Here is a 144,179-nt window from a genome sequence, read left to right on the forward strand (position 1 = left end):
GGAGTTTAAAAGGTGGGATATGTTACCGCTGTCGCTGGCGGGTAGGGTGCAGTCCGTCAAGATGATGGTGCTCCCGAGGTTTTTGTTTCTGTTCCAGTGCCTCCCCATCCTTATCCCGAAGGCCTTTTTTAGGAAGGTCAACAGGAGCATCACGGGGTTTGTATGGGCACACGGGACCCCGAGGGTGAGAAGGGTGTTTTTGGAGCGGGGCAGGGATGGGGGGGGGGCTGGCGCTTCCCAACCTGTGTGGGTATTGCTGGGCTGCCAACACAGCAATGGTGCGTAAGTGGGTAATGGACGGGGAGGGGGCAGCATGGAAGAGGATGGAGATGGCGTCCTGTGTGAATATGAGCCTGGAGGCGCTGGTAACGGCGCCGTTGCCGCTCCCTCCAAAGAGGTATACTACGAGCCCGGTGGTGGTGGCTACTCTGAAAATTTGGGGGCAATGGAGACGGCATGGGGGGAGGTGGGGGGCTCGATGGAGTCCCCAATACGGGGGAACCACCGGTTTGTCCCGGGGAGCATCGATGGGGGGTTTCTTAGCTGGCACAGGGCAGGTATTAGGAGATTGAGGGACCTGTTTGTAGATGGGGTGAGTTGGAGGGGAAGTTTGGGCTCCCCCCAGGGAACATGTTTAGGTACATGCAGGTTAGGGCGTTTGCCAGGCGGCAAGTGGCGGGGTTCCCTATGTTGCCCCCGCGGGGGGTTCGGGACAGGGTGCTCTTGGGGGTGTGAGTTGGAGGAGGGAAGATTTTGGACGTGTACCATGTTATGCAGGAGGTGGATGAGGCCTTGGTGGAGGAGCTGAAGGGTAAATGGGAAGAGGAGCTGGGTGAGGAGATTGAGGAGGGGACGTGGGCGGATGCCCTGGAAAGGGTGAACTCCTCCTCTTCTTGTGCGAGGCTTAGCCTCATACAGTTCAAAGTGCTGCAAAGGGCTCATATGACCGGGACGAGGATGAGCAGGTTCTTTGGGGGCGAAGATAGGTGTACTAGGTGCTCGGGGAGCCCAGCGAACCATGCCCATATGTTCTGGGCATGCCCAGCGTTGGGGGAATTTTGGAAGGGGGTAGCAAGCACGGTGTCGAGGGTGGTAGGATCCAGGGTTGAGCCAGGCTGGGGACTCGCGATATTTGTGGTAGCAGTGGAGCGGGAAGTGCAGGAGGCGAAACAGGCCGGTGTGGAGCACCAGCATAGGATTTTGCTTCAGTGGAAGGATGCGAGGCCCCTGAGTGTGGAGGCCTGGATCAATGACATGGCGGGGTTCATCAAGTTGGAGAGGGTGAAATTCGCCCTGAGAGGGTCGGTGCAAGGGTTCTTTAGGCGGTGGCAGCCTTTCCTGGACTTCCTGGCGGAACGGTAGGGAAATAGGCCGTCAGCAGCAGCAACCCGGGGGGGAGGGGGGGGGGGGGGGGGGGGTTTGGTTCGGTGGGAGGGAGAATTGTGTACATGGGTTTGTTGGATGTGGCGGGTGTTATCTCTTTCCTTTTTGTTGTTTTCTTTTTTGTTTTTGTAGTTGCTGAGGTGGGGGGGGGGGGGGGTGGTTTTTGTTCTTTGGTTTTTACTATGGTTGTTTTGTTAATATTGTTTTGCTGCTTATATTTTGTGAAAATCTTAATAAAAATTATTTTAAAAAAAAATTATTTAAAAAAAAAAACTCTCTCTGATCATGGGCCCATGGCTGTGACTTGGGATCTGCTACAAAAATCTACCTCAAAGATGCTCCCTTAAATTGGAAAGAATTTGTTGAATTTGTGAGAAAAGGATGACAACTCTATTGTCAACTCAATGCAGCACTGAAGGGATATTTAATAGGTTGCATAATCTCAACTCTTGTGCCAAAAGGAAGAATAATGAAGCAAAATGGATTGAATTAGAGCAAAAAATTCAAAATTTAGAACAGCAACACAAAAAGCAGCGCTCACCACCCTGGATGGCCTCCCTTGCAAAGGCTTGCAGAGCCCTGGATAATTTGCTTTCATAACAAGTTGAAGGGGGGTAGGGTGGGGTGGGGTTGGCGCTGCCGAATATCATGAATTACTACTGGGCAGCAAATATCGCTATGGTTAGGAAATGGGCTGTGGGGAAGTGTCAGTGTGGGGACGGTTGGAGGCGGCATCGTGTAAGGGTACACATTTGAGGACTTTGCTGTTTCCGCCTCTACTGCTCTCCATGAGCCCAATGGTGGTGTCGGCCCAAAGAGTGTGGGGCAGTGGTGACAGTATCTGGGGCTGGAGGGTGCCTCGGTGTGGGCACCGATCTGCGATAACCATAGTTTTGATGTCCGAGGTGCTGGGTGTGGACGTGGTCCCGAGTCCAGAGATGCCGATATTTGGGGTGTTGGAAGACCAGGGAGTCCAGGGGGTGAGAGAGGCTGATGAGCCCTTGCCTCCCTGATAGCACGGATGTGCTCAGGTGGTGGGACTGGGAGCCGCCTAAAGCGAGATTGCGGGTGAATGACCTGGCGGAATTCCTGAGGCTGGAGAAGGTTAAGTTCACTTTGATGGGGTTGGTGGATGGGTTTAACTGGAGCTGGAAGCCTTTTATTGATTTATTTAAAGAGATTTGAGAAGTCAGCAAGGGTGGCGGGGTGGCGGAGGGTAAAGAGTTTAAAATGGGGAAGGCGGGATGTGAGGACCAGTTGGTATCAGGAGAGTGGGGGGGGGGTTTGGTTCCTTAATGTGTCATTTAATTGATCTTCTGATTCTGTCTGTATACATGAAAATGCCATGAATAAAAAGAAAACAGCAATCATGCAATATTGTTCCAAAACTTAAGTCACAGACACCCCATCACTTAAAAATTTTTTTTTTTAGAATATCCAATTCATTTTTTCCAATTAAGGGGAAATTTAGTGTGGCCAATCCACCTAGCCCGCACATCTTTTGGGTTGTGGAGGCGAAACCCATGCAAACATGGGGAGAATGTGCAAACTCCACAAGGACAGTGACCCAGGGCCGGGATCGAACCTGAGACCTCGGCGCCGTGAGGCAGCCCCCATCACTTTTTGATCAAACCAGGGCAGATCTCTTGTGCTTTTGCAGACTTCTATAGGAAATTGTACAAAGACTCTGGTGCTTGTAGGTATAGGGGAAAAATTAATGACTTTCTGCAAAGCATCAACATGACGAAATTGCCAGAAAAGAGCACAAAGGAATTGGGCAAGTCTATCACCAGTTTGGAAATTGATAGGAGCCAACAGATGCACTTAAAAATAATAAAAAGTCCCAGCCCTGATGGTTACATAAGCAAATTTTATAAAATCTCTAAAGATATACTTATACCCTTACTTCAAAAGGCCTATCATCATTCATTAGAAACTGGATCATTGGCTCCTTCGTGGAGAGGTTCAGTCACAATGATCATTCATAATGAGAGTAGGGCCTCAACAGCGTGTGGGTCATGTCACCCCAAATTGTTACTTGCAATGAGAAAATTCTAACATGAATACTATCCCATAGAATAAATAGGATAATAACTGAGGCACCCAGACCAAACTGGATTTATAACAGGGCATTACTCTGGAGATAATCTCTGCAGGCTCCATAGTATTATGACTCATGCCTGAGGTAGTTCAGTTGATGCCATGATCTTATCTTTAGATGCTTGAAAGACATTTGATCGAGTATCTATTTCAGATTTTTGACTGTCTGGGGTTTGGATCCAACTCTTTGAGATGGTCCAGATCCTCCATTCAAATCAATTGGCCTCTGTTTGAGTGGATGGTCATATTTCTAAAGCCTTTGCGCGAGAGAGGGGGACAAGACAGGGTTGCCCTCTGTCCCTCCCCCTCCTCTTCTGCTCGCTATACGTATAGAACCTTTCGCACAAATAGTGAGAGACAATATGGACATAAAAGGGGTTATAGCTGGAGAAGAAAGGCAAACATTGTCATTATGTGCTGATGGTGTCCTGCTATACTTATCAGACCTTACAACATCCATATTTCTTCTGAAAGAGAGTATTAAAAAGTTTGGCTATGACTCGGGTTACAAAGTTAATGTTGATAAAACTGAAGCAATGGAAATAAGTGGACAGATCTCCAAACATATTAAGACACAAGATGCCTTTAAATAGCCCAGTCGAGGCATTAAATATATTGGTATTCTTGCCCCACCATCAATTGGTAGAACATATGTTACAAATTATATTCATATCATTAACCGTATCAAGAGTGATCTGGATGGGTGGCTGACCTGACCTCGCTCTCTGTTAGGGCGGATTTAAGTTATTAGGATGAATGCCCTCTTCCCAGATGGTTGTACCTGTTCCAGATGCTGCCTATTCAGGTTCCAAAATCTGAATTCAATTTTCTGGATCATCAGATCTCCCGTTTTATATGACAAGGAAAATGACCCAGGGTGTGATTTAAAACATTACAGCTTATTGAGTTGGAAGGGGGTTTAGCACTCGCCAATTTCAAATTCTATTTTTGGGCAACTCAGCTAAAATCTATGACAGCTTGGTTGACAGACAGAGCAAAAATATGGTGGCTGAACCTGGAGAAACTTGCATGCCAAACTCCATTAACAGCACTACCGTTTCTGGGTAATAGCATAAGGGATTGCAGAATGAGTGAGTGGACGAGATTCATTATCAATAATTGGAAAGAAATTCAGAAATCATTTGATTTACCCATTTCAATTTTGGCTCTGACTGCTATGGGGTCTACAAAAAATGTAATCCACTTCATGACAAGGGCTTTAGGAAATGGTTTAAATATGGTCTCACCCTCCTTCACCAGTATTTCAGGAGGATGCTCAAAAATCATTGGAGCAAATCAGATGGGTTTTCCAAATACTGACTGTGTTTAGACTGGTCGAGCTAAGAAATTTTATTTTGCACAGTTGCTTCACAATGCCGGGGACCCGGGTTCGATTCCTGGCTTGGGTCACTGTCTTGCGGAGTCTGCACGTTCTCCCTGTGTCTGCTTGGGTTTCCTCCGGGTGCTCCGGTTTCCTCCCACAAGTCCTGAAAGACATGCTGTTAAGTGAATTGGGCATATTGAATTCTCCCTCTGTGTACCCGAACAGGCGGCGGAGTGTGGCGACTAGGGGCTTTTCACAGTAACTTCATTGCAGTGTTAATGTAAGCTTACTTCTGACAATAATAAAGATTATTATTATTAAATACCTAAGCAAAGTAAGAATTCCATCTCCAATAGAGTCAGACTTTGTGAACATTCAGCAAGATGTCACTGGCTGATAAGTAATATCCTGTGTGTATCAGACGTTGCTCTCCGTGGTGCCTGACAATTTTTATACATTAAAAGGAAATGGGAGGTTGAACTGCAACAGGAGATACCAGTGGACCACAGGAATGAAATTTGTTCCTTGTTACCTACTCAAATACCTGGAGAAACTATAAATCAAAGCTGATTACTAGATACTTCAGAACACCACATGTTACTGCAAAAATTGGTTCCTCCCTCACAATTAGTTGCTGGAGAGACTGCAGGGAAGCAATTGGTCATTACGTACACACATTCTGTTCATGTTCAAAGTTGATGGAGTATTCAAAACATTGGCTGAGATATTCCACACGGACACTCTACAGAACCCCCTAACTGCTCTATGAGGTACAATTCCAGAAGGGGGGGAAGGAAGAAAACAGAACTATCCTTTACAAATTTTGCTTGTAGCTGCCATTGAGAGTATTGGCTAAATTGGCTGAAACTCATGTGCTCAACCTGTGAAACTTGGTTTTCCAAAGTCAAAGATCTATTTGACATGGATCACGCTTTCATTACGTTTACAGAGCGAAAAGTTGTTTCAAAGGTGTATCCCAGTAATGGAAATATTGTTCACATGAACTAAACCACAGAGCACTCCCCACCCACCCCCACCCCAACCCAACACCGTTTGTTATGTGCCACCCTTTTTTTAAAACTATGCTTTCCCATATATTTCCTTTTGTCATTTTTGACTGGTAGTCTATGTAAGGAAGCAACTTTTATATGGACCAGCTACCATCATCAAATTCTTGTTATCTGCAATATCATCACTTGTCTGTACATGTAACTTGATTCTCTAAACTAGAAGTGTCTTTGTAATATTGTTTCTTTTATATTTCTGTCAACAGCACTGACGATTAATGTGATGTACAATTCAAACTCTTTTACCATGTTAATCTTTTGTTCCTGTATGCTGTGAGGAAAGAAATAAAAACAATAAGTTAAAAAAAAAACATGCAGAGCAGATATAGATAACAGAGAGGCTAGATTCTTTCACTTACAGGAGAACAAAGAGTTTTTGCATTGAAGAAGAAAAATGTTGGGAAATGGAGGATTAGAATGAGGAGGTGGGAGAAGCAAAAGGGAGGCATTCAAGCACCAACAGTGTCAGGAGAATGTAGCACAGAGTATTTGGTGGAAAGAGCTATGTAGTTTGTGTGTGTGCACATTTTCATTGTGTTTAATTGAAATAAAACTGAGTTTGGCATACTTGTCTGTTTTCACTTCATTTTCTTTGGACTAAAGTTGTTTGAGTAAATGAAAGTTTAAAACTATCCCTGCGGTTAGGTTTCAGTTATCTGGTTCGAAACTAGAGGATAAATGCCTATTTGATCAGCATTTGATACCAATTTCTTCTTGACTATGAATCAGTTTTCAGAATAGGTCATAGCTGACAGTGATAATGGCAGATTCACTGAAAATATTATGCACAAGGATTTATATCTTTCCTTTAATAATAATAATCTTTATTATTGTCACAAGTAGGCTTACATTAACACTGCAATGAAGTTACTGTGAAAATCTCCAGGTCGCCACAGTCCGACGCCTGTTCAGGTACGCAGAGGGAGAATTCAGAATGACCAAATCACCTAACAAGCACGCCTTTCGAGACTTCTTGGGAGAAAACCAGAATACCCGGAGGAACCCCACGCAGGCACAGGAAGAATGTGCAGACACAGGGTCCGCACAGGCAGTGATCCAAGCTGGGAATCGAGCCTGGGACCCTGGCGCTGTGAAGCAACAGTGGTAACCACTGTGCTACCATGCTGCCATCGCAAGCATCAAGTGAATAATATTCTATTGCAAAGTAACAAATGTTTCCTTAAAACATACATGAAGAGTCGAAGAGTAAAAGAAAATATAGATGCTGTAGATGCTCTCTCCCTGTATATTTTCTGGTGCTGAAACAGCTATTTGCAACCTTGATGTACTGATAGACCCTGAGCTGAATCTCTGACCCCATAACCTCCCCATTACAAGATGGAGTACTTCCGTCTCCTGTCTCTGTTCCTGCCTCAATTCATATGCTGCTGATATCCTCCTAGATGGTGTTACCTCTGGACCTGGCTGTTTCAAACATTTCCTGGCCAGCTTCCCTCCTTGCAAACTCAGTAGGCATTAGGTCATTTCAAACTGTGCTGCATATATCTTAAAGCTCAGCAGTTCCTGTTCATCCATCACCTATGCGTCCTCGAACCTACATTGACTCCTTGCCCAGTAACACCTCAATTTTAAAATTCTCATCCTTATTTTTAAAATCCTTCAAAATCTCTGTAACCTCCTCCAGCCCCAAAATTCTCTGAGATCTCTCTGCATCTCCAATTCTGGCCCCGTATACACATCTGATTTTAGTTGTTTCACTGTTGTTCGGCTGCGCATTCATCTGCTGAGGCCCTGAGCTCTGAAATCCCTCCCCGAACCTCTTTCTCTCTATTTCCTTCTCTTCTTTTAGGATGCTTCTTAAAATCTCATTGGATGACCAAGTCTAATATCACCTTAGCTAGCCCAGTGTCAAGTTTTTTTGACAATGTTCCTGTGAAACTTTTTCTTAATTTAAATATGCTTCATAAATGCACGTTGATGTTATGTTTGGCAGTGCATTGAGAATTTGTGGTTTGACTGCACAGTCCTACTCCACCGTCCCCTATATAATTATTTCCCTACAATGCCACCTGCAGAATTCCTCAATCTACTATTGCTTCTCTCCTTTTCTCCATCTACATGCTACTAGTTAATGGCATTACCCTCAGACAGTGGGTTAGTTTGCATACAAATGTTGCTAGCACTCAATTCTCCCTCTCTACACCTCTCCTGTTCCTGACATCATCGCCATGTATCGAGCTGTCAGTCTGACAGCAACTCATCAATGAATTATGATCCCCTTATTAGCCCTCCCTCCCCCCCCACCTCGATTCTATCCCCCAGTTCTGTCCATCTCCTCATCCCAATCACTCACTGCTGTGTGAAAAGTGCCCAGTTTGTGATCTGTGAGTGAAGAACTGAGATCAGGAACTTAGCGGGTGGGAAGTCATAGATCTAAAATCATTCCATTGTTTCATGGCTCAGAGCATTATTATAAGACTTTTATAATCTGCTCCCTGGCCACCAACTCCATCCATTAGCCTTGGCAACTGCCTGAGACTGAAGAAGACCTTTTGCAACATCAGTGAAATATTTTACCATGAGACCAGCTTCCAAACTCATATTTGTGACATCGCAAAAAGCACCTTTTTGTTAATTAATTTCTGGGACTTGGGTATCACTGACTAGGCCAGCATTTATTTCCCATCCATGATTACTTTTGAGAAAATGGCAGCGAGTCACCTTCTTGAACAGTTCATGTAGCAGGGTAGCACAGTGGTTAGCACAGTTGCTTCACAGCTCCAGAGTCCCAGGTTCAATTCCCAGCCTGGGTCACTGTCTGTGCCCTTAGTGTCCAAAAAAGTTAGATGTGGTTATAGGGTTACAGGGATCGGGTGGTGGCGTGGGCTTAAGTAGGGTGCTCTTTCCAAGAGCCGGTGCAGACTCGATGGGCCGAATGGCCTCCTTCTCCACTGTAAATTCTATGTGGTGTAGTTACACCCATTGTGCTGTTATGAAGTTCCAGGGTTTTGACCCAGTGACACTGAAGAAACAGTGATATATTTCCAAGTCAGGATGGTGAACGGCTTTGAGGGGAATGTTCAACTGGCAGTATTCCCATGCATCTGCTGCCTTTGTCCTTCTAGGTGGTCGAGGTTACAGGTTTGGTAGGTGATGCTGAAGGAGCCTTAGTGAGTTTCTGCAGTGTATCTTGTAGATGGCACACACTGCTGCTGCTTTTTGTCAGCGGTAGCGGGACTGAATGTTGAAGGAGGTGGATGGGAAGCCAGTCAAGTGGGCTGCTTTGTCCTGGATGGTGTTGAGCATCTTGAGTGTTATTAGAGCTGCACTCCTCCAGATTAGTGGAGAATATGCCATCACACTCCTAACTTGTGTCTTGTAGATGGTGGACAGGATTTGGGGAGTCAGGAGGTGAATTACCCGCCACAAAATCCCCAGCTTCTGACCTGATCTTGTAGCCACAATATTAATATGACCACTCCAGTTCAGTTTCTGGTCAATGGTAACTTCCAGGATATTGATAGCGGGGGTTTCAGTGATAGTAATGCCATTGACGGTCAAGGGGTGATGGTTAGATTCTCTCTTGTTGGAGATGATTATTATCTGGCATTTGTGGCATGAAAGTTACTTGCCACTTCTCAGCCCAAGCCTGAATGTTGTCCAGGTCTTGCTGAATATCGCTATGGACTGCTTTTCTGTCTCATGGCCTGACTGTTCCTGTCTCAGATTACTCACTGCTGAAACCCTTATTTGTGCCTTCACTACCTGTAGACAAAACTATTCATTACAGACCTGGTTGGATTCCCACAAACTACCCTCTGTAAAGTTGAGATCATCTCTGCTGTCTGTTTCCTAATTTTCACCCAAATACATTCACCTATCACCTTAGTGCTTGCTGACCTAACTTGGCTCCTGGTTGAGCAATGCCTTGATTTTTAAATTCTCATCGTTGCCATTAGATCTCACCATGGTCTCAGCCTTTTTTTATCTCTGTAATCTCATCTAGCACCACAACCCTCTGAGATTGCTGCACCTGCCTAATTTTGGCCTCTTGATGTAGACTTAGATTTAGTTCCTCTGATCCCACCTGGGACAATGGGTAGCAAGACTCCAAAATCAACGTCGGTCCATCACAATCTCTTTCGCTCCAGTCCAGGTGGCATCCTTATGTGTATTTCATCAGTTCTTCTTTGGTTGGCCGAGTCTTCCTCATCCGCCTGGTGGAGTTCACTATACTGCTCCTCTGGCAGGGCGTATGTCCAGGAGACAAAGGACTTGTCATGCTAATCTCAGTCATCTCTCACTGTCACACAAGTGCTACAGTCCTCTGTAGCACTTCGTCGTTGGTGGTGCTGCGTCAACATGTAATGCCCAGATTGTCCGTAAGCAATGCTGGTGAAAAACATCCAAATTGCATGTCACCTTTGCTGTTCCCTCCTATGTTTCTCTGGCATAGAATGTGGCTAGTACTACTATGAACAGTCACAATTAAGATCACTCCACCAATGATGGCCATCCATACCCTTAAATGCCTAAAGTTCTGGAATTCCCTCCTGAAATCTCTCCACCTATCTTCTAAAACCCTCTTTGAAACTTACCTCACTTCAAGGCTTTTTTGTTATACCTGCCTAATATTTCCTTATGACTGGATTTCTTATTTTATTTTAGGTTGCTCCTGTGAAGCACCTTGGGGTGTTTTATTGCATTAGAGGTGTTATACAAATAAATTTTGTTAAAGGTACAGACATATATGTTCAAGCATTGCTCAATTTTGCAGGGTAATTACAATGGTAATTGTGTGGATGTGTATAAGTTTGAAGTATGAAAAAGCATCAGTGCAGTACAAGCATTGGTTAACCCTGGGGCTTTGATGTAAAAAAGTATAGAAAAGATTTTTGCTGGTTTTGCATAAGCTTAATTTTTGTTATGGTAGTAGAAAAAAACACGACTGTGTGCATTCCAAAGTCACGCTGATCAATGGAAATGATAAGGGTAGCTTTATCCGTTATCACACCGCAGTCTATACAACATTGGAAAGTGTGACTGTGCAAAAATCACGACTGGAGCAGAGCCACATTCAACACTCACTCACGCAGACAATACACATTTGCTGCTAACAAATCGGGATATGAGGCAACTGACCATGATTTTATTTTCAATCCAATGAGTCCAGATAGAATAGCTGTGGTGAAGTTGCTTGTGTGAAACTCCTCCTTGCCTGAACCTGTCTTGCACCAGATTGATACAGGAGTGAACGACAGATGTTGAACAAGGGTCACAAAAAGGCATCCTGAACCCGAAACGTTAGCTTCCTTCTCTCTCCGCAGATTGCTGTCAGACCTGCTGAGGTCGTGCAGCATTTTCTGATTTTGTTTCAGATTCCAGCATCCGCAGTCATTTGCTTTCATCTTAATGTTGAACCAGGGTTGCTGGAATAGACTCATATTCTGTGGCAGAATTCTGGGATAATTTCTCAAGAGACTTTCTGCCCAGGATCAAACTTTAAAGTTTCACATCAAATTCACACTGATCTCACATCTAACCCAAATTTCTGCTACACTGCAGCTACTGCTCTCTCCTGCTTCTTCTAACTCATGTGCATGGGCACAAACCTCCAGTACAATCATGTGACAGTTCCCTCTGGCTGCGTTTTTATTGTTGGGACATCCAGATAAAATACATTTATTTTCTAATGACTCCCTGTCTGTCAAAACGCAAGTTTGGTGTGTGTGTTGCTATTTTTCTGAACGGGACACAGGCTCACTTGGCTGCACTGGACATCACTTTCGCCATCGGCATGTGAGGAGGTGCGCATGCGCATGCGCGACGCTGCTCTCTGCCCCCGCGAGCTTGGCGGGCGGGCGCGATGACGTTAGCGAGCGCCTGGGCGCGATGACGTCAACGGGCGGCGCCATGTTGTATGTCTCACTCTGCGCCGCTGCCACTGACTGCTGAAGTCCGGGAGGAGGGGGGGATGCTGGGGGGAAACTTTATTTGGCGGTACTCTGGTTCCCGGTAACTGGCGCGGGGGGGGAATCGGTTTTTAGTTGCACCTCCAAGATGGAGCCTGAAAGCCTTTTAGAAGCTGTGGCAGGTCAGTGGCCCGCGGACGTTTGTTTGTTGGTGGTTTGTGTCTCCACAGCCGGCAGGAATCTGCTGCTTGACACTGGGCTGGAGAGCCTCGGCTTCCCTTTCCGTCCCCTTGATAACTGGCGCTCTTGTCTCTTTCCCACCAGCAGATTTCGAGAAGAAATCCAAGAAGGAAGTGTCGTCGCTGTTGGACCAGTTCCTTTGTCATGTCGCAAAGACTGGAGAAACCCTGTGAGTGAGAGTGGAAGGGCCTGAGTAGAGGAGGAAGAGAGCAGGGTACTGAGGCCAGATCTCGGCGGGAGGGGGAGGAAGCGGCGGGATTGAATCGCGACTGAAGGTGCTCGGCCGCACTTCACTCAGTCCAACAGTTTACCCTGGACTGGCCGGGAGGTTTGGGGGTGGGGGTGCCACTATTATTTTAAGCTCCGGATCGGTGACTCCCGGGTTTGAAATCACATTTCCCAGACACCTAACATGGGCACAATTGGTTGGTGTTTGGGGGGGGGGGGGGGGGAGAGAGGGTCGAGAGCATGCGGGAGGGCAGAGGGATTGGTGGTCTAGGGGAGGGCACTGGAGGAGTGGACGGAGGGACTGGTGGTCTGGGGGAATGGGCAGAGGGACTGGGGAATAGATGCAGGGACTGGGGGAAGTGGACACGAAGACTGTTGGTCTGATAAGAGGGACTGGGGAATGGATGAAGGGACTGGTGGTCTGGGGGAGTGGGCAGAGGGACTGGGGGAAGTGGACACAAGGACTGGTGGTCTGGGGAGGGGGAATGGATGAAGGGACTGGTGGTCTGGGGGAGTGGGCAGAGGGACTGGGGGAAGTGGACACGAGGACTGGGGGAGTGGGCAAAGGGACTGGGGGAAGTGGACACAATGACTGGTGGTTTGGGGGAGTGAGCAGAGGGACTGGTGGTCTGTGTGGGAAGTGGACAGAGAGACTTGTGGTCTGGAGAAGTGGACAGAGGAACTGGTGGTCTGGGGGAGTGGCTGGAGGGACTGGGGGAGTGAATTGAGTGACTGATGGTCTGTGGGGGAATTGTACAGAGGACTGGTGGCCTGTAGAAGTAGACAGACGGACTGGTGGTCTGGGAAGTGGACGGAGGGACTGGTGGTCTGGGGGAATGGGCAGAGGGACTGGGGGAATAGGTGCAGGGTCTGGGGGAAGTAGACACAGGGTCTGGGGGAAGTGGACACAGGGACTGGGGGAAGTGGACACAAGGACTGGTGGTCTGGGGAGAGGGACTGGGGGAATGGATGAAGGGATTGGTGGTCTGGGGAAGTGGGCAGAGGGACTGGGGGAAGTGGACACGAGGACTGGTGGAGTGGGCAGAGGGACTGGGAAAATGGATGAAGGGACTGGGGGAAGTGGACACAATGACTGGTTTAGGGGAGTGAGCAGAGGGACTGGTGGTCTGTGTGGGAAGTGGACAGAGGGACTTGTGGTCTGGAGAAGTGGACAGAGGAACTGATGGTCTGGGAGAGTGGCTGGAGGGACTGGGGGAGTGAATTGAGTGACTGATGGTCTGTGGGGGAATTGGACAGAGGACTGGTGGCCTGTAGAAGTAGACAGATGGACTGGTGGTCTGGGAAGTGGACGGAGAGACTGGTGGTCTGGGGGATTGGGCAGAGGGACTGGGGGAATAGATGCAGGGTTTGGGGGAAGTAGACACAGGGACTGGAGGAAGTGGACACAAGGACTGGTGGTCTGGGGAGAGGGACTGGGGGAATGGATGATGGGACTGGTGGTCTGGGGGAGTGGGGGAATAGATGCAGGGTCTGGGGGAAGTGGACCCAGGGACTGGGAGAAGTGGACACAAGGACTGGTGGTCTGGGGAGAGGGACTGGGAGAATGGATGAAGGGACTGGTGGTCTGGGGGAGTGGGCAGAGGGACTGGGGAAATGGATGAAGGGACTGGGGGAAGTGGACACAATGACTGGTGGTCTGGGGAGATGGACTGGGGGAATGGATGAAGGGATTGGTGGTCTGGGGAAGTGGACACGAGGACTGGTGGAGTGGGCAGAGGGACTGGGAAAATGGATGAAGGGACTGGGGGAAGTGGACACAATGACTGGTTTGGGGGAGTGAGCAGAGGGACTGGTGGTCTGTGTGGGAAGTGGGCAGAGGGACTTGTGGTTTGGAGAAGTGGACAGAGGAACTGGTGGTCTGGGGGAGTGGCTGGAGGGACTGGGGGAGTGAATTGAGTGACTGATGGTTTGTGGGGGAATTGGACAGAGGACTGGTGGCCTGTAGAAGTAGACAGACGGACTGGTGGTCTGGGAAGTGGACGGAGAGACTGGTGGTCTGGGGGAATAGATGCAGGGTCTGGGGGAAGTGGACACAAGGACTGGTGGTCTGGGGAGAGGGACTGGGGGAATGGATGAAGGGACTGGTGGTCTGGGGGAATAGATGCAGGGTCTGGGGGAAGTGGACACAGGGACTGGGGGAAGTGGACACAAGGGCTGGTGGTCTGGGGAGAGGAACTGGGGGAATGGATGAATGGACTGGTGGTCTGGGGGAGTGGGCAGAGGGACTGGGGAAATGGATGAAGGGACTGGGGGAAGTGGACACAATGACTGGTGGTTTGGGGGAGTGAGCAGAGGGACTGGTGGTCTGTGTGGGAAGTGGACAGAGGGACTTGTGGTCTGGAGAAGTGGACAGAGGGACTGGTGGTCTGGGGGAGTGGCTGGAGGGATTGGGGGAGTGAATTGAGTGACTGATGGTCTGTGGGGGAATTGGACAGAGGACTGGTGGCCTGTAGAAGTAGACAGACGGACTGGTGGTCTGGGAAGTGGACGGAGAGACTGGTGGTCTGGGGGAGTGGGCAGAGGGACTGGGGGAATAGATGCAGGGTCTGGGGGAAGTGGACAGAGGGCCTGGTGGCCTGGAGAAGTGGACAGAGGGACTGGTGGTCTGGAGAAGTGGACAGAGGGACTGGTGGTCTGGGGAGAGGGACTGGGGGAATGGATGAAGGGTCTGGGGGAGTGGGCAGAGGGACTGGGGGAAGTGGACACGAGGACTGTGGGAGTGGGCAGAGGGACTAGGGAAATGGATGAAGGGACTGGGAAGTGGAAACAATGACTGGTGGTTTGGGGGAGTGAGCAGAGGGACTGGTGGTCTGTGTGGGAAGTGGACAGAGGGACTTGTGGTCTGGAGAAGTGGACAGAGGGACTTGTGGTCTGGAGAAGTGGACAGAGGGACTTGTGGTCTGGAGAAGTGGACAGAGGGACTTGTGGTCTGGAGAAGTGGACAGAGGGACTTGTGGTCTGGAGAAGTGGACAGAGGGACTTGTGGTCTGGAGAAGTGGACAGAGGGACTTGTGGTCTGGAGAAGTGGACAGAGGGACTTGTGGTCTGGAGAAGTGGACAGAGGGACTTGTGGTCTGGAGAAGTGGACAGAGGGACTTGTGGTCTGGAGAAGTGGACAGAGGGACTTGTGGTCTGGAGAAGTGGACAGAGGGACTTGTGGTCTGGAGAAGTGGACAGAGGGACTTGTGGTCTGGAGAAGTGGACAGAGGGACTTGTCTGGAGAAGTGGACGGAGGGACTGGTGGTCTGGGGGAGTGGACGGTGGGACTGGTGGTCTGGGGGAGTGGACGGAGGGACTGGTGGCCTGGGGGAGTGGACGGAGGGACTGGTGGTCTGGGGGAGTGGACGGAGGGACTAGTCTGGGGGAGTGGATGGAGGGACTAGTCTGGGGGAGTGGATGGAGGGACTGGTAGTCTGTGGGGGAGTGGTTGGAGGGACTGATGGTCTATGGGGAAAGTGGACAGAGGACTGGGCAGAGGGAGGGGTGGTCTGGGGTAGAAGTTGACGGAGTGGTGGTCTGGGGGGAAGTGGACGGAGTGACTGGTAGTCTGGCGGTAAGTGGACAGAGGGACTGGTGGTCTGGGGTAGAAGTTGACAGAAGGAGTGGTGGTCTGGGGGGAGAGGGACTGGTGGTCTGGGGAAAGGGGACAGAGGTACTGGGGGAATAGATGGAGGCTCTGGTGGAAGTGGACAGAGGGCCTGGTGGCCTGGAGAAGTGGACAGATGGACTGGTGGTCTGGGGGAGTGGATGGAGGGACTGGTGGTCTGTGGGGAAATTGGATGAAGGGACTGGTGGTCTGTGGAGGAAGTGGACAGAGGGACTGGTAGTCTGGAGAAGTGGACAGAGGGACTGGTAGTCTGGAGAAGTGGACAGAGGGACTGGTGGTCCAGAGAAGTGGGCAGAGGGACTGGTGGTCCAGAGAAGTGGACAGAGGGACTGGTAATCCAGAGAAGTGGACAGAGGGACTAGTAGTCTGGAGCAGTGGACAGAGGGACTGGTAATCCAGAGAAATGGACAGAGGGACTAGTAGTCTGGAGCAGTGGATGGAGGGGATGGTGGATGGAGGGGATGGTGGTCTGGGGGAGTGGACGGAGGGACTGGTGGTCTGGGGGAGTGGACAGAGGGGCTGGTGGTCTGGGGGAGTGGGGGAGTGGACGGAGGGACTGGTGGTCTGGGGGAGTGGACGGAGGGACTGGTGGTCTGTGGGGGAGTGGTTGGAGGGACTGATGGTCTATGGCGGAAGTGGACAGAGGACTGGGGGACTGGACAGACGCAGGGGTGGTCTGGGGTAGAAGTTGACAGAGGGAGTGGTGGTCTGGGGGTAAGTGGATGGAGGGTCTGTGGGGGAAGTGGATGGAGGAACTGGTGGTCTGTGGGGGAAGTGGACGGAGGGACTGGTAGTCTGTGGGGAAGTGGATAGAGGGACTGGTGGTCTGGGGTAGAAGTTGACAGAAGGAGTGGTGGTCTGGGGGGAAGGGGACAGAGGGACTGGTGGTCTGGGGGAGTGGATGGAGGGACTGGTGGTCTGGGGGAAGAGGACAGACGTACTCGTGGTCCTTCGGACAGAGGGACTGGTGGTCTGGGGGAGTGGACGGTGGCGCTGGGGGTGGAGTGGACGAAGGCACTGGGGGAGAGTGGATGGAGGCGCTGTGGGGGAATGGATGGAGGGACTGTGGAGAGAGTGGACGGAGGCACTGTGTGGGGAGTGGACGGAGGCAGTGTGGGGAGTGGACGGAGGCACTGTGTGGGGAGTGGACGGAGGCACTGTGTGGGGAGTGGACGGAGGCACTGTGTGGGGAGTGGACGGAGGCACTGTGTGGGGAGTGGACGGAGGCACTGTGTGGGGAGTGGACGGAGGCACTGTGTGGGGAGTGGACGGAGGCACTGTGTGGGGAGTGGACGGAGGCACTGTGTGGGGAGTGGACGGAGGCACTGTGTGGGGAGTGGACGGAGGCACTGTGTGGGGAGTGGACGGAGGCACTGTGTGGGGAGTGGACGGAGGCACTGTGTGGGGAGTGGACGGAGGCACTGTGTGGGGAGTGGACGGAGGCACTGTGTGGGGAGTGGACGGAGGCACTGTGTGGGGAGTGGACGGAGGCACTGTGTGGGGAGTGGACGGAGGCACTGTGTGGGGAGTGGACGGAGGCACTGTGTGGGGAGTGGACGGAGGCACTGTGTGGGGAGTGGACGGAGGCACTGTGTGGGGAGTGGACGGAGGCACTGTGTGGGGAGTGGACGGAGGCACTGTGTGGGGAGTGGACGGAGGCACTGTGTGGGGAGTGGACGGAGGCACTGTGTGGGGAGTGGACGGAGGCACTGTGTGGGGAGTGGACGGAGGCACTGTGTGGGGAGTGGACGGAGGCACTGTGTGGGGAGTGGACGGAGGCACTGTGTGGGGAGTGGACGGAGGCACTGTGTGGGGAGTGGACGGAGGCACTGTGTGGGGAGTGGACGGAGGCACTGTGTGGGGAGTGGACGGAGGCACTTTGTGGGGAGTGGACGGAGGCACTGTGTGGGGAGTGGACGGAGGCACTGTGTGGGGAGTGGACGGAGGCACTGTGTGGGGAGTGGACGGAGGCACTGTGTGGGGAGTGGACGGAGGCACTGTGTGGGGAGTGGACGGAGGCACTGTGTGGGGAGTGGACGGAGGCACTGTGTGGGGAGTGGACGGAGGCACTGTGTGGGGAGTGGACGGAGGCACTGTGTGGGGAGTGGGCGGAGGCACTGTGTGGGGAGTGGGCGGAGGCACTGTGTGGGGAGTGGGCGGAGGCACATGTGGGGTGGAGTGGACGGAGGCACATGTGGGGTGGGGTGGACGGAGGCACATGTGGGGTGGGGTGGAGTGGACGGAGGCACATGTGGGGTGGAGTGGACGGAGGCACATGTGGGGTGGGGTGGACGGAGGCACATGTGGGGTGGAGTGGACGGAGGCACATGTGGGGTGGGGTGGACGGAGGCACATGTGGGGTGGGGTGGAGTGGACGGAGGCACATGTGGGGTGGAGTGGACGGAGGCACATGTGGGGTGGGGTGGACGGAGGCACATGTGGGGTGGGGTGGACGGAGGCACATGTGGGGTGGGGTGGACGGAGGCACATGTGGGGTGGGGTGGACGGAGGCACATGTGGGGTGGGGTGGACGGAGGCACATGTGGGGTGGGGTGGACGGAGGCACATGTGGGGTGGGGTGGACGGAGGCACATGTGGGGTGGGGTGGACGGAGGCACATGTGGGGTGGGGTGGACGGAGGCACATGTGGGGTGGGGTGGACGGAGGCACATGTGGGGTGGGGTGGACGGAGGCACATGTGGGGTGGGGTGGACGGAGGCACATGTGGGGTGGGGTGGACGGAGGCACATGTGGGGTGGGGTGGACGGAGGCACATGTGGGGTGGGGTGGACGGAGGCACATGTGGGGTGGGGTGGACGGAGGCACATGTGGGGTGGAATGGACAGAGGCACATGTGGAGGGGGGGTCGGCGGAGGCACTGTGGGGCAGGGTAGTGGACGGAGGCACTGTGCGGGGGGAGGGGGTAGTGGACGGAGGCGCTGTGGGGGAGGGGCCTGTGTACAGTGGTTGCACAAAGGTGCTGCTGTTGGCTTTCAGCAGTTGAGGGTGGTTTCCACTTCAGTGTCAAACTTCAACCTTTTCTAACTGAAACTGGGATCAATAATTTTTCTCAAATGCAAATAGATTAAATTTGTGTTTAAAGCCGATAAGGGAATGTAAATTCTGTTTTTCTGCTCCTTCTCAATCCCCACATTCTCTGATTAATGATCAGCCTTGGTCTGTGAGAATGCATTGAAACATTTACATTGTAAACAGGAGGCGGAGGAGCACCCCATGCAGAATTGAAAGTTTTGTCCGATTCAGGAATAGAAAAATGAAACAATACATTTTGAAATATGAAGAATCTGTATTGTTAATGTTTTGCTAGTGAAAAAACGTTTATTTCCTGAGGGCATAAATCAACTTAGACCCAATTTATGTTAACTTTAAGTCAGGAATGGGATTCTTTCTCTCTTTGTTTTTAATAAATTGACCTTCAGTGTCTTCATGGTGAGAAGTTTGACAGAAAATGGAGTTCAATGGGAAGCCCTTCAACTTTATTTGTCTCTCTGTCTCCTCCCAGATTTAAGGAAGCATGTTAAACAAGCTTGATCCATGGGTTTATCATAGTTAAAACCTAAGCAGGCCCTGAGCGAGTGGCTTGCTCAGATTTTAAGCCCGGACTTGATTTGAATATTTTCCCCGGAAATCCCTGGGCTTCACCTATGTTCGACTGCTGCTGGATGCCCAGGATCAGGTAGTTGGGAAGAAGGAAGAAATATTTGGCTCCCTTCGCTCCCCCACCCCTGGTGGCCCCTCCCTCCTTCCCTCTCTTAGCTCTTCCCTCCCCCACTCCCAAACCTCCTCTTCAGCCCCCTCCTTCTTCTCCCCTCTAGACCTAACCCCTTCTCGTGAGTCTGAAACCTCGAGATGCACTTGTTCCCATTGATTGGAGCTGAAGCCCAATTTGAGCTGTTGGCTCCCTTGCCGGTATCCTCATGGATATGGCAAAACGTTAGCCTTGCTTTGAATATTTCTGTGAATGCAATGCTTTATAGATTCACATCAAACCTGTAGTTTGAGAGTTATTTTCTCGGTTCCACTGAGAAGCATAAAATAGTTTGTACTTTAGACCTGGTGTTGTAAGTCGAAGCTTTGGTTTGCATTGTTTCAGGATTTTGAGAACTTTTGGACTGATTTGGTCGCTGCAGGAAATCTGCAATATATCTGCCAATCATTGTGTAAATTTATGTTGGCTTTCTATTTTAAAGTGCAGTCTATGTCAGTAAAACACCATTGGAGAGATTGCTGAAGGGGTGTGAAGAAGCAGGACCATCCACTCAAACAGGAGCTCTTTTTGTTTGATCAGAACAATTAATTTGCTTGAAATTTGTCTTTCACATTGTATGGTTTATGTGCCTGGCTTTTCAACTGTTTGCAGTTTGTGCTTGGTATAACATGGCAAATGCTTCATGGATGTTTATTACTCTGCTGCCCTACAACAGCTGATTTATGCTTCAGTTGTGTTTGAGTTAGATAAGAAGAATTGGTTGTGTTTTCTATGTTTTTGATTGTATAGGTGTGGAAAGATAATTGTGTTGAAAGCTAAACTGACCAGTGGGCAACATTCATTTATTAGATATTTAATAATATCTAATTATTTTCTAATTATTAAATAATTACATATTAAGGTGTGGAATCCGTCACTCTGTTTTCTAATCAGGACTTCAAAGTTGCTCTGTGCTTGTGACCCAGAGCGGATGTGGGTTCAGCTCAGTTCAGAGTTTGAGAGTTTATTCGGCCTCCTACGACATCTTATGTTAGATTAGCTTTGGATTTTATTTTTTAAATCCTGTGTTTGTGGAACAAGGCTAATTATCATTACCTTTTTTAAAATTGGTGTTACGCTGTTGCAGTTGTAACTCTTGGGCCTATTGAAGCTAAAGATTTCAGGTTGAAACCCCATTCAAGTATTTGACATCGGCTTGGTTAACATGTTGTGCTTTAAATGAAGTATTATAATGACAGCTGCCCTGCATTAAAGATTCCATGACACTTTAAGGAAGAGCAATGAACGATCTGTGTCATGGTCAAACATTCTCTTTCAACTAAAATAGACCAGTTGTATCAAAGTAAGAGATGTCCCCCATGTGCCGATTTCAGCCAGGGCATTGGCGATATGCTGCAGTCAGCTTCAGTGCTGCTAGACTGCAGTGGGGGAAAAAAATTAGCCTGAAACTTCACTCCTAATCACTATCCAGAAAGCTGGCAGGCAAAGTGTGTACATTGGGTGAAGGCAAGATCTGTGCTGCTGGTGTCCACAAACGTTTCGAAGAAGGAGACGGTCAGCAACTGTCATATTGGTAGGTTCCTGTACGGCAGTTAAAGGCATTGTTTTGAGAATAATAAACACCTACATTCAGATATTCCCAAGTGATCACACACCCCATGAGGGTTTTAACTTTGCAGCTGAGCAATTATACTTCAGTAATACAGTTCTGTTCCCTAAAATCCGAGCACAGGAGAAGGTGGCCCTTTGGCTGATTGTCCTTGTGTCATTTGCTAGAGCTATTAATTTAGTCCCATTCTTTTGCTCCTTCCAAATAGTCCAATCAATCTTTTTCCTTAAAGCATTTATCCAGTTCATTTTGGATACTACTGTTGAATCTGCTGAAAAGTTTCTCCATGTCACCTTGGTTCTTGTGCCATTTACCTTAAATCGGTGTCTTCCGTCTCCCACTTGAAACATTTTCTCCTTCTCTACCAAAACCGTTTTTGATTTTTACACCTCTCTATTAAATCTCTGCTTGCCACCCCTGCTTTACACCACCTAGTCCAAGAACAACCCGAGTTTCTACAGTCTCTGCTTCTAACCAAGAGCCTCATTCCTGCTCGCATTCTGGTAAATCTGCCTACATCCTCTCGGCCTTGACATGCTCCTTAGTATGATGTCCAGAATTGAACATGGCACTACAGAGGGGGTGTAACCCGTCTCTTGTGTTGCATCACTTCCTTGCTTTTGTACTCCTTTTTGTGTCTCCGGCTTTTTCAATAGTTTTCTTAATTTGCCATTCCGCCTTGAACGATTTGTCCACATACACTCAATTCTCTTAATTCCTGCCTGTGTTTTAAAATTATACCATTTATTTCATATTTTCCTCTCTTCATTCATCCTACCAAAATGCAATTTTTCAAACTGTTAGTTTTCATCTGTCATGTGTCTGTCCATTTTTATCAACTAATCCCCCTGAACCGTTGCTAGCCTCTTCTCTCTTTACTAAGCTTCCAACTTTGAAATGGTATAACCCAGGTTTGGGCATACCCAAGTCCAGCTCATTAAAATATTAAGGAGAGCAGTGATCTTAATACTGACGACTATATACCTCCCTCCACTCTTATTTTAAAAAAACCCTCCCTATTTTTTTGTTTTCTGTCCCTGAGGCAGTTATGTATCCATGCTGCTACTGTGCCTATCTCTGGGGTGTGCATATGCAGACAAATGATAACATCTAGCAAAATGTATTTGAGATGACATAACATCTTTACACTACACTTCATATATTTTATATCAGCCAGTATATAACTTCATATAGCATTAATGATTTTGATATTTACTTTGACACCATTTGTGATTACATTGGTCCAGTAAACTCTGAGATTAAGCCTGCCTTTTGTTTGGAATTGGGATTCTGACTATTCCGTTATTACTCTACCTAAGCATCCAAGTATATTCAGTTTGCTACTTGCGCTATTTTTTGTCACAGGCAGGTAAATGACCTGTTTTATGACTGAAAATTTCAGGAACAGCATTCTTCTCTGATCGACATCCAATTGTGGTAATTTGTGCAAGCTATATGATCTCTAGGCTAGCACTGAAACAAATCGCATTATCAGCATAACCTCTGCATGTGGTGGAGGTCTGCAGTTTGGGGAATAGAATGTAAAGTGGATCATTCAAGAATATTTAAAGTATATTTACTTTGTTTGGAAAAATAACTTTGTAGATAGGTATGTTTTCCAATAGTTTAGTTGTCTTACCCTCATTGGATAATTGAGCAAATGTGCCATGTGGCTGGCGATGGAGTTATTAGACACCCGCGAGGTCTCTTTGTGCTGCCAACTGTAGCTGCCAGCAGAAGTTCATCTGAGCATTTTACCTTCATGATGTGTTTCAAAGTACATATTTATTTACTCAGTGCAGCTTTAATTGTTGTGAAGAGGTGGCTCACAGCCCTTTTATGGCCAGATAGTCGTGGCCTATTATGAGCTGTTTACTGAAATGACAAGAAAATGTAGGAGTTGCATGTATGAAGTTAATTTTGATGTTTCTTTACAGGTTTTCCTCTCCCCACCCCACCACCACCAAGTTTGAAAACTAGCTGTTGCATGGAACTGGATTTTGCAGTTTCGCTTTTGAAACGTGGTCTATTTGAATAAAAATGACAGTTTATGGTGCAACATTGGGTATCTATAAATGCCCAAGCTTTCAATGTGACCTCAAGTGACGATAAGCTGCAATTTTGCACCTTGTATGTATTTTTAAAATCAGCTTCTGTGATGATGGCAATGACCAGATCTTCTGTCAGCGGCAGATTTGGAGAACACGCTGCTGACCATGTCTAAAACTGCCCCGCAGGTCGCTGTAACACCGGGACTTTCCTGTTCCAACTTTAATCCAGCGACGAGCCGACTGGAGAGGCCTAGTCGTGAAGAACAGCTGCAGCAAAGCCATGCCCCCTTTCTCATTGTGAACTGAAGACACGCCCCTTCAGTTCTGTCTTCAGTTTGTTTGACTTGCAGTGTTTTTAAATTTCCCTGTCTTTGTTAGGTTCTTCCTTCCCTCCCCAATATCACACCTAACAAGCCTCACCCCGATGCCACAGCTCAGCCTCCACCTGCAACGCCTGCCAATGCTCGTAACTCTTCGGCAGTGGCTGGCCTCCCTGGCACCCCTTGGCAATGGAAGTAAGAGCAGGAATAGACCATTTGGCTCATTGAGTCTGCTCCACTCAAGCAGATCATGGTTGATCATCTGCCTCAATTACATTTTTCCTTGTTACCCCTTGATGCAATTAGCATCCAGAATGATGATTGAGCTTCCATAATCCTCTGGGGTAGGAATTTCCCACCCTCTGAGTGAAGAACTCTTCTTGTCAGTCTTAAATGACCTACGTCTTATTCTGACACTGTGCCCCCCCCTCCCCCCCAGTTCTAGGTTCACAAACTAGGGGGGAAATATCCAATCTACATCTACCCTGTCATGCCCTTGTAAGCAATTTATACGTTTCAGTGAGATCACCCCTCACTTTTTTGAAATTAGAGAATACAGGCCCAGTCTCAGTCTTTCCAAAAAAAAAGACAATGATTACACCCCAGGGATTAGTTTGTTGAAATTGCGATGCATTCCCTCCATGGCAAGTATATCCTTAGATAAGGAGACCAAAACTGTACACATTACTCCAGATGCAGAATCAGCACAGCTCTTTCCAATTACAGCAAGACTACTCCTTCACTCAAATCCCCTTATGATAAAGGCCAACATACCGTTTGCTTTCCGAATTGTTTGCTGCACTTACCTGGTAACTTTTGGTGACTCACGATCAAGGACACTTGGGTCCCTTTCGACGTCAGCACTTCTCACCATTTGAGACCTTAACTAGGTCGAAGTAGACTTCACCAACTCCACCAAAAGTCGATCAAATTTGTTCAGCATGATCGCCCCTTGACAAAACCATGCTAACTATCCTTGATTAATCTTTGCCTCTCCAAGTGGAGTTTAACTATAAGCTTCTTGATTTTTACTTGATCTGACATATTTTGTAGAGTCTTTTCTGATTCTGCAAAATGGCGCTGTGGTCAGCTCACTGCAAGTTTTTGTAATTGCCTCCAGTTTTTACCCCTGTAAATTCGTCGTATTAATTGAGTGCATACTCCTTTCTTCACTGGGAGATGGGCAATCAGACATGTTTCTAGCCTGATGCTTCCAACTATCAGCTGGAAAATTTAGCTTCCTTGAAGTTTTATTAAATTTGTTCATGGGATGTGGGCATGATTGGAAGGCCAGCATCTATAGCCAAGCTCCAGATTCCCTGGAGTAGGTGATGGTGAGATGGAGGTATACCCATAGTGCTTTTAGGAAAGGAGTCTGACCCTGGGACAGTTAGGGTATTTCCAAGTCAAGATTGAGTGTGGCTTGAAGGGTAACTTAAAGGTGGTGGTGTTCCCTGCCCGTGTTCTCCTTATTGGTAAAGATTTGGAAGATGCTGTTCAAGGAACCTTGGTGAGTTGATGAAGTTGCTGAATCTTGCACCATGGAGATGATGGACAGGCTTTGAGGAGTCAGGAGGTGAATTACTTGCAGCCTCCCAGCCTCTTAACCCGCTCTTGTTGTCACGATATAGGGCTGGTCTGCTTTAATTTTCAGCTCAATGGTAACCCCAGCCCTCTAGAATGTTGCCGCTGGTGGGTAGTGGTAAACCATCTGTTTCAATCTTCCATTGAATGTCGAGAGATGGTTTGATTCTCTCTTGTTGGAGGTGATAATTGCTTGACACTTGTGCAGAGCAAATGTTTACTTGCCACTTAACCCAAACTTGAATGTTGTCCGGGTCTTGCTGCATTTGGATGTGGACTTCCTTGCTATCTGAGGAGTTGTGAATGGTGCTGAGCACTCTGCATCACTAGTGACCTGAGGTAAAAGGGTGTTTGATGAAGCAGCTGAAGATGGTTGGGCCTGGGGTATGATCCCGAGGAACTCCTTCAACAGTATCCTAGGGCTCACATGTCTTGCCTCTGACAGCCACAGCCATCTTAATTTGTTCCAGGTAAGACTCCAATTAGTGGAGTGTTTTTCCTCCGGATTCCCATTGACCTCAAACTTGGTCTGCTTGATGCCACATTCAGTCAAATCATTTCTTGATGTAAAGGACAGTCATTCTGACCTCCCCTCTAACATTCAGCTGATTTGTCTATGGTTGGACAAATGCTATAATGGAGTCTGGATTCGAGGTGTGCTAGTGAAATCCAAACTGAATGTCAGAGTATAGTACTGAGGCTATTGTTATAATCTCCAATAGTGACCAACAATTTTTATATCTCTCTCTCATAACATCAATGATGAGTCAAGCGCCATATCCCGTTCGTACGAGGGCATCTTTCAGTGTTTGTAGATGTCTGTTAGGTTCCTCCTCCTCTGAGCAGATCCTGTGTATACAGAGTACTTGTCCATATGGGATGCCTTCTTTAGTGTGTTTAGGGTGGAAGTTGGAGAAGTGGAGCATCGTTAGGTTATCCGTGGGCTTGCGGTAAAGCAAGTGCTGAGGCGACCCTGCTTGATGGAGATGAGTGTGTCCAAGAATGCAACCGATTTTGGAGAGTAGTCCATGGTGAGTCTGATGGTGGGATGGAACTTATTGATGTCATCGTGTAGTCGTTACAGTGATTCTTCGCCGTGAATCCAAAGGAAAAAAATGTCATCGATGTATCTGGTGTATAATGTCGGTTGAAGGTCCTGTGCGGTGAGGAGGTCTTGTTCAAACTTGCACATGAAGATGTTAGCGAATTGAGGTGCAAATTTGGTCCCCATGGCTGTTTCATGTATCTGGATGAAGAACTTGTTGTCGAAGGTGAAGACGTTGTGATCTAGAATGAAGCGGATGAGTTATAGAATTGCGTCTGGAAATTGGCAGTTGTCAGTGTTGAGTATGGAGGCTGTTGCAGCAATGCCGTCGTCATGGGGGATGCTGGTGTAGAGTGCCGAGATGCCCATTGTGACGAGGAATGTTCCTGGTTCAACTGGACCATGGGTGCTGAGTTTCTGTAAGAAGTCCGTCGTATCGCAACAGAAGCTGGGCGTTCCTTGTACGATGGGTTTCAAAATGCCGTCGATGTAACAAGAAAGGTTCTTGCACAGGGTCCCATTGCCTGATACGATGCAATGGCCTGGTCTGTTGGCCTTGTGTATTTTTGGGAGACAGTAGCGATCTCCAATGCGGGGAGTACATGGGATGATAGCACGTAGGTGCTCTGGCGGCCTGGATCCAAGGTCTTGATCAATCTGTTGAGTTGGCGGGTGTGTTCTTTGGTCGGATCTGCGGGTAAATGACTGCAGTGTTCCTGGTTGTTGAGTTGTTAGTACACTTTACGGTGGTCCGTTCTGTTCAGTATGACGGCAGTACCTCCTTTGACTGCTGGTTTTATGATGATATTGCTGTTGGTCTTGAGAACGTGGATGGCGTAGCGTTATGCTTGGGTGACGTTCGGGGCTGTCTTGTGAATGCGACTGCTGAATTTGGCATTATCGCGGCTCCTCACGGCTTGAGCATACATGTCGGGTCTAGGGCAATGGCCTTCCGGAGGGGTCCAATTCAACTCTTTTCTCTTTGGTTGCTGTACCGCAGATCTCTTGGTCTGCTCTTCCGGCTCATTGGTTGTCTCGTTGGGTTTGCTGTTGGCCTTTTGGGGTCTCTGGAAGAACTCCCGGAGCCTCATTCACCTGATGAATTCCTCCGTGTCTGCCGCGAGACTGATGGGGTCCATTTTGGTGGTGGTGCAGAAATTGAGCCCTCTGCTGAGGACTTCGATTTCGTCTGGTTGAAGGGTGTAGTCTGATAAGTTGACAATAGATTTTCCTGTATTGTTTTCTACTGGGGTACCGGGCGAGGCTTGGTTGCTGCTGGTGGTGATGCTGAGTTTCTCAAGCTTCCTGTTCTTGGTGTGCTTATAGGTTAGGGTTGTTTCATCTGTTCGGCAGTGTCCTGCAGTTGGTCTGCTGTGTCCTAAGCGCAAGTTGAGGATATGGACTCCACCTTGGTATTCAGGTTGCGGCGTCTGCTGTAGAGCTGGTGTATGAGGTGGTTGAGCAGTGTGAGAGAGGTGCGATGGCAGTGTCTATCAGCGTAGTCTGTGTTGTAGGTCGGCCTGAGTGGGTTTGTGATTTGTAGTCCTTTCGGGATCTTGTCTGCTTTTTTGCATCTTTGTAGAAAGCTAGAGATTCAAAACAAACCTGTTGGACTTTAACCTGGTGTTGTAAGACTTCTTGTTTTTTCTCAGTAACACAGTCATAGCCACATTACCTACACTTTGTCACAGCTGTCAAAGTATGAGCAGAGTTTTTAGAGCAAGCCGTTGGAGGTAGATTGACCTGAAGCTGCCTCAGTGAAACGGGAGCTCTTAATAAAAGGATCTATTTTTTCAGCTTTGTGGTTAGTGAACATTAACCAGGCAGAGAAATGTCTCCTGGAAGAGCTACACAATTGTAATATTGTTGGGTTAGCACAGTGGGGGAGGTATGCTCTTTCCTGAGTGCCCTCTTCACTTAATACTGTTTCAGCTGTCGTATCTTCCCAGTGCGCGTGGAATTACACACATCGAACTGCAAGTCAGTAGTTAATGCACAAAACATTTGGCACAAAATGAGACCGTGAATTCACTTAAAAGGCAAAGGCCCCATTTGTTTAGTTAAGTGCCCATAGTCACCAAATCAAGCTCAAAAAAACCTTGTACAAGTGCCTGGAAAAAGGGAAACCTAGCAGTTTTGGCAAGCTACAAGAATAAAACTGACAATGAAAGTAATAAGTGCAAAATGGAATGAAATTTTCAAGGATTATTAAAGCAAAGAGAACTTTTTAAAAATATATTCCAAGGGGCAAAAGGGGTATTATAAAGACAAATGCAAACAAAACAATAATAGATATTAAGGAGATGGCTGAATTTGTAATTATTATTACCTCATTGCTTCCCAGTCATGAGTCACTTTGTCAAAAATCCTTCTATTGTATTATTTGGTCAATACATTTGCACCATATTAAAGATTTTCACAGTAACTTGATTGCAGGGTTAACGTAAGCCTACTTGTGACACTAATAAAGATTACTATTATTAAAAAGATGCTATTTTGGGGGTGTTAATTTCAAGTTTCTGAGGAAGGCTGAGCATTTTTCTCAGAACTTAATCACAGCCCCAAAATTGTTTTATCACAATCTAATGATTTTTAAAAAAGTAGTTATATGATGGTTCCCATTTCTCATTGAGAAAGCTGAGGAGATGTTTATTTGGTGCCATAATATTGACATTGTTTTGCAACTTTGATTGAGACCAGCTAAGAGAACTTGGACTGAGGATCAGTACCACACCAAATAGTGTGTTATGAATTATCATTAGTTCCTGAATTAGCCTGTGATGCAAACATTTTCTGGACATTAGCATGTGAAGTGCGCACTTCCAAGTTGCCTCGATAATTTTTTTTTATAAATGTTTTTTATTCAGTTTTCATGTTTTATATTGAACAAATTACAAATTGTTAGAGAGAGAGAAAAAAAAAAGAACACGCAAAAATTAACATATATATTTACAGGTAAGCATCTTCGTAATAATAACTGTGGCCTCCCCCCTTTAGCCGGCATACATATTTTACATTCCCCAATATGGCCGAGGCACATGTTTATTGGCATTTATTTACAGTTTGGTTTTGGGCCTTAGCTAGCCGTCAAACCCCCATAACAAACCCGTAGCCCCCCCCCACCGCAACCTTCCCCCGATTCCCATCCATTTTCCCCTGATTCTTGGCAACCCGACTATTCTTCCTCTTGTTCGTTGGCCACAAACAGGTCCCGGAACAATTGCATGAATGGCTCCCACGTTCTGTGGAAGCCGTCGCCCGACCCTCGGATGGCGAATTTGATTTTCTCCATTTGGAGAGATTCCGAGAGGTCGGACAGCCAGTCTGCAGCTCTGGGCGGTGCTGCTGACTGCCAGCCAAACAGGATTCTACGGCGGGCGATCATGGAGGCAAAGGCAAGGGCGTCCGCCCTCCTCCCCAGGAATAGATCTGGCTGGTCTGAAGCCCTGAAGACCGCCACTATCGGGCATGGCTCCACCCTCACCCCCACCACTTTGGACATAGCCTCGAAGAAGGCTGTCCAGTACTCCACAAGTCTGGGGCAAGACCAGGACATGTGGGCGTGGTTGGCCGGGTCTCTTTGGCACCGTTCGCATCTGTCCTCCACCTCCGGGAAGAACCTGCTCATACGGTTTCTTGTTAAGTGGGCTCTATGTACCACTTTAAGTTGCGTCAGGCTGAGCCTTGCGCACGTGGAGGTGGAGTTGACCCTATGTAGTGCTTCGCTCCAGAGTCCCCACCCTATCTCCATCCCCAGGTTGTCCTCCCATTTCCTCCTTGTTGCGCCCAGTACGGTGTTGTCCCTTTCTACCAGTCGGTCATACAAGTCGCTACAGTTCCCTTTCTCTAGGATACTTGCGTCCAGTAGGTCTTCCAGTAGTGTCTGTCGTGGCGGTTGTGGGTACGTCCTTGTCTCCTTTCGTAGGAAGTCTTTGAGCTGGAGGTACCGCAGCTCGTTCCCCCCAGCTAGCCGAAATTTCTCTGTCAGTTCGTCCAGTGTTGCGATCCTGTCGTCCATGTATAGGTCCCTGATTGTCAGTGTCCCCCCCCGTCCTGTCTCCACCTTTTGAAGGTGGCGTCAGTCAGTGCTGGTGTGAACCTATGGTTGTTGCAGATGGGAGCCTTGTCCGACATTTTGGTCAGGCCAAATTGCTGCCGCAGTTGGTTCCAGGATTGGAGAGTGGCTGTCACCACTGGGCTGCTGGAGTGTTTTTTGGGTGGGGATGGGAGTGCTGCCGTGGCGAGGGCCCGGAGGGAGGTCCCCATGCAGGAGGCCTCCTCCGCACGCACCCACTCGGCTTCTGGCTCCTGGATCCATCCCCTTACTCGCTCGGCTGTTGCCGCCCAGTTGTAGAATTGTAGATTCGGGAGAGCTAGCCCCCCCCTGGATTTTGTTTTTTGTAGGACCTTCTTTGGGATCCTAGCATTTTTACCCCCCCCATACGAACGCCATGATAAGTTTGTCCAGCACTTTGAAGAAGGCCTTGGGGATGTAGATCGGAATGGATCTAAACAGGAAGAGGAACCTGGGCAATACGTTCATTTTGATCGTCTGGACTCTCCCCGTGAGGGAGAGTGGGAGTGTGTTCCATCTTTGCAGGTCCTTTTTTACTTCCTCCGCCTGGCTGGTGAGGTTCCATTTGTGGATCCCTTTCCAGTCATGGGCTATTTGGATCCCCAGGTAGTGGAATTTATGTCGGGCTTGTTTGAACGGCAGCCCCTTTAGTGCTGCCGCCCCCCCCCCCCTTGCTGGTATACTGGGAAGATCTCGCTTTTGCTCATGTTGAGTTTGTAGCCCGAGAAGGCTCCAAACTCTTTCAGGAGCGCGATGATTCCGTCCATGCTGCTTTGTGGGTCCGAGATGTAGAGGAGCAGATCATCTGCATAGAGTGAGACTCTGTGCTCTCCGCCTCCCCTTCGGATGCCTCGATAATATTGATCAAATTCCCACTCCCACACCCTGTGCCCGCGTTGTTGGGCCTCACAAAGCATGTATACCTAAGAGCTTTTAGGTGTACAAGAGCAAGAATAGATTGTTGTGATCCCTGTCAAGTGGTATCTCATCAGCAGGAAATTTGATTTTTTTGAGTGAAATTTGAAACTGTGCATTTATGGGTGCAGATGTTCATTACTCTGATGTGCACAATATGGTGGCTGGAGTCTAGATAGCATTTGTTTTCTTAAAAATACATCATGTTGACATTTGAAATTTGTCCAAAAACGTGGATCAGGAGTTTAAAGGGCTCGATTCTCAACTAATTTTTACCTCTTTCTGAGGTGGTAATTGAATGTTTTAATTCTGAAATGAATCACAGAAAAAGAGCCATTAATCTCTCAACTGTTGACATTTTTATAAGTGCAAAATGCTAAGATTGAGAGATGAGTTCAGATGGTCTAAATATCGCATTGTACAATAATAAAGACCAGAAAATGCAACACCTGTAGAGAGCGAATGCTTCAGGTTCATGACCATTCACCAGAATGGTAAAATGGTCATCCATGACTGATAGAGACTTGTGTTTTTTGTTCCATTCCAAGTCCAAGGGAAAATTAGGTGCGAGAAACCATTAGACACAAAGAATATTGGACGAAGATATGTGACATATAAGCAGACTTGTCTGTGACATATAAGCAAGATGTTGTTGTTCAATTTGAGCAAGTACCTTGGGGAAGAGGACTAATTTTAGTATTCTGCAGCAGGAAAAACAGTTTCCCAAGATGTCTGTTTCAAAAGGGCTGCTGTCTAAAACTGTGGTTCTCAAACCTTTTCATTTGCGGACCACTTGGGTGGGGTAAAAGACCTCCCAGATCACCAACTGGTCCTAAACATCCACTTTTGCCTCCCACTGCAAGTAAACCTATCAGAATTAATGAAAATTATAGCCATTTTCTTTTTTAATATACTGAATATAATAAATTGATATGAATTTTATTATTCAATGTTAACTAATCCATTCATGCCAGAAACAAAAGTTCAGACATATTCCTATATCTAAGATGTTACCCAGATAAATTCCCCTTCAATGGGGAAAATTTACTTTGAATGCAATGCAGCTGTTTGTACACCCTTGATGGTGCCAAGCATGTTGCACAATCTGCTGTGTCGAGTATTTATTGCAGCACCGAGTAAGGCATGCTCAACTGCTGGCAGCCATGATTGTACTAACGGCATTGGCATCTCTCCCAACAGCGTGGTGGTGAGGGTGTAGGGGAGGGATTTTGCAATATACTACATGCTGTAAACTGAAAGCTTAACTTGGAAATGTGTTTATATTATGTAGATTAGTGGTTTTATAACCTTAGTGTAAGGGTTGTAACTGTTCATAGAATCATAGAATTTACAGTGCAGATGGAGGCCATTCGGCCCATCAAGTCTGCAGCGGCTCTTGGAAAGAGCACCCCACTTGTGCCCATGCCTTCACCCTAACCCAGTAACCCCACCTAACGTTTTGGACATGGGGCAATTTAGCATGGCCAATCCACCTAACCTGCCGACCTTTGGAACAATTCCTCAAGAACTACCCAAAGGGGATCAGTGCTGAGAAATATAGAACATAATGACAAATGGGCAGCAGACTGATCTATGACATCAGGGATTCCATCAGGATGTAAGCCAGTGGTTTCAAGTAAACTAGAGCTGTGAGTTGAATGCTAAGATTTAGAATATTTTGAGTTTAGATTTTCTTTGCATTGGGTCCAGAACTGAGTTGCTAGAACACTATAATCACAATGAGAAAATTCAGTCATCTCAAGCAAAACTTTTTTTAAACATGACAAAATTCTCCCCTATTGGGTGCAAAATCCATTGTTCTTTAAGTTTCTATCGAGCTCCACACCCTTGTGCCTTCTGCAGGCCGGTTGGTAGGTTTTTAACCATTTTGGGGGGTTTCTTTGGCCCATTATTTATATATCCAGAATCTGGTTCCTTTCTCAAAGACATTCAGCTCAGTAGTAGGAACCTGCCACCAAAATAACCTGGTACTTTGGTTTCATATAGGGTCTGAGATATATAATCTAAGGAACAAACCTTAAATGCAAATATTTAGTTCTTGGTGCTGCTGTTACACCTGCACCATAACCTCATGGTTGAATTCAGGGCCATTTTAATGTTCCATCCCACCTCGGAATTTCCCTTGCACAATATCTCGGTTTTCCTACTGTTTACTTGTAGTGGGTTCGGGATATTGGATAGCCTTCATTCTATTTTTGATCAAGTAACAGACTCGGTTCCTAAACTGGACAAGTCTAACTTTTGTTTAACCCTTTCACATAACATCAATGATGTGTCTTGGTCTATAGAGCTTTAAAGGATGCAAATTCTCTTACTGTAGTTTTACCTTTTTAAGTTAGCAGTTTTTCAGTTTATTTTTCATGTAATCAGTTACTTTTTGGTCTTTTCTTGGGATCCCAACATCAACATGCATTGGCATGCAATAATTGCTTTGTCTCTTCGCCTGAAGTATAATTCCTACATGTTCCTGCAGCTGGATAATTAGTTAGCCTGAACTTGCAATTCGGACAGTTGACTTGGACATGACTGCTATAGGAAATTGAAAGGACTGGCCATATTTTCCTTTCACTTGACATTTCTTTTAACATGGATGTTATGATAGAAGTTGAATTGCCCATAGAAACACTTAGTTTCAGCATTTGATGCCAACCATTTGGCACAAATAGTCCATGTTAGCATAGTCTTAAAAATTAATTGTACTCTCATTTTCAGATGTTTTGCAAATTTAGGCATCACTTCCCCATGGCCTATATTTTCAATCATTGGTGGGATAAACCCCATCCAAACACTCATCTCCCAAGATTGTTTCATTCCTTCTGAATAAAATCTTGTTATTTCTCTACTGAAGTTGCTGGGTCTGTATTGTGAGCTATTGCCATGCAGATTGTGCTTTGTTTTTTTCGTAATCAAATCTTATTTTCCATTTGTGTTCTTGACAAGAATGGAATCCCTCAACTGTGTGTCTAGAAATACCACTTAATTACAAAAAAGTGGAAGCCATCCCTAAACATGTCCGCTAACACAGGCCCAAACATGGAGTGATCAGTCAGCTGTCAGAGTCTAAGATGATCAGGGGGATAGATAGAGTAGACAGTCAGAGACTTTAATTTAAGGTGAATGGTGGAAGATAGGGGGGGGGATGTCAGAGGTAGGTTTTTTACCCAGTGAATAGTGGGGGCATGAAATGCACTGCCTGTGGAAGTAGTTGAGTCGGAAACATTAGGGGCCTTCAAGCGGCTATTGGATAGGTACATGGATTACGGTAGAATGATGGGGTGTAGATTAATTTGTTCTTAATCCAGGATAAAAGTTCGGCACAACATCGTGGGCCGAAGAGCCTGTTCTGTGCTGTACTTTTCTATGTTCTATAAGTGTTACAATCCCCTGAGAGGCAGATTTTAAAGAGATTCAAATTTTTAGTGACCAACGTAAAGGATTCACCCAGCAAGATTTCAAGTTTTGAAACATTTACAGCACCAAACTAAAATCAACGTTGACTAAACATTACTTATGAGGCAACTAACTCTAAACTGCAGAAAAACATCCTTTATTAGCATTTTAACATACTTGAAAACCTCATGCTGCATTTCTACGTCACTGCACACTCCGCAGTCTTTGCAAAACATTGTCCAGATTTGCTCCCAGCTTCAAATAGGCTTGCTTCACCCTGTTTCACTGAGTCATAACATTCAGTGACTGTCAAAGGTCCGTTTCCTCAGAGAAAAATCTCAACCTGGCCTCCAGCACTATGGCTCACCATGATTCCATCCCTCAGCCATGCCGGGATAGACCTTCCAGTGGTCTTAGATTTCCATAGGTTTCACCTCTTTGTGAGAATCTTTTCACTTGCCTTCTGTCTGGGAACTAGAGGCACGAATAGCCTTTTTCCTTTTGATGAATGACGCTACTCCCTGCCCCTCTCTCCAGAATACACACTCTTTATACCCCTTGTCTCTATCCAGAGCTTTTGTGAAATCTACACAAAGCAAGAATAACTTTTCTTTGTTCAGGTGTCAAATATGGCACTTGGGTTTCAGTAAGTGATTACCTGGGCCTACTATCCCCATGGTAAACTTTATCTGATCAGTCACTGAGCAGAGCCCAATACAACTTCACACCATCCCCCTTTTAGTTTAAATTAAAATAGACGAGTGCCAAGCATAACTATTTTATTAAACCTTGCATTCATTATACTGTCTTTAAATTTTGTTCAGAATTAGGATAGGGCTCATCTCAGCAGAGCCAGTTGAAAGACTCGTACAGTTTTGGAACGGAGCAGCAGGATAATTGTAGAAGCAGGCAATCTAGTTCTGTTTTGCTGCTAATTCAGCCTTTGGAGCTTGTCAGCATCAAGCGGCAGGAATCCGGTTATTTGAAATAAATAAAATCCACCAGACGAGTGGGCTTTGTTTGAAATTGATTAAATATGTTATTGTAAACAAGCTGCAGGAACCATTTTGAAGACTACAGCAAAGTGTTGCAGAAGAACTGTGATGATGAATTCAAATGCTGAATCCAGTGAAATTGTATTGATTTGATCGTTTCCTCCTATAGAAAGCTTTTTAAAAAAAAACAATTCTGTGCCTCTTTCCTGAATGAAAAGTGTTTTGTGTCATGAACCTATTTCTATGGCAGACTGACATTTATCAAGGAGTTAGGGAGGTGCTTCGACCAAGCTTGCTTCCCTTCCAAATGGCAGAATTCTACTCCCAGTAGCACTGTGCAACAGGCCAGAAATAACCTGGAACGGCAAGGCAGCTTTAATTAACTGGAACCTTGCGAAACACTAATTTGCAGACTTCAGCTGTGCCAGTGCCATATAATTTTAAAGCGCAGATTATGCTGCTATTTTTCATGTACTTATTTCTTGGCAGCGGTTTGACAGCTGCATAGATTATATTTCATGAGTTTAAAAAGTTACAAATTTATAGTTTTTAATTTCTATGGAAGAGTTGTTATGCAGGATGAATGCTGAACGTTTTTTGTTTTATACTGAAAGTACACCATCTTGTAATTGTACTGGTTAAGTTGTATGAGAGTGATCTCATTCTGGGATTGTGCAGCAGAATGAACTTTGGAGTAGAGAGCAACTGCTGCAGGCTTGGTGGCATGAAAACTACGCCCATCTTTTTATCCTGTTAACATGTGGGCAGGTGGTCAAGCTAATATCCCCAGCAATTGGATCACCTTTGTTAGCATCTGTTATCTTTGTGGGTAATCACCTGTAATGGGTATGCTTCAGAATCTATGCTAACTTGGAGCTCCTATTTGTTGTCAGAAGCTTTCATAATGAGTTCCCAGTTCTTGATCAAACAGCCCAGTTGAGATAAGAAACTGGGCTACTCTGATTTTAATTGACCCTGTGACTGTGATGGGAGAACCCAATAATTAATGTGAATAGCCATACAAGTGCAGTTTGAGATGAGACTTTGTATCGCATCTTTTACAGTTCAAATCTTAGCATTATGAAATCTGACCTAATTACATGCAACATTTTATTAGGAATTGCAGCCACTTGTTGAATAAAAACAGCTCTTAATCCATGATCTTGTCTCCGAGCGTGCACAAATATAGATTTAGATGCAACAGGGCCATAGGTCTGGCATAATTGGACATAATGGGAAGCAAGGTAATTGTCCCCGTTTTATAGCCAAACTATCTGCCCTCTGCTCCTGGTTTCTGATAAACGAGTGTCCAGAAACCATGGTCTCTTGGAGGTGATTAATGGGATATTGTGCATCATTAATCCATGCTTCTGTCGGCCCTCAAGTGGAGACTAGCTTCTGCCCCAGGAGGAAGATAAATGGAATCCAGGAGACACTTTTTCTTTGCAGGTGGGTACGGTCCACTGGAAAGGAGTGGGTGGGGTTCGGGCCTTGGGGAAGGGCAGGTGGGGTGGGGGGAGGTTCTGGCCTTGGGAAAGGAGTGAGGGGAGGTTCGGGCCTTGGAGAGAGATACAAGTGTGTTTGTGTGTGGGAGGATGTGAGTGTGACTGAGAGAGGGGTGAGTGAGAGATGTACATGTGTGCATGTGATCGAGAAAAAGACGTGTGAAGGAGGGATGTGTGTGTCCCATATTAGAATCCGCTGTCCAGCATCAATCCTCCCATGAAAAATGACAAAGAGTAAGACTTGCATATTTTTAATCAGGGAACTTTTAAATCATTACCAGATTAATATATGCACAGATATAGCTAGATAAGACTTTTTTTACGCTTGATTTCTGTGTTCACGCCTATTTCACATCAAAACAAAGGGCACTGACATTATGAAAATGCTTGGGGCACCCAAATTCGTTTTGGTGATCACGAGGCATTCTGCGGCTTAAGGTTTGGGAAACTCTGCCCTACACTATGAAGAGAAAAGTGGGAGGGACAGTTGCAGTATAGTGGTCAATTGCTACTGTGTTACTATTTGCAGAAGAGTGTAATTACAACATGGTAAATCTCTGTAAACAGAATTATCAGTGTGACCATAGAGGAGGTTCCCAGCATCAATCTTCAGCCAATACGATTCACTCCACATGTTATGAAGAATCAACTGAAAGCACTGGATACTGCAAAGTCTGACAATATTCCAGCGATACGACTGAACAATAGTACTGCCTTGACATCAAGGCAGCATTTGACCGAGAAATCAGGAGCCGTAGCAAAACTGGAGTCAATGGAAATCTCCACTGGTTGGAGTCGTACCTAGCACAGCAGAAGGTGGGTGTGGTGGTTGGAGGTCACTCATCTCAGTTCCAGGGCATCACTGCAGGAGTTCCTCAGGGTAGTGTCCTGGGCCCAACCATCTTCAGCTGCCTCATTTAAAAAAAAAATTTAGAGTACCCAATTTGTTTTTTCCAATTAAGGGGCAATTTAGCGTGGCCAATCCACCGGGCCTGCACATCTTTGGGTTCTGGGGGTGAAACCCATGCAAACACTGGGAGAATGTGCAAACTCCACACTGACCCAGAGCCAGGATCGAACCTGGGACCTCAGCGTCGTGAGGCAGCAGGGCTAACCACTGCGCCACCATGCTGCCCCCTCAGCTGCCTCATTAATGACCTCTCTTCCATCATAAGGTCAGAAGTGTGATGTTCGTACATGATTCCACAATGTTCATCATTCGCGGTGACTCAGTTCACGTTCAATCGCAGCAAGATCTGGACAATATCCAGGCTTGAGCTGACAAGTAACATTCGTGCCACACATGTACCAGGTAATGACCATCTCCTACAAGACGCGGTCCAACTATCGCCCCATGACATTCAAAGGCATTACCATAGCTGAATTCCCCACTATTAACCAACTATTACCATTGATCAGAAACTGACCTGGACTAACCATATTAATACTGTGGCTGCCAGGGCAGTTCAAAGGCTAGTAATCCTATGACAAATAACTTCCCGCCTGTCCACCACCTGCAAGGCACAACACGGTGTGTGTAATGGAATACTCTGCGATTGCCTGGATGAGTGCAGCTCCAACACTCCAGAAGCTCGACACCATCCAGAATAAAGCAGCCTGCTTGATTGCTACGCCCTCCACGAACATTCAATCCCTTCAGCACTGACAGAGTGGCAGCCGTGTGTACCATCTACAAGGTGCACTGCAGTAACTCTCCAAGGTTCCTCAGGCAGTATCTTCCAAACCCACGACCACTACCATTTAGGAGTACAAGAGCAGCAGATACTTGGGTTCCCCGCCAAGTCACTCATCACCCCGACTTGGAAATATATCGCCATTCCTTCGCTGTCGCTGGGTCAAAATCATGGAACTCTCTCCCTAACAGCATAGTGGATGTACCTAATCCTCAGCGACTGCAGCAGTTCAAGAAGGCAGCTTTGAAGGGTGACTAGGGATAGGCAATACATGCTGGCCTCGCCAGCAACATCCACATCCTGTAAATTAGTTTTTAAAATGGGGCGGAAGGATGCTAAATGTCGAGCAAAGCAAAGAAAATCAATTTGAGAAATACTGTGAATGCCGACGAGATCTTTTAATGTAGATTGATGTCAGGTTACTTGGGAAAAAAAATTGCATTGGTTGTTTGCTGTTTTTTGGACTACATTTTAAAAGTACCAATTTAAACAAAAATGATTAGGGAGTTCAAACATTTAAGTTGGATTGATGTTTGCAGAAATGAGAGTTCCGGAGGAATTCTTGGGTTTGATTTTTTCTGTTTTTGTGTGGGGCTTACAGACTACGTCTAATGGGAATTGTGTGGGTTTTTTTTTAGGATGAGACCTTGCCAGAGCAAGGTCAGCATTTATTGCCCAGCCCTAATTGCCCTTGAGAAAGTGAAGATGGACCATCATTTTCAACTGCTGCAGTCCATGTGGGGAAGTTGCTCTCACAGTGCTGTTAGGGAAGGAGTTCAAGGATTTTGACATGATGAAGGAATGCTAATGTGCTTTCAATCAGGATGGTGTGGACTTGGAGGGGAATTTACAGATGGTGATATTCTCACCCCTCGTCTCTCCAAGCAGTGGAAGTTGTGATTGAGAAGTGGTGAGGAGGAAACCATAGTGAGTTGGTGCAGTGCATCTCATCGATGGTGCACGCGATACCCGCACCAATGTGCCGCTGGTGAATGTGATGCCAGTTGAGTGAGCTACTTCACCCTGGATGGTGTCAGGCTCCTTGAGTGTTGTTGGAGCTGCACCCAGGCTAGTGAATTGAATTCCATCACACTCCTGACTTGTGGCTTCTGGATGGTGGACAGACTTTGGGGAATCAGAAGATCAGTCACTCACCACAGAATATTCAACCTCTGACCCCCCCCCCCCCTCTTGCAGACATAGTATTTATATGGCTGGTTCAGTGACATTTCTGGCCAATGGTGACCAGAAGGAGGATGGTGGAGAATTCAGTGATGGTAAAGCCATTGGATGTCATGAGGAGATGATTAGATTATCCCATTGGAGACGGTCATTGCCTGGCGCTTGCGTGGTGAAAATGTTACCTGCCACTTATTCGCCCGCACCTGAATGTTGTCTTGTTTTTTGTTGCTTGTGTGCATGAGGTACATCATTATTTGAGGAATTGCCAATGAAATTGAGCACCATGGGCAAACATCCTAACTTCTGATCTTAGGATAGCGGAAAGTCATTGATGAAGCAGCTGAAAATGGTGGGGCTGAGGATTTCTGAGTCCGAAAAGAGTGGCTTCAAGACCTGCAGCAGTCTTTTGTGCTAGCAATGACTCCAGCCAGTGGAGAGTTTTCCACCCAATTCCTATTTACTTCAGTTGTGCTAGTCCCCTTGATGTTCCATTCAGTCAAATATTAGCTTGATTCTTGATGCCGTTTTTGTTGTGCTTTTCTGAACTCCTCATTGAAGCTGGCTGATTCCGGATATGCCAGGCCGTGAAGTTACTGATTGTGGTGAAAAATAGTTCAACTTTTGCCCATAATTACCCCATGGGTACACAGTTCTCAACTACTTGATCCGTCCTAATCTATCCCACCGAGCATGGGAGTAATGCCACACAGTATGATGAACTATGTCCTCCGTGTAAAGGTGGGACTTAATTTCTACAAGGTGACATTGCCAAATCTGTTGGGCACAGATGCGTCTGTGACGAGCAGATTAATGAAAACAAGGGGAGGTCAAGAAGGTTTCACCCTTGTGTTGGTCCTCTCATCACTTGTAAAAGGCCCAGTCTGATGGCTTTGCCCTTCCGTTTTCGGTGATCTCAGTCACTAACATGCTACCGAGCTCCTGATGATGGATGTTGAATTCTTCGACATTCTGTACCCTTGCTAGTGCTTCTTTCAAGTGATGTTTAACATAGAGAGGTCATAATCCACAGGAGGTTTCATTATGTCATGGGACTTGATGTGGTTCAGATTGATGTTGAAAAATCCAAGGGCCATTGGTGGGTCACATACCCAGGGATGGCAAAGGGCCATTTCCTGGAAGTTTTGATTCTGTGCCTGTGACTATATCAGACAAGTTCTTGCACAAATCGGCAGGTGTTGGGATAATTTTGCATAGTTACCGTGGCTGTGTGTTGGGTGGCCTGTCAGATTTATTAGTTTTCCCTGGTGATATAGCTGAGTATCTTGCAAGGTTATTTCAGTGGATAGTTTAGGGTCAACCATGTTGTTGGTCTGGAGTCCCATCTAGTCAGACTGCATAAGGGTGGCAGATTTCCTCATGTTAAAAAAAAAGTGTACCAGATGGGACATTTATGACAATCCAGGTGTTTCATGCTCACAGACAGCTTTCTATTCCACATTTATTTACTTAACTGAATTTAAGTTTCGGCACCTATTGTGGTGAGGTTTGAACTCCAATCATTAGTTCAGGCCTCCGGATTACTAGTCTAGTAACATCAGCCCTGTGCCATCGTAGTCTTAGAGTATGTCTGAAGTTGTCTAGTCTGATTTAAGATAAATTATTCTCAATCTAGCCCAGACGTTTTTTGTACATTAATTTATCCCTGGGTTGTAATTTCAGGATTCCTTGGTCACAATTTAAAAGCTACTTTGTATTCAAATTGGAAAAAGTCATGGATGACTTCAGAGCCTCAGCCCCTGAACCCAGAGCTCCGCCCAATCCAAATGTGGAATATGTTCCTTATGAAGAAATGAAGAACCGAATTCTTAAAATCGTTAATGGGTTTACGGGGTAAGTTGATCACTTTGGCATTTTTTTTTTAAAAATCCAGTATTAATTCATATTGCACTAAACTGTAGAAACAAATAAAAGTTGTAGAAGTACTTGCTTGCGAGTCAGATATGCGACCAATTTGGTTGTTTCAAAAATACGATTACTTTTGATTAATTTCTGCAGCTAAATTAATTGTTTACAGAGATTTTTTTTCAATTGTGCAGTTACGTATATTGAAAAAGCTCAGTGCTACTTTAAAATTTACTGCATCTTTTTATTTTGTTGTACATCCAAAGAACGGAAATGGGAAGGTAAACAATTTTTAGGCCATAAAGTGCACGTCAAGTTTTGTTGAACAGCTACTTGCTGTTGAAAAGATCCAACGATTATCCTTTTATTGGATCACTGCACGCAGTTGGTTCACAACACCACTCTAACTTCAGATATTTCAGCAGCAGCTCAGCAGAGTTGAAAACAGCTTTGCCAGTGTAAATGGTGCATCTGTTTTCCATTTGCTGCAATTCTTTCCCTACTATAATAATTTTTTTATCTTTTGTCAAATCAGAAACTACTAGAAATTAGCAGCTGGCATTATGAGGAAAGACTTGAGTTACTGGATCAGAAAACATTGAGAAGGTTTGAGGGTTTTCAAATTATCAATGGTTTTCACAGGGTTGGTAAGGAGAGACTTTGCTGTAGTTGGAGCCAAGGAGTTTAAGTTAATAGCTGTGTGAGGAGAGAGGTTGTAGATGGAGCTTTTGGTGCATGAAATGCTTTGTCAAAGGAAATAGTTGAGGCACAAACTGTAAATCTTAAGAGAAAATGGGTAAATATTTGAAACAGGAAGATAGATATATGGGGAAAATGTGTTTTTTGGATCAATTTTGGAATGCCATTGCAAGAGCTGGTGTGCGTGCAAAGGGCTTCTTTGAGGTAAAGCTCGTAGGTTCTTTGAAACATTTGACTGCTCGAAAATTGAAATTAAGTTCAAAATGTTAACATTTGAAGTAAGAGACCAGACCCAAGTTGTTTGCTGGACAGGCCAGGTTGTTTGAGACATTAGTAAGAATAGAAGCAATGCTTTGGACTGTGGGGAATCAGAGTGCTTTGAAAGTAAAGTACTTTGTGAACTGGGTGCTAAGTCAGGAATTTGGTGCAAGTGAGATCTCTCTGGTAAGTATTTCTGAAGCTGTAATTTAGTTGTAATGGATAGAATCTGTTTATTTTGTTTTGTTTTCCTCAACTAGCTGGTGAGTGTTATTTTATTTCCAAGCTAGGAGACTGTAACTTGCTGTAACTGTGATCAAATAAATTATTATGGTCTGATGGGCAGGTGGTGTTTCATGATTGCAACATAGGAGAGTGGACTACATTGCAGGCCTGGGCAACTATACCTACAGCAGGTGGCTGCAGATTTGGGGCAGGCAGTGGTGTAGTTGTATTGATGCTGGATGCTCATCCAGAAACCCAGGGTATTGCTTTGGGAACCCAGGTTCAAATCCCACCAGGTCAGATGGTGAAATCTGAGCCATCGTTGAATATATTTCAGGCTACAATGGACAGATATTTGGGCGGTCAGAATAACAAGATATGGGGAGTGGGAAGGAAAGTGGAGTGATCAGCTATGAACATGTCGACTCGTGCAGACGGCGCGAGAGGCCACATTGTCTACTCCTGCTTCTTAACTGGTTCTTAACTGATTTGTACTTGATTGGGCGGCATGGTGTCACAATGGTTAGCATTGTTGCTTCATAGTGCCTCGGACTCTGGTTCGATTCCTGGCTTGGGTCACTGCCTGTGCGGGGTCTGCACGTTCTCCCTGTGTCTGCATGGGTTTCCTCCAGGGGCTCCGGTTTCCTCCCATAAGTCCGGAAAGACGTGCTGTTAGGTAAATTCTCCCTCCGTGTACCCGAACAGGCGCCGTAGTGTGGCGACTAGGGGATTTTCACAGTAATTTCATTGCAGTGTTAATGTAAGCCTACTTGTCACAAAGATCGTTACATTATTAAACCATTCACTGGTCTTGCATGTAGACACCTCATCAGTTATTCCAAATGATTATTTGTTCCATTGTGTCCTTAATTTTCGTTGGCTGATGGCTGTCATTTAGACCGTGGACCTTGGGTCTGACAAATACACCAGATATTTATTCTCTAGTTCTGTTTGGAGTTTTGAGTCTGTGCACTTTGCTGATCTTGTACTATCCACTAATCGCCGTACAGGTTCACAACATTATTTTATCCAGAAGTCTTTTCAGTTGTTATGCTGCTCAAGGGAAACATTCAAGAAAGAATGAATTGGATGTCCAAAGGTTCACCTGATCCATACGCAGCTCTGCTAAAAATTTGTTAAAACTGACAACCACATTCAAGATGTGAGCTCCCGATGAAACATTACCTGCTGAGCTCACAGTAGAGGATCATCCACAAGTGTGAAACCATTAAAATGCAAAGAAGCAATGTTAAACTTGTCTTGGAGCTTACTTAGAAAACATTTGGCATACTGTACACAGTTCTGGCTGGCATTATGAAAATGATGTGGATACACTGTATAAGATGCAAAAAGGATTTCTAAGGATATTACGGTTTCAACTGGAAAAAGGAAGGCTGTGGAGTAACCTAACCGAGTCATCAAAATTCTGGACGATATTGATAGAGCAGATGTCGCCAGGAAATCAAATGGGAAATTAAGAATCATCTTCACCTGAGATGAGTGACACCATGGGGTCCACTGTCATGAGGAGTAGTGAGAATGTAGAGCGCACTGTCACGCGGATGTGGAGCTCACTGTCACAAGGAGTAGTGAGAACGTGGAGCTTGCTGTCGTAGGGTGTAGTGAGAACGTGGAGCTCACTCACAAGGTGCAGTGACAACGTGGAGCTCACTGTCATGGTCTAGTGAGGAGGAGTTTGCTGTCACGGTGTAGTGAGAACTTGGAGCTCGCTGTCACGGTGCAGATAGAAGGTGGAGCTCACTGTCACAGGGTGTAGTGAGAAGGTGGAGCTCGCTGTCACACGGTGCAGTGAGAAGGTGGGGCTCGCTGTCACAGGGTGTAGTGAGAAGGTGGAGCTCGCTGTCACAGGGTGGAGTGAGAAGGTGGAGCTCGCTGTCACGGTGGAGTGAGAAGGTGGGGCTCGCTGTCACGGTGTAGTGAGAATGTGGGGCTCGCTGTCACAGGGTGTAGTGAGAAGGTGGGGCTCGCTGTCACAGGGTGGAGTGAGAAGGTGGGGCTCGCTGTCACAGGGTGGAGTGAGAAGGTGGAGCCCGCTGTCACAGGGTGGAGTGAGAAGGTGGGGCTCGCTGTCACAGGGTGGAGTGAGAAGGTGGAGCTCGCTGTCACAGGGTGGAGTGAAAAGGTGGGGCTCGCTGTCACGGTGGAGTGAGAAGGTGGGGCTCGCTGTCACGGTGGAGTGAGAAGGTGGAGCTCGCTGTCACAGGGTGGAGTGAGAAGGTGGAGCTCGCTGTCACAGCGTGGAGTGAGAAGGTGGAGCTCGCTGTCACAGGGTGGAGTGAGAAGGTGGAGCTCGCTGTCACGGTGGAGTGAGAAGGCGGGGCTCGCTGTCACAGGGTGGAGTGAGAAGGTGGAGCTCGCTGTCACAGGGTGTAGTGAGAAGGTGGAGCTCGCTGTCACGGTGGAGTGAGAAGGTGGAGCTCGCTGTCACAGGGTATAGTGAGAACTTTGAGCATGTCACAGGGTGTAGTGAGAAGGTGGAGCTCACTGTCACGGTGGAGTGAGAAGGTGGAGTTCGCTGTCACGGTGGAGTGAGAAGGTGGAGCTCGCTGTCACCGGGTGGAGTGAGAAGGTGGGGCTCGCTGTCACGGTGTAGTGAGAAGGTGGGGCTCGCTGTCACAGGGTGTAGTGAGAAGGTGGGACTCGCTGTCACGGTGTAGTGAGAAGGGGGGGGCTCGCTGTCACGGTGTAGTGAGAAGGTGGGACTCGCTGTCACGGTGTAGTGAGAAGGTGGAGCTCGCTGTCACAGGGTGGAGTGAGAAGGTGGAGCTCGCTGTCACGGTGGAGTGAGAAGGTGGAGTTCGCTGTCACGGTGCAGACAGAAGGTGGAGCTCGCTGTCACAGGGTGGAGTTAGAAGGTGGAGCTCGCTGTCACAGGGTGGAGTGAGAAGCTGGAGCTCACTGTCACAGGGTGGAGTGAGAAGGTGGAGTTCGCTGTCACAGGGTGGAGTTAGAAGGTGGGACTCGCTGTCACGGTGTAGTGAGAAGGTGGAGCTCGCTGTCACAGGGTGGAGTGAGAAGGTGGGGCTCGCTGTCACAGGGTGGAGTGAGAAGGTGGAGCTCGCTGTCACAGGGTGGAGTGAGAAGGTGGAGCTCGCTGTCACAGGGTGGAGTGAGAAGGCGGGGCTCGCTGTCACAGGGTGGAGTGAGAAGGTGGAGTTCGCTGTCACGGTGCTGACAGAAGGTGGAGTTCGCTGTCACGGTGTAGTGAGAAGGTGGAGCTCGCTGTCACAGGGTGGAGTGAGAAGGTGGAGCTCGCTGTCACGGTGTAGTGAGAAGGTGGAGCTCGCTGTCACAGGGTGGAGTGAGAAGGTGGGGCTCGCTGTCAGGGTGGAGTGAGAAGGTGGGGCTCGCTGTTACAGGGTGGAATGAGAAGGTGGGGCTCACTGTCACGGTCTAGTGAGAAGGTGGCGTTCGGCGTCGCGGTGTAGTGAGAAGGTGGAGTTCGCTGTCACAGGGTGGAGTGAGAAGGTGGAGCTTGCTGTCACGGTGGAGCTTGCTGTCACAGGGTGGAGTGAGAAGGTGGAGCTCACTGTCACAGGGTGGAGTGAGAAGGTGGGGCTCGCTGTCACGGTGGAGTGAGAAGGTGGAGCTCGCTGCCACGGTGCAGACAGAAGGCGGAGCTTGCTGTCACAGGGTGCAGTGAGAAGCTGGAGCTCGCTGCCACGGTGCAGACAGAAGGTGGAGCTTGCTGTCACAGGGTGGAGTGAGAAGCTGGAGCTCGCTGTCACAGGGTGGAGTGAGAAGGTGGAGTTCGCTGTCACAGGGTGGAGTGAGAAGGTGGAGCTCACTGTCACGGTGGAGTGAGAAGGTGGAGCTCGCTGTCACGGTGGAGTGAGAAGGTGGTGCTCGCTGTCACGGTGGAGTGAGTAGGTGGAGCTCGCTGTCACAGGGTGGAGTGAGAAGGTGGGGCTCGCTGTCACGGTGGAGTGAGAAGCTGGAGTTCGCTGTCACAGGGTGGAGTGAGAAGGTGGGGCTCGCTGTCACAGGGTGTAGTGAGAAGGTGGGGCTCGCTGTCACAGGGTGGAGTGAGAAGGTGGAGCTCGCTGTCACAGGGTGGAGTGAGGAGGTGGGGCTCGCTGTCACGGTGTAGTGAGAAGGTGGGGCTCGCTGTCACGGTGGAGTGAGAAGGTGGGGCTCGCTGTCACAGGGTGGAGTGAGAAGGTGGGGCTCGCTGTCACGGTGTAGTGAGAAGGTGGGGCTCGCTGTCACAGGGTGGAGTGAGAAGGTGGGGCTCGCTGTCACAGGGTGTAGTGAGAAGGTGGGGCTCGCTGTCACGGTGGAGTGAGAAGGTGGGGCTCGCTGTCACACGGTGCAGTGAGAAGGTGGGGCTCGCTGTCACAGGGTGGAGTGAGAAGGTGGGGCTCGCTGTCACGGTGGAGTGAGAAGGTGGGGCTCGCTGTCACAGGGTGTAGTGAGAACTTGGAGCTCGCTGTCACAGGGTGTCGTGAGAAGGTGGGGCTCGCTGTCACCGTGGAGTGAGAAGGTGGGGCTCGCTGTCACAGGCTGGAGTGAAGCTGGAGCTCGCTGTCACAGGGTGGAGTGAGAAGGTGGAGCTCGCTGTCACAGGGTGGAGTGAGAAGGTGGGGCTCGCTGTCACAGGGTGGAGTGAGAAGGTGGGGCTCGCTGTCACGGTGGAGTGAGAAAGTGGGGCACGCTGTCACGGTGGAGTGAGAAGGTGAAGCTCGCTGTCACAGGGTGGAGTGAGAAGGTGGGGCTCGCTGTCACAGGGTGTAGTGAGAACTTGGAGCTCGCTGTCACAGGGTGGAGTGAGAAGGTGGGGCTCGCTGTCACGGTGTAGTGAGAAGGTGGGGTTCGCTGTCACAGGGTGGAGTGAGAAGGTGGAGCTCGCTGTCACAGGGTGTCGTGAGAAGGTGGGGCTCGCTGTCACGGTGGAGTGAGAAGGTGGAGCTCGCTGTCACAGGGTGGAGTGAGAAGGTGGGGCTCGCTGTCACAGGGTGTAGTGAGAAGGTGGAGCTCGCTGTCACGATGGAGTGAGAAGGTGGAGCTCGCTGTCACAGGGTGGAGTGAGAAGGTGGAGCTCGCTGTCACAGGGTGTCGTGAGAAGGTGGGGCTCGCTGTCACGGTGGAGTGAGAAGGTGGGGCTCGCTGTCACAGGGTGGAGTGAGAAGGTGGAGTTCGCTGTCACGGTGCAGACAGAAGGTGGAGCTCGCTGTCACAGGGTGGAGTGAGAAGGTGGAGCTCGCTGTCACCGTGGAGTGAGAAGGTGGGGCTCGTTGTCACAGGCTGGAGTGAAGCTGGAGCTCGCTGTCACAGGGTGGAGTGAGAAGGTGGAGCTCGCTGTCACAGGGTGGAGTGAGAAGGTGGGGCTCGCTGTCACCGTGGAATGAGAAGGTGGGGCTCGCTGTCACGGTGTAGTGAGAATGTGGGGCCCGCTGTCACAGGGTGTAGTGAGAACTTGGAGCTCGCTGTCACAGGGTGGAGTGAGAAGGTGGGGCTCGCTGTCACAGGGTGGAGTGAGAAGGTGGGGCCCGCTGTCACAGGGTGTAGTGAGAACTTGGAGCTCGCTGTCACAGGGTGCAGACAGAAGGTGGAGCTCGCTGTCACAGGGTGGAGTGAGAAGGTGGGGCTCGCTGTCACAGGGTGGAGTGAGAAGGTGGAGCTCGCTGTCACAGGGTGGAGTGAGAAGGTGGGGCTCGCTGTCACAGGGTGGAGTGAGAAGGTGGGGCTCGCTGTCACGGTGTAGTGAGAATGTGGGGCCCGCTGTCACGGTGGAGTGAGTAGGTGGAGCTTGCTGTCACAGGGTGGAGTGAGAAGGTGGAGCTCGCTGTCACAGAGTGGAGTGAGAAGGTGGGGCTCGCTGTCACAGGGTGGAGTGAGAAGGTGGGGCCCGCTGTCACAGGGTGGAGTGAGAAGGTGGAGCTCGCTGTCACAGGGTGTAGTGAGAAGGTGGAGCTCGCTGTCACGGTGGAGTGAGAAGGTGGAGCTCGCTGTCACAGGGTATAGTGAGAACTTGGAGCATGTCACAGGGTGTAGTGTGAAGGTGGGGCTCGCTGTCACCGGGTGGAATGTGAAGCTGGAGTTCGCTGTCACTGTGCAGTGAGAAGGTGGGGCTCGCTGTCACAGGGTGGAGTGAGAAGGTGGGGCTCGCTGTCACAGGGTGTAGTGAGAAGGTGGGGCTCGCTGTCACGGTGTAGTGAGAAGGTGGGGCTCCCGGTGTAGTGAGAAGGTGGGACTCCCGGTGTAGTGAGAAGGTGGGACTCGCTGTCACGGTGGAGTGAGAAGGTGGAGTTCGCTGTCACGGTGCAGACAGAAGGTGGGGCTCGCTGTCACACGGTGGAGTGAGAAGGTGGAGCTCGCTGTCACAGGGTGGAGTGAGAAGGTGGGGCTCGCTGTCACGGTGGAGTGAAAAGGTGGGGCTCGCTGTCACAGGGTGGAGTGAGAAGGTGGGGCTCGCTGTCACGGTGTAGTGAGAAGGTGGGGCTCGCTGTCACAGGGTGGAGTGAGAAGGTGGGGCTCGCTGTCACGGTGGAGTGAAAAGGTGGGGCTCGCTGTCACAGGGTGTAGTGAGAAGGTGGGGCTCGCTATCACCGTGGAGTGAGAAGGTGGGGCTCGCTGTCACAGGCTGGAGTGAAACGGTGGAGCTCGCTGTCACAGGGTGTAGTGAGAAGGTGGAGCTCGCTGTCACAGGGTGGAGTGAGAAGGTGGAGCTTAAATTCCTCATTGGTCAAACATGCTAAATGTGACAACTTTCTCTTCCTCCTTTTCTGTTTGCATCTCGCTTTTCCTACCCTATTACGGGTATTGTATGAATTTATTTGGCCCAAGAAGGCTATATCACTATATGAATATATTCCCGGACTCCCCCGGTTCTATGAGAGATGTGGAATCTTGCCCAAGAGTGCTGTGCCTGGTATCTCTGCTCCTTTATTTCAGCGGTATTATGTGGAAGGGCCTCTGTCAGCTCTGGCCAATTGACTCTCAGCTGTCTTCTGAGTTCCTGTGAACGAGCCATCTCTAATCTCTACGATTGCAGCTGGATGCTGCCTCTTGCTTTTCACTGTGTGTCCCCCTCACTATATCACCTTGACTGTAGCCTTTCTGAGCAGTTTGTCTGTAACACCTTTTGGTGTCTGCTGTTCTCAATACTTAGAAAAATAGACTTCCAAGTTCTGTCACTTGCTGTAGTGACATATCCTCATTGAACTTGGGTCATGTATGTCTTTCCCGTTTCTGATTTTGCTTCTGCACAACAGCTGCTTATCATTCAGCTGTTCACGCATCCTCGACATGTCTTGTTTCATGTCCCATTAATCCTCACTCTGGACCTGCACTACCAAATCTAGTTATTTAATCTTTCCTATCTTCCACTTGATCACAGACCTTCCTTTTTGTTCTTTTTCTACCCTCTCCCTTTCACTTGCTTAAAACCTATTACATTTCCCACTTTTCCGTGTTCTAATGAAAAGTCATTGACCTGAAAAGTTAACACTGTTACTCACTCCACAGATACTGCCTGACCTGCTGAGCATTTCCAGCATTTTCTGTTTCTATTTTAGGTCATGTATATATCTGGTTTTCTTGTAATTCCTGATCTTTGCCCTTTGATAATAGTGTATGCCAAACAGGTGTAAGATTTCACTGTCATGAAGAAATAGCTAGTATCCTGTGATTCCTGTCATCCTATTGACTCACTACCTTCACCCAATCATGTATCAACTTGTCCATTCCTGCATTCGCCAGGTAATGAACCATCTCATTGTGACCAAAGTCATTCCATTTCTAAATGATGAGTAAAGCTTACCTTGCAGTCTTTTTGTCTACACTTAGCGTACATGATTTAATTATCTTCAGCCGTTACAATTCTGTTTGACTCCCCTGATCCAGGCTTGCTTTATACAGGCTGAGCAGCTGGCTCACCAAACGGTTCATCTGTGGAATGGGGTGAAGCATTTGGTCTCCCACCATGAAACAGCTCCACTATGCTTCTGAGATCATAAATTTCTTGATATGTTACCCAGTTGTTTTCTAACCAAGTACCTAAATTCTCTGCAATTATTTCCAGAACCCTGTTCTTTTATATTAGGTGGCTAATTCCTTTTGTAACCTGTTAAATCTTCATTTTTTTGATGAACGCTTCCCTCCACCTGCCTAATGTTTCTCCGCACTGAACACCATTTTCCTTAATTACATAAGCTTCCGATCTGTATGCTTTTGGCGTCAGACCACATAGATTAAGAACAGCACATTTTACAACTTCACTGCTGATTGTGATAAAATGAATAACTGGTCAGTGTGTTTTAATGCAGTCTGTGGTGACCAGCTGATTATTTGAAGGCCTGAGTTGCCTTGTCGCGGTGATCTTTTTAAAACATAAGGGAAAGTTCTGTAAACTCACTTTGTGGATTCGCTGATGCTGTTGTCTATTTCTCTGCCAGTTCCAGTCTAACGTTGCTTTTTCTCCTCCTCAGTCTCTTTCTGGCATTGCTTCTCTGGCATTGATTTCAAATTTATACTCTTCTCTCCCGACTTCTATTGCTCTTCCTTGTTGTCACATCAACTTCAATTAAAACTTGATGTTTTCCAAAAGCAGTCAAACAACTCCATTATCTCATGACGTTGTCAACATTTAAAAATAACCTTGCCCAACCAGGGGCGGCATGGCCGCACAGTGGTTAGCACTGTGGCTTCACCGCTCCAGGGTCCCAGGTTCGATTCCCGGTTTGGGTCACTGTCTGTGCGGAGTCTGCACGTTCTCACCATGTCTGCTTGGGTTTCCTCCGGGTGCTTCGGTTTCCTTCCATACTTCAAAGATGTCCAGGTTAGGTTGATTGGCCATTCTAATTTGTCCTTAGCGTCCAAAAAGTGTAGGTGGGGTTACTGGGTTATGGGGATTGGGTGGAAGTGTGGGGATAGGTAGGGTGTTCTTTGCAAGGGCTGGTGCAGGCTCAATGGGTCGAATGGCCTCCTGCTTGTAAATTCTATGATTCTGTTTTAAATTTCCAGCATTTTAAGTTGTGAGCTGGTCACCTATGTCAGTCAGTATCCCAGGTAGCTGCCACTGGAGCCTCCGGTGCTCAGTGCTGTCGCTTTTTCAGCAGCGCTTAATATTGGATATTTAGGAGCGGCATGGTGGTGCAGTGGTTAGCACTGCTGCCTCACAGCACCGACGACCTGTGTTCGGTCCTGGCCACGGGTCATTGTAGATTGTAGTTTGCACATTCTCCCCATGTCTGTGTGGGTCTTGCCCCCACAATCCAAGCATGTGCAGGGTAGGTGGATTGGCCACACTAAATTGCCCCTTAATTGAAAAAAAAATTGGGTATTTAAATTTTTCATGAAAAATACACAACAATTCAATTTGATTTTGTCTTTCCCAGTTTAGGTTGTTTGGAAACAATGAAGGGAGGAGTGTAGCTCATTTGGCTGGACAGCTGGTTTGTGCTGCAGAGCGAGGCCAACAGCGGAGATTATTCATGAAGGCCCGCCTTTTTAACCTTGCCCCTCACGTGAGGTGTGGTGATCTGACAGTCAAATCGCCACCAGTCAGCTTTCCTATCAAAGGGGAAAGCAGCTTGTGGTCATCTGAGACTATGGTGACTAGATTTTACTTTTATATGCATATCTCTATTTCATTGCTCCCTCTTCTGTTCATGAGTGAAATTGCAGCTGCAGTGGAATCTTGTTTGCAATCTTAATATGGCTAATCCCTTCTTGGTTTGGCATTATTAGGATTAGATATGTTGGTTTTTGGTCTCCTTGGGTCAAGAGTGGATAAATAGTTGAGAATTTCCACTGCTGATTGCACTTCAAAAATTATGACTGAAAATGTGTGAGCTCTATTTTGGTGGTCTCTGTTCAAATGGCCCCCTACTATTCACTGTCCAAGGCTACATGCAAAGGGTAATTATTTAGACACGGTGCAGAAGTACTGTTACTTCCTGTGAAATCATATTGTGATGTACTTTTTACCGTCTTTGGGAAAGGACAAAATCAGAAAGCGTGCTGTTTGATTTGTGGATTGATTGGACGTTGAAAGAACTTGGTGTTTGTGCAATATACCTGATGCTACTTTTTTAAATGGTAAGCTGAAGATAAATAGCTGGAAGCTTCATTTTCCAGTCAACAATTCTGATGAAACAATAATATGATTCACCCGGAGGCCAGTTCACGATTTTTAACCTTCCATAGAATTCCGACAGTGCAGACGGAGGTCATTCAGCCCATCGAGTTTGCACCAACCCTTTGAAAGAGCACCCTCCCTCAGACCACTCCCCCGCCCTATCCCCGTAACCCCCCCCCCACCTTTAAAAAATGTTTTACTTTTTAAATAAATTTAGAGTACCCAATAGCGAAACCCATGCAAACACGGGGAGAATGTCCACACGGACAGTGACCCAGGGCCGGGGTCGAACCCGAGACCTCGGCACCATGAGGCAGCAATGCTATCCACTGTGCCACCGAGCTGCCCCTACCTTTTTAAAAGTAAATTTAGAGTACTCAATTGCTTATTGTCCAATCAAGGGGCAATTTATCGTGACCAATCCACCTAACTTTTTGTGGTGGTGAAGCGAACACAGACATGGGTAGAATGTACAAACTCCACACAGGCAGTGACCCGGGCCAGGATCGAACCCGGGCTCTCAGTGCAGTAGGCAGCAGTGCTAACCACTGCGGCACCGTGCCACCCATCCTGTAACCCCACCTAATGCCACTCCCCCGCCCTATCCCCGTAACCCCATCTAACCTGCACATCTTTGAACTGTGGCAGGGAACTTGTGTAGACACTGAGAGAAAGTGGAAACTCCACACAGACTGCCACCTACGGTCGGAATTGAACCTGGACATCTGGCACTGTGAGGTCACAGTGCTAACCACCGTGCTGCCCTTACTGGACATCATTTTGCCCTGTAGAGATAAAATAACATCATAGCCTGAACTTTGCTGTCAGAATAAACTGTGCTGAACCATTCATTACACTTGCACTGCCCTGCCTCTTTCTGGGGCCTTTGCACTGCAATGTGCAGTAATTAAGGCAGCTGAAACAATGCAGCATCTTCTCCAGTAGAGCTGGGACTTCAAAAAATTAGAATGAAGATTTCTTGCTGAGAAATGCAGAGTCTAAACAAGGAAGGAATAGTTCAAGGAAAAAGGTTATGTGCAGAAGGTGAAAGAGAGGGAAAGAAAGATGGCATTAACAGAGATGGAGACAATAAAAATGGATTTTTAATTTTTTTAATTAATTTTGCATAGGTATGTAGAAATATCAGAACCAAAAATCCACAGGAACAAAGAACACAGGTCCATGACAACCTCTGCTACCAAGCCCACAACTCTCCCGCCCCCTTTTCTCTCTATCCACCCCCCCATCCCATTATCTCTTCTTCCCCCCCCACCCCAAAAATCAAACCCCTGAACACCCCCGCCCCCACACTGACACCTCAAATCATTGAACGTCTTCCTCCGTGTGAACCCCTCCACCCCAAATGCACACCTGACCTTCTGCAAGTGCAGGAATTCTGCCGGATCGCTCACTCAGACCCTGCCTTTGGTGTCTCCGAACTATCATGGAGGCAAAAGCCAAGGCATCGGCCTCTTTCCCCACCTGGAGCCTGAATCTACCGTCACTCCAAATATCGCCACCCCCAGACCCGGGCCACCCTTACACCCAGAATCTCTGACATGACATCTGAAAACTCCTTCCGTAAGAACATAAGAATTAGGAACAGGAGTAGGCCATCTGGCCCCTCGAGCATGCTCCGCCATTCAATAAGATCATGACTGATCTTTTTGTGGACTCGGCTCCACTTACCCGCCAGCCCAACCATAACCCTTAATTCCTTTACTGTTCAAACATCTATCTATCTTTGCCTTAAAAACGTTCAATGAGTTATCCTGAACTGCTTCACTGGGCAGGAATTTCCACAGATTTACAACCCTTTGGGTGAAAAAGTTCCTCCTCAACTCAGTTCAGAACCCCCTCAGCTTTGGACAAGCCCAGAACATGTGGACGTAATTTGCGGGCCTTCCCAGTACACCGGCCAAACCTGTCCTCCACCCTGCAAAGTACCGGCTTATCCTCGCAACTGTCATATGACCCCCATGCAGCACCTTAAATTGGATGAGGCTTAACCTCGCACACGATGAGGAAGTTGGGCATCCTTCCAAGTCCCGGCTCTCACCTCCCCACCTAATCCTCCTCCCACTTGTGCTTGATCTCCTCCACGTAAGCTCCCTCCCTTTCCATCAACTCCATAAATGTCTGACACGCTCCCTCCCCAGTCATCCTCGGACAACAACTTATCTTGCAACACTAGAGACGGCAGCCCCGGGAAGGACGGCATCTCTCTCCTCCAAATCCTTCAACTGCAGGTATCTGAAGTCCTCGGCAACTCATACATTTCCTCCAACTCTTCCAGGCCTGCAAACTTTTCCCTGACAAACAAGGCCCTGAAGTACTTTATCCAGAACCTCGCATCCAGCCCCACCAGAACAAACCTGTGATTATCGCATATCTGCGGCCACAGCGACATGCCCTCCAACCTGAAGTGATGCCTGCACTGCTACAAAACCTGCAATGCTGAGACCACCGGGCTCGTGGAATACCAGACCAGCAAAATGGATGGGGCAGCAGTAACAGTGCCCTCAAACTCTTCCCCCTACATGACGCAGCCTCCGTCCACTCCCACACTGACCCCTCCTTCACTGCCCATTTCCTAACCACTGCAATATTCGCCGCCCAATAATAGTTCATCAATAGTTCACCCCCCCCAAAAAAAACAAACCCTCCTCGCCTGCGGGATCTTCCCCGTCCACGCAAACCCTGAAATTATCCCATTCACCTTCGTAAAAAAGGAATTGGGAACGAAAATGGGGAGATTCTGGAACACGAGCAGAACCTGGGTAGCACCATCATTTCAACTGTCTGCACACGCCCAGCCAGTAACAGCGCCAAAACATCCCACCTCTTAAAGTCTGCTTTCATTTCAGCACAGAAAATGTTTTTTTTTATTACATAGTTTGTTTTTAAAATCCCTGAAAATTAAAAAACAGTAGGAATGAGACTCGGCTTGGATTAATACTTGCTACAATATGTTGCTTTGTTAAAAATTGCTTAAACTGTAATGGGCATGTCTTAACCTTTTTGGAATGTTCAGAAGATATCTAGTGGCTGTCATGTGTGTGGATGCCGAGTCTAGTCAGTGAAGTAATAGTATAATTAAGCTTGTGAAGAGCAGAGTAATTAGACGGCCACTTTTTGAATTTCTCTTTAACTGCACAGCTGAGCAAAGTTGTTGCCCGAGTTGCCTTGCCTCCCCACAAGCTTGGCTACACTGGTACTTTGCCACCAGGTTCTCTGTTTATTGCTTGGTAACGGTGAGTGCTAATTGCCTCACTGTTGTTATTGCAAACTCCAGGCCAATGTTTTCTAACCTTTCCCTTTAAAAGATACAATTTTAAATTGTTTTCCTTATTTTCTCATCTATGAGTTAGCTCCCCAGCACTCAATTTGGAGGTCAAGTACTGGCCTTTTATCGATTTATCCCACTTCAACTTTGAAAATTAAGATAAGGTAATTTTCATGTTTTTATTCAGGCAAATGCAAACGTGTGCAAACAATTGATGCAATTTCATGCTTGCTGAAGTTGACCTTTTTTTACTTAGTAGGCTGATCATTTTTGCACAAGTATTATCACAAGGAAGCCTTACTGCTGAATCCATTCGTCCATCTCATTTATCTTGTGGATAGACTTCATAGCACTGGTGTAGCTGACAAACTTGCACATATACATGAGGCTGGAAATCTGAAAGCCATATTGCCAGTAGTAACTGCTGTTCATTCCATTGGCAAATTCTCTTCTGATACCAGACCGTATGTGGATCTTATTGCCTTAGAAGGTGATTTGGCTGAATATTGCTGACTCAATTGCTTCCATGCTGCTGTTGCTAACATTGCCAAGCATTTACCAAAGCATTGATTAAGTTCATACTTTCATGCTGTTTGCATGCCTTACAAATAATACGTATTCTGTTTTATCAGCTTTTTGTTTTAAAAAGTGTACAGTATAAAAACAAATAATTGAGCTTAACTAATCTCTGCTGGTGTTTATCCCCCCCCCTCTTTCTAATGTCAGTCTTTCAACATATCTTTTGGTAGTCTCTGCAATTGTAAGCATCTTTTCTATAGCTATCAAATGTGTTCATAATCCTTGAAATGAAATGAAATGAAAATCGCTTATTGTCACGAGTAGGCTTCAAATGAAGTTACTGTGAAAAGCCCCTAGTCGCCACATTCCGCCGCCTGTTCGGGGAGGCTGGTACGGGAATTGAACCGTGCTGCTGGCCTGCTCTCAAAGCCAGCGATTTAGCCCTGTGCTAAACAGCCCCGAAGACCTCAAGCAGGTCACTCCTCAATCTTCTCTCCCTGGAGAAAAGAGCCCCAGTCTATTCCAGCCATTTTATCCACAGCACGTCTCCCCTGACTTGACCAGCTAATCTTTTAAGTGATTTTGGTTAAGGGTGGGATATTGATCAAAGTGCTAAATAAAATCTGATATTGATGTAGAATCTTTACAGTCCTCTTGAACGGGCAAATGTGATTTTCTTTTCTTCACATTTCATGAAAAGAATAGCACCTGTAAAGCTGCAGAACTTAATATTATACTGAGGTGTTGGCATACATTGCAAGTAATGGGCTTCTGTTTTGAGCAGTGGCTAATATGTGCATGTAAATAGACAAAGGATGTTCGTATTACACAAGCATGATGAACGTCAAGATATTTATTTTAGATGTAAACAGGACTAGGAGGAGATGGTATAAAAGATTTCAAAGTTTAATTTTTAGGTTATAGCACAGTGCATTCGACATGCAGATCGAGTAGATTCAGCTTGGAGTGCTGATCAAATCAATGTCCAAGATCGAGAATAGGTGCAGAGAGGGTGTGAATCCAGGTGCTGATCAAGTGGCAGAGTATCATTAGGCACACTGTTGGAGGTGCCCAGACTAAGATGTAACATATATATACTTCCCTGTATGCTCTTATTGATATCTGCAGTTTCAAGCGAGGACAAAGACTCTCCATGTCTGTCTGTGTGCCATCTTGCTGACTGCACTGAAAATAGTTGGCAAAACACCGTGGATCCCAGCAAGTGCAGTTAGGAGGCATGAGGAGCCAGAACACAATTTCCCTGCTACGGCCCCTGGAGCATAGAAAGAAAAATGAGAGCTTTGTAACTTTTAATGCCTGAGCAATGGCAGGCACTGTTTTTTGCTAAAATTGTGAAAGCCCAGCAACAAATCACTCTTTGTCTATATTTCCTAATCAAAACAGTGATTGTTTGAAGATGGTGAGAAAAGTTCCACACTCGCTCTTCTCTGTTTCTACCTTGACTCTCCTGCCCAAAAAATATGAAGTGCAAGTCCTGTAATTCAGCAGTGGATTCTTCTGAAGCAGTATTAGAAAAGGAAAAGGCAACTAACCACCCTCCAGGGTGTGGTCCGAAGCGTTCAACAATGATCCAATATTTATATCTTACAACTAGAAAGCGCTAATGAACAATTCAAAACCTTTATTGTAAATCAGATAATGTCTTTTATTACAACCCCAGACCAAACTTGAACAGTGGCTGGGATACTGGAATGAAACCCCAATATTTTAATTTATTTGAAAGATTGTGCAGAAAGAATGATTTGCTCCAGGAATGATTGCATGAAGAAATAGGGCTTGGTTATTTTTAAAACATAACTTACAATATTAAACTTTGTTAACTTCAAATTCGAAAAAATAGCTTATAATTTACACCTTAAACACTGCTACTCAATTTCCCATTAAACAACAAGAAAACATACAGTTCTCAACCTATCCTACTGTGGGAGAATTGTGGACTCTGCTTCAGGGAGATCAAAATCAACTCCTCTCTCCAGTGCTTCTCCACCAACTGTGTTTGTAATGCTTTAAAAATGTCTCCCTGCCTTCCTTGGCTCCGCCCAGCAATGAACTCATCTCCCCAAGCTGAAAAATAAATTATCTCTGCAGGCTGCCAAAGCACTTTAACTCCCCAGGGACTTTCCTAGTCAAACCACAGTCCATTCGCCTAGATTGAAAAACACATCCCGTTGTCAATTTCATATTATGACTTGTAAAAACAACCAGGCCCTGCAAAACAATAAAAAAAAATAAGACCATTGCAGTCAAACACACTTAACCTTAAATTGCTTTTAACACTTAAATTGCACAACACTTAGAAACCAATATTTCCAAAGTCTTCCAGTCATCACAATTTAGCAAATGCTTCAGCTTTGCTCATTGTAAGTATTTTTACCATATGTACCCAAAGGAAACATTTAAAATCATTTTTATGTTTAACGTTCATCATTGACCGAAGCCTATTATCCAGAACCCCAGCAAAGTTTGAAGGATGCAAAAGCAGTGGCTCTGAAGTCCTTTTTAGTTGAATGACCCCATTTCAAATAAGTTGGTAATCACGGAGCCTCCCTCATCTGAATTATAATATGTAATATGTAAAAATGCTGCAGATAAATAGTGTCTGAATGATTTCAAGCAAACAAGTATTTACTTTTTGTCAGTGAGATGGGTATACCTGCAGTACCTTTTTACTGCCGAGTCTATTTCCTTTGTGAGATGTTTGGCAATTACATTCTTAAATCAATCTCTACTTTCAGGTGGGATCTGAGCTTGTATTTTCATGCCTTTGATTTGGTTTTAAATATAGAGTTTAAAAAAAAAATTCCCCCTCTTGAATAACTCTAAATTCAGCTAGCCATTTAACAGCCTTGGTAATTCTCGGTCCATCTGGCGACTGCTCTGCATTTCCCTCCTTGGTGAGGTGGCCAGTCCACTCTATGCTGCACACATGATGACCACACCCTGATTCTGCTTCCCGGCTCACACCCAGCCCACCTTCAATCATTTATTTACGTTTGGCCTCCATGACCTAGGTGTTCATCCACTCGTAATGTCAACTCTGCTTGCTAAGCACTTTAATGATATTCCTCAAACCCGTGAAAAATCCCATTGGACCCTGAGGCATCCGAGGATCCTGGTTTGAGAACCATTAGATAAGCAGATAATAAATGAAGTAGTTGGGTTGCTCTGAAATGTTTGGATCTTGACCCTGAGAGAACCCAAGGCACTCGGGTTATGAATTCTACTGTTTTGATGTACTGAAAGATTGCACATTGAACTGCAACAGACTTAAATACTAAAGGCTCAATAGCCTGCTTCTGTACTGCTGTTTATTCCTTCCTGACTTTCTTTTCTTATGCTGTACTCTGGGTCTGGTTTAGAATGGGAAAGATCCTGGATAATTCACTCTGGGTGAGTCTTCATAAAGCATAAAGATGACTTTAGCATTTTGGTTTCAAACCTTTACTGATCACTCAGATTGATCCTGCAATTCAGAATTTCAAAATTGTATTGCTGACTCCTAACAGTTCAGTCCAATTTTGCACCATTAAAGATGGTAACTCAACAGCAAGTGGTGGCATCTGATAGAATCAGAGCAATTTGTAGAAGGAGACCATTTTGATTGTCATGTCTGCTGGCCCTTTAAGAGAACAGTTGTGCAGAGCCATGTGCCAATACGAGAATTGTGAACCTCCACTTTCAAGTGAAAATATTTTTCATCGCTTCTTTCGATCTCTTTCCAATGACTTTAAATCTGTGACCTCTGGTTATTGAATCTCTTATATTTTTTGCTGTTCACTCTCAATAGCACCTCATCTTGAAAACCTCTTGCATCGCAGCTTAATCTTCTCTATCCGAAGGACAACTTTTCTGATCTCTTCTCATAACTTAAGCCTTTTATCCATGGTAAACCAACTGTGCCTCTTTTATAGTCCTTTACATCTTGCTTGAAATGCACCAAATTATTCACAATGCTCTATCTGAGGCCTAACTAATAATTTATAACGTTCTAGCCTGATTACTGTTATACTTTATAATTCTATTTATAAATCCAATGAATCAAAATCCTTTTTAGCCACCACATGAATCAAAGGCGCTACCATCATTTTAGGATTTGCTTATAGCGACAACATGACAGCTCCCAGATTGCAGAACTCGGTGGTACAGAGGTGTCTTGGTGCATGAATCACTAAGTATGCAGATACTGTCAGTGATTTGGAAGGAGAATGGGATATAAATGTAGGGATGTTTTGCTGCAGTTGTTGGTGAGACCACATCTGGAGTACTGTGCACAATTTTGGCGGTCTTATTTAAGAAAGGATAAAAATGTGTTAGCAATTCGGAGAAGTTTCATTCAGCTGATAACTGGGATGTGGGTGCAGTAATCATCTTGTGAGGAAAGGTTGAACTGGCTATCAATTGGAGTTTACAGGAATGAGAGATGACCTTATTGAAACATAAAATCCTGAGGCAACTTGACCGGGTGAATGCTGAATGGATGTTTTCCCTTGTGGGAGAGATTAGAACCAAGGGATGCAGTTTAAAAATAAGGGGTCCCCAATTTAAGACGGAGGTGAAAATAATTTTTACCCAAAGGGTTGTGAGTCTTCGGAACCCTCTTCCCCAGAGATCAGTGGAAACATGGTTATTGTATATCTTTATGGCAGGTGTAGATGGATTCTTAACATACAAGGGAATTAAAAGTTATTGGGGTCGGCAGAATGTGAAGTTGAGGCCACAAACAGATCAGCCATAGTCTTATTGAATAGCAGAGTAGGCTTGGGGGCCGAGTGACATCCTCTCAATTCGTATCATAGTCGTAGAGATCTACAGCATAGAAAAGGCCCTTCAGCCCATTGCATCGGCAACGATCAAAAACCTGTATCTGTGAAACGGAGTTGCTATCCTAAGGTAAGGAGCCTGTACAACAGGCAACTGGGAGCAGAAATATAGTCAGTTTGAAATCTGCACTCAGCTGCGTTAAGTCAGCAGACAACATTCCAGATAATAATAGTCGCTTATTGTCATATGTAGGCTTCAATTAAGTTATTGTGAAAAGCTCCTAGTCGCTTTATTCCATTGCCTGTTCGGGGAGGCTGGTACGGGAATTGAACCCGCGCTGCTGGTCTTGTTCTGCATTACAAGCCAGCTGTTTAGCCCCCACTTGAACTCGCCTCTTAAATCGCTGCTAAAAATGTTTTCTGATGTTCAAGGCTGCTTTAGGCTCACTGCCTGCCCCGTACTGTTTGGCGGAATTAATCCACTGCATCCAGGGCTGTGCTGTCAGTGCCTCTGGGCCAGGCCGTCAGATTACCACAGTTGCCATTGCTGCCCTGAAAGTGGAGCTGCTCGCAACACCATTGTTGTTTGGAACCCCTGCCCTGCTGCATTAGAAATTGGTCCATAACTCCCCTCTTTTAATGTAACTATCACATCATGTGCTTCCTTGCAAAGACATTGAGCAAATATTATGTGTCTGACTTCATAATAAAAGACACAAGTTATATGTTAGAAATAGGGTGGCGCAGTGGTTAGCACTGCTGTCTCATGGCGCTGAGGACTCTGGTTCGTTCCCGACCCTGGGTCACTGTCCATATGATGTTTGCACATTCTCCCCGTGCCTGCGTGTGTCTCGCCCTCGCAACTCAAAGATGTACTGGGTAGGTGAATTGGCCACGCTAAAATGCCCTTTATTGGAAAATTAATTAAAATTTTCAAAAAGAAATAGATGATAAACTAGGAGCTAAAAGAGTGAGGAAATGAAGGAAATTAATAGCAGAGATAAAATATTAGAGGAACTTGGACTAAAATCTGACAAATCCCCGGGACCTGATGGGTTACACTCTAGGGTTCTAAAAGCGATGGCTGCAGAGATGTTAGATATGCTGGCTATGATTGTCTAAAATTTCTTAAATTCGAGAGTAGTCACAATAGATTAGAAGTTGGCAAATGTTGCAGTGCTTTCCAGGAAAAGAGGGTGAACTTGCAGACCAGTTACCTAACATCAGTTGTTGGGAAAATGCTGGAATCTATTATTAAGGAAGTCTTAACAATGCACTTAGAAAATGATTAGAACAAGTCAACATTATTTTATTAATGGGAAATCCTGGGCTGGATGCTCTGCAGCCCCGTGCCGAAATAGCGTTTGGTGCGGGGGCGGAGAATCAACTTTCCCGACGGAATTAGGCACGGCGCCGGTTCAGCGATTCTCTGGGCCCCGAATATTCGTGCGATCACTCCACGCGGCTAGGGGGCCATTGCCAGAGGCCTGCCCAGCGATACCCCGCTCCCGACCGGCCGAATTCCCGACGGTGTGGAACTAACATGGTATGGCCGGTCGGGATGTTCGCCGTGGGGGCTGCGAACTCCGTCCGTGGCAGCCCTGGTGGGGTCTTCGGGGATCGGGCACCGGGGGGGGCCTTATGGGCGGCTGGGGCCTTATGGGTGGCTGGGGCACAGATTGGGCCAGTCGGATGCAAGAACGCGCGGCTGATTGGGGGTACCTACATTTTGGAGCTGCCTCCGCGGTCCGAATCCGCTGTGGCGTTCGCCGTGGCTCGAAACTGGAGGGCCCGTATCTGCAGCTAAAGCTGTGTGAATTACTCCGGGTCCCTGCTAGCCCCCTGAAGGTAAGTGAATCAGTCTATCTTTTTTTGAGGTAACTCGGGAGTGAAACACCAGCGTTTTTACGTCGGCGTGGGTACATAGCCCCATTTTGGGAGAACCCAGCTCCCTATATGCCAAATTTAGTCGAGATTTAAGAAAGAATTTACTTGCATTGGAAGCGGCACAACGAATGTTCCCAGTTTTTGTCCCTGGGGTGAGGAGATTGTCCTGTGCCGAGAGGTGGATACGTTGGGTTATATTCTCTGGAGATTAGAAGAATAACGGGCAATCTCCTTGAAACCTCCAAAATTTTGAACAGATTTGATAGGGTGGTTGCTGATTGTTTCCATTGGTCGGGAATCTAAAACATGGGGGCAGGCACTGTCTCACAGACATTAGGACTAAGATGAGAAGAAATTTTTTTCACCTAAAACTGGCTGTGAACCTTTGGAATTCTCTACCCCAGAGAGTTTAAGATGCTCAATCGTTGAATATATTTAAGGCTGGCATAGAGAGACTTTTAGGGTCTGAGGGAATTGAGAGATTTTGGGGAATGGGCAGGAAAACTAAATTGAAACCTAATATCAGTTGTGATCTTTTTGAACATCATTGAAAATTAGGATAGAATTTACAGTGCAAAAGGAGGCTATGCGGCACATCGATTCTGCACCGGCCCTTGGAAAGGGCACCCTACTTAAGCCCACACCTCCACCTTATCCCAGTAACCCTACCTAACATTTTTTTTGGACATTTAAGGGCAATTTAGCATGGCCAATCCACAAACCTGCACATCTTTGGACTGCGTGAGGAAACCGGAGACCCGGAGGAAACCCACGCAGACATGGGGAGAACGTGTAGACTCCGCAGACAGTGACCCAAGCTGGGAATCAAACCTGGGACCCTGGAGCTGTGAAACAACAGTACTAACCACTGTGCTAACGTGTCGCCCCATGGCAGAAAAGGCTCGATGGTCTACTCCTATTCTCTCATGTTCTTTTGTGAATATAGATGCAAAGTACTTATTTAATACTTTAGCCATGTCCTCTGTTGTAAATCGGCCTGAATTTTTCCCTTGATATTATCATCTGCTTATAAAACGTTTTTGGGTGTGAAAAATGTTGCCTGCTAATCTTTCCTGTAATCTCTTTATCTGCCATGTTAACGTTTTCAATTCCCTCTTGTACTTGCCATCTTCCTGGTTATTAACAAAATCTTGCTGCTGTGTAAAACAGAACTTTTGACAACTTTTATTCCCTTTGTCATTCTTGAGTATCCAAGGCTAATGTGCCCTATCTTTTCCCTGCAGTAGAATATAATAAAAACCCAGTGACATTTTTCATCAAAGTGTAACTTTCTCTGGGGTTTTCAGTTATGCTGAGTGCTTTGAGTGGACATTCTGATCAGTTTAAAGATGTCCCACTGATTATAGTTGGTGGGAGGGGGAATGCCATCAGGCCATCTTTTGGAGAAACGAAGAATCATTGGCAGCAATTTCTAAATTTGTGTGTTCGATTGCACATATGCAGATCCCCAAAGTTGCTGTTGGTTTCAGAGGAGTAATGATGGCGAGATTCTTTCATCCTAATTCACACTGCAAGATTCAGGACGTTACTTTTTCCCAGCAGGGGTTTGTTTCTGGGGTGAATGTATGGATCCAAGTTATTTGCTGTTCGTGAAGGTGTGTATACCGCAGAGTTTCCCAGCCGCTGTGCCGTCAAGTGTGCTACAAAATTCATGTAAATAAACTGGATCTAATCTTCGTTTTCAGGTCCGTGCTCGGCATCTCCAAATCCCGATGAACCTTCGGGGTTCCCACGCATGCGCCGGCTTGGAATGGGCCGCACATCCACGGTTCGGAATTTCTCGCGCGGGGGGGGGGGGGGGGGGGTAAAAAAAAATCAGAGCAGCGCATGCGTGTCCCTTTCCGGCCGGCGCGTGCACGACTCCGATTACCAACATAAAACATTGCGAACCGCGCATGTGCAGCCTTTTCCTGGACGACGCATACGCCGGAGATCTCAGCCTCTCTGGAAGATGGAGAGGCCGACCATGGAGTCGAAGGCAAAGGCCCCGAACATCTGCGCAAAAAAACACAAAACAAAACGGGCGCTGAAGCCTGGTAGACGCGAGGGAGACGGGGAGAGGTTGAAAAAAGGGAGAAGTTAAAAAAAAACACAATGTGACCGAGGTAAGGAACAGGAACAAATTAAGTTAAGGAAAGAAGAAACGGGCTCCAATATTGTATTTGACATTCAAGCTTTCATTCTAAACTTCAGAAATTCGTTAAAATTGTATTAGTCAATTGAAAATTATTTTCAGTCAGTTTCAGAGATGAAAGACTTTTGCGAGAGGGCAGTTCAGTTGAAGAAAATAGAAGGCGTGCCTCAATGTTGCATAGATTAAAAATGTGCCACGACATATAAAGAAGTTTGGGACCACTGGTATAGTGCCAGAATTACATTGAAGTCCTTCCAGTGTTCGCATTGCAAGTAAAAACTGGATTTGGCACCTGCATTCAATGAAAGTATGAGAAATAAAATTACCCCCCTGCCCATGTAATCTAATCAAAGGCAGCACAGTGGTTAGCACAGTTGCTTCACAGCTCCAGGGTCCCAGGTTCGATTCCCGCGGGGCTTGGGTTACTGTCTGTGTGGAGTCTGCATGTTCTTCCCATGTCTGCGTGGGATTCCTCTGGGTGCTCCGGTTTCCTACCACAGCCCAAAGATGCGCGGGTTAGGTGGCTTGGCCATGCTAAATTAAGTGGGGTTTTTCTAGGTTATGGGGATAGGTGGAGGCGTAGGCTTGAGTAGGGTTCTCTTTCCAAGGGCCGGTGCAGACTCGATAGGCTGAATGGCCTCCTTCAGCACTGTAAATTCTATGATTCTGTGAACTTCACTGACCACGAGTACTAAAATAGGTATTTTGATACCTAATTTCTGATATTTTAATTTTAAGCTTTAGTTTCACTGGATTCGTTTTCAAAGTTTGACTATTAGGACAACTTTCATTTCTTGTAATCAATATAATCTTTGAACTTCTGTTTGAAATACACCTCAATACTAATTTAAAATCGCTTGGACTTTCTGGAACTTTGGCTCGTGAAGTGGACTGTCTGTTTCATTGTATAAATACTATATTGAGCTACATGTAAGTTATTCATGTGCATACCCTCCTCTTTGACCTGGAAACAGAATAGCCTTGCTCCAAGTTTTTTCAGTTTTAAAAGATAATTGAAACTTGGGATTTGTCCCAGTAGAACCAGCAGTGCTACTTTATGCAAGGCATCTCTAAATGGTTGGTTTGTGTTCATCATTGCCGTTAACTAGTCATCTGGTCCTGAAAACAGTGTTGGATTGACAAATTTGTCTCTTAGTTGTTAATGTCAATGACCAGCACCACATTTGTGTTGCATGACACCTTTAATGCTATACTGTATCCTGCCATTCAGCCCTATTGGGGCAATTTGTGCATAAGAGCTGGCTGGTGTCTTGGTATTACAACCACCATTGCTGTGGCTGACATACTTGCTCTAATGCACTGTCTTTTCATAACCGTTTAGATAGAGGAATTGCAGAAGTGCTTTACTTTCAGCATGATAGTACACATCAGTTTCCTCAACCGTGTCCATTTGGCTGAATGAATAATACTGATATAAAGCTTCAATCAGCTTTTTAATCTGAGCAGGTGGCAGTTAATTGCTGTACAGTGTTAAATTGGAAACTGAGAATTTAGGAAACAACACTTGTACATTTTTATTTAATATACTTCACGTTTGGCCTAATCAACATGAATTGAAACCATATAGTAAGAAGTCTTAACAACACCAGGTTAAAGTCCAACAGGTTTGTTTCAAACACGAGCTTTCGGAGCGCAGCTCCTTCCTCAGGTGAATGGAGAGGTATATTCCAGAAACATTTATATAGACAAAGTCAGAGATGCTGGACAATGCTTGGAATGCGAGCATTTGCAGATAATCAAATCATTACAGATCCAGGGAGAGGGATAATCACAGGTTAAAGAGGTGTTGGACACCTCTTTAACCTGTGATTATCCCTCTCCCTGGATCTGTAATGATTTAATTACCTGCAAATGCTCGCATTCCAAGCATTGTCCAGCATCTCTGACTTTGTCTATATAAATGTTTCTGGAACATACCTCTCCATTCACCTGAGGAAGGAGCTGCGCTCCGAAAGCTCGTGTTTGAAACAAACCTGTTGGACTTTAACCTGGTGTTGTAAGACTTCTTACTGTGCTCACCCCAGTCCAACACCGGAATTTCCACATCATGAAACCATATAATCATTTGTCTTGGAATACTTGCATAAACTATCATCTTTTGGATGGTTCAATGATGCCTCCTTCCAAATGCTTTCCTTTGCGCAGGTACAGTCGCAGTTTGTTTTCTGTTTCTGAAAACAATGGCCACTTTCCAATTCTTAAAAGGATGAACAAATGGTTAATATTTGTCTTGTGTTCGCAGAGCTTGCGATATTTTCAGTTATTAGCAAATTGGTTCAGCTGTTTTATCAACTAAGTTACTTGCACATCATGTCAGCATTGCTCTATCAATGTGACAGTGTTGATTGGAGAGGCCAGTGAGGGTGTTAGAAATTTAATCCCTTTAAAAATTGACCACAATTTAACTAATTTTTAAAATATATTAATTGCTGTTATTTATCATTATGGCACATATTACAGTCTAACTTTTCTTACATCCCTAGATTAATAAGCAGGTGCAAGAAGTGGGAGGGAAAATGTAAATTGGCAGTGGGATTTAATTAGCTTTCCTTTCTGAGATTAAATCTTAGCTCAAAATTATAGGGTGGTAAAATGTGTATTTCTGCAACTATAATTTGTTGTCACCCAATGTTAGTTGCTGCTTCAGTTTTGAGATATGCATTAGATTGGACATAGTTTAACGATTAAATTATGTTTAATTGCTTAACCAGTCATGTTAAATTTATGCATCTAAAAGTTACACTTGGTGAAAATAAAGTTTCAATTGTTCAACTAAAACCTAGCCAAAAAATTCAGGTGGCTTCAGTAAATCATTTTAAGTTGCATGGAAATCTAAATTTGTTAATTGGTGTATTTCTCTATAAGTTTGACAATTCTGTTTATTATATTAGAAATGCCAATCCTTTTCCCAGACAAAGGAAAAATATATTTGTACGCTTGCTTGTGGCTACGAACAGAAACGAGCAAATTGCTTACTTTTTGTTAACGTGTAACATATGAGCAGAAATGGGAATACTTGTAACAAATTTGAGAAAGGGAGTAAATTAGAAGAAATGGACAGAACTGCAACTTGTCTTTGTTGAACCATTGGACATGTGAATCTCTGTAATGTTTTTTCCCTGTCTGGGTAACTGAATTTAGTTTTAAGATATAAGTTGGGGAGCTGTTCTGCTGTGCGACCAGCTGATCAGTGTGCTTTTGGTTGACACGTTTGTTCTTAATAATGTATTTCTCTGGAGAGATATTGCATTGCTGTTTAAAAGTGCATTTAATGGAGTCTCAAATATTCTTGATGATTATGATTTTTGTTGACTTTTGCCCTTTAGTAGTATTGAGAGATATATTCTGTAGTAGATAATTTGATCCTGTTTATCTCTGTTGATCTTGTAACTTTTGATCAGATTTAAGCAAAGGTTCACACTATTATGTCAGGCTAAATTTATTTTGCAAGTGTGCAAACTGGGAACTGCATATGAAACGGCTTGATCCATATTACCCATGAATTATGTTAAAAGAAAGGGGCCTGCATTTATGCAGCACTTTTCATGACCATTGGCTGACAGCCAATGAAGAATTGAAGCATATTTACTTGTACTGTTAGAAATCCAGTAGTTATTATTAAATCTATAAAACTAGTTATGCCCTTGAGGGAAAGGTAATGATGAAGAGGGAAACATTGCAAATGGTCATGGATGCCAATTACCTACTTTATTTTTTTGATTTGAACATTTTGATTTATTTTGGTGATCCTTTTTAGCGAAGGTGGAATTTGCTCTACAGATATGTTCCAATGACAAAAAACAAAACTTTCTATAAATATAGACTGAGGCACATTAATAGAACCAGTGTTCCACAATGGTTTACTCTTTGCCAACATAGATGAATACTGTAATAACCTTTCCAGCGCTTGTCTCAAATTAAATGTACAAATGTTTCAGAAATGGTTCCACTTCAAAGTACTCCTATTTTCAAAGCAATATTTTGATAACTTTCATACATCTGTTAAACACTTCTAAAATAGCATTCAGTGTTTTGACTTGTTTTCCAAAATGGGTTATTTTTATAAATGTTACTCTTTCAAATTTAGTTGGTAGCACTGGCTTCTGAGTCAGGTTGCGGGTTCAAGTCCCACTGCAAAGATTCTAGTAGAGAAAAGTCTAGGCCTGACCCCAGTGCAGTACTGAGAGAGGTGAGGTGTCCAATTAGGCCCTGTCAGCCTCCTCTGGTGGATATTTGAACCCTTGTAGCACTAATTTGAAGAAGAACAAAAGTTGTCCTGGACAGCATTATCCCTCAATCAACATAATTTCTAAACTAAAATCAGGTCATTATTACTGCTGTTTGCTGGACCTACAAATCACAAATTTACTGCTACATATGCTATGTTACAACATTGACTATACTTGGTCGTTAAGTGCTTCAGGATGTCCTCGGGTTGTGAAAGCCAGCATGTTAAAGCAGGGACATTTCTCTTCCTAATTTACGAGAAACATTGCAGTCCATTGAAGCACTTCTGCCTTTTCCTGTTTGTTTGAATTTGTTTCTACTGCTTGAAATAAATTTGAATGATATCAACCCCTTTCTCAGTTACAGATTTCAAAATCAGTGGAATTTTATCCCTGGTCCATTTAAATAGTTGCAAATATTGACTAATTCAGCCATGTATGGATTATATTCTATGATCTGATGAGTCCCTGTCACCCTTCTTGAGGTGTAAAAATATATTTCTTGGGCAAGTGGGGATATTCTAATGGGCAACATAACACCTAAGGGCGATTTATCTGTGGAAAATTGAAATTAACCCCATTTTAAAACCAGTTTTGTTTGCATTTTTCTTGGGAGGTTTGTCAAACTTATTTAGTGACAATCTTAGCACCAATAGGTTGTTTCCCAACAAAATTCTCTCAAAACTGTAGGTTCTCAAGAGTATAAATGCCTTGAGAAAGAAATCTTGCAACTATTCTGTGCCTTTCAGTGTCAAGAAGATCTACAGAGCCTTTCTCAGCCACTGGGTTACTTTTAACATGTTATTGCTGTTTTAATATTAGTGAAGTGGTCAGTAAAGGAAGGTCCCACAAAGAGTAGTGAGATGAAAGAGTTAATTTATTTTATGTGATGATCGTTGTAGAGAGAAATATTGACCAGGATACAGGGGGAGCTTATGACCGATCCTAATTACAGTACGTCCTCACACAAACCTGTGGTAGCATGCCTGAAAATCGTGACTTAAAGTGAAACAACTTAAGTTGGAATTGGGACCCTTCAGACATTTCTTGCCCAAAAAACCAATGTACAAGTTGAAATACTGAACTGTGCGAGTGTAGCACGGTATATTCCTAGTTGAAATAAAATGCAAACTAAAATTAATTATAGAATTTAACAGAAATATTGTATAAATTAGAATAACTTTCCCTCCCTCCCTTACCTTTCCCAATCTGTGCTTCTCTTTCAGCTTTCCCTCAGTGCTCCCTCCCTCCTTTACTTCAGTGCTCCCTCCTTCCTTTCCCTCAGTGCTCCTCTCCCTCCTTTCCATTCAGTGCTCCTCTCCCTCCTTTCCCTCAGTGTCCCCCTCCCTCCTTTCCTCCAGTGCCGTCCCCCTCCCTCCTTTCCTTCAGTGCCGTCCCCCTCCCTCCTTTCCTTCAGTGCCGTCCACCTCCCTCCTTTCCCTCAGTGCCCCCCTCTCTCCTGCTGATCGAAGTAGCGGCCCCTTTTATACCTTTTACGCCGAGATTCTGAATCCATGACTATCTAACTCTGAAGTGATTGTACTACCTGTGAGATGAGCTGAAATTGATTGTTAATATGTGATTAATCACTGAATAGTTCCACTAATCTCATTTATATTTTTGTGAAATATTAAATAATTTGATCGTGTTTCCACGCAAACTTAAAATGTTACTCTGTTTTGAAAATCCCTGCTGCAACTCCTGAACATGTCTTTTACTCCCAGCTCTTTTTGTTGCGAGTTCTGGTTAATATATAACTTGTTTGTGTCTACAGTATTCCCTTCACTATCCAGCGTTTATGTGAGCTGCTTACAGATCCTAAGAAGAATTACTCTGGGACAGACAAATTTCTCAGGGGAGTTGAAAAGGTAACAAAAATCTAGTCATTGGTCTATATATTCTTTTGATCACTAAACCTGGGTTTTACCAATTGAAGTTCTTGTTAAGTTATCAAAAGATTCAGGATGGTAATAAGTGAAGTAACGTCCATGAGGCTTCAAGTAAGAGTTCTGTTTCTTCCATGTTGTTCTTGCCTCAACCATCTTCAGACAACTATGTTTATTCTTCAGGGGTTTGTGTCTTTATTTTCATTTGATTGTCTGTCTTGTTGGTTCAGTTAGCTTTGTCATCACTCAGAGGTTATCTTTTATGTTACCAGGTTTGCAGCAAGTACAAATGTTTGCATCTGGATTCCAGCTCTGCTGAGTGTAGAAACTGAGGGTTTATCGCCAAATCTGAAATAATAAGATTTGAAAGTAAATGCTCCACTGGTTTCTGTTCAAAGAAATATGGCCTTTTTCCCCCAGAAGAAGCTACCCATAACCAGCATTCTTTTTAGCTTTTTATTTAAAAAAAAAAGGCTAAACAAGGTTGTTTTGTGCTGGCAGTGATGGTTTTGAAATTATCAGAGCATAGAATCAGCAGTGGGCCATTCAGTCCCTTCTAACTTAGCCTCATATTAATTTGCAAACTTGCATGTTTAAATTGTACTTCTTCAACATATATCTATGGTGAAAAAATGAGGTGTCAGTAAAGATTGCTGGAGAACACTATTTTCTATGTTCCCTTCAACCATACACTGTACCTCCCAAATAATTATTGACCCATGTTACAGAATCATCTCCAATGTCATGCATTTTCATTTATACAATCTTTTATGCAGAATTTTTAGCAAATGCCTTATATGAACACTCCCATTCCATCAATTGTTGTTCTCCTCCAATCCAATTGAAGTGGTTGATTGCTAATTATATTTAAGCTGTTGTCAAATGACAGTTTAAAAGATTTTCTTCCATTGTTTTCTATGATACTCCTATCTAGTCAAATGAATGTGATTGTGGCCCATTGTCTCCTCCTCACTCCTTTTTAGCTAATTGTGAGGGCTATCAGAAAAAGCTGGCTATTTGGGGATAACCTGGAGAGAAAGTTTTCATCATGAGTGCTATTTATCCCAATTATAATAGCTGGGAAAGACAGGTGCTCATTATCTCTTGTTGAAATGTTTCACAGTTAATGATTTTAGATGCAAATACTTATTCTCTTCTGGTCTCATGTACTCTTTTTGTAAATTTACAGAATGTTATGGTTGTCAGCTGTGTATATCCCTCTACAGAGTAAGTAAAAAGTAAAACTTCAATATTTTATGGTGCATGCTTTGTACTCTAGAATTGTTTAATATTTCAAAGATTAAAAATTTCTGGTTTTTTTTTAGGAAGTACAACTTTGGCTCAAATAGTTTGAATCGAGTGAATGGTATCATGTTATCAGGAAGCCACACTAGTTATACAGACAGGTGAGCTATTGTTTTGTGATTTGTGATGTTGTCAATTGTTTCTCAGGGATTAACTTTAAAATTCCCTTTCCTGAAATGGTAGGTGGTTCAGGCTGAAAACAACCAGTGGCGTTTCATGATACCTTTCGTTAAAAACATGCTTGCAAGGCCACCAGGATGTGAAATGCTGACTTTGCTCCGAATGTGGCAGAAATGATAGTTGTAGCCTACGGCTCCAAATTAACCCAAGTTATTGTCTCCTACTTGAATTACAAATTGAACTTTACACTTTTTATCGATTACTGGAATATTTAAATTCAAATGTTTTGGGAATAACTGTAACATTTTATATCTTACTGTACAATAATATCACTTAAATTCCATTTTTTTTCAGTTTAATAACTGTTGAGGGATTTGTGAAAAGTGCCTTTCTGGTTGCCCAATTACAGTTAGACTCTTGGGGACACTCAACATTTAAGCTCTTGCTGAACAGGAAATTGGGATGAACTTAATTCACACTTGTGGACCTTTCCTGTGCACGTCTCTGCGCTTGTAGCAGCAGAAAGATAGAAACCTAGAAGAAGGAGGAAAGGAAATGTGAGCATACTAAAATGGCAGTGAATGTTTGAGACATCATGTAATTTTCAGTGAGAGTAGTGAAATGCAAGAATGGAACAGACATGGGAGCGTAATGTAAATGGTGGTTTTAGCTGTGAAAAGCTCTCATTTGTATCTGAAAATCTGATTATCTCAATGCCAGTGGCAACTCAACATTGTGCAGGTGTTGTTTCATGCCATGGGTTAATTCTTGAAGTAAAATTTGTATTGTTCCTCTAACTGAACCTAAAAATAAGTTGCATATGTTAAATAGGTTTTAATTTCCTTTGAGCCATTGGGTTTAGATTTAGTCACATAGTAAGTGATGTAATATGTTAATGCTGCATGAAATTCCAAGAAGAAAATCAAAATATGGGCCTTCTAGTGGTAACTCAGCTCGGTCTGGTACATGGCACAAATGCTTGTGTGGAATTTTTAAAAATGATGAGCAGAAGTAACTGGATTCAACTTTTTTTTTTAGCTTGCTACTGAATTTGGAGCATAATTTAGTGTGTAGATGAAGAAATTTGGTGAAATGGCTCAAAATTGCCTTGATAATTCGGAATTTGCACTGAAAATTCAATGTGCAATTACTTTGTATGACTGGATCATATGACTAGTGTGTTTATCTTGTGTAGTTTGGCAAAATCTAAGTTTGGGGTACTTTTCTTTCAGATCTAATATAAATGGCCCTGGCACTCCAAGACCTCTGAGTCGATCAAAGGTTTTGTTATCAAGCTCTTTAACAACTAATGGTTTGCCGGACAGCTTTGATAGAGAAATAAATGTGCAACCAACGGAAGACAAATCACACAGGTATATTTATCAAACCTTTGGACGGATTGGTAACCTTTATTAAAAAACTGAAAATTCACTGCAGTAGGTTGTAGCTGCTGAAGTTCTTTACATTATGGAGGACCAATGTAAATGATTAATTTCTGTTGGAAACAGTAATTGAATGTTCTAGTTGAAATAAAAATGTGATTTGTGTTGCTGAGCCAGATGTGAGACTAGAACCAGTTAAAAGTGTAGCTCTGTGTATTCAGTATAAAAATGAGTTAGCTAATACCTACATCAAATCTCTCATTTTAAAAAATGCCACCTATTTCATCTACTATTTTCCTTTCCTATAACAATCTGCTTATTGTGTAGATAGTTAATTATGGAGATTTTGAGGCCATGAATTTGTACTTCAGAATTACATGTGTATTTTCTGATTGTTTACTTTTTACCTCCGGACTACAGTCCACCAACTTGCTGGAAGTTGGTATTGTGCTCTTTATTATACTGCCAGTCCTCTATGTATAATGAAATAGTAGCTACTCACAGTAAACAACTTTCTGTGTCAACTTGGATTTTTTCCTTTTGATGCCCATTGCAATTTTAACTAGTTTCAGATCAATCTGTTTTAATTTTTCTGTGGCTTTGGAGTATGGTAAATAGAATTTTTTTTTGCTGAGGAATATGTGGATTCTGTTTGAAACTGACATTGTAGTGTACTTTATCTTAAATCTGTTATTTTTGACTTGATGGAAAATAGCATTTTACATGAAGTACACCGCTATTTCAAAAATGAATGGAGTTGCCCATTTTTGATCCTTCAGTGTTTATAGGTCTGCTCAAAATATATCTGTGTATGTCTTGCAGCTGGTATATTTATTGTGTTAATATTGTACCTATAGCTAATTGACTCATATTTCAACGAGAAAGGAAGACTTGAATTTACATGGTGTCTTTATGACCACAGGCCACCAAAAAACATACTTTTGAAGTGTAGTCACTGTTGCCGAGTAGGAAATACAGCAGCCAGTTTGAGCACAGCGAACTCCTGCTAACAAGAGTGCATTAATGACCAAATATCAACTTTCTCATGATTTGACCAATAAATATTGTCCAGGCCGCCAAGAATAAAAACTCCTCTTTTTCAAAATAATGCAATGTGATTTATGGCCACCGGAGAGCTGTGGACTCACTGTTTAATGCATCATCCTAAAGAATGCACCTCTTCTTTGACAGTGGAGCACTTCCATAATACTGCACTGGAGTGTCTTCACTTGATTGTTATGCTCAAGTCTCTGGATTGAAATACATTACCTTCTGACTCGCGTGAGCATGCGACCAACGCACTAAGACTGAAATGACACCTAAAGCAGCAGCCCCAGTCTGCCAATGAACATAGTGATTCACTGCTAGTTTCTTCTGTGATGGAGATAGGACCTGCTATAACAACCTCACCAGCAAGAAGTAACTTAATAGACCTAAGGATGTAAGACCATAAAGCTCACTCAACACAGCTCCACTTTAGCAATGCTCGCTCAACACAGCTCCACTTTAGCAGCCGAGCATTGTGCGATACAATGCATAAAATTCCTACGAAAAGACTGAACAGCACCAGTTTAGTTCTGTTAGAGCCCGAATGTGTGAATAGTAGTGGTATTATCCTTCCAGTTGTGGCAACAGATGTATGGAATGGATAAAAGCAAATTATTGTGGATGCTGGAATCAAACAAAAACATAAAATACTGGACAATCTCAGCAGGTCTGACAACATCTGTGGAGAGAGGGAGCTAACCTTTCGAGTCTTGGATGACTTTGTCAAAGCTAGTGACCACTAGAAATAGGGTCAGATTTATATTGTTGCGGTGGGGGGGGGGGGAGAGTGGAGCAGAGGGGCTGAATAGAGGGCCAACGATAGGTGGCAATTGACAAAAATGTTGCGGACAAAAGACAAAGGGAATGTAAATTGTGGTGGTCAAGGCTAAGATGGGTGCTGATAATGGCACATTAAGAGGTTAGAATGTGTTAATGGCCGAAGAAAGGTAGGCAGTCTGTCAAAGGAAAACTAGGAACAGGGAAAAGATGGCCCAAGTGGGGTGGGGGAACGGGGGTCAACGGTGAGTAAAAAATGGATGGATGGAAAAAATTTAAATACATTTGATGGAAATAAAAATGGGGTGAAGGTGGAGGAGAGAGTTCACAGTTGAAAGTTATTGAGCTCAAATGTTCAGTCCGGAAGGCTGTAACGTGCCTAATCGTAAGATGAGGTGCTGTTCCTCCAGTTTGCGCTGGGCTTCACTGGAACATTGCAAAAGGCCAAGGATGGACATAGCAAGACGGTGAGTTGAAATGGCAAGCAAAAGGAAGGCCTGGGTCTTGCTTGCCAATGGACCAAAGGTGTTCGGCAAAGCGGTCACCCAGTCTTTGTTTAGTCTTTCCAATATAGAGTAGCCCTGCATTGGGAGCAGCAAATGCAATAAAGCAGATTGAAGGAGGTGCATGTGAAGTGCTGCCTCACCTAAAACGTGTGTTTCGACCCTTGGATGATTAGCAGGGAGGAACCTGCGTAATACACCATCTGCAATTACATGGGAAGGTGCTGTGGGAAGAGGGTGAGGTGTTGTGGGTGATGGAGGAGCGGACCAGAGTATCCTGGATGGAACAGTCCCTGCAAAATGCTGATGAAGAGTGAGAGGAAGATGTGTTTGGTGGCGGTATCATGCTGGAGTTAATGGAACTGGCAGAGAATGATCCTTTGAATACGGAGGCCGGTGGGGTGAAAATTGAAGACAAGGAGGACGCTATCCTGGTTGTGGGAGGGAGGGCAAAGGTGAGGGAGATGGGTCAGACATGGTTGAGGGCCCTGTCTACCACAGTGGGTGGGAAGCCACGATTAGGGAAGAATGAAGACATGTCAGCAGTACTGATTTGTGAAGTGACTTCATCAGAACAGATGAGACGGAAGTGAAGGAACTAGGAGACTGGGATGTAATCCTTACAGGATGTATGGATTATGCTACTGGCCCAAATATGGCAGTAAATCTGTTTTGAGATTTAGTCCTCTCGCTTTTGTAGAGCATGAAGGGAAGGGTCAATGCTATTAAACTTGATTATGTTTCTAAGCCTGTTGACGTGTTCAAGCTGTCTTTGATCTGTGTACGAATTGTTACAGTGACTACAATTTATTTTTTTAAACAGTGATTCACCTACATCCCATGGAGAAGACATCCAGAGTAACTGTTCAAAAAATAAACATTTAGAGGACACAATGGAAGCTGAAGCACCTGAGGTAAAACGACTGAAATTTGACACAGAAAATGAGGAGGAGGAGGAGCCTGTACATTCTGAGAGTTCTTCAGAAATGCCTGAAGAAACTGAAAACACAGAAAAGCAGGAAGAAGCCAAAGACGAGAGTGAATGGACTGATCCAGTTGATGCAGATAAACAAGGTACTGAGTCCTTTCCTGAATGTATAAAGTAGTACTATAGCTGGCTAGAATCACCTTTTTAATGAGCACGTTTTCTGTATCTTTCTACTGGTAGGCAAGTGACAGTGCAGCTTTGTGGGACAAATAGCTGTTTCAATAAAGTTCAGTATAACCAAGTGAGACGTGAAAACTGGAATTACACCTTTAAAATACAGGTTAAACTTCAGGAGATAATTTTGTATCACTTGGGTATTATATTAAGCAGTAGTTGTACTGATTCTAGTAAGTAGCCAAGTTTAAAATAAAAAAAATAGACTTTTTAATGTCCCCTTTTTTGTCTACCATTAAAATTTAAAGCAGCAAAATTCTCTGCATGTTTGCTTGAACACAATATGAACGTACTGAAATGACGAGCGGAAAAGCCAGCTGGTCCGTTTAGTCTGTCCAACACCATGATGGCGAAACCAGCCACTACTAAACAATTCTTCCCACCCTAGCAATCATGTAATTTCTTGGGAGGTCAAAATAGTGAAGGAATTCCTTTTTAATCTGGGCATCAATCAAGTGTGGTCATGCACTGCACTCGACAAATATTAGTTGAAGCAGTACTTGTAGTATAATGGTCTTGTATGCAGATTTGGTACACTCATCCTTCTCAATCTGTTGTATTTAATGCAGCTGCCCGGATTCCTGTTTCTTTATGTATCATCTCCAACTTTCTCACTATTGAATGCATAATAATGTTTTATTGTCACAAGTATGAAGTTACTGTGGAAAGCCCCTAGTCGCCACATTCCGGTGCCTGTTCGGGTAAGCCGGTATGGGAATTGAACCCGCGCTGCTGGCCTTGCTGCATTACAAACCAGCTGTCTAGCCCACTGAGCTAAACCAACCCTAATATGATTTACTTAATAGCTGCATTTTATAGTTCATCATTGGAGATTGTGAATGTTCTTGTGAAATATTATCTGCTTTTGTTTCAATACCTGAAATCAACAAAGTTTTATAAAATCTTCTGATTTTGTTTTATATGGCTTTGGTTTCCAAGTATCCATTTGGTTTGCTATTTCCATGTGATGTATGCAATATATGACGGGGTTTCTATAAATCTCAGCCGCCTACAGCATAGAAGGAGGTCACTTGGCCCATTGTGCCTGTGCCAGCTCTTTGAAAGAGCGATCCATGAATCAATAATCCCAAACTTTTCCACCTAGACCCTCAGTTTTTTCAACTATGTATCGAATTCAGTTTTGAAAATTACAAAATCTAACATCCCTTCCGGCATTGCATTCCTTTCTTCATTGCAATTAAATAGTGTGGGGTAACTTGCCTTTGTAATTTTTGGATTCGCAAGCTTAAAATCCACCGAATACAATACATATATATTAACACTCAGACCTTCATTGGTGCCTTTGAATACTTAAGCCACTGAGCAATGTAGGGAATTGATGAGATTTTAGGGTCACCCATTGTGTAAACTCCCAATTCCTATTGTATTGATGAAACAAGTGAATCCGTGATCTTGTATATATGCTTCTACTGGCTGTTGCATGAATCTTGTGAATTAATTTATTTGGTGTTCCTCTTTCCCTGTGCATACAAGTTTCCTATGTCACAAATATATAAACTAATCTATTGGATGGTTTGAAATTAATTCTTAATAATATATGAAACTTATTGCACATAGATTTGTTTTTCCAATTGCCATGTTCCCCTCATTGGAATGGTTTCAATTTACCTTCTGCAAGTTTGTAGCTGTGTGGTACTGGAGAAAAAGTGACATCTGATGAACTTTTGTGTATTTATAGAGCCTTCAAGCATACAAGTAAAAGCCATGTTTGAATCTGAGCAAGATAAAGATGAAGTTTCATCTGACAATGTCAAAACATCGGATGAAAACCAAATGGACCAATCTGAGCCAACCAAGACATTAACTTCTAAGGCAAGTGAAATCAGTGAAAACACTGACGCTGTTAGTAACAGTGTGGACTACAGCGATACAGAAAAACCAGATACACCTCCCGAAACTCCAGAGATGCCTTCTGAGAGCCCAATGGAGAACAGTGCAGATGCCACAGAGGAACCAATGGAACAGGACTAAATGTTGAGATACTCTGCAGTATTTTCCATGAGGTGTTGATTTTACACTGTATAAAATTTTATGTAATAAAGTGGACCTTTGTTTCCAGGAGAAGGAGGGACAAACCTTCTCCAAGAAATACCTGGAAGAGCTGTATCAGATGAGAACTGTGAACCCAGCTCCTTCAGGTCTCATCTACTGCTCCCGCTTTTTTTGTTTGGTCAAATCAGTGGTTTTGTGTATAGATTTTCTAATTAGAGAAACGTTTTTAAACTGGAAAGTAAAAACTATAATTGTCAAGTTGTTTTCCAATTCATTGGACTAGGCCATTTACCATAGTTTTTTTGTCTCGTTTTTAAATATCTTCAGCAAAATTTCATTTCCTACGTGGTCACTGTTTCAACATTTAATACATTAAACATTGCTGAAACAACAGGTTAAGACACATTCCAGGAAAGAACTCAAAACAATACATCACTTTCATTTACTTCTGATCCTGTACTCATTAATCAAAAGGGAGTGTGTAGTTCACATTAATGTGAAGCAACAAAGTTTAGGACTTGTTTCAAGATCAGTTTGTTTTGGTTGCAGAATAAATGCTTTTTTTGATTCATTGTTCAAGCAGAAAAAGTTGGGAGGTAATCACTCAATTTATGCTCAGTGGTTAGAACATTGTGAATATTTGAGCAAATTCCTTTCAGTTAACATTTTAGGTAGCATGCAGACAGCATCGTTACACGTACACCACTGACTGCATTGAAGAGCTACTGCAATTACCTTGTTAATTTAGTCTTGTGCCAGATCTTATGTACTGGTAATGCAATTTTAGGGGGTGCATTGAACCACCATGATTTGTACAAAATTTTGAAGTGAATGAAATATTTTTGAACATGCTACTACATTTTGACAGCCAGTGGTTGTACATTTTTGGAGATGAGAACTCAAAGCACAAATCTTAATCTGTACTTCTGATGTTTTCTGATATCCAACTTGTAAATTCAAAACTGTTAACCGTTCAGCCACAATTACTGGCTGTCAAAATTTGTTTGTACTTGTTTCTGGCAACTGTACTTTTTGATATTTAGAATTTTTAAATTTCTGTAAGTAGATTTTGTAGATTAATTGTAGATGTAATTGTTCACTGCCTTTGTGAAACGTTATATAATTGTATAATTTGTGTGTAAACTGAATGCTTTGGCTTTCAATACAGTATTCATATAAAGCAATAAATGTTATATCTGGACACAGAGTCTGGAGATACACTCCAGTTCCCTTTGATAAAATTTGCACAGGGTTGCCAGAGGCCATAATGACTGCACGTAACTGACAATCTACAAGATTGACAGTTTTGTCTTTCCTGTGAATGTAGTATTTTGCACTTGTTAAAGTGAATATTCTAAATATATAGTTTTGTGGGATCTTAAATTCACTTTGAGAGAATTAAGAGTCTTCATCCTAACCAGTATGTAAAGTTTTTACAGGATGCCTAAGCGCTGTAACATTGTTTCTCTTCAGTGCTGTGGTTGGGAAGAATATGCATCTTACGTTGCTAATTAAACAATAGTTTTCACAAGTTTTTAACAATCTGATCAGCAAAAATGTTTTTGAATCTTAATCTTGTCGTCAATGTCACTGGCAGAACTAGCGGGAAAGGGGATTTTTCTCCAAGAGCCAAATTCATGTTTTGTGCACTGCTGTATTTGGGTGTGGGGAGGAAGGCAAATTTCTTGTTTTTGTTCCACCAGTGTGACTTGTAACCTAGCTCTTAATCTGTATCTTATATTTAAAGTCCTTATTCCAAAGCCTAGTTTTTAAATCAGCTGTTTTCTTGTGATCCACTTGAGTAGCAAACCTTGACTAAGGAGTTGGTTGTGTTCTCAGATTGTAAATGCAACAAAAAAAATTATAGATGATGGCTCAAGAAAGGTAGATTGTGGTTGAAATGAAGTTTATCACCTTCCTCCACCTGAAAATTTGCCTCTTTTGCTTTTGAAGGAAGAAATTTAATTTCCAAAATCAGTTGCCCAGAATTGTTTGTCAAGATTTCAAATGAGAATTTTCTTAAATTTCTAGAGAAGTTTTAATTAATAACTAGAAGGTATGGTGCTAATTTAAATCATAGAATTTTATAGCCTCATAGCTGTGCTGAAACACAATCCATTTCTACGTTTTCCCTTTTCAGATTTTTACCTGTTTTACAACTTGTTCAATTCTGCTTCTGTGCTGATTGAATTAATCCAGGTTGTCTTTGTGTGACCACTGGATTGTTTTGCAGCTTGGCCTCAGAAGTTTATCCTCTTATCATTTTTGGACTGGTTAGTCTATAGGTAACCAACTTCTCCTTTTTTCTTTATTTGTAAGAATAAATATTTAATGACTAGCTTATAGACATGCCATCATGTTAACTTCAATTTTGTGGTTTTCTTGTTTTTGATTGCACCGATAGATAGACGTTGGAAAAGTTATTCGGACTTTTAATTGAAGCTGTTTAGTTGATCTGATCAGGCCAAATTTATTTTGCTTTCAAGATGGTATATTGAAGTATTAGTGAATGTGGAAACATGAAATTTAGGTGAGGGTGTTACTCAAATATTCATGTATTTTGCCTTTGTATTTGGAAATTGAGTTTGCACAGTGACAGTGAAGAGTAATGTGGCATTTGTGTCTCAGATACTTTAAGTTACTCTGAGGGGTAGGAGGGAAATATATATTTTCAGCATAGTGCAATTGGACCTCCTCACCAATTAGTGCAAAAGATGCACTGCTGAAACTCATCAAGGCTTCTTGGACAGCACCTTCCAAACCTGCAACCACTACCATCTCAAAGGACAAGGGCAAAACACAAATGGGAACACTCCTGGCCACACCATTGCTGGGTCAAAGCTCCTGGAACTCCTTCCCGAACAGCAGTCTGGGTGTGCCTACACCACATGGACTGCAGTAGTTGAAGGCAGTTCAGCATGTTCTTCAGGGAATTTGGGAATGGGCACAAAATGCTGGCCTAGCCAGCGATGCCCTCATCCATGAATGAATTTTTTAAAAGTAACAAATCATGGCAAGTAGGGTTTGGACCAACAAACAGAAAAATGTGTTTGAGGACATTATTGAAGCAGATTGTGAAGCAATTGGTGTGACGTAGATCAGGCATAATGGATTATTTTTATGCACCTCTTGCCTGTCAATCACAACATTAGAGGGGTTGGGAATATTACACCTATTTGTGCCTCAGATATTTCCTCACAAATAATGCTTTGAGTAAATTGAGTAAGCAGTTTCAAATTGGGTATTTTTCCACCAGGGTGGTTAACTACTTAAACCCATCACAAAGGGAGCTCCCCACCCAATTCAGTTACTTTAAAAGTAAACTTTCACTTGCATTGCATTTAGATTGAGATATCCAATCTCAATTCTTTGTGTTGAATATTCCTTCCATAGCTTTAGTTCAATAAATTATATTGTTTCCTTAAAAGATTCTGACTGAATTTGAAGTCTTATTTTCCCTCCTGCAACTCCATTATGCAGCTGCATAGAACGCTTTCCTATCACTTTCCTAAAACATTTTTCTAGCTGCTGTAGGAGTTTTCTATGATCAGGAGCTTGTGGGAAGATGGATTATTATGATGCTAAATCTGATAGTTAAATAGGATTGTTTATTTTCCCAAGAGATTTTTATAATTTATTCTTTCACTCCTTTAAATTTACACAAGAACAAAAATCATGTTTAAACTTTCATCGTTTTGTTACTATTAAAATTATTCCTAGATTGCATCTCCTGTTGAAGCAAAAGTTCTTTATTTTGCCTCATGCTTTTCTATTCTCTCCACCAGAGAAATTTACTTATTTTTCAACATTTTAAACAGAAATGTAAGCAAAATTGAATGACATTGACTTCTGAGCGTTAAGCTAGAATTAGTCACTGTTGATGTTATACCACTGGACCTCTAAATCATATTAACCTAACTGATTTACTGGATCTTTTGATGTCATTCTCTTAATGCATTGATGTTTTGGAACTCTACGGGACAGTGTTGGAAATCCAGTTTGCTTCAGGCTAGGGCATAGGCAAAACGGCTGAGGTTCCTAACATAATTTATTGTTGAGTAGAGCTTATCATTGTCAATACTAAACAGTGGGTGACTCAATGGGTAGAGGCAGGAAAATTATCAGAGCTATCCTGCAATGGAAATACAGAAAGTGATGTGAATATTCACCACCTTCTGAGGATAGAAATGACAAAAGGGTGCACACCTATAATGTTGAATTAGTCTTTCTCCACAGGTGCCATCTGACATGAGTGTTATAGCATTTTCTGTTCTTGTTTGATTTCCAATAGATGTTAGTGAACCAGTTCACGGGGTGGTGTGTACCTGCTGGAGGTGGGTGTGGTGGGGCCTGATTCCAGTATTGTTCAGGTAATGCTAGGGTAGCAGATAGGTCATCTTGATCTAAATTCCTTATAGTAGCTGCATACTTGGAGTGATACCTTCAGCTGCATGAGTCTTATTCCGGAAATCGGGGTGGAGAAACATCAGATGTTAATTTTTTTCAATTATACTGTTTAAATCATTTAATACATTTTTTTGACTTAATGATGTTTGGTATGAGTTACTCATGGGAATCTGATGTTTATGTTGCGGGAGAGTTATGCTTGAAGATTTTCAATGCAAAGTTCAAACGGTACAACTATGAGGCAGTTTAGCTCCTAATATGGTAGATGACCATCTGTTCAGGTGCTGGTTGCTATTTCCTTAACAATGGGAAAATATTCCAGGAAAGTGCTACACTGGACAAAGCCATGGGGAAAAAAAGGATATTTTTTTCTCCCAATTATTGTGATAAAGAGAAGGGTTTCAGGTAAGAAATAGGAAAGAAACTTTTCACTAGAATTATTATAAGGGGCGAAAACTTAAACTCATGGAGGAAGTCTTGAAAGATTGATTTCTTCACTGGAATTGAAGACTCAACATTATGGAGGATTTTCATAAATTCAGATGGTTGCTATATTATGACAAAAACAAACAAACATGCTAGAAGTACTCCGATCTGGCTGGATTCCCGGAGTACAAATATAAAAGGAACCATTGAAGGATTTTTATAATGTGAGTTTTGCTGAAAAATTGGATGCTGCTGATGCTTTTTGTCTGATACTCATCCGGACAGATGCAAGAATGCCAAATTTCAAAGGAATCAGGTAATACTGCATGAGAAATGGGTACTGATTGGTTAAGGTATTATGGAGAACGCAACCGGGGCCTAGTGTCCGCCACATTTAAGACAACAGCAGGACATGTTCCTGCTGCCTGTAGAGGACCCTATGAATATATGTAGCTTCTGGCTGGCAAGTGTGAGTGAGTCACATTGATAGCCTGACATGATCTTGAACTGCTTGTTGTAGTTCTTATCACACTCTGGGTTGTTCAGCAAGTGCTGTTGAATCGCGGAATCACATCTAAAGTTGGACATTGTTCTGAGTTTTGCAACTACAGTTTGGTTGAGTACAGTCCACGCTCTGCCTATTCCTTGTCGATTCCTTGATTCACCAGCACATGCTGAGAAACCCAGTGTGTGCTAAGAATTAGAACCAATTTAAGATTATCAGTTTGGCTTCTGCTTGCTATAGTATATTTTCCTCCAGAAACATCCAGGCATTGTGCCTTTTTTGAATTAAACAAACACATGGAAGACCATAGTTCCGTGGTGCATCCTTCATTGTCACCCCAATCAGCACCCTTTTTACACCCAGCATAAATTGTTGCTCCCTTTGAAAGTTTGCATTCTTGCATCTGTCCTGCTGAACACAAGGCAAAAATCATCGACAACGTATCTCAGTAATGCTTCAGTTCTGTATTACCAAGTGACTTATTTTTACAAGTGCGATTTGACATGAATTATAATGTCTGGCTATTAGAACTGAGGCCATGGTATTTAAAAGAGAATTGGTTACATGTTTGAAAAGGAAGGATATAAAAGGAATTGGAGAAAATAGCACAATTGCAATGGACTGACAAACCTTTAAATTTCTGTGAACCACAAGCAGCTTGTATAATGTTGTCTAAGATATTTTTATACCAGTCACCTCTGCAATATATTGCTTCAGCAAATTTGCTGTCAATAAGCAAAGCATAATGACATGGAAATTAAGGTTGAGATCCTTTTTGCTTCCCTTCTCAAGTGACTAAAGTCCCTCCACTGCAGCATGTAGCTAATTCTTTATTCCATAGCTCTGTGCAACCACTCCATATATCGTTGATCTTTTAATAGTTCAAACATGCAACAGATTCTCTTACAATTTAAAATATCTGGATTTATCATTTAAAATAAAAACATCTCTTTGGAATTCACATGCAAAGCAAAGTCTTCCCGGCCCTTTACATTGTTTCCTCAGCACTGCCACCTGCAAGAAAGACTTCAAGGTTCTTTCCGCATCTCGCCGTTATCCCATCCAATGGTCAATATTATTTAACTAAAATTCTGGTTTAATCGTCCTTTTCCTTTAGTTTGTATTTGCTTTGGTTGTATAGTTTATGTTCTACACCATATTGACTTCCACAGTTCAAGAAGGCAGCTCATACCACAATGTCAATTAGTGATAGCCTAGGCAGCGGTGCCCCCATCCCGTGCTAGAACATTAATAAACTCGGCTGGGTTTTGCTCCTCTGCAGTAGTTGGGCATTTCGCCATAGAGACTCCCCAGCCTCTTCTAAGGTCATACTTTGTTATTTCAACACAATTCATGGACCACATCTATTGATCGCTTCATGTTTCCTCTATATAGTTCCGAGATCATTTTAAATGCCGTTTTACCCAAGTTCTTAGCTTATGTAAGTCAGTGAATCATTTCTGCGTTGTCTCCTTTGATTCCACTGTCAAATTTGACTGATTTGCATTCAGAAACTCAAAAGTTAATCACCAACATAAAGTCAAATACTCATGAGGTAAATGTTGCACTTGGGAGAACCCTACGCCCTCACCATGTCCTCCCATAGCTTCCCCAGGGCACACCTCTGGCAAGTACCTTTTATCTACCCTTCAGCACCACCCAGATTTACCCTGAATCACCACAGCTTAACTAAGACTTTTGTACGGTGGGATAAATGTGAGACAATATTACAAATGGGACGAGCCATACCAAGGGACAAAGCCTCATCTAAAATCATCTTAATGTTGAATCTCATTCTGCAACACAAATGACTTCAAGTTCAGTAAAGGTATGATATGTCTCAGCACGATTGAGCCAAAAGTGTTAACAGTTGACTTTGCATTAATATCAATAATATCTTTTATTTACATAATGCATTTCAAATGCCTGAATGCCTTTGACAGGAACGTTATCCAACCACATTTCGCAGTGATTAGCGGACCACCAAAGGTCTGACCAAAAGTGCAAGGCATTGCAGCGTTAGGGAGGGAATTCCAGATTTTAACGCTCTGGCAACTGACTGTGCATTTGCCAATGGCACAGACAGCAGAAAGCTACAGAACTAGGGAGGGGTGAGAACATGGAGGGATTTAAAACAAGGTTGAGAATTTAAAGTAAAAACAAACTGCTGGATGAACGCAGCAGGTCACCCAGCATCTGTGGGGAGAGAAACGGAGTTAACATTTCAATTCGGAATGATTCGCAATTGTAAAATTCTGTTGCTTCAGGGGGAGCCATAGTAGATCAGCAAGCGTGGGGATGATGTGTGATCAAGACTGGGTGGGAGTTAGGATCCAGGCAGGAGAGGTTTTAGATGAAGTTAAGTTTATGGGAATTATCAAAATTCCTTGATTGAATTACATACTGCCCTGTGTTTCTTTTTCCCAATTAAGGGGCAATTTAGCATAGCCAATCCACCTACTCTGCACATCTTTGGTTTGGGGGGTGCGACCCACACAGACATGGGGAGAATGTGCAAACTGCACACGGACAACGATCCGGGACCAAACCCGGGTCCTTAGTGGTGTGAAGCAGTAGTGCTAACCTTTACGCCACCGTGCCACCCCTACTGCTAATTATTAAATCTGCTGACATTAACACAATGAGGCACTTGGGTAATGCTGTAACGTTTCTCGGGTAAAAACAACATACTCCCTTTTAAAAAAATATTTTATTTTGCCAGGTGCTGCTTGAATTCATTTCCGTGGCCCTGTCCGCATGATCACTTTAACCTGTCTGAACCTGTTCAGGAAGATTCAGGTTTCTGCGCGCAGCCTGACATCTTGAAGGAAACATTGCTTCCAGATCATTTTAAAATACTTGTGCTTCAAATAATTTCACTAGTAAATGATTTTTCATAGAAAAAGTGTCAGCTCCTGGGCAGGTTTGTCAAAGCCAGGATTAATATTTAGAAACACTAACTGAGATAACTGTTTTATGACTTTGCATTCTGGGTTTAGAAATGTTCTCGCCATTTAGATTTAATTTCCTTACATTTCTTTGTCTTTCAATAAAAAAAGCATTAATACACATTATATGTGCAACTGTCACTGCACCCCCAAAGGTTGCTGACACACTGACTTGATCCTATAACTGCCAGAATTGGTGTTATACTGAAGGTTGTCGAAACACAAATATTAAGGGTGGGATTCTCCCTTTGAGAGACTAAGTGCTGATGTCGGGACTGGATGGTGGGTGTTCCACGTGCTGATGGTGGCGCCAGTCCCAGAGCAATGCTGATGAGACAGCACTCACGCCACATTGTACTAGTGCAATTTCAACTGCCTCTGGTGTCCCATTCATTGCAGTCGGGATTGGCACTGGAGAGCCTGACAAGCTGGAACTGCATACAAGCACTCTCTCCTACCCGCTACACAGATTCCAGCCAAGAAGATGCCACCCTGGAGAGCAGCTCCAGGATTTACAGAGGCAGAGCTCACGATACTGCTGGATGCCGTGGAGGAGAGGTGGGGTACGCTGTTCCCCAAGGTGGGAAGGAGGCTGCCAACTGCTGATTCAACCATGCCTGGGTGCAGTTGGTAGAGGCTGCGAGCGCGTGGGCCCCACCATGAGGACCGGACAGCAGTGCCGGAAGACGCTCTACGGCCTCAGGGTGGCCCAGGTGAGTCACCACCTCCATGCCCCTGGCACCACCCCTTTCCCACACATATCCGCCCCCCCCCCCCTACAAGTTGCCCAAACCACCCACCCCCATGTGGCCCCCACCAGGTGGACGGTAGGGAGTGCTGGACTAGGATGGGCAACTCTCCAGGCCTGACATGGTGAGTCACCACCTCCATGCCTCTGGCATCACTCCCATCCCATTCACCTTCACCTGCTGGACCTGCAGCCCCTCACTGTCGTGAGCAGAGGGCATTGAACCTGGTCGGTGGGGTGGGAGGGTGGGCAGTTGCAGGAGATGAGGGTTGCATGGGACAACCAAGTGAACCCCCAATGCATTGCGATGTCGCTATGGCATGTGGGTCTCCCCCCCCCCCCCCCCCCCCCGCCATGTGCCTTTTATTGTGTCTTGCAGGGTTATCAGATGATATGGAAATGGTTGGTGGCACCCGTCCCCAGCTGCAACCCCGTGATTCACCGACCGATAAGGCAGGACTGTCCGGGAACCCACGTCCCCAGCCGGAACTGTGCGACATCCCGGAGCACTTGTCCGTGGATGACACCGACTTATAATAATCTTTATCGTCAAAAGTGGGCTTACATTAACACTGCAATGAAGTTACTGTGAAAGGCCCCTAGTCGCCACATTCCAGCGCCTGTTCAGGTACACTGAGCGAGAATTCAGAATGTCCAAATTACCTAACCAGTCACTGCTGTCACCGGCACCCTCCACCACCCCAGAGATACCTTGGTGAAGAGGCTCCAGGGCGCAATATGGTGTACACCACATATTCACAGCGGTGTATCCAGGTGGAGGTAGGGCAGCCGACCCCAAAAACTAGCTGCCGTCCAGAAAGGTCTAGCGCTTCTGGAAAGGGCGGTCCTATCAATGTTGGAGATGCAGGAGCAGAGCTGGGGACTACATGAGCGGATATCAGCAACCATCCAGCAGCTGCAGGTCCAGTTGGAAGATGCAACTGCCTGCAGGGGCAATAGACAGTGCCAACCATCCATACAACACCACACGGGTGGCATCCTCGGTGGAGGCCTTGGGTGCAAAGGTATCAGCGATGGGTCAGGATGTCCAAGGTCTGGGGCATGGTGTGCGTGTGGTGGATGAGGCAGAGGATAGGGTGGCCATGTCACAGGCAGCTATGTATCAAGGCACATGGACAATGCAATGGTACGCCAGAACATGGCCCAGGGCTATGTGGGGGGGGGGGGGGGGGGGGGTGAGGAGCGGGGATGGGACGACAGCACAGGCCAGGGCCCCAGGTCAATCGAGATAGCCCCAGTGGCTGGGGCCTGGGCCGGTGATGTGGTAGGATCTACCCGGTACGTGATCCACCATGCTCGCCAACCCCCGCCCTGGGCCCCAGCCCCACCTGCTCCCCTGCAGAAGGAAGGACTGTAGGCCTGTGTTATGGAATAGCTAGCACACATGTAGGGATCACCTAGGCAGACAGTGGTATGTGATGTTCCAGAGCACTAGATCTCACCGTGGAGCAGGTCGGAATCAACCTCTGTTGCACGGACCAGACCCATTGATGCTGCCAGCCCAGTGCCAACACCCTACGACGCAGCTGGCAGGAAGCTTGGAGTGGGTGGGGGGATGTCCGTTGGGGAGGGTGTCTTGTGGGGTGGGACAGTTGAGCGAATGGTAACCAGGCCCCCAGTTGGTGAACTTGGAGACGATCAAGTTGTCCTGTGCACGGCGACCTTAGCGCACATGTCATGCAGCCTCCTATGCCTTCCTGAGCCCATGCCCTGCCCAACCTGGTCCTCCTCCACATCCTCCTCATCGGACGAGGCATGCCGTTCCTCTACCTTCTCCAGCATGTTGGGCAATATTGTGGAGGACGCAACAGGCCACTACGATATGGGAGATCGTCCGAGAGCTATACTGGAGGGCCTCTCCAGAGCGGTCCAGACATCTGAACCGCGCCTTCACACTGATGCACCACTCAATGACGCACTTGGTTGCTACATGACCGTCGTTACAGCCGAACTCTGCAATGCCCTGAGGCCTCCAGATAAGCGTCATCTGACGACCACACCGGATAATTCCGGTCACCGGACAGCCAACCCCTCAGCCAGGGGAGTGCCTTGAAGGTGTTCGACTGCGCCAGGACAAAGGTGTCGTGCATGCTGTCTGGGCGCAGGCGTGCATGATGTACAATCGGTAGTCACACACCAGGTACACATTGAGAGTGGAATCTCGGGCAGCACGGTGGCCTAGTGGTTAGCACAACCGCCTCACGGCGCTGAGGTCCCAGGTTCGATCCCGGCTCTGGGTCACTGTCCGTGTGGAGTTTGCACATTCTCCCCGTGTCTGCGTGGGTTTCGCCCCCACAACCCAAAAATGTGCAGAGTAGGTGGATTGGCCACGCTAAATTGCCCCTTAATTGGAAAAAATAATTGGGTAATCTAAATTAAAAAAAAAAAAAGAGTGGAATCTCAATTGATGAAGGAGGGACATGCATCCCATCGATCACCCCCTGAAACTGGGGCATGCCTGCTATGGCAGTGAATCCCATTGACCGGGCAACCTGGTGGGCTCAGGCCATGTCAAAGGTGATGTATTGTGCTGCCCCGGTACACAGGACATCCATTATAACGCAGATGCACCTGTGCACAGAGGTCAGTGAGATGTTAGACATGTCCCCATTCGGCGCCTAGAAGGACCCCGTTGCATAAACGTGGCATAAAAGTTCAGAGTGACCATCCTCCCCCATACCCCTGCGGTCCCAGATGCGCCATGATCTGGTTCAGATGTCGCACAGTCTCCCTGCTCAGTTGAGGGTGGAACACCCAGTCCGGCAGCTCCTCGTATGACAGACACTGCCGGTATACATGAGGCCTAATGTGACGACTCCTTCCCACCTCCTCCTCGGCCTGTTGAATGCACTGAGGAGTGCTAACACCTGGTGGGCTCCTGGCTGCACTGGCCATGCACGACCTGTTGATGGGTCGGCTGGAGTCTGGGAGTTATGAGGGAAGTGACCTGGGTGGGGGGGGACCCATATGGCCGGTGGCGTTCTGCACATTTATGGGTCATGGTGGGCAGTCAGTGGAGTTTGCAGCCAGATGGCTGCCTTGCGGGCCACGGCAATTGTGATCTGTGTCCAACCGCCTCGGTCCCGGGAAGACGACCAGGGCCCACAGCCCATCGGCTGGTCAACACCCCACTGCTGCCCCCAGCCCCGGCAGACGCATCCCAGCCAAAGGCACAACTGGCAGCCCACGGTTGTGCCTTTGGGAATTTTTCTTACCTCCTCTCTTTCCCTCAGCAGCCACTGCACCTGGTTCCCAGTTTTAAATACCATAAGTGAACTGCGCTGGTGTCACTTCTTCCTGGCGGAGGCAGAGTATTGCGGGAGGCTGGAGACTACCGGGTCCGGCCTGTTAATCATAGATTCATAGAATTTCTAGTGCAGAAGGAGGTCATTCGGCCCACTGAGTTTGCACCGGCCCTTGGAAAGAGCACCTTACTTAAACCCATGTCTTCACCCTATCCCCGTAACCCAGTAGCCCCACCTAACCTTTTGGAGCCTAAGGGGCAATTTAGCATGACCAATCCATCTAACCTGCACATCTTTGAAACCGGAGCACCTGGAGGAAACCCACGCAGACACGGGGAGAAAGTGCACACAGAGTCACCCAAGGTTGGAATTGAACCCTGGACACTGGCACTATGAGACAGCAGTGCTAACCACTGTGCCGCCGTGCCACCCCATCTGCTGTTTACTCCACCTGCTGCTCCCCCCCAGCCCTATTAACGGCCGTTACTGTATGTGTTACATGTCCATGCCAGCGCGGGGCATGGAATGCATCGACGCTGTCATCGGGATACCAGAGTATGGCGCTCTGATGGGGCGCCTGGCGACGACCTCGATTTTCAGCTGACGCCCGATTCTCTACCCAATCACGATTCTCGATTCCGGCATCGCTGGACGGAGAATCCAGCCCTAAACTACTAAAACTAGCCACATTGTAGTTCCCAGACACAATTATTATGCCTCTCTAAAGAAGCTGAGTTTATTTTTGCACTTAAAGCATCTTTTTCTCAGTGTCACAGCGTGTCATCGCTAATGAAGTACTCCAAGGTGACAGCTACATTGAGCATAGCAATGAGATTAATGGCCATATGGTAGTGGCATAAACCGACAAGCTCCCACTTACAGCTTTCAATAGTGCCAGCGATCATTTACATCATCAGTAGGCACACAGGGCCAAAGATAGAGCCTCTGAAAATGAAGCATTCCCATGGGTATCACCTACATGTTAACCTGTACGGAAATGCATAGAACTGTACACAGACAAAAGGTGCAATAAATATTTCTAATCCTGGACCCGCTGCCACCAAGTAAATGAGAGCAGAATTAATTTGGTTTTCCCACTTGTCCGGATTGAAGTGCAGTACATAAATCGGGAATTGGTTGCACCAAGGATGACAGAAATAAATTTGGATCCTCCATGTAATCATATAATTTACAATGCTAAGATTAAAATGGAAATATTCAAAGCAAAAGCATCTTTTGAGTATGCAGAATAACTATAAGTTGTTTCGAGGCCACAGATCATACCCCTGATGTATGCAATATCCTGTGAGTTACAGTATGATGGATTACCTCTATTGAAATCTTACACCACAGAACATGACAACAATTTATGCGATTAATATTTGGTTGAGCCTGGCATTGCATAAAAATCGCAGCATGTTTAATTTAAAAATCGCCAGAAAGAATTCCCTTCCATTCGACAACAACTTGCTTTTGATGTAGAGAAGTGCTCAAGTCAGTTCAGATGCATAGTGAGAGATGAATAGGTATCGAGCACTTGGGATGTCACCTGAAGTTTAGTCAGAGATGAGCTTTAGAAAGATCTTTAAAACAGAGAGATGAAGTAAGGACAGGAGCTTAAAGAATTCCAGAGTGTGGGAATGAAGGCATGATCTGAAAGAAGGATGAATGAAGACTTCCGGTGGCGACCATGGACTGAGTGGCTCCTGCTCAAGGCAAATTTCTTTGGTCTTTTCCCCGCCCGAAGGATGAAGCATTTGAGAGCAAGAGGTGCAGGAGTGTTGGGGAAGATTTTACGTCTCTGGTGTGGCTAGTGGATGGATCCAAGGATGTGGAGCGGGGCAATAAGGAAAGAGCTGCTGCAGGAGAATTTTGTGGTGCGCCACAGGCTAAGACGGCGGAGGGCAAAGGGGCTGCTCTGCCTGCCCAGTGGTCGACGGAGCAGTTAACAGAGTTCCTCAATGAAAAGTTTTGTCTGCGGAGGGAAGAGGCCCCGGAAGACCTAGTCAAGGTGGTGGAACCGATTAATTCGGGGATTGAGAGGGTGGAGCAGAGGCTGGAGTGCCAGGGCCGGGCGATCCAAAAAGTGGAGGAGAAAGTGGGGGAGCACGAGGAGCAGTTGGCCTCGTTGGTGGCTGAGATGGGATTGATGCGGAAGATCGAAAAATAGGCTGAAGGAGAAGGTGGTGGATCCTCCACTTTTTGGATCGCCCGGCCTTGGGACTCCAGCCTCTGCGCCACCCTCTCAATCCCCGAATTAATCGGTTCCACCACCTTGACTAGATCTTCCAGGGCCTCTTTCCTCTGCAGACAAAACTTTTCATTGAGGAACTCTGTTAAAATAGGCTGATGGAGAAGGTGGATCTGGTGAATCACTGCAGAAGGCAAAGCCTCAAGGTGGTTGGGATGTCCGAAGGTATCGAAGGTGCAGAGGCCAGCATGTATGTGGCTAAGATGCTGGAGAAATTGATGGGGGAAGGAGCCTTTGACTGGCCTCTGGAGGTCAACCGAGTGCACAGGGTGCTGATGAGGAAGCTGGAGGCAGGCAAGATGCTGAGGACGATGGTGGAATGGTTGCACCGCTTTCTGGAGAACGAGAAGATTCTTCGATTAGCGAGGCAGACTCGGAGGTGCACGTGGGAAGGGAACGAGCTGTGGGTGTACCAAGACCTGGGAGCAGATCTGGCGAAGAGGAGGGCTGGGTTTAACCTGGTCAAGGCTGCCCTCTTTAAAAAGGGGGTGAAGTTTGAGTATTGTACCCGGTGACTTTCCAGAAGCAAAAGTATTATTTCGGCACGCCAGAGGAGGCAATGTAGTCTGTGAGGGACAATGGACTGGGAGGAGTGTGAGGCACTGAACTTTGGAGGCGTTTGTGGGGTCTTTAAAGGTGCATTGTTTGGAGGGCATGATTTGTACATGGGGGAACAACAATGAAATCTTTTGTTAATCTTTAGTGGTGTGCTGTGCGGTTTCGGGGGAGGGGAACTGGGGGAGGTAGGGAGGTTGGAGGCCTTGGGCAGTGACCACCATGCTAGCTGGGCATGAAGTGGGGGTTTGCCGGGAGACAGGCATGTGGGTGGGGGGTGGGGGGGGGCAATGGGGTCTGTTCTTTGTTTGAGGGTGGAGGGTTGCTGACCAGGTGTGGTTGGTGTGGCACAGTTGGAACAGGATCGATGACGGCTGACATCTAGGAGTGGCCCTGGACGGTCGCGTGAACCAGGCCAGGGGCTGACACAAGGGATATGGCTAATCGGTGGGGGGTGTTTGGGTGTCCCCCCGACCAGATTGGTCACATGGACCGTGAGAGGGCTGAATGGGACAGTCAAACCGTTGTGTGTTTGCGTACTTGAGGAGTCTGAAGGCGGACATGGCCTTTTTTGAGGAGACGCACTTAAAGATGGGGGACCAGACGAGGTTGAGGAAGGAATGGATGGGGCAGGTATTTTATTCAGGGCTGGATATGAAGACGAGAAAGTTGGCGGTGCTGGTGAATAAGCGGGTGGCGTTCGAGGTGGGGAACATTGTGGCCGATTCGGGGGGAGGTATGTGATAGTTAGTGTATGGTTGGTGGAGATGGTGGAGGTTCTGGTAAATGTTCAAGCCCCAAATTGGAATGACGTAGATTTTATGAGGCGGGTGATAGGGAAGATTCCTGACTTGGACTTGCATCGATTGATGTGGAGGGGTGAATATAGTTATTAAACCAAGCTTGGACCGGCCAAGTCCAAAGTCGTTGAAGATGTTGGCAGTGGTGAAGGAGCTGAAGGGGTTTATGGAGCACATGGTGGGGGGTTTGGACCCATGGAGGTTTGGGAGGCTGAGGGTGAAGGTATTATTCATACTTCTCCCATGTGCACTGGGTGTACTCCTGGATTGATTTCATTGTGTTAGATAAGGCGTTGCTGGCGGGGTGATCGACTCGGTGTATTCAGCAATTGTGGTTTCCGACCACGCGCCCCACTGGGTGAAGTTCTGAGGCTGGAGAAGGTCAAGTTCATCTTCAGGGGGTCGGTGGATGGGTTCACTTGGACGTGGAAGCTGTTTATTGATTTCTTTAAGGAGGGTTAAGGGGTCGGCAGGGAGTGGATGGGGGAGGGCTAAAAATGGGGAAGGTGGGAGATGAGAAGAGGGTGGTACTAGGGGAACAGGAGGGAGTGGGGGTGGGTTGTTTATAATGTATAATTGTTCTTCTGCTTTTCCTTATTTATATGAAAATGTCTTGAATAAAATATTGTTATAAAGTTGAATGCAGAAGAAGTCAAAGTCAGAATAACAGGTTGTAAAGGTAATTATTTTGAGTCTATTTGACTCCATGGTGACCGGTCAACCTATTAAATGTTAATGTCAAACGCTCGTAGTATCATTGTGCATACTTGGGGTTCCTATTTATGCAGATGTGCACCCTGAACCCGGGTAACTTATTGCTTAAAAGTTTTCATATGTTTGCAAAACAAACTGACAGAGATTGGCAGCTGGTCCATCATACCTACCTCATGCTCCTGTGAATTGATGTATGTTCCACCTTGATTAGACCATTGTTGTATTCTCTATTCTGCTTTACCTGGATGGCTCGGATACGTAGTGTTGAATAAAGAACACAAAGCTTTGTTAATGAACAAAGCTATACATTTATTACACTAATAACTAAGATTTGTTCACATTCCTGAATTAGAAGGTTATTGTATAAAACTATGCTATCTCTAGCTTACAGAACTCTCAAGTATACAACTGCTCTCTATGCCTGATACTCTTCCAGCTCTCTCCTAATCATTTTCTAATCCCGGAATCCCCAAGTCACATGATATATGTGACTGTTCTGTGGTTTCCTCTAGTGGTAAGAATCATTGTCATTAACTTGTTAACTCTTTACATCCCAGTCAATATACATATCATGGCATCCCCTTTTTTTTCCAAAGATCCTTTTGTTCTAAAATCTAAACAATGTTTTAGATTTGTTGACATTTTCTTCTTGTTGCATGCTGCAAACAATTTGTTCCATGGTGCTGCAAATGTCTTCTTCAGCTGTTTGTTCAAATTCAGGCAATGTTTTGCCTTGTGAGGTAAAAAAAAACTTCTGTTCTGTGCCTTTAAAACTTGTTTTTCCGATTTCCGGGCAGTTTTCCTTTAAGTGGGCACATCCACAATGTTCTGACATCATCATGTCTGTGATGTCATGTGCAAACTTCGATTGCGCTTGTGCAAATCGATCCTCGTCCGGAGTGCCCTCTTTTTTCAAGTGCACATGCGCAATCTCTGCGCATGTGCAGAACAGTATTTTTCTGGATCGCATCATTTTTCAATGTACGTATTGTATAAAACTATGCTATCTCTATCTTATAGAACTCTCAAGTATACAACTGCTCTCTATGCCTGACACTCTTCCAGCTCTCTCCTAATCATCTAATCATCTTTTAATTCCAGAATCCCCAAGTCACATGATATATGTGACTGTTCTGTGGTTCCCTCTGGTGGTAAGAATCATTATCATTAACTTGTTAACTCTTTACATCCCAGTCAATATATACATCATGTAACCGGTATTAGAATGGGGTGGCACAGTGGTTAGCATTGCTGCCTCACAGCACCAGGGACCCAGGTTCAATTCCAACGTCGCATGACTGTGTGGAGTTTGCACCTTCTCCCCCTGTCAGCATGGGTTTCCTCCGGGTGCTCCAGTTTCCTCCCACAGCCCAAAGATGTGCAGTTGGGTGGATTTACCATGCTAAATTGCTCCTTAGTGTCCAAAGATGTGTGTTTTGAATATAGAACATAGAACAGTACAGCACAGAACAGGCCCTTCGGCCCTCAATGTTGTGCCGAGCTTTGACCGAAACCAAGATCAAGCTATCCCACTCCCTGTCATTCTGGTGTGCTCCATGTGTCTATACGTTCCGAAAGTGTCCAACTTCACTAACACAGCAGGCAGTCCATTCCATACCCTAACCACTCTCTGAGTAATGGGTTAAGTAATTATTGGGTTAGAGCAGTGGAGTGGGCCTAGTTAGGGTGCTCTTTCAGAAGGTCAGTGCAGACTCAATGGGCCGAATGCCCCCCTCTGCACTTTAGGGATTTTATGATTCTATCCATCCGTCCCTCTCACTCAGCCAGCAACAAAATTCCCTGTGACCAACAAAATCAAAGGGAAACCCCTCCACTGAATGAGGAAAAACAAAACTGAAACTCCTCACTGACCTTGGAAGGTGATCAAACCAGCTCTAGACCATAGTGCCATTGAGACACATTCATCACTATCTCACTCATCTCTTCCCTATATGTGATTGACAAAAGCAGGGGATGGTTGCACTGAATCCTCACTCATTACATGAGCTGGCAATTCATTGCAAAGGACTCAGTGAAAAGTAATATTTACATAGGAACATGAGTAGGCCATTCAGCCCCTCGAGCCTGACCCGCCATTCAATGAGATCACAGCTGATCTGTGGCCTCACTGCATATTGGGCCTTGGGCCCATATCCCTTAATATCTTTGCTCAACAAAAATGTATCTATCTCAGATTTAAAATTAACAACTGATCTAGCTTCAACTGCTGTTTGTGGGAGATGTTTACGAGCGTCTAACCTAACTTCTAGTTGTGTCTTCAATAACTTATTTAACTGAAGTAGCATATTCACACGGACTGAATGTAATCCTTCCATTATTTAAAAGAATGATCAAATGTTTGTCTACTGTTTTCGGGGATCAAATAAAACAACCTAGTGTGGTAACTAAGAGTCTTGAAACTAGGCATGATCCACTGGCTCTCCTCTGAACCTTCCTCAAGGCCTTTCTATCACCTTAATTTGATGGGACTAAAACAATCTAAAACAGGATCTTGTGCAAACGCCCTAGTTTTGTATTGTATCTAACTGTCTGGTCCTACATTCAATCAATTTACTCGTTTCTTTTTTTTTTTTTTTTTTTTTTTTTTTAATTTTTTTATTGGAATTTTTTGCAGAAAATATAACAAAAAGTATAGCAAAAAGCAGTAATATGCAACTAACAGCCCCATAACACCCACATTCCCCCCATACCGTAACATCACATGTATCACATTCCCCCACCCCCCCCCCCCAAACAAGAGAACTTAACCATAAATTAAAATTAGATAAATCAAATTTAAATAAAATAAGCTAACATAATCAACGCCCCCCCCCCCCCCCACCCCCCCACCCCCCCCCCCCCCCCCCCCCCCCCCCGGGTTGCTGCTGCTACTGTCCCAGTACCCTATCGTTGAGCCAGAAAGTCGAGGAAAGGTTGCCACCGTTTAAAGAACCCTTGCACCGATCCTCTCAGGGCGAATTTAACCTTCTCAAGCTTAATAAAGCCCGCCATGTCATTGATCCAGGTCTCCACGCTTGGGGCCTCGCGTCCTTCCACTGTAGCAAAATCCTTCGCCGGGCTACTAGGGACGCAAAGGCCAGCACACCGGCCTCTTTCGCCTCCTGCACTCCCGGCTCTACCCCAACCCCAAAGATCGCGAGTCCCCATCCTGGCTTGACCCTGGATCCCACCACCCTTGACACCGTCCTCGCCACCCCCTTCCAGAACTCCTCCAATGCCGGGCATGCCCAGAACATATGGGCATGGTTCGCTGGACTCCCCGAGCACCTGGCACACCTATCTTCACCCCCAAAGAACCTATTCATCCTCGTCCCAGTCATGTGGGCCCTATGCAGCACCTTGAATTGGATGAGGCTAAGCCGCGCACACGAGGAGGAAGAATTTACCCTCTCCAGGGCATCAGCCCATGTCCCGTCTTCGATCTGTTCCCCCAGTTCCCCCTCCCACTTCGTTTTCAGCTCCTCTACTGACGCCTCTTCCTTCTCCTGCATAAGCTTGTAGATATCGGATATCTTCCCCTCCCCGACCCAGACCCCCGAGAGCACCCTGTCACTCACCCCCTTCGCGGGGAGCGCAGGGAATTTACTCGCTTCTTTTGTAATAGTCTGAGGATATTCCGAAGCATGGTTGCTGGCGGGCACATCAGACAACTCAGATTGACCACAACAAAATAAAAATAGAGAATTCCAATATTACTCAAGTTTAACAAATTGTTTCATATTTATAAACATAGTGACCGTTCAAATAAAAGAAAGGTTTACATTTATGAAACAACTTGCAAAATGACAGGATGCCCAGAAACGTTTTGAAGCAGAGTCGCTCTTAACATTTGGGAATCCTTGTTGTTAATTTGTGCACAGAAAATACCCCCCAATAGCAATGTAATCCGGAGCAGTTAATCTGTTTTATTTAGTGATGTTGATTGAGGGATAAATGTTGACCGGGGCACTGAGGATAACACTACTGTTTTTGGACAAAGTGTATTGGGGCGGAACCTTTAATACCTCATTGGGAACAAAAAGGTGACAAATTGTATGTAAAATAATTACCATAGATTTCCAACAGTTTTTCAGTGTGGACCAGTAGAAATAAGAAGGAACCCACTCGGACTATAAGATTTAATGCTCTGGTTTATTGTTTTAATCTACCCTGTGCTGGATAGTGTCGGTTTTTTTATGAGGTGCCGAGCTTAGATATCTCATGAACAAATCTCGAGAGAGAAACTTGTAAATAATTAAGGGTTAAGGGTATTATATCATTTGAGTGTTATTGATGCAATAATAGCGAGAGCTGGTGTTTGGTTTTAGTCTTATTGCGTTGTACACACAATTGTGGCGATTAGCATCATTTCTTTAATTTATATTGGAATTTGCTTACAGTCTCCGAGGAAATAAGTCAAAGTTACAGGTATTATTTGTAAGGCGGTGTGCCATTGCTAACCATTTAACTACAGACTTTGAACATTAGTCTCCAAGGAAATAAAGTGCAGCGGCCACTAAGTGATCATCTGCTCTGTGTTCTATGGTAACCTAGTAATTTAATATGTGTAAATAAATGTCCAAAGTTATTAAAGGTTTGCACTTTACATACCAATGAGATTCAAATTCAAGCACACAATGACAATGAAAGCCTAAGACGTCGCTGCTCCGAGCTTTGTTTTATTGCAGTCTGGCTGGGAATAGATTTGAACATAAACCTTGATTTCATAAAATGTGTTTTCAGCTCAAATCAGTATTTCGTGTAAAGTATTTTCACGTGTACAAAGACATTTCTAATCTTCTATTACTTATATCTGTAACCAGTCGTTTTTGCATAATTGTTATGCAAAGTCCCTATACTGTGTTTTAATAGCAGCAAAACATTCTGATAGATTTTTGGATCTTGGTCAGCTATGCTATTGTTTAAACACTGCTTTGTTTGCAGACACCAATATGGCACTAAGAAGGTTCAGGATGGTTGTTGAAGAACCCATGTTCTGGAGTGAAACTGCTCATATACCCTGATTTAATATTCACACACACACAATAGGGTGTCCCACACATATTAGGGTGACCAACCACATAAAGGTGCCCACACACATTAAGGTTCCACCCACATTAGGGTGCCCACTCACATTAAGGTTTCACCCACATTAGGGTGCCCACTCACATTAAGGTTTCACCCACATTAGGGTGCCCACTCACATTAGGGTGCCCACCCACATTAAGGTTCCGCACACATTAGGGTGCCCACCCACATTAGGGTGCCCACTCACATTAAGGTTCACACACATTAGGGTGCCCACCCACATTAAGGTTCCACACACATTAGGGTGCCCACCCACATTAGGGTGCCCACCCACATTAAGGTTCCACACACATTAGGGTGCCCACCCACATTAGGGTGCCCACCCACATTAGGGTGCCCACACACATTAAGGTTTCACCCACATTAGGGTGCCCACTCACATTAATGTTTCACCCACATTAGGGTGCCCACTCACATTAGGGTGCCCACCCACATTAAGGTTCCGCACACATTAGGGTGCCCACCCACATTAGGGTGCCCACTCACATTAAGGTTCACACACATTAGGGTGCCCACCCACATTAGGGTGCCCACCCACATTAGGGTGCCCACTCACATTAAGGTTCACACACATTAGGGTGCCCACCCACATTAAGGTTCCGCACACATTAGGGTGCCCACCCACATTAGGGTGGCCACTCACATTAACGTTCACACACATTAGGGTGCCCACCCACATTAGGGTGCCCACCCACATTAAGGTTCCACACACATTAGGGTGCACACCCACATTAGGGTGCCCACCCACATTAGGGTGCCCACCCACATTAAGGTTCCACACACATTAGGGTGCCCACCCACATTAGGATGCCCACCCACATTAGGGTGGCCACCCACATTAAGGTTTCACCCACATTAGGGTGCCCACTCACATTAGGGTGCCCACTCACATTAAGGTTCTACACACATTAGGGTGCCCACCCACATTAAGGTTCACACACATTAGGGTGCCCACCCACATTAGGGTGCCCACTCACATTAAGGTTCCACACACATTAGGGTGCCCACTCACATTAAGGTTCTACACACATTAGGGTGCCCACCCACATTAAGGTTCACACACATTAGGGTGCCCACCCACATTAAGGTTTCACCCACATTAGGGTGCCCACCCACATTAGGGTTCCACACACATTAGGGTGCCCACCCACATTAGGGTTCCACACGCATTAGGGTGCCCACCCACATTAGGGTGCCCACTCACATTAGGGTGCCCACCCACATTAGGGTTCCACACAGATTAGGGTGCCCACTCACATTAAGGTTCTACACACATTAGGGTTCCACACACATTAGGGTGCCCACCCACATTAGGGTGCCCACTCACATTAAGGTTCTACACACATTAGGGTGCCCACCCAGATTAAGGTTCTACACACATTAGGGTGCCCACCCACATTAAGGTGCCCACTCACATTAAGGTTCCACCCACATTAGGGTGCCCACCCACATTAGGGTGCCCACCCACATTAAGGTTCCACACACATTAGGGTGCCCACTCACATTAACGTTCACACACATTAGGGTGCCCACCCACATTAGGGTGCCCACCCACATTAGGGTGCCCACCCACATTAAGGTTCCACACACATTAGGGTGCCCACCCACATTAGGGTGCCCACCCACATTAGGGTGCCCACTCACATTAAGGTTCTACACACATTAGGGTGCCCACCCAGATTAAGGTTCTACACACATTAGGGTGCCCACCCACATTAAGGTGCCCACTCACATTAAGGTTCCACCCACATTAGGGTGCCCACCCACATTAGGGTGCCCACCCACATTAAGGTTCCACACACATTAGGGTGCCCACTCACATTAACGTTCACACACATTAGGGTGCCCACCCACATTAGGGTGCCCACCCACATTAGGGTGCCCACCCACATTAAGGTTCCACACACATTAGGGTGCCCACCCACATTAGGGTGCCCACCCACATTAGGGTGCCCACTCACATTAAGGTTCTACACACATTAGGGTGCCCACCCAGATTAAGGTTCTACACACATTAGGGTGCCCACCCACATTAAGGTGCCCACTCACATTAAGGTTCCACCCACATTAGGGTGCCCACCCACATTAGGGTGCCCACCCACATTAATGTTCCACACACATTAGGGTGCCCACTCACATTAAGGTTCCACACACATTAGGGTGCCCACTCACATTAGGGTGCCCACCCACATTAAGGTTCTACACACATTAGGGTGCCCACTCACATTAAGGTTCCACCCACATTAGGGTGCCCACTCACATTAAGGTTCACACACATTAGGGTGCCCACTCACATTAAGGTTTCACCCACATTAGGGTGCCCACCCACATTAAGGTTTCACCCACATTAGGGTGCCCACTCACATTAGGGTGCCCACCCACATTAAGTTTCCACCCACATTAGGGTGCCCACTCACATTAAGGTTTCACCCACATTAGGGTGCCCACTCACATTAGGATGCCCACCCACATTAGGGTGCCCACTCACATTAAGGTTCACACACATTAGGGTGCCCACCCACATTAGGGTGCCCACTCACATTAAGGTTCCACCCACATTAGGGTGCCCACTCACATTAAGGTTCCACACACATTAGGGTGCCCACCCACATTAGGGTGCCCACTCACATTAGGGTGCCCACCCACATTAGGGTTCCACCCACATTAGGGTGCCCACTCACATTAAGGTTTAACCCACATTATGGTGCCCACTCACATTAGGATGCCCACCCACATTAGGGTGCCCACTCACATTAAGGTTCACACACATTAGGGTGCCCACCCACATTAGGGTGCCCACTCACATTAAGGTTCCACCCACATTAGGGTGCCCACTCACATTAAGGTTCCACACACATTAGGGTGCCCACCCACATTAGGGTGCCCACTCACATTAGGGTGCCCACCCACATTAGGGTTCCACACAGATTAGGGTGCCCACTCACATTAAGGTTCTACACACATTAGGGTTCCACACACATTAGGGTGCCCACCCACATTAGGGTGCCCACCCACATTAAGGTTCTACACACATTAGGGTGCCCACCCACATTAAGGTTCACACACATTAGGGTGCCCACCCACATTAAGGTTTCACCCACATTAGGGTGCCCACCCACATTAGGGTTCCACACACATTAGGGTGCCCACCCACATTAGGGTTCCACACACATTAGGGTGCCCACCCACATTAGGGTGCCCACTCACATTAAGGTTCTACACACATTAGGGTGCCCACCCAGATTAAGGTTCTACACACATTAGGGTGCCCACCCACATTAAGGTGCCCACTCACATTAAGGTTCCACCCACATTAGGGTGCCCACCCACATTAGGGTGCCCACCCACATTAAGGTTCCACACACATTAGGGTGCCCACTCACATTAAGGTTCCACACACATTAGGGTGCCCACTCACATTAAAGTTTCACCCACATTAGGGTGCCCACTCACATTAGGGTGCCCACCCACATTAAGGTTCTACACACATTAGGGTGCCCACTCACATTAAGGTTCCACCCACATTAGGGTGCCCACTCACATTACGGTTCACACACATTAGGGTGCCCACTCACATTAAGGTTTCACCCACATTAGGGTGCCCACCCACATTAAGGTTTCACCCACATTAGGGTGCCCACTCACATTAGGGTGCCCACCCACATTAAGGTTCCACCCACATTTGGGTGCCCACTCACATTAAGGTTTCACCCACATTAGGGTGCCCACTCACATTAGGATGCCCACCCACATTAGGGTGCCCACTCACATTAAGGTTCACACACATTAGGGTGCCCACCCACATTAGGGTGCCCACTCACATTAAGGTTCCACCCACATTAGGGTGCCCACTCACATTAAGGTTCCACACACATTAGGGTGCCCACCCACATTAGGGTGCCCACTCACATTAAGGTTCACACACATTAGGGTGCCCACCCACATTAAGGTTCCGCACACATTAGGGTGCCCACCCACATTAGGGTGCCCACTCACATTAACGTTCACACACATTAGGGTGCCCACCCACATTAGGGTGCCCACCCACATTAGGGTGCCCACCCACATTAAGGTTCCACACACATTAGGGTGCACACCCACATTAGGGTGCCCACCCACATTAGGGTGCCCACCCACATTAAGGTTCCACACACATTAGGGTGCCCACCCACATTAGGATGCCCACCCACATTAGGGTGCCCACCCACATTAAGGTTTCACCCACATTAGGGTGCCCACTCACATTAGGGTGCCCACTCACATTAAGGTTCTACACACATTAGGGTGCCCACCCACATTAAGGTTCACACACATTAGGGTGCCCACCCACATTAGGGTGCCCACTCACATTAAGGTTCCACACACATTAGGGTGCCCACTCACATTAAGGTTCTACACACATTAGGGTGCCCACCCACATTAAGGTTCACACACATTAGGGTGCCCACCCACATTAAGGTTTCACCCACATTAGGGTGCCCACCCACATTAGGGTTCCACACAGATTAGGGTGCCCACTCACATTAAGGTTCTACACACATTAGGGTTCCACACACATTAGGGTGCCCACCCACATTAGGGTGCCCACCCACATTAAGGTTCTACACACATTAGGGTGCCCACCCACATTAAGGTTCACACACATTAGGGTGCCCACCCACATTAAGGTTTCACCCACATTAGGGTGCCCACCCACATTAGGGTTCCACACACATTAGTGTGCCCACCCACATTAGGGTTCCACACACATTAGGGTGCCCACCCACATTAGGGTGCCCACTCACATTAAGGTTCTACACACATTAGGGTGCCCACCCAGATTAAGGTTCTACACACATTAGGGTGCCCACCCACATTAAGGTGCCCACTCACATTAAGGTTCCACCCACATTAGGGTGCCCACCCACATTAGGGTGCCCACCCACATTAAGGTTCCACACACATTAGGGTGCCCACTCACATTAAGGTTCCACACACATTAGGGTGCCCACTCACATTAAAGTTTCACCCACATTAGGGTGCCCACTCACATTAGGGTGCCCACCCACATTAAGGTTCTACACACATTAGGGTGCCCACTCACATTAAGGTTCCACCCACATTAGGGTGCCCACTCACATTAAGGTTCACACACATTAGGGTACCCACTCACATTAAGGTTTCACCCACATTAGGGTGCCCACCCACATTAAGGTTTCACCCACATTAGGGTGCCCACTCACATTAGGGTGCCCACCCACATTAAGGTTCCACCCACATTTGGGTGCCCACTCACATTAAGGTTTCACCCACATTAGGGTGCCCACTCACATTAGGATGCCCACCCACATTAGGGTGCCCACTCACATTAAGGTTCACACACATTAGGGTGCCCACCCACATTAGGGTGCCCACTCACATTAAGGTTCCACCCACATTAGGGTGCCCACTCACATTAAGGTTCCACACACATTAGGGTGCCCACCCACATTAGGGTGCCCACTCACATTAAGGTTCACACACATTAGGGTGCCCACCCACATTAAGGTTCCGCACACATTAGGGTGCCCACCCACATTAGGGTGCCCACTCACATTAACGTTCACACACATTAGGGTGCCCACCCACATTAGGGTGCCCACCCACATTAGGGTGCCCACCCACATTAAGGTTCCACACACATTAGGGTGCACACCCACATTAGGGTGCCCACCCACATTAGGGTGCCCACCCACATTAAGGTTCCACACACATTAGGGTGCCCACCCACATTAGGATGCCCACCCACATTAGGGTGCCCACCCACATTAAGGTTTCACCCACATTAGGGTGCCCACTCACATTAGGGTGCCCACTCACATTAAGGTTCTACACACATTAGGGTGCCCACCCACATTAAGGTTCACACACATTAGGGTGCCCACCCACATTAGGGTGCCCACTCACATTAAGGTTCCACACACATTAGGGTGCCCACTCACATTAAGGTTCTACACACATTAGGGTGCCCACCCACATTAAGGTTCACACACATTAGGGTGCCCACCCACATTAAGGTTTCACCCACATTAGGGTGCCCACCCACATTAGGGTTCCACACACATTAGGGTGCCCACCCACATTAGGGTTCCACACACATTAGGGTGCCCACCCACATTAGGGTGCCCACTCACATTAGGGTGCCCGCCCACATTAGGGTTCCACACAGATTAGGGTGCCCACTCACATTAAGGTTCTACACACATTAGGGTTCCACACACATTAGGGTGCCCACCCACATTAGGGTGCCCACTCACATTAAGGTTCTACACACATTAGGGTGCCCACCCAGATTAAGGTTCTACACACATTAGGGTGCCCACCCACATTAAGGTGCCCACTCACATTAAGGTTCCACCCACATTAGGGTGCCCACCCACATTAGGGTGCCCACCCACATTAAGGTTCCACACACATTAGGGTGCCCACTCACATTAACGTTCACACGCATTAGGTTGCCCACCCACATTAGGGTGCCCACCCACATTAGGGTGCCCACCCACATTAAGGTTCCACACACATTAGGGTGCCCACCCACATTAGGGTGCCCACCCACATTAGGGTGCCCACTCACATTAAGGTTCCACACACATTAGGGTGCCCACCCACATTAGGGTGCCCACCCACATTAGGGTGCCCACTCACATTAAGGTTCTACACACATTAGGGTGCCCACCCACATTAAGGTTCACACACATTAGGGTGCCCACCCACATTAGGGTGCCCACTCACATTAAGGTTCCACACACATTAGGGTGCCCACTCACATTAAGGTTCTACACACATTAGGGTGCCCACCCACATTAAGGTTCACACACATTAGGGTGCCCACCCACATTAAGGTTTCACCCACATTAGGGTGCCCACCCACATTAGGGTTCCACACACATTAGGGTGCCCACCCACATTAGGGTTCCACACACATTAGGGTGCCCACCCACATTAGGGTGCCCACTCACATTAAGGTTCTACACACATTAGGGTGCCCACCCAGATTAAGGTTCTACACACATTAGGGTGCCCACCCACATTAAGGTGCCCACTCACATTAAGGTTCCACCCACATTAGGGTGCCCACCCACATTAGGGTGCCCACCCACATAAAGGTTCCACACACATTAGGGTGCCCACTCACATTAAGGTTCCACACACATTAGGGTCCCCACTCACATTAAAGTTTCACCCACATTAGGGTGCTCACTCACATTAGGGTGCCCACCCACATTAAGGTTCACACACATTAGGGTGCCCACCCACATTAAGGTTTCACCCACATTAGGGTGCCCACCCACATTAGGGTTCCACACACATTAGGGTGCCCACCCACATTAGGGTTCCACACACATTAGGGTGCCCACCCACATTAGGGTGCCCACTCACATTAAGGTTCTACACACATTAGGGTGCCCACCCAGATTAAGGTTCTACACACATTAGGGTGCCCACCCACATTAAGGTGCCCACTCACATTAAGGTTCCACCCACATTAGGGTGCCCACCCACATTAGGGTGCCCACCCACATTAAGGTTCCACACACATTAGGGTGCCCACTCACATTAAGGTTCCACACACATTAGGGTGCCCACTCACATTAAAGTTTCACCCACATTAGGGTGCCCACTCACATTAGGGTGCCCACCCACATTAAGGTTCTACACACATTAGGGTGCCCACTCACATTAAGGTTCCACCCACATTAGGGTGCCCACTCACATTAAGGTTCACACACATTAGGGTGCCCACTCACATTAAGGTTTCACCCACATTAGGGTGCCCACCCACATTAAGGTTTCACCCACATTAGGGTGCCCACTCACATTAGGGTGCCCACCCACATTAAGGTTCCACCCACATTTGGGTGCCCACTCACATTAAGGTTTCACCCACATTAGGGTGCCCACTCACATTAGGATGCCCACCCACATTAGGGTGCCCACTCACATTAAGGTTCACACACATTAGGGTGCCCACCCACATTAGGGTGCCCACTCACATTAAGGTTCCACCCACATTAGGGTGCCCACTCACATTAAGGTTCCACACACATTAGGGTGCCCACCCACATTAGGGTGCACACTCACTTTAAGGTTCACACACATTAGGGTGCCCACCCACATTAAGGTTCCGCACACATTAGGGTGCCCACCCACATTAGGGTGCCCACTCACATTAACGTTCACACACATTAGGGTGCCCACCCACATTAGGGTGCCCACCCACATTAGGGTGCCCACCCACATTAAGGTTCCACACACATTAGGGTGCACACCCACATTAGGGTGCCCACCCACATTAGGGTGCCCACCCACATTAAGGTTCCACACACATTAGGGTGCCCACCCACATTAGGATGCCCACCCACATTAGGGTGCCCACCCACATTAAGGTTTCACCCACATTAGGGTGCCCACTCACATTAGGGTGCCCACTCACATTAAGGTTCTACACACATTAGGGTGCCCACCCACATTAAGGTTCACACACATAAGGGTGCCCACCCACATTAGGGTGCCCACTCACATTAAGGTTCCACACACATTAGGGTGCCCACTCACATTAAGGTTCTACACACATTAGGGTGCCCACCCACATTAAGGTTCACACACATTAGGGTGCCCACCCACATTAAGGTTTCACCCACATTAGGGTGCCCACCCACATTAGGGTTCCACACACATTAGGGTGCCCACCCACATTAGGGTTCCACACACATTAGGGTGCCCACCCACATTAGGGTGCCCACTCACATTAGGGTGCCCGCCCACATTAGGGTTCCACACAGATTAGGGTGCCCACTCACATTAAGGTTCTACACACATTAGGGTTCCACACACATTAGGGTGCCCACCCACATTAGGGTGCCCACTCACATTAAGGTTCTACACACATTAGGGTGCCCACCCAGATTAAGGTTCTACACACATTAGGGTGCCCACCCACATTAAGGTGCCCACTCACATTAAGGTTCCACCCACATTAGGGTGCCCACCCACATTAGGGTGCCCACCCACATTAAGGTTCCACACACATTAGGGTGCCCACTCACATTAACGTTCACACGCATTAGGTTGCCCACCCACATTAGGGTGCCCACCCACATTAGGGTGCCCACCCACATTAAGGTTCCACACACATTAGGGTGCCCACCCACATTAGGGTGCCCACCCACATTAGGGTGCCCACTCACATTAAGGTTCTACACACATTAGGGTGCCCACCCACATTAAGGTTCACACACATTAGGGTGCCCACCCACATTAGGGTGCCCACTCACATTAAGGTTCCACACACATTAGGGTGCCCACTCACATTAAGGTTCTACACACATTAGGGTGCCCACCCACATTAAGGTTCACACACATTAGGGTGCCCACCCACATTAAGGTTTCACCCACATTAGGGTGCCCACCCACATTAGGGTTCCACACACATTAGGGTGCCCACCCACATTAGGGTTCCACACACATTAGGGTGCCCACCCACATTAGGGTGCCCACTCACATTAAGGTTCTACACACATTAGGGTGCCCACCCAGATTAAGGTTCTACACACATTAGGGTGCCCACCCACATTAAGGTGCCCACTCACATTAAGGTTCCACCCACATTAGGGTGCCCACCCACATTAGGGTGCCCACCCACATAAAGGTTCCACACACATTAGGGTGCCCACTCACATTAAGGTTCCACACACATTAGGGTCCCCACTCACATTAAAGTTTCACCCACATTAGGGTGCTCACTCACATTAGGGTGCCCACCCACATTAAGGTTCTACACACATTAGGGTGCCCACTCACATTAAGGTTCCACCCACATTAGGGTGCCCACTCACATTAAGGTTCACACACATTAGGGTGCCCACTCACATTAAGGTTTCACCCACATTAGGGTGCCCACCCACATTAAGGTTTCACCCACATTAGGGTGCCCACTCACATTAGGGTGCCCACCCACATTAAGGTTCCACCCACATTAGGGTGCCCACTCACATTAAGGTTTCACCCACATTAGGGTGCCCACTCACATTAGGATGCCCACCCACATTAGGGTGCCCACTCACATTAAGGTTCACACACATTAGGGTGCCCACCCACATTAGGGTGCCCACTCACATTAAGGTTCCACCCACATTAGGGTGCCCACTCACATTAAGGTTCCACACACATTAGGGTGCCCACCCACATTAGGGTGCCCACTCACATTAAGGTTCCACCCACATTAGGGTGCCCACTCACATTAAGGTTCCACCCATATTATGGTGCCCATCCGCATTAAGGTTCCCACCCACATTAGGGTGCCTACCTCCCTGGATTTCACTGGGCTCGTGAGCCATTCATGGGACAAGCGGTTCGCAGCTGCAATGTCAACGGAAGGGGAGGCTGTTGTGACCCTCAGCTCATGTGCAAAGGATAAGCATTTTGTGACAAAGACAGAACCACAGTACTGAAAGTAAACTGTAATTCCGAATGAAAATTACATCATTCTCAAAGCGTCACCCCAGCCCGCAACGTTAGCATCCTTCTCTCTCCACAGATGCAGTCAGACCTGTTGAGATTGTCCAATATTTTCTGTTTTTGTTTCAGATTTCAGCATCAGCAGTAATGAGCTTTTAATTACATAATTCTCACAGGCATGCAAGTGCACGTATTGTCTTTTTTCATCCAGAAGAGTGGAGTTGTTTTATTAAAATGATATGACTACTTAAAAGAAAATAATGGCCGATGAAATAATTGTATGCTACAGATTTTGTCTGGAACACAAAGGGTATTTATTAACAAGGAAAAGCTGTACAGCTGCCCTGATGCGACCCGGCGACACTGGACATTACGTCTTCTGCCAAAGAGAGCCCCTGGGGTGATTACCCATGCTCAGTCCCAATTGGTCCCTCAAGCTAGGTGATCCTTTACTGCTGTGCCGACCTTTAAAAGGGCAATTACAACAATCATCAAATCCCCCCCCCCCTTTAACTCTTTTACACAATTTTCAATAACTAAGTTACTCAAGCCCAAATTCTAACTAAATGTTATAAACAAGTTGGGCAACTATAAATCGAGTCCTTGACAGGTTTTTCTGTTTCTCGTGGAATGGTGACGGTTCATTGATGGGATCTTGAGGCTTGTGTATTTAAACGTAAACACTTTTACGAGGAGGCTTAAACTATGGACAGTTCCAAATATGGGCCGCGATTCTCCCTAATCCATTCTGAGTCCTGTCCCGAGCAGGAAAACTGATATGTTTCCTGCAGGCACTGGCAGTGCTGCTGAGGTGGGATTCCAGGGCATTTTGAAACTCTTTGGAAAGGAGCAGGCTTAGCTCGCAGACAGATCCGCTCCGCAGAGATTGGGGTGCCCCCCCCCCCTCAAATCGCTGGCAAGGCCCCTTCCCCAAGTGAGTGACACCCTGTTATATGCTCGCCAAAATTCGCCCCCCCCCTATCAGGCCCCTTCCTCTTCAGGCCGCACCACTTGGCAGTGCCACCCTGGCGCTGTGGACTCCGAGGAGGTGCAAAGAGGTGGGTACCCTCTCTACACTTACCTCCAGAGTGCTAATGGGGGTCATTCAGTTGAGATGGGGGTCTTTCCTGGGATAGGCTCGTGTGGCAGATCTTCCCTCTGAAGCATTGAAAATTATGAAACTGTCTTTCAACATGCCGAGTTGTAGTTAAAGGTCTTCCCTCTATTAAGATCCCAGACCAGACCCGACAATGGCTGGGATACTGGAGTGAAACCCCAATATTTTAGTTTATTTGAAAGACTGTGCGGAAAGAATTATTCACTCCAGGAGTGATTGCATGAAGAAATAGGCCTTTGATATTTAAAAAAATACTTTATTATGAATGCAATATTAACTTTTTTAACTTAACACGAGAAAGGAACAGCTTACAATTACCCCTTAAACATGACTACTCAATTTCCCATTAAACAACAAGAAGCATAAAGCTCTCAATCTACCTTTCTGTGGGAGAAGTGTGGACGCAACATCAGGCAGATCAGAATTCAATTCCTCTCCTCAAAACTTTCTCCAAAAAGTGCTTCTCTAAACCTTTTCAAAATTCCTCGCTGCGTTCACTGGCTCCACTCTGCAATGACCTCATCTCTCCAAGTGAAAAAACAAATGATCTCTGCAGGATGCAAAGCACATTAACTCCTCGAGGAATTTCCCAGTCGAACCACAGTCCATTAGTCGAGACTGAAAAGCACATTCCTTTTGTCAATTTCACCTTCTGGCTGCTCAAAGCATCCAGCCCTGCAAAACAGAATTATTAAAAAAAAGCATGACCACTGCTGTCAAACACACTTTAACTCCAGGCTTTTAACCCTTAAAATGCCAAATACTTAGAATCCAATATTCCTGAACTCTTCAAGTCATCACACCACTGGTGTGTTGGAACACTTTGATGTCTCTCCCAGCATGCCAATATCAAAGATCTGTCAGATATATGTGAAAGTCTTCTCTCTGTTGCCTTGAAATCCTTTGATACCTCTCCCAGCCTGCCAATATCAAAGATCAGATGAAGGTGAAAGTCTTCCCTTTGGTGTGTTGGAAACATTTAAAATGATTTACCCAGTCAATTTCATTTCAATATAACCTTTTCAAGCCTCTAGACATGCTCTCTAGAGAAGCCTAAAAGCTTTGAACTGTATTTGTTACATTCAATTTCACAGTCCATTACCTTTAACATAGAACATAGAACATAGAACAGTACAGCACAGAACAGGCCCTTCAGCCCTCAATGTTGTGCCGAGCCATGATCACCCTACTCAAACCCACGTATCCACCCTATACCCGTAACCCAACAACCCCCCCCTTAACCTTACTTTTATTAGGACACTACGGGCAATTTAGCATGGCCAATCCACCTAACCTGCACATCTTTGGACTGTGGGAGGAAACCGGAGCACCCGGAGGAAACCCACGCACACAGGAGGAGGACGTGCAGACTCCATACAGACAGTGACCCAGCCGGGAATTGAACCTGGGACCCTGGAGCTGTGAAGCATTTATGCTAACCACCATGCTACCCTGCTGCCCCAAGCCAGGTGCGGAGGCCACACTCAGATAGAGCACATGGTATTTTTAGAAAGCTCTTCAGAACAAAGAAAGAAATGTGATTAGAAAGAACACCTGCTCAAAAGAGGAAGTACTTGAGAGCTAATAGACCATGAAAAGCTTTAAAAACAAACAAGGCTAATCCCTCCTTTAAAAGACTCTGGACCTGAGAATCAAGAGGCTTGACATGCTAGGAGAGACATCAAAGGGCTCCAACACATCACAGGGAAGACTTTTAACTGCAACTTGACATGGTGAAAGAATGTTTAATGATTTTGAAAACTACAGAAGGAAGACCTGCCACATGACCCCCATCCTAGGAAAGACCCCTGACCTGAGCCCTTACAATCCAATCCAGCCCATCCGACCCGCACGTCCTCTGAAGGATCCCCTCGGCACCCTAGAGGTAAATGTAGAGAGCGTACTCATTCTCTTACCTCCCTCAGTGTCTACAGTGCCTGATCCCTGCTTGTCAGGACCAGAAGTGATTGATGCCAGCAGATCTTCTAGATCGGGGGGGGGGGGGGGGGGGGGGGGGGGGAGCACAACAGGAGGCTGAAGCATCCAGTCTCAAACCCAATTATAAATAAATAAATCCATATTGATCAGCTGTAATCAACCTCTGGCCAGTTCTGTCCAAGTACCTGATTAGGGAGATTTACAGCAGGTTTGATGCCCAGCGAAAATTCCATTTTGGATTCATGCCTGATTCATTGGGCCATTGGAAATCCCATCTGGGCCTGGCGGCCCCAGTGAATCACAGACATGGGCTTGCATGGAATTCTTCCATACAGAATTGCTGCTTTCCCATTCGTGTGGCTGTTTCATCAATCTTGTTCTCGTGCACAATCTCAATTTCTTTCTGTGTGAATTGCTGATTTTGCTGTCAATTTCAATGTTTTTAACTCTTCAGTTAATTTATCATTGCCAAGCTTCCTTCTTCAAGCTCTTATTCTCCCAATTCAATTTGTCATTAAGCTTGCTCCTTTTTTTTCGTTGTTTTTCATGGCGTTCAGTTTATTCTCCATTATCTCATTAATTTTTCCTTCTTCTGAATTTCACGCTGTAACTTTTGCAACTTTATTCCTAAGTTTTCTGTCAGTCCTTTCGCCTTGTTGTATTAATATGTTCTCTAGAGCTTTGATTCGCTTTGCTGATTCCTCTTTATGTGCAATCGTTCCTAATTTCCTTTGAAACCTTTCATTTCTGCATTTCTTCCCAGGTGAATCCATCATGTTCTTACAGGGCATATACACTTCACAAATGGAATCTTCATTTCTACTTGTCTCAACTTCAGTCAAACCCTTTTGCATCAAAAGGTTGATTAGGTTGACTTGTTTTCATTCTGCAATTTTCTTGCTGCTCTTCATTTGGTAATGTGTTTGGATGCCCTCCTTCCAGGATCTTTCAATGTCCTCTTTCTGCGTCTTTCATCCTCCTTCAGTGGTGTTGCATTGCCTCTCCTTTTATAATAATATTTGTTACCACAAGTAGGCTTACATTATGACTGCAATGAAGTTACTGTGAAGAGCCTCGAGTCACCACATTCTGCCGCCTGTTCGGGTACACGGAGGGAGAATTCAGAATGTCCAGTTCACCTAACTGTGCATCTTTTGGGACTTGTGGGAGGAAAATGGAGCACCCGGAGTAAACCCACACAGACACAGGGAGAACGTGCAGACTCCACACAGACAGTGACCCAAGCCAGGAATCGAACCTGGGACCCTGGGGCTGTGAAGCAATAGTGCCATCTACTGTGCTACCGTGCTGCCCAAAGTCTTATTGCCTCCTCTGAGGTCTTGCATTGTTTATGGACCTTTCTTTAAAAGTTGCCGTCTAGATGAGCTCTTCCCCAACTTTCCTGTCCATTGCCTTCTGTTTGTTATGGTTGCTGCATTAAATGTATTACCACTTTAAATGCATTACTGCTTTAAATGCATTACCACTTTAAATGCATTACCGCTTTAAATGCATTACCGCTTTAAGACTGTAATTTTTGGGGGACTTTCAGCAGCTGCCGGTTCCATGTCTGTGCTTTTCCCACGCTTTTGAAGTTTTGGCGGGAACCAGCTGCCGTTCTCTTCCAAACCTCCAAAAGCTCTTTCGACGAGGGGAAAGCCTTTCCAGGAATTTCAGCAGCTTCCTTTTCTCTTTTGGTTGAATGGAGAGTCCGATCTCCCTCCTTTTATTAAGCAGCCCGTTTTGTCCATTTACTGGAGACCCAGTCCAAGGGATTGTTTTTTTTAAACTCAAACTTATTTTCCTTCATTTTTGTTTAAACCCACTGGCTGCACCAATCCCTACATTTGTTCTAAATGTCTTCTGCCCTTGGTGATTACCCACTCTCAGTCCCAATTGGTCCCTCAAACCAGATAACCCTCTTCTGCTGTACTGTCCTTTAAGGAACAATCACCACAACCATCACAGTCTAGAACTTGTTTTTATGACGGCCACTTTTTATTTTCACTTTTCCATCATTTTCTGCAGTGTATTTTCCATTACAAATGGGCATATGTGGGTAAAGTTGATACGCTTGGATTGCACTTTTAATAACCAACATCAAACTCTCATCTTCATCTTGTGTGTTGACTTATTTTCTGCAGACATGTTTTACTTGTTCCTTCCTGTTGTGGGAGAGCCTACTTCTACACCAATAGCAATATTGCTGGTCTATGTAAATACTTCAGCAAGTTAAAAAAAAATATATTTTTATTCTACTTTTTCACATTTTCTACTCTTCAGTAAACTGACAGCATTTCACATAGAACTCTAAACCTTAACTTAGTTAAATGCCACAGATTATGTCATTATGGCACAGTGGTTAGCACTGCTGCCTCGGATTGCCAGGGACCTGGACTCGATTCCCGCCTTGGGTGACTTGTCTGTGTGGCGTTTGCACATTCGCCCCATGTCTGCGTGTGTTTCATTCAGGTACTTCGGTTTCCTCCCACAGTCCAAAGACGTGCAGGTTAGGTGGATTGGCCATGATCAATGCGTGGGGCATGGTGGCACAGCACCGAAGTGACCCAGGGCCGGGATCGACCCTGGGTCACTGTCCGTGTGGAGTTTGCACATTCTCCCCGTGTGTGTGTGGGTCTTACCCCCACAGCCTAAAGATGTGCAAGGTAGTGGATTGGCCACACTAAATTGTCCCTTAATTGGAAAAAAAAGAAAAAAGATCAATGCACGGTTACGGAGATACGACAGGGGAATGGGCTCAGACAGAGAGCTCTTTCAGGGGGTTGGAGCAGATTAGATGGGCTAAATGGCCTCCTTCCACACTGTAGGGTCTGATGATTCTGTTCGATGAAACATTCATTGTTTTTTTAAATTTAGAGTACCCAATTATTTTTTCCAATTAAGGGGCAATTTAGCGTGGCCAATCCACCTACCATGCACATCTTTTGGGTTGTGGGGGTGAAACCCACGCAGGCATGGGAGAATGTGCAAACTCCACACAGGCAGTGGCCCAGGGCAGGATTCAAACCCAGGTCCTCAGCGCTGTAGGCAGAAATGCTAACCACTGCGCCACCGTGCCGCCCCGTCAAATTATATTTAATGAGTATGTAGAATCTTGAGTATAATTCCCAATATTTGGGAATTATAGTGAAAGCTCCGTGTGCAGTAGGATGAGGACCATGTATTTTTGAATTTGTGAGAATTAAATTATACATACACAAACAATTAATGGTAAAATCCAGAGCTGTTAATCTAACTGGCTTGGTACAGATGTTACGTGCAAAAGCTTAGCTTTTAAACTGATGTTTCGGTTATCATCAAAGCGCAAGTGTGAGAAGGGGAAAGTGAAGTTTTGAGTTATATTTTAGCAGCATAATGAATGGCCTTTAAGTGTTTCCTGAAAACTGATCAATTGCCTTGCCAAAAGTAATACCCTGCATAATAGATCCTTTTATAGAAAAACTTGGAAATAAATATCTGTTGCTTCTGAGTGTAATTTGTTATTTTTCTCATCGATTAGTTTCTCTGGTAAGATGTATTTTGAATTGTTCTCCCTTTGCTGCTCTTTAGGCTTAGTGTGTAACTTCTAATGGTTGTTGATTAGCCTACAAAACATTAAGGTCAGTTCGACACCGAGGATGAGGCAAGCTCGTCAGTGCTCGATGGACAGAATATAGGGGGCGCAATTCTCCGACCCCTAAGCCAGGTGGGAGAATCGCGGGAGTGCCGGGCGATTCACGCCACGCCACCCTGGCACCCGCACGCGATTCTCCCACCCCCCTCAAAACGGCATGTCGCGTTTTGCGACAGGCCGCTCGGAGAATCGGCGCTCTGGTCGAGCGGTGATTCTCCAGCCCGGATGGGCCGAACGGCCTGCCTAATACGACCGGTTCACGCCGGCGCCAACCACACCCGGTTGCTGCTGGTGTGAACAGCGCGCGGCCGCTGCGTGTGGGGCCTGTGGGGGGCAGAGGGAGGATCGAGTACCAGGGTGCTCAGGAGGGGTCTGGCCCGCGATCGGTGCCCACCGATCGTCGGGCCGGCGTCTCTAAAAGACGCACTCTTTTCTCTCCGCCGCCCCGCAAGATCAATCCTCCATGTCTTGCGGGGCGGCGGAGGGGAAGACGGCAACCGCGCAGGCGCGGGTGACGTCATTTAAGCACCGCCGGCCGCGTCATTCAGACAGCGCCGCTTTGATGCGAGCGTCAATGCCCGGCGCGCGAGATTGAGGCACCGCTGCTCCTAGCCCCCTGGGAGGTGGGAGAATAGGGGGTGAGGAGCGGTTTCCGACGCCGGAGTGAAACACTCCGGTTTTCACTCCGGCGTCGGCACTTTGTCTCCCTTTGGGAGAATCGCGGCCAGGGTTTTCTTTCCCCCAGTGAGGATACCCATACTGGCCAAGCAGCTGAGAACTGACTTAAATTTATTGCATATTATGTAGCTGACTTTGTGAGTTTGGTTGCATCTGGGACTCCCAACACAAGGTCTCAGGTGCTTTAGTGAAAATGTGCTCTGAGAGTCACATTGAAAAAGGTTGGCGATGATCTCATTTTTCAATAACATTTTAATTGTATTTAGTACACCGACAACATTTTTTTTCTGCTTGCCTTTGTACGCAGGATGCAGTTATGAATATTTTCTGGAAAATATTGCTTATATGATTGTTTAAATCAATGTTACATTGTAGTACTCATTCTCTTACAGGAATTAAAATCGACATATCACCGCCTCAAAAATTTTACTTTATGGTGACCTTTGTGTAGAACATATACCTGACAGCAATTTACTATACATGCCAATTTGCAGATTGGTTTGTGTTATTTAGATTTTCTTTGACCTTTTTTGTGGCAGTTAGACAGAGCTATGGTACTGGGTGCAGGCTAACAGAGAGAAAAGGACATGAGGGCCGAAAACAGGAACTACCAAATAAGGCCCTGGCTGGAATCGATATTGGCTGCCGGCTAGATCACTCAAATCAGAACAGAAAGTTATTATCGCTAAACGGAACTTTATGATCACCCAGATACAATATTTATCACGTTAACACAAAATTTATCACGTTAACAGTCATTCTGGTTAAACAGACTATCCTGTTTTATTTCTATTAATGTGTTTAAGTCTTGATGAGACAATAGAACTCAGGTCAGGCGGGTGTGTGGGTGTGGTGTGTGGGCGTGTGGGTGTGGTGTGAGTGTGTGGGTGTGGTGTGGTGTGTGTGGGCTGTGTTTCTGTGTGGTGTGTGAGTGTGTGGGTGTGGTGCGTGAGTGTGTGGGTGTGGTGTGGTGTGTGTGGGCTGTGTTTCTGTGTGGTGTGTGGGTGTGGTGTGTGTGGGCTGTGTGTGTGTGGTGTGTGAGTGTGTGGGTGTGTGTGGTGTGTGAGTGTGTGGGTGTATGTGGTGTGTGAGTGTGTGGGTGTGGGTGTGAGTGTGTGGGTGTGTGTGGGCTGTGTGTGTGGGCTGTGTGTGTGTGGTGTGTGAGTGTGAGTGTGTGGGTGTGTGTGGGCTGTGTGTGTGGGCTGTGTGTGTGTGGTGTGTGAGTGTGAGTGTGTGGTGTGTGTGTGTGGGCTGTGTGTGTGTGGTGTGTGAGTGTGAGTGTGTGGGTGTGTGTGAGTGTGAGTGTGCCATTTCAGAAGGGTGATTCTACATTCAGGTGTCTTTCTTGTGTCTGTCTAAGCAGTTCCAGCAAGTCTGAGTCTAAATTCATGTGTCTTTATTGGGTCTGTCTAAGCCCATCAAGCAGGCTCTCGGTCAACATTTGGTGTCCCTGGGTGGGCTACTTTAAAGCCATGGTTGGGCTCAAACCCCTTAAAAATGTCTTGGTCAAACAGTTAATAAGTGGGGTACAGAGGTTAATAAACACATCACAGTTGCTTCAGCGCTCCTCTCACCGGATGTTAGCTGGTTTACCCACCTCCACACGTATTGTTTAATGTTTAACCACCTTGTAATCTGTAAGTTTGTTAGTATTGACTTAAATCCATCGTGTTTTCGTACCTGCATGTTTTGAACTTCAGTGAAAAAAGACCGTGACTGTGATCCAATGAAATTAGAATGAAAATGGATTTGTCATTAGGCTGGACGTGGATGGACAGAGAAAGCGAGGAAGATGATAGGTAAGGGTTTGATAACGAGGTTTGGTTAAGTGAGTACCTACCTCCTGCGTGTAGCCCACCACGGAATCGCTGGACCGCCCAACCGGTAGTCTCTCGTGTCTATTGGCAAAGTCTAGGAATAGGGAGTTTGGCACTCTGGGAGTGCCTGAGCCATGGTAGGGTCCCTAAGAAGTCTAGGAATAGGGAAAGGATATTCAAACCACCCTGTAGAAGGTGGCCAGTGACAAAAGGCTCCTGGAAGGTGATAAGCACCTCCTTTGTAAGCAGGTGATATTGGGATAGTCAGCGAATATCTTGTGGAAAAGGAAAGTCATGAGCCTTAGGCCATGTGTATAATGAGTTTTACAAGAACCCAGTGTGGGAATTGGTGCTCTGGGAGTACCTTAATGAATAAAAGCAAATGTCAGAACAGAGAGAGGTTAGAGTCTCCACTCAGTCCATAAGGGTTTTATGTGTCCTTTTGGGGATCAAGAGACGGGTAAACACAGCGAAGATATAGATTACGGAAATATATGGTCTTTGAGTTTGGAAAGGTTAAGTTTACAATTTGGAAAAGAGTTTGAATTCTTGCATTCTGAATGCATATTTGAAACAAAATGCCTGATTTAGGGAACTGATTTGTTAAATTTATTGAATGTAATGCGAAAAGGTATTTTGCAGATTTAGTCAACTCATTCAGAGCTGCTAGCAGCTGAGTTGAAAAGGCAAATTTATGTTTGAATAAATGCTGTCTGTGCTATGGTGTCTGTGTGGTTTTTCCGTTTTCTGTGGGTCCATGTCTCTTGCCTAACTCTCTGGTGTGATTCCATTTGTTGCTTAACGTTGCATGTGTAATGTATACATGTAGTTGTATTTTGAATTAGGTTGAGTGAGGAGAAGGATAAACTGTGATAAAATGATAAAAGAGTTGTTAAAGCAATTGCTTTGTTCTGACAGAAGAGTTTAAAAAGTTTTAATGTAATTCTTGAGAATTGACCCTTTTCTTTTTAATTTTAATGACAGTTTTCGAAGAAAGAAGAATGAAGACTTTTGTCTTAATTTATTCCCTGTGCTTTCTTTGGATATTCTTGATTTTAATTGTTAAGATCAAATGAAAGCAAAATGTTGAGATGATGTCTGAAAGGAAGCTCCCATGAATGACTGAGTGTGTGTGTGTTTAATAACGAATTTGTGTGGATTTTCTTTGTTGTGTTTCCAGCTTTAATGTTTTATTTTCCCTAAATTGTGAGTTAGCAATACTAGTTTCAATACTGAGTTTGGGTACACAGAGGGAGAATTCAGAATATCCAATTCAACTAACGGGCACGTCTTTCGGGACTTGTGGGAGGAAACCGGAGCACCCGGAGGAAACCCACACAGACACGGGGAGAATGTGCAGATTCTGCACAGACGGTGTCCCAAGCTGGGAATTGAACCCGGGTCCCTGGCACTGTGAAGCAACTCAACATCATGATTTGCAGCTGATGAAGACCTTTTGAAGTGTTATAATGTTGGAATTGTGGCAGCCAATTTGCAACACAGAAACCCCCCCACAAAGAGCAATGTGATCATGATTAAATAGGCTGTTTTTAGTAATATTGATTGGAAATGTGTAGTGTAAACTTTGGCCTGGGACCAAAAACAATTATATGTTGTCAAACTTTTAAACATCTAGTACAGCACAGATTCAAATTGCCAATAACAGTGACACTTGGTTTAAACACATAATTTGGCACAAAATACCTCGAAAGTCACGTTATCAAATCAAATGGCATTAATGTTAAATTCTTTTTGTGGTAATACTTACTTCCATGATTTTGTAGCTCAGTATTGACAAGAAACAATGCACTGGGATGGTAAATATGTTGAAAATGAAAACTTTCAGGCTTAATGGCTTTCTCACCTCCAGACTTGACAACCCCAATGCAGTCCTGGCTTGCCTTCCACACTCAACCCTCCGTGAACTTTAAGTCATCTACTGCCCGTGACTTAACCCATACCAAGTATTTATTCTCTTCAAATCCACCCCTCCCTATCTTGTAATTTCCTTCATACCCACAAGCTTCCAAGATATCTGTGCTCATCCAATTCTGGCCTCTTAAATCCTTGATTTTGATTGCTCCACCATTTTTTGCTGAACCTTCAGTTGCTTGAACCTTAACCTCTGGAATTTCCTCCCTACACATCCCGCCTGTAGATAGAACAGTACAGCACAGAACAGGCCCTTCGGCCCTCGATGTTGTGCCGAGCAATTATCACCCTACTCAAACCCACGTATCCACCCTATACCCGTAACCCAACAACCCCCCCCCCCCTCTTTAACATTACTTTTTAGGACACTACGGGCAATTTAGCATGGCCAATCCACCTAACCCGCACCTCTTTGGACTGTGGGAGGAAACCGGAGCAACCGGAGGAAACCCACTCAGAAATGGGGCGAACGTTCAAACTCCACACAGACCACTCCCAAGGCTGGAATTAGAACATAGAACATAGAACAGTACAGCACAGAACAGGCCCTTCGGCCCTCGATGTTGTGCCGAACAATGATCACCCTACTTAAACCCACGTAACCCGTATACCCATAACCCAACAATCCCCCCATTAACCTTACACTACGGGCAATTTAGCATGGCCAATCCACCTAACCCGCACATCTTTGGACTGTGGGAGGAAACCGGAGCACCCGGAGGAAACCCACGCACACACAGGGAGGACGTGCAGACTCCACACAGACAGTGACCCAGCCGGGAATCGAACCTGGGACCCTGGAGCTGTGAAGCATTGATGCTAACCACCATGCTACCGTGAGGCCCCTAATTGATCCTGAGCCCCTGGCTGTGAGGCAGCCATGCTAACCACTGTGCCACCGTGCCGCCCTCTTGATCGCCTGACTCGATATGTATGATTCCTTATGTGGTCCAATGTCTGTTTGTTTTATAATGCTCTGAGGAAGCACCTTGGGATATTTCATTATGTTAAAGACGATATTGTTGTGGTGCTGTGCTTTCGCAATTTAACTTTTAAAAACTTTTTTAAAAAATGGAGGCTGGATTCTCCGTTTCTGCGGCTAAATGCCGGCTCAAACGGCGAATTCGCGGGAGGTTTGCGATGAAAAATTGGCGCTGACCCCTCAGTGATTCTGGGATCAGTGAGGGGCTAGCAGTGGCACCAGGTGATAACAGCCAGAGAATGGCTCGGGTCCCGGGCCGCGCATGCGCAGGGCTGACGACCTGCAGCGGTCGCACCGTACAACATGGCGCCGGCCATGCACGGACCCGGCCTGCCATCCGGGACTCCATAGGCCACCCCCTGGCCACCCCCCACCAGTCCCCCCCAGTAATTGCGAAAGCCCCCCCCCCCCCGGCCAGCGGCACAGATCCCGGCCAAGTGTGGCGGTGCTGGACACAGTGTGCAGCTGCCACGTCGGGTACCCGATCGCTGAGACCACAAGTGTCCTACACGGTCAGAAACCCAGCCCATCAGTGGCAGAGCAACGCGGGAGGGTCGGCCCATGACGTGCCGGACGCCGTTGGAACACGATTACTCCATTTCCGAGGGAGCGGAGCGTGGCTGACCGGCGTGAAACCAGCGCCGGCCCCTATTTCGGCGTCAGAGTTGATTCTCTGCCCGATCGCCAATTACGATATCGCCGTCGGACAATGGAGAATCCCGCCCTGGGTGTTAGCAGCTTTAAGAACATAAACTACAACTTTGCTTGTAAATTTGGGAAATAGGTTTGTCTCTCTGAAATAAACTCTTTGATAGTGCATAGGGTTCTAGTCACTCAGTAAGTATTCTACATGCTACACAAAAGCAAATTATTGCGGATGCTGGAATCTGAAACCAAAAAGAAAAAATGCTGGAAATTCTCAACAGGTCTTAGAGAATCTGTAAGGAGAGAAAAGAGCTAATGTTTCAAGTCCAGATCTCCTTACAGATGCTGCCAGACCTGCTGAGATTTTCCAGCATTTTCTCACTGGTATTCTACAAGCCAGTTCTGTCTGTTACATGGGTAGATGTATTTTAAACAGTAATGTACATTGTAAATCAATACATCACTCATTCAATTGGGAATAATTTCAGTCAGCAGAAAGAACATTAAAAGCCCAGATAGGTCCGAGTATCAAAATCACCAGGTGGCATCTGTGTTATTAACATTTACAAAGAGCCAATGGACAACCAGATGAGGGGTGGGGGTGTTGAATGCATTATTGTGTGCGCGCTAGAATAATACTTTGATTATGAGTTTAATAAACTATCGAGCAATTAATTGTTGCTTTAATTAAGTCGCATGTTTCTGACTGCAAAAGGGTTCAAGTTTGTGGGAAGTGATCACTCAGGAGAGCTAAGTCAAATGGTTAGTCTTTTGAAGCACAAGATTGCATGTTCCGCTACCTTTTCAAAAAAAAAATCGAATGTTGCGAATTACAGACAATATTTCTCCACTCTTAACAAAGTTAATCTTTGTTGCATGGTGAAAGAGCAATTTCTCTATGGAAACATCTGTTGTAATCCCTACATTGTATTTGCAATCTATTTCAGTAGAAATACAGCAGTAATATATTATTTATTTGTTGCAGAATTCAAATAATGTATCATGAGCAGACTATAAAGTCTAATAAATGTGTTCAGCTTCATGCGCAGCATAGATAGTAATATTGTTCAAAATGATGTATTGTTTGGAATTCATCCTCATAAAATGATATGGGAAAGATATCTGGCACTTTCTAAAAAGTACTGCTGTTTTACAATGTTCTTAAATTCTTAACATTCAGCTCACGAAAAGGTGAAAATGAATTGCTGATTGTTTGACACCGTACGTAAATGAACTCTGAGCACCGATTCAGTGCAGCAAGTGGATATTTTTGAAGGACAAAGGTAAGTAGAACTAAATGACTGCAGTGTAGCCAGAGTCTGACTCTTACTGAAATGAAAACAGGAAATGCTCGTACTACTCAGCAGGCCTGACGGTGGCTGGAGAAAAACAGAATTAATGATTCAAGTTGATAACAGCAGAGACCATATCATGAGCAGTGAATGTTGTATACTAAATTGAAAGAAGCACAGTTGAATAGCTGTTTCAGCTGGAAGGAGTGTTTGGGGTCTTGCTCAGCCAGAAGGAAAGAGGTAAAGGGACAAGTGTTGCTAGGGGCTGATTTACAATGAAACACACAGTGCGATGGCACAGTGCCCCCAAATGACAGGGTCCCCCCCCAAAATGAATGAGTTTCAAAACATTTCCTCCTGCTAATCCTTGGAACCAAAGAGAATTTCCTCTTCCTGAACCCGACTTTGAGATATCAGCAAAAGAACGCAAAGTCTCTGAAAGCCAAATGAAATTGACGTACCAAAGCATTAATGCAATCAGAACTGACTGACTAATTTGCTGCTTGGAAAATGCAGCTATTCAGCCAATCGCAGGCTTATTTCATCGTGCATTTGCTGTAGATAGACTCACGAGAGAGGAATTAGCCTGTGATTGGCTGAATCGCTTCACTCACATTTTTAAAACAGCAGACTTGTTGGAAAGTGGAACAGCTCTCTGAGCCCGTGACCCTGTTTGACTCTTTTCCATGGGGAATTTTGATTTATACCATACCTCCATCTTATCCTATATTCCAGCCTTAAGTACTTGAAGGCTGGATGCTTGGAGGTTAACAAAGAAGGATGGAGGCAGCAGCTAAATGTGTGACGAATGGAGGATTTTAGGATTTTGGGATTATAAACATTTGGCCATTTAAGGGTTAGAAGCTTGGGGTTAGAGTGTGTTTGACTGCAGTGGTCATGTTTTTCAAAAGGAATTTGTTTTGCAGCGCCTGGGAGCTTTTGGGAGCCAGAAGGTGAAATTGACCAGAGGAATGTGGTTTTCAGTCTGGGATAATGTACTGTGGTTTGACTGGGGAAAGTCCCTGGGGAGTTAATGTGCTTTCAGCCTGGAGAGTTCATTTGTTTTTCAGCTTGGGGAGATGATGTCCTTGTTGGGTGGAGTTAAAGGATTTGGAGAGACATTTTGAGAGAGCTTTGGAGAAAAGTTGAAGTCTCATTGAGTCCTCAATTCTCACACAGTAGGATAGTTAAAAAAAAGAGTAATAATAATTAAAGCAGAGCAGTATTGTCTGAGGACAAAGAAAAAGCTGAAACAATCCAGTTGAAACAGTTTTTGAAGACATTTAGCCAGACTCAAACAGGAGCACAAATCTCTTATGGGTGAAGCAAGTATTACTCTATGCCATGTTGATTTTGAGAGTTGTACATCTTATTTCTTGTTGCTTATTGGGGGAGTAGCAGTGTGAAAGGGGTAATTGTAAGCTGTTCTTTTCAGGTATGACATTAGAGTTTAATATTTTATTAATAATAAAGTTTTGTTTTAAAATACCAAATCCCTATTTCTTCATGCAGTTACTCCTGGAGAGAATCATTATTCCTGCAGTCTTATAAATAAACTACAATTGACCCCCATTATCCGAGCCAATGTTGGGGTTTGGTCTGCGATCGTATTAAATGTCTGTAATAGTATGGACTGCACAGTACCTGGGCTAAGGAAATTAGAATCTGAACCTGCCCTCTGCTTGGGGATCAGGCTCTTCCACTAATTTAGTCTTGCCCATTCTCAGCTATTAACCCATAGCTGTGAGTGCATGAGTCCGGTTCATACTGAGTGATTGTTGAATACAGATCTAAAAGGGAGAGAGTAAATTTGCAGGAATCTCTTTGAGAAACTGGGGGTGGGATTTTCTGGCACTAACTGATAAATCTTTCATTCTTCACAACTGAGGATCCCCTAACCTTGGTTGGCAGGTCCCTTCTCTATTCTTTTTCACGTACTTCTGCTCTCTTCCCTTGCCAGGGTTCTGCCCACCCTCATCTTCCACCCTACCAGCCCATATACTCATAATTCAACGCCATTTCCACTACCTCAAGTGTGATGCCTCCATTCTCATGTTCCCGTCCCTTCTTTTTTCAGCATTCCACATGGACTATTTCTTCTATGACAGCCTGGTTCACTCCTTAATCACGCCCAACACCCTCTTCCCTTTTCACTACACTTTTCCACGGGAGATTCAGCATCTGCACTTTTACCTCCTCCCTTTCCATTGTATAAACTGCAAACATTCCTTCCAGGTGAAGCAGCGGTTTACTTTTACTTCTTTCAATTTATTTTACTACATTTGCTGCCCACCAGAAGGTCTTCTCCACATTGAGGATATTAAACACAGCTTCAATGACCATGTTGTGGAACACCTCTTCAACCTTTAAGTGTCACCTGTAATTTTCATTCACTGGTCCACTCTCACTCTGTCCTTGTTCTCCAAAGTTCTTGCAATTAAGTTTAATGTGAGTTTGAGGAACAGCACTCCATCTAGTTTAATCTCTCCTGCCTTCCATCCTATCTTCCCTCTTGTCCTTCGCTTGCTCCTCCTGCCACTTGTTCTGCCTTTGTTGCATCTCTCACTTTGTGTAAGTTCGGTCATCAACCTGAAAAGTTTACTCTTGTTTCTCTTTCCACTCATGCTGCCTGAACTCCTGAGTATTTCCTTGATGTTCGACTTTTATAGATTTCCAGTCTCTGCAATACATTGCTTTTCTATTGAGCAAGTTTCTCTGTTGCTTCCAATCAACCTCAAACATTTTCTGTATTTACTGTTGTAAAATTATGCTCATCTTCATTGTTGGGCATCTGTGCCCTATTCCCCCATTCCTTTTCAAATTTTAACTTGTCAAGCGGATAATCTGGAAAATATGCGATGTTGGTACTGAAGTGGGATAATTTAATTAATTTGACATTAAGATTGATGCTAAGATTTTTTTTCCAATTAAGGGGCAATTTAGCATGGCCAATCTACCCACTGTGCACATCTTTGGGTTGTTGGGGTGAAACCCACGCAAACACGGGAAGAATGTGCAAACTCCACATATAACGGACAATAACCCAGAGCCCAGTAACCAGGATCGGACCTGGGACCTCGGCGCCATGAGGCAGCTGTGCTAACCACTGCACCACCATGCTGCCTGGTACTAAGAATTGAAGTAGGCAAATGTAGTTATGATCATTAACTTTACAATATGATTTGAGCCCTTTCTCAGCATTACGGTGGGGAAATTACACTCACACACTTAATGACCTTCGAGGATGTGTAAGCAAAATGTGTGATAAGAAGCACAGGCTTGAACTGCCCTCCAACCATAGAAACCCTTTAGAACATAGAACATAGAACAGTACAGCACAGAACAGGCCCTTCGGCCCTCAATGTTGTGCCGAGCCATGATCACCCTACTCAAACCCACGTATCCACCCTATACCTGTAACCCAACAACCTCCCCCTTAACCCTACTTTTATTAGGACACTACGGGCAATTTAGCATGGCCAATCCACCTAACCCGCACATCTTTGGACTGTGGGAGGAAACCGGAGCACCCGGAGGAAGCCCACGCACACAGGGGGAGGACGTGCAGACTCCACACAGACAGTGACCCAGCCGGGAATCGAACCTGGGACCCTGGAGCTGTGAAGCATTTATGCTAACCACCATGCTACCCTGCTGCCCCATGCTACCCTGCTGCCCCAGGGCAGAAGGAGACCATTCGGCCCATTGTGGCTGCACCAACTCTCTGAAAGAGCACCCTAGCTAGATGTCTCCCCAACATGCTTGTGAATAAAAAGTCCTTGTTAATGCAACTTACAGACTTGAGTAATTTCAACCTTTTACCACAACAGTTCCAAAAGCTAATGAGCACAAGGGATTCGAGACATCTCCATCCCTAAAGGGAATACAAGGGGCTGGATTCTATGGTTTTGTGGCTAAGTGCTGACACTGGCGTGGGAACTGTGGCGTTATATGATGCCAAAATTGGTGCCGAACCCTCACCGATTCCAGGATCGTTGAAGGGCTAGCAGCGGCACTGGGTAAAACTCCCGGCTCCTGTGACAAAAACAGCTGGAGAATGGCCGGGTCCATGGCCGCGCATGCACATGGCGATGACCTGCAGTGGTCGCGTCGTACAACATGGTGCCGGCGTACGTGGACCCGACCTGTCAAAAAGGGCCCCACAGGCCACCCCCCGGCCACTCCCCACCAGTTATACCAGCCCTGTGGAAACCCTCCCCGGCCAGCAGCACGGCTCCCGGCCGACTGTGGTGCAAGGGACATAGTTTGCAATTGCCATGCCGGGTTCCCGACCGCTCAGACCACACGTCAACCGCGCGGTCAGGGGGTGGAGCATCGGGGGAGGGCCTTCCGATATCGCGCCAATGCTGTTCCAGTGGCATGCGGCGCTCGATGCAATGACGTCATTTTGGAGGGGGCAGAGACTCGGGAACCGGCATCAAACCGGTGCCATCCCCGATTTGAGCATCGGAAAGGATTCTCTGCCCGATCGCCGATTACGATATTGGCGTCAGGAAATGAAGAATCCCACCGATTACCTATCAGCTGCTCACTTTACTTCCTCCTTCCACTTACTGAGCCACTAAGAAGGAAGAGGACACACAATCCACACTTTCATTATGACTAGTATTAGAGCAAGGCCCAGGAAACATACTGCATCATGAACTAAATGGAGAATTTTAACTCCACAGGAATGTGAATCAGAAACCTGACAGATTTTAACCGCTGGGCCTCAGTTAATGTTTCTGACCAGCTGCTCAGCTATTTCCAACAGAATTTGGTAGCTGGCCAGCAGGGGGCGAATTGAAAGCCACACCATCTAGTCTCCATGGGCAATCCATTTTATTTGTTTCCAGTCTCTGGCTAAATTAGTTATATTTTAGGGCAGCACGGTGGCCTAGTGGTTAGCACAACCGCCTCACGGCGCTGAGGTCCCAGGTTCGATCCCGGCTCTGGGTCACTGTCTGTGTGGAGTTTGCGCATTCTCCCCGTGTCTGCGTGGGTTTTGCCCCCACAACCCAAAAATGTGCAGAGTAGGTGGATTGGCCACGCTAAATTGCCCCTTAATTGGAAAAAATAATTGGGTAATCTAAATTTATAAAAAAAAATTTAAAAAAATTAGTTATATTTGAACCGTCATCACACTTTCCATGTTCTGAGCTTCAACCCACATCCCAAGTTCTATACTTTGTGGTAAGTTTATCAATAAAGGTTCAAACTGAACGTTGCAGTGCCCATTCTACATGGACATTTAGGCCTTAATTTTTCACCATTGGGCCCGCACATTCGGCGAGCCCAGAAGAGCAATGAAAAATAAATAGTGGCAGACAAACTTTGCAAAGAGTGTCGAGGCAGCACATTCAAAACACAAATCTCCGTCCCTGTGAATGTTATTTCAGTCCGGATGTTTCATCCCGCCCTGGATCGAGGTTGAAGCTGTAATGTAAAGGCTGTCTGGTCAATCTGCCCGGCCACTAACCATAAAAGCAGACAGGCCATATAAATTTGCATTCAGTTGGCCCCTTAATGGGCTATATTGGCCTGCTTGATTGGCAGCGGGCACACCTCTGACTCTTGCACCCCCCTGCCAGCCATAATATTGCTTGAGTGCGCGATGACATCGGGACATGTGACCGCCACCTCTTCGCACAATTTCATCCTTTTTAGGATTGGGCTCATGCCCGCCCAAGCATGTTAAAGTTCGGGTTCCAGTCTACTTGTCACTGGTCAATTGCAGCAGTCATATTATGGGGGGGGGGGGGGGGGGGGGGTGTTCCTCGCTGAAATCAGGCTTTACGTGAGGCTTATTAACAGTTCATGCGTCTGATTGCATGGCTTGTTTATGATAAAGTATTAAACAAAGAATGATGCCTTTTCTAAGAATTCGGTGAATTAAAATGGGAACAGGAGTCAGCAATTCAACCTCTCGGAACTCTTTCACCATTCACTGAGATCATGGCTGATGTGTATCACAACTCCATTTATGTGCCCTGGTCCGACGTCCCTTGATACCCTTTACTCAACAGAAGTCTATCCATCAACATTAATATGTTTTGAAGTTGATGGAGGGAGCTCGGCTGATAATGCCTTTTAGTGGAATCCTCTTTCTTCACTGATTCATAAATACTCTGTTAATGGCAAGCAGTTGACAAGCACATTCATTCTTTGTTTGACCTAGTAAAGAACAGCAGAAGCAATATCTTTAATTCTGTGGGGATGGTTGGGTCATGCCTTGTACAAAAAATTCTAGGTTTTATAATTGCTTATGTTGATTTATATGCATTACAGCTGTCTGATGCAATTCGAGTGTGAATGAAATATGTGTTTCCCTTTCTCCCTGTGACTACCTTAAAGGGAAGTTTATGGCTATGGTTTATCCAACAATGACCATGTCATATTTAAAGGGGTTATTGAAAATATAATGCAAACTGTGTTTTTTCTACAAATTATATTTGATCATTAAATTGAGAATTTAACCTACTTAGAAACCAACATTTATAAATGATTTCAAGTGAATTTACCCTCATTTCCAATTAACCTGTGCAAAAGTGTAGCATTTTAGTTTGTGAATAACGTTAAACTCTTCTATTGAAAGAAATAGTATATTTTCAAAGATTGATTTAGGTATTGACATTTTCAGGACAATGATACAACTGTAGTCTGGCTGTCTTAGAACTTGGTGCATGCCATGGATTGTACTGACAGATTACCAGTTAAAAGCAAAATCAGTATGTCACAACCTGAAACGTTAACTCTGTTTCTCTCTCCACAGATGCTGCCAGACCTGCTGAGTGTTATCAGCATTTCTGTCTTAATTTCAGATTTTGTGCATTTGCAATGTTTTGCTTTCGGATTAGTGTTTGATTCACTTCCACTTCTCTTCCAGCAATGCCCACCTTGAAGAAGTTCTGCTCTTATCCCTGACAGGATTTTCATTTGTTCCTTTCACCTTGTTCACCTTCATTGATTACATTATTTGTTCAGATATCCACCAAAACCTGCTTTCACAGCCAGACTTCCTTCCTCAGCAACTGTCTCCGGCTCCAACTTATTCCACATGGATTTCAATTAAAATTCCGCCCTATCATGTTTTGGATCCAGCCGTCATTACAGGTATCTCCTTAGAGATTTGACACTTTGCCAACCACTGTTGTTGCCACAGCCTGTCGTTCACGAACAGTAGCAGTCTCCTTCACATGAACACTCTGTACCTCTCTCTCTTCAGTAACACTGACCCATTTCCAGTAATCCCTACAGTGCAGAAGAAGGCCATTTGGCCCATCGTGTCTGCACCGACCCTCCGAAAGAGCACCCTACCTGGGCCCACTCCCCGACCCTGTCCCCATAACCTTGTGCATTGATCATGGCCAATCCAACTAAACTGCACATCTTTGGACTTTGGGAGGAAACCGGAGCACCCGGAGGAAACCAACGCAGACATGGGGAGAATGTGCAGGCTCCGCACAGACAGTGACCCAAGGCCGGAATTGAACCCGGGTACCTGGTGCTGTGAGGCAGCAGTGCTAACCACGGTGCCCCCGCGCCGCCCCTGTACACGGTTGGCTTGGTTCAGCAGTATTTCACACGGAACTGCCAAATTACACTCTGTGTGATGATACATCTCATAATATTCAGATACAGTTTATGTAATTAAATGATTTGGAATGTAAATTTTAGAAAATGATACTCAGTTTATAGAATAAATTCCAGCTTTACCTGAAAGCTGCATTTATGTATTTAGGATCCAGTGGTAGAATATTCATGTGTGTATATGTTTGTTCTGTTCGTTGAATCCTTTCAAATATTTCACTCACTATGTGAGATTTTGCACCATGAATAATTCATTCTAACAGATCAGTGTGGCCAATATGGATTTAGAAATGCAAAATCCAAGGCGGGATTCTCTCAGCTGCTCTGACGCCGGCACACGATTCTCCACAGAATGGAGAATCGGCGCCATTGGCGCCGGTGTGATTGGCGCGGCATCGGTCGGGGGCCACTATACGCGGCCCCCCGTGGATTCTCGGCCCAGGATGGCTGAGTGGCCATCGTAAAAAACCCGACCTTGGCTTGGAAGGGTCTGGGGGGCGGCCTATGGTGGGGAGGGGGGACCGACCCCGGGGGAGGGAGGGCTCCGATGTGGCCCGGCCCGCGATCGGGGCCCACCAATCGGCAGGCCGGCCACTCTGGCTGGGGGCCTCCTTTCTTCCGCGCCGGTCCCTGTAGCCCTGCGCCATTTTGCGATGGGGCCGGCGTGGAGAAGGGAGCCACTGCGCATGCAGGCTTTGGCGCCAGTGCCACTGCGCATCCGCGGACCCTGCGGGGCCCAGTTCACGCCAGGACCAGCAGCTGGAGTGGCGTAGATCGCTCCAGTGCCGTGTTGGGAATTGCTGATCCTGAGGCCGTGTTGGCGCCATCGAGAAACGCGACGGTGTTTCCGACGGCGTCAACACTTAGCCTCAGGATCATAGAATCCTGCACATTGTAACCAATCTCTTGTTAAGATCTTCAGGGAGACCAGTAACGTTTAAAAATAAATTTAAACTCTCAGTTATTAACTGAAGGAATCATGTCACAAAGATTCATGTTTTAAACAAAAGACTTTTATTGTACGGGAAATAAGCAAATCGCATCGATATAATCTGGGATTTTCCAGCCCCGTTGTGGTGAATCCAGCCGTGGATAATTCGGTGGCCCAGCCAAACTCAACTGTCTTTCTCTGGAACAACCGGACGATCCCGGTGGGTGGGCAGGGCCGGAGAATCCCACCCGCAGTATCAAAACCAGTAACCTCGGGACTGAGTCTGTAGTAGATTCTGGGGGCGGGATTCTCCGACCCCCCCCCCCCCCCCCCCCCCGCCTCCCGCCAGGTCGGAGAATCCCCAGGGGGTGGTGAATCCCCACCCCGCCGCTCCGACGGCAGCTTCTGTATTCTCCGGCGCCGGTTTTCGGGCATGGTTTGGACATGGTCCGACAAAGCGAGACCTGGCAGGTAAATTGGATGGTGCAGTCATGGGGGTGTCCAACCCCGGGGGGTGGGGGCCCCACTGTGGCCTGGCCCACGATCGGGGCCCACCAATCTGCGAGCGGGCCTGTGCCATGGGGACAGTTCTTCCTTACGCACCGGCCTCGGTAGGGCTCCGCCATGGCCGGCACGGAGAAGACACCCCCCTGCGCATGCGCCAGAATATGCCGGCCAGTCTGCGCACGCTCTGAACCACGGCAGCGGTTCTGCGCCTGTGCTAACTTGCACAGTCACTTCGGCGCCGGCTGGCGCTGCGCCAACCCTTTCGGCACCGGCCTAGCCCCCGGAAGTGTGGAGAATTTCGCAACTTCCGGTTGGCCTGATGCCGGAGTGGTTCGCAGCGTCTTTTACTCCGGCGTCGGGCCAATGTGCCGATTCGGGAGAATCCCGCCCACTATGCTTCCAATTATCAGGTCAGGCAGTTTAGGCCGGATTTGGGGGATCAAATGTTGCTCAGACCATTTGAGGGGGTGGGGGGGGGGGGGGGGGGGGGGGGGGGAGGTGAAAAGGCAGGCACAAAAAGCTAATAACTAGTCAGTGCACGACCATGCCAACGCACACCAAGCTGAACAAGCCATGACATTATTTTACTCATCTAACAATAATTAAATTCATGTGTGACAGCTTAAAAAATTGTCCAGTTTCAGCCATTGATGGTTTTTGATAGCCTGATTTGAGCTAATGCACCTGTACCAGTAGCTTAATATAATCCTTCATGAGCACTTGTTCTGTAAGCCCGAAAATAACAATGGGACACTCCCCATTCTACTTTTCTTTTAACCCAAGAGTTTCCCTGAACTTTACAGGATCTTTACAGGATCTTGTGGGTTCCTTACCAGCTTTCAGCATTTTCCTTTGATTCTCCTCAGTGCCCCTGCTATTTTCCAACATGTGAGATTTCCTGTGGTCCATCCACTAGTATCTGGCTAAATGGTCCTGCCATAAGCACTTCACGATTGTGGATAACCCAGCTCAAGCATGGGCCTCACTGCTTTCTTGTTCAGTGACTCCAAAATCAGAAAAAAACCTTGATTCCTGATAACCCTATGACAGGCACTCTCTGTGCTGCTTAACGCTGTCTTTAGGCTTCATCTTACTGTATCTGTGCACAATCACAATGATAAACCACAAAACTGAGAAAAGGTTCCTCCCTGCAACCTATCCCCACAGCAATATGGCATACCTAGGAAGCCCCAGATAGAGATTGAAGCTAATCGTCTGTAATCCTTTAACCTTCCATTTGCTCTGGCAACCACAGAAATGATTTAAACCCCTCATGAAGGCAACTGTAGTCATCTCATCTCCACCAAGAATTCAGAAAGGGGCCACCTATTGTTGAATGTTTTTCCACTTCCAAATCTGACCTCATTAGGTAAACACAGGCCACCTTTTGAATGGTAATTTCTTCAAGTCTGGGAGACCCTTGTTCAGAAGAGACCTATTTTGAGCAGCCTCCATGATTGAAGGGACATAATTCTTCAAGGACACCTGACAGCACGAGAAGGCCCAGAAGAGGACCCTGAGAAAGGAATATCAGTGACACAGGGGCCAAGGTTATATCCTACCTCCCAGAAACGCCTGCCAAGTGTGCGGTCGAAGATGCAACTCTGGGATCGGGCTCATGAGCGATGCAAGGACCCATAGAACCAATGAGCAGTAACACAGAGTTTCGTAGGTGGATAATCATACTTGTTACCAAGTGATGGTCAAAGAAGAACACTTCAGGTCCTGTACACCTCTCACCAGGGTGTTATCATTCATCCTGTAATAAAGGTTATACTCCTAAAATAAACGAATCATGGAATTAGATATTGTTGCAACATTTCTTTGAGGAATTGACATCCCTAGTGGATTGTGGTAAGCCAAATGATGTGTTTCACCTACACTTCGAAAGGTGGATTACAAAGTTCCACATAAAAATCTTTAGTTTCGCTCAACACATTGAACATTCTTAAGTATGGCTAAGAAATTGGATGGAGGATAGGTAACATGTTAGACAAGTTTATATCAGGGTGGGGAATTAAATAGTTGGATGTCCCAAGGCTCAATCAATACCGATTCTAATTTATGTCTTGGATTCACTGATATTGTGAACTTTGCAGACGACAGACTAATATTGACATTATAAGTGCAATAACAAACTCATAGTGTAAACCAGTGAACTAGAGGAACTATACAAACTCCATAAAAGGGAACAATTGAAATAATAATAATAAGCGTTTATTGTCACGAGTAGGCTTCAATGAAGTTACTGTGAAAGAACATACCGCAATACATGTCTGTTCAGCACATGTTTGTATTATTATTCTTATGTAAGTTCCGTAAGAAAAGTGTTGCAGGTTCTCTGATAGTTGTTAATAAACCAGTCTGCACCTTAGTAACACGGTAGCATAGTGGTTAGCACAGTTGCTTCACAGCTCCAGGGTCCCAAGCTCGATTACCGGTTTGGGTCACTGTCTGTGCAGAGTCTGCACATTCTCTCCATGTCTGCGTGGGTTTCCTCTGGGTGCTCCGGTTTCCTCCCACAGTACAAAGATGTGCAGGTTAAGTGGATTGGCCATGCTGGATTGACCTTAGCGTCCAAAAAGGTTAGGTGTGGTTATTGGGTTAATGGGATAGGTTGGAAGTGTGGGCTTAAGTGGGGTGCTTTTTCCAAGGGCTGGTGCAGACTTAATGGTCTCCTTCTGCACTATAAATTCTATGAAAGTAAAATTCTATTTTTGTGTAAGAATGAATGGTACATACAACAAAGGCACAAGCAACAGGTAACCAACAGCCCAGCAGCAAGAAGAGGCATATGAGATACAGTAGGCTGGATTCTTCGTTTTGGAGACTAAGTCCCCATGCCGGCGTGAAAACAGCGGTCTTTTACGTCAGGAAAACTGGCGCAAAATGACCACCAATTCCCCGTTTTGCCGGGGGCTACCAGGGAGGCAGCTTAGAGCTCGTATGGCCCTGAGCACTTCCGGTTCCGTGGCCGTGCATGCGCATGGCACCAGCCTGTGGCGGCCGAGCTGTGCTCCATGGCAGACTCAGCCCACGGACTCGGACCGCATAAGTAGTGCCTGCCTTTGGCTGCTCGCACGCCCGCCCACAGTGCCCCCAGCCCTGAATGAAGCCCCCCCCCCTCCCCCCCCCCGGCCATTGATCGGCCCTCCCCCGACTGTGGCGGTCCCGGACTGAGTCTGCAGCCGCCATATGAGGTTCCCTCGTAAGCACTCGTAACCCAAGCCGTCGGGAATTCAGGCGGGCGGGGACAAAGCAATGGCCTGAGGCCGTGGATAATCGGCGCGGCGTACTTCGAGAATAACAATTCTTAGAAAAACATGTGGAGTCTTGGGTGCCCAATAATTACAATCACCAGGTTTGTAAGTTTAAAAATAATTACTTTTTATTAATAACAAGAACTATAATTAAATATGCAGCAAATACAACTGGTTAACCATTATCTAATTGCCAATCCTCCACTTTAACTTTCCCCAGAACTAAATCTATTCCTTCCACTGGGAATTCCTTAACCACTCCAACAACCACCGGACCTGACACTAAATCACACTCCAACTGCACTTTGTACAATGGAACTGCGATACAACTTCCATCCATTCCATTCATTATACCTCCACTTTCACTGAGCTTCCTCGAGGAAAAATCAAATCCTTCTCCAAGTTTGAGTAGCCCCTGTGTCTCTTAAAATTGTTACGGGTGACTTTCCCCTTTGACACAAAACCAGTATATCTTACACCTACCTCATTCTCTACACCTGCTCCCACAGCGGTGTTCATGCTAGGTCTCCTGTCTCCGGTTAACGCAACTGTCTGCACCAGAGCATTCTCCACTTTCGATCCTTTCTCAGAATCCTCCTTCCGAATTCCCACCAGGGCCATGGGCTTTCCCTGCAATGTCCAGCATGCCGATCGAATGTGTCCCACCTTGTTACAATGGCAACACCTAGGCTTCCAAGTCTTCCTTCCCCCAATACCTTCCTTCCTGGTCTGAGGCGGAGATCTTGGTGCCTTCCCAGCTATCCATTCCTTGGCTACCTGCCGTATTCACACTCTCCCACTTCCTATCCTTTTCAAAATTATGGTGGTGATGGAACAAAGGTTCAAATTTATGAATAAGCTCATAAGCCATAATTGCTGCTGGCCTAGCAGTTTGCACCCTCTGGTCTTCAACATGGATTCTTATTATCAAAGGTAAGGAATTCTTAACTTCTCGAAGAGAATGACATCTCTGAAAGCCTCCTAGGTAAGTTACAACTCCCAATGCTTGTATCCATCTATTAAAATTGTTCTGTTTAACCTTCTCAAATTCTGCATAAGTCTTTCCTGGCAGTCTCTTCAAATTTTTTACCTGTATGCTTCAGGAACCAATTCATATGCATCCAGAATGGCCTTTTTTTACTTGTCACAATCTCTGGACTCCTGTTCTGACAAGCTGGCATAAACTTCCAGTGCTTGCCCCATCAACTTACTCTGCAGGGGTAATGTCCACGTCTCCTCTGGCCACTCCAAGTGGGTTGCTATTTTCTCAATAGCCCTAAAGAAGATTTCTGGCTCTTTCTCTTTAAATTTTGGGAGAGCCTGTATAAACTCAAACATATTACCGCTAAGTTCTGTTCTAGGACGAGGCTCCCCTCCACGTTCTGGCAGCTTTCCACTCTGTGCCAGTATCGTAAGCTGGAACTCTCTCTCTCTTTCTCTTTCCTCTCTCCTCATTTCAATTTCTTTCTGCTTCATATCCATTTTAAAAATCTCCCTTTCATGCTCTAATTATAGTCGGGTTCTCCCCAGCTCCGTTTTCCCATTTGCTGAAGTCTCTGATGCTATATCACCACGATGGCTTCCCTGTGCTCCTGGCACCTGCATTAAATTTAAATGCTCAACAATCACATCAACTACCTCTGTCTTTGTAACTTTAGCTGGTACCACCATTTGTAATTTGCCTACCAACTCGACAAGCTTGTCTTTGTGAAGCTCCATTAAGTAACAATCGCCAGGCAGGAATGTTCCCTTCCAGTCGGGGAACACTTCAGCAGTCAAGGGCATTCAGCCTCAGGTCTTTGGGTAAGCATTCTCCAAGGTGGCCTTCAGGACACACGACAACGCAGAATCGCTGAGCAGAAACTTAGAGCCAAGTTCCGCGCGCATGAGTACGGCCTCAACCGGGACCTTGGGTTCATGTCTCACTACATTCACTCCCCGCCATTTGGCCTGGAATTGCGAAGTCCTACCAACTGTCCTGGCTTGAGACAATTCACACCTCTTTAACCTGGGGTTATCCCTCTCTCCAGTCGAACCGTCTGGACCGGCAAAGACTTAATTACCTGCAAAGACTTGAATTCAAAGTATCATCTTGCATCATTGACTTTGTCTATATATGTGTTTGTAGAACCCACCTCATCACCTACCTGATGAAGGAGCTGCGCTCTGAAAGCTTGTGATTCCGAAAAAACCTGTTGGACTTTGACCTGGTGTTGTAAGACTTCTTACTGTGTCCACCTCAGTCCTAAGCTGGCATCTCCACTCCACTAAGTGCTTGGATCTCTTCACAGCACATAATAATATGGCACTCTTCGCAAGATCCACCCTCCTTCTGGAACTTTCTGTCTGGCCCCACCAACCACAGGCTCCAACAGGAAATTGTAATTTCCATTTCATTTCCAAGTCTGTCAAATTATCATTACCGGCTCTACCACAGAACCTAACGGGGATGTCTTGGCTTGGTCCATCATGCTAGAGATTCCAACTCTGCCTAAAATCTGAAGTTTAAACAGAAATCCCAGATAGTACAGCAACGTTGTAGCAGCTTAAGCTGAAGACAGGCAGCATGGCGGGGATAAAAAGAACACAGGACAGACAAAAAAGGTTTTACAACAGTATCTTAACACAAGACACACAAACACGGAGGAGAAAAGAGGGGTATAAAATAATAAGTAAAAGGATAACGTGTCTTTATTTTTGGTGGTTGCCATTAAGCGCACCTTCCTTCAAACTAAGCTTTCAGATCATGGTGTTCGTTTTCAGTCTGTAACGGTTTTCACTGCAGATTCATTCATTCAGGTTCTCTGTAGATTCAGAAAAGCAGCAGATCACAAAATCTTTGGAGAGAGAGAGAAGAGAGCAGGCACTCACAGCTCCTTCTTCCTTGAGCATCCAGGACCCAACTCTGCTTTCCTTGGGTCTCTGAAAATCATCCCACTCGGGTAGGATCCATTCATCACCTGTTACTGGGCATAGTATGGCCTTTTAGCCAATTCATTAGCCACCAGCCAACCAATCGAACTGTTTCCTACCAATCTCTCGGGTGCCACAAAGTCTGTGTTCTGCTGTTTGAAAATTAGCACCATATACTATGTTGTAACTTCTTGAATTCCTTATTCTCTCTGTCCATTAAGCATCCATGGATCAAAATGATAATGGCAAAAAATAAAGAAAGGGGAAATAAGGGAATAAACAGGCAGGCCCATTACAGAGTGTACAGTCACCCGGAGTCATGCGAAAGCGCCACACCCTCACCCTCCATGAGAAAAGTGCGTTGAGCTGGCTGGGAATGAGCAGGACTGTGCCAGTGCTAATGGTGAAATGGACAGCGAACAAAAGTGAGATCCCTAAGGTTACAATCATTTGTCAAGCCTCACGTGCGTACATATGTTGCATCATTTATCCCCTGCGATGTACTAACACCATCTTCCTTCCCTTGGAGCACAATCAGACGAGCAGCCCAGACCATCCTCAAACCCCTGGAATCACCAGACCCGAGCAGCTCTGAAGAAGACTTCTCGGAAATAACCATTGAGGGGGTATCACAGCTGTCACCCCACCCTCCACCAGTGCAGATACTCACATCTCGGTGGGATTAAGTGGCAGGCAAGTTTCTGAATCATTCACTGGTGAGAACCTCACAACTGATAATCCACAGCAGATGGAGACAGGAATGCCCCAAGGATCTGGCACTCAGAAGGATGCAGGAGCCCAGGACAATGCTGAGCCCCTGGCTGACGATCTGCCCCTGGGTCCAGTCGTCCCAGAGCTGATGGAACTACAAAGGTAGAATCATGAGAATTAGGAAGGGTTTACAGCATCCATCCTCTGACTGTGAGGCCGACTGGAGGAGTGTCATTGCCTTCTTTTCGAAGAGATGGCTCCGTCAATGGAAAGCAACACGAAGGGTGGCACGCGAAGTGGACACATTGGTGCAGAATGTGCATTCCATGGCAGTGGATGTCTGCTCCATGGCTTAGCTCATGACCGCCTTTGCTGAGGGCATGAGCTCCATGGTGCAGGGCTTCAACTGCATGGTACAGGCACAGGCGGGAATCCACAAGTGTCTGCCCCAAAGGACAGCGGGGCTATGGATCTCACTCCAGCTGCCCCGCTCTCCCATGAAGGAGCACAGGGGTCCTGAGGACCTGAAGAGAAGAGGAACAGCAGGATGGTAGCCCTGGGCCTTCCAACCAGGGGAGCCCATGTGTGTCTAACCCATCTGATAACCCTCTCCCTGTGAGCGACACACCTCAATCCCCGAACACCAAGGAGAGCAGCATTGCAACACCCGTGCTGCCCAAACGTAAGCCTGGAACATCAAGGTCCAGGCCTCCTAAGGGATGCCCACCAAATTCATGTCGGGCAACAGGGTGTGGAAAGCAGTAGGCCGCCTCAACTTCAGTTGGATATCCTGGGGAATTACCGAGATGCAGTGGGAGGGTTAGGAAGAGTAAAGAATTGTAGACATCTAGTGGGCACGGGTGAGCATAGGCACGAGGTTACTACGATAAAAAATATGTAAATATATAAAAACTATGTAAATAAACATTACTTTGTGCACCAGCAGATCCTCCACCCTGTCATTTCATGGTGCCATGCTCCGCAAACCCCTGCACACACTTGGCTCTTCATCCATGTGCAGTGTGACAATGGCAGCGCTGTGTCTCTCCAACCTCCCACACTGATGACTCCGTAAAGAACTGCTGCTACTGGCACTGCTCCATCTCGTCCTGGTCCAGGTGGGCTCCTCTCTGCAGCCAAGTTGTGAGAGTGCAGCAGATCACTGTAATGCGGGACCACCTTTGGAGGCTATATTGGAGGGCACTCCACTCAATCCAGGCACTGGAACCACATCTTCAGCTGTCCAATCGCCTGCTTGACCAGCACACACGTTAAAGCATGAGCCTCGTCGTAGCGAGTCTCCACCTCAGTTTGCGGCCTCTGCACTGGCATCATCAGCCATCTCCTTATTGGATGTTTCCAATAATCCATAGCAGATAGACGGGAATGCCCCAGGGATTTGGCACTCAGAAGGATGCCAAAGCCTTGGACAATGCTGTGCCATCTCTGAGGAGCCATCACTCCAGTCGCTGCGCTCCTTCAAAATCGTCTGGGATCTGCGAGCGCTCCAAGGTGTAACTCTCACGGACACACCCTGGGAAACAGGCACATACCTGCATGATGTGCATTATGTGGTGACAGACCATCAGGACATTGAGGGAGTGCAATCCTTATTGTACATAAATGGTGCCGCATGATGTCATGGAGACCGGAGGGCCATGTGGATGCAGTCTATCACACCCTTGCACTAAGCAGGCAAAACCCATAGCCCTGGTGCCTTGGCTCTCCTGGTCTCAGTCCAAGTTGATACACATGTGGGCCCTCAAATAGAATGCATCCATAACCTCCCTAATACAGCCAACAGGGAACTGCCACCCTGATCACCCGTGCTGCCACAAAATGAGCTGCTCGTGTAGAAGTTCAGCGCGGCCA

At 45.9% G+C, this 144,179-nt stretch overlaps 1 protein-coding gene across 4 annotated transcripts; it reads left to right on the forward strand.

Moving 5' to 3' along the window:
* Nucleotides 1-11,759: 11,759 nt before the first annotated feature.
* Nucleotides 11,760-81,718, forward strand: LOC119973113 (serine/threonine-protein phosphatase 4 regulatory subunit 2-like). 4 transcript variants are annotated; one of them, XM_038810677.1, is made up of 9 exons: nt 11,760-11,929; nt 12,075-12,156; nt 41,640-41,810; nt 71,756-71,849; nt 73,057-73,094; nt 73,193-73,273; nt 74,525-74,665; nt 77,825-78,075; nt 79,863-81,718. In XM_038810677.1, the coding sequence occupies exons 1-9, from the start codon at nt 11,896-11,898 to the stop codon at nt 80,153-80,155; spliced, it is 1,185 nt and encodes a 394-aa protein (XP_038666605.1). In that variant the 5' UTR covers nt 11,760-11,895; the 3' UTR covers nt 80,156-81,718. The 4 variants fall into 4 exon arrangements, with proteins under 4 accessions (XP_038666605.1, XP_038666608.1, XP_038666606.1 ...); XM_038810676.1 differs by having other exon boundaries at nt 11,854-11,929; nt 12,072-12,156; XM_038810680.1 differs by lacking the exon at nt 41,640-41,810.
* Nucleotides 81,719-144,179: the final 62,461 nt, after the last annotated feature.

The sequence above is a fragment of the Scyliorhinus canicula genome, chromosome 11, assembly GCF_902713615.1.
Source record: "Scyliorhinus canicula chromosome 11, sScyCan1.1, whole genome shotgun sequence".
Classification (NCBI taxonomy): domain Eukaryota; kingdom Metazoa; phylum Chordata; class Chondrichthyes; order Carcharhiniformes; family Scyliorhinidae; genus Scyliorhinus; species Scyliorhinus canicula.

What these genes read in the sequence shown, in the direction of transcription:
- LOC119973113 (XM_038810676.1), top strand. Translation starts at nt 11,896, where the DNA reads ATGGAGCCTGAAAGCCTTTTAGAAGCTGTGGCAG. An exon ending in GCAAAGACTGGAGAAACCCT is followed by an intron (nt 12,157 to 41,639) that starts GTGAGTGAGAGT and finishes TTGTAATTTCAG; the next exon opens with GATTCCTTGGTCACAATTTA. An exon ending in TGTGTATATCCCTCTACAGA is followed by an intron (nt 73,095 to 73,192) that starts GTAAGTAAAAAG and finishes GTTTTTTTTTAG; the next exon opens with GAAGTACAACTTTGGCTCAA.